This window comes from Ctenopharyngodon idella, chromosome 19 (assembly GCF_019924925.1).
Source record: "Ctenopharyngodon idella isolate HZGC_01 chromosome 19, HZGC01, whole genome shotgun sequence".
Lineage (NCBI taxonomy): Eukaryota > Metazoa > Chordata > Actinopteri > Cypriniformes > Xenocyprididae > Ctenopharyngodon > Ctenopharyngodon idella.
In genome coordinates, this window is record NC_067238.1 from 29191219 (window position 1) to 29335397 (window position 144179).

Consider the following 144179-nt stretch of genomic DNA (forward strand, 5'->3'; position numbering starts at 1 on the left):
GTTAAAGTGTAGAGTAAGGAATAGGGATGCAAAGTGGCGGAAAGTAAATTTCCAGAAAATTTCCCTACAGTTTCCACCCCTTTGCACTATAAGGAACATTTCAGTATTATTTATATACTTTTATAATATTTATTAATATTTTTATTTAGATTTTATTTTTATAATTTCAATTTTAAGTTTTAGTAATTTTATGAGCTTGTCATTTTTATTTTTGTTTTTAATATTTAATTTTATCTATATAGCCTTTAACTTATTATTTCAGTGTTAGTAATTCTATTACTTCAACTTAAACTTTAACACCAGTTAGTTGCCAAAGCAATCAGCTTTATTTCAATTGCTGAAAACAATTTTGAATAGTTTTTGTTGACAATAACAACAGTGATTGCTTATGAATCAGATTCTGAATCAGTCATGTGTTTTTTCTAGACAAAAGCTTCAGATATCATAGATGACGTGCTTTTGGCCAAATTTAACATCACTAATCTGCTGACTTTTTTCATATTTTCTGTGGTGATTTTTTTGGTAAAAATCTAAGTAAATTGAGCTTTGAAAACTTTGTGTATTCAAATTAGCATGAGGACCTGTTTGTAGTTGTCTCTTCATATAAAGCTAGAATTGGACAAAGTATTTTAATGAAAAAAGACATATCACCTTTAATAAATGTTTTCAAATACCAACATTATCATCCATCTATAAATCCTCCGAGACAGTTTTGTGCTGCTCCATAGCAAGACAAGTCGCACACATGACAACTCCAATTAATATAACATCTTGTTCACTTACCTGTGGAGAGGCGAGCAGGATGCTGAGAATCCAGGCAGCCAGCAGCATCCTCCTGTTCCTGCGACCGGCGTCAAGAGCTTCTAATGGGTGCAGGATTGCATGGTGCCTGTCCAGACTCACCACCACCAGGATAAATGCTGACGAATGCATGGCGAAGAGCTTGAGGAAGCAGAGGAGCTTGCACATAGCATTGCCGGCATACCACTGCACTGTGATATTCCATATGGCGTCGAGTGGCATCACCACAAAAGTCATGACCAGGTCAGCGGAGGCCAGGCTGGCAATGAGCGGCCGCAGGTGGGAGGCCAGGCGGCGTCCTCGTCCCCTGGTCACGCTGATCAGCACTGAGAGGTTGCTGATAGCTGCGAAGATGAAGAGCACCAGGGTGGCCACCACACGGAAGCGAGCAGCAACGGTGAATGTCGGTGTCTCCCAGTCAGAAGCAAAGTGAGGAAAGGAGGCGTTCAGCTGAGAGGAGTTTTCCCAAATGCTCGTGGGACTCACTGACAGGAAAGACACGTTTACTGACATCCTGTAAAGGCGGAAAAAAGACTTGTTTTGTTGCATGGTAAAGGCTTTTTGTAATACTCAAATGTATAATTATTGTAATATTCTATGACATTTCAGTCTGATATTGTGGATATTAGGGTTGGGCGACATTCAGAATTTAAAAATTGGCTCATTTTAAATTAATAAGTTGGAATTTGAATTACATTAGGTATTTACAAGTAATGGCATTCTGGGTAATTAAGTGTTCTTCCATCTTTTTCAATAAATTTGTTAAATATAAAGAAGTGTACAGCATATAAATTAAGTACACTACCATTTGAGGTTGGTAAGATTTTTTGTAATAAAAAGTCTCTTATGCTCACCAAGCCTTTATTTACTTGATCAAAAATATTGTGAAATATTGTTATAATTAAAAGTAACTGTTTTCTATTTTAATATATTTTAAAATGTAATTTATTCCTGTGATCAAAGCTGAAATTTCAGCATCATTACTCCAGTCTTCAGTGTCACATGATCCTTCAGAAATCATTCTAATATGATGATTTAATGCTCAAGAGATATTTATGATAAATGCTGGAAACAATTGTGCTGCTTAATATTTTTGTCAAAACTGTAAAACCTTTTTTGATGATATTTGATAAATAGAAAATTCAAAAGAACAGCATTTATTTGAAGTATACGCATTTATTTGTGACATTTAAAATGTGTTTACAGTCACTTTTGAACAATTGAATGTGTCCTTGCTTAATGAAAGTATTTTTTTTAAATGACCCTAAACAAATGTAATTTCTATAGGTGACATTTCTGATCTGTTCGTCTTTAAAGAATTAGTTCACTTCAGAATGAAAATTTCCTGATAATTTACTCACCCCCATGTCATCCAAGATGTTTATGTCTTTCTTTCTTCAGTCGAAAAGAAATTAAGGTTTTTGAGGAAAACATTCCAGGATTTTTCTCCATATAGTGGACTTCAACAGGGACCAACGGGTTGAAGGTCCAAATTGCAGTTTCAGTGCAGCTTCAAAGGGCTCTACACGATCCCAGACGAGGAATAAGGGTCTTATCTAGAGAAACAATCTGCCATTTTCTAAAAAAAATAAAAATGTATATACTTTTTAACCACAAATGCTCATCTTGCACTGCTCTGCGATGCGGCACGCATTACGTAATCATGTTGGAAAGGTCACGCGTGACGTAGGCAGAAGTACCGCGGTAGGGCGAAAAACTCCATCTCATTTTCTCCTCCAACTTCAAAATAGCTCGACATCGTTGTTTTACCTGTTCTTTTTTTGCAAAGGGAGTTTGACTTAGTCTTTGCACGTTCGCTTTGTAAACACTTGCTCTGTACTTCCGCATACATCACGCGTGATCTTTCCAACATGATTACATAATGCATGGCGCATCGCAGAGCATTTGTGGTTAAAAAGTATATCAATTTTTTTTTTTTTTTTAGAAAATGACCGATCATTTTGCTAGATAAGAACCTTATTCCTCGTCTGGGATCGTGTAGAGCCCTTTGAAGCTGAACTGAAGCTGCAATTTGGACCTTCAACGCGTTGGTCCCCATTGAAGTCCACAATATGGAACTATATTTTCCTCAAAAACCTTAAACCTATAAACCTTTTTGACTGAAGAAAGAAAGACATGAACATCTTGGATGACATGGGGGTGAATAAATTATCAGGAAAATTTAATTCTGAAGTGAACTAATCCTTTAAGGTCTATAAAACCATCTTTAAACTTCCAAGCAAGGCTTTGTCAAGGAATCGTTCACAGTTTGATATCAGATAGATATATATAAAGACAGACAGACAGACAGACTGACATTCATGAGACTGACTCTCATTAATTGAAATTCTACAATTCTGAATTTTGCTCAGCTGTAGATTATTGGCATTGCTTTGTGCACTTAATAATCCTTTCTAAAATTCATCAAAATGTTCATCCAGACATGAATATTCAGATCACATCACCTAGAGACCCTTATTACCGTTACATTACTGTCACCACAGAGGCATTTTTCACCCTTATGACTTTTCACCCAAACGTCCATCGCCCCCGCAGTCTAACATCCTCTGCATTTACAGTGCCCATCTGCCATCTCATCTATCTACAGATAAGAAACTCTTGCCAGGGGCCTTTATTCATTCTGGATCTCTGGCAAATAGGGTTAAATGGCAGGGAGATAGATTACACCACAGAGGTTTTTAAAGGTCTATATATAAACCTCCGACACAACCGTCAGGGCTCTGCGCTGAGATTATGCACAGCAGACCAAGGCAGAATGAGATTCACAATGAAGTAATTCACACGTACTGCCTTGTTCATCATGCTTGCTGATATCTTTTTTGGCCACTTGGTTAAACATACTCTACACCTTTATGATAAGATTTGAATCAATTTAATAAAAATGAGTTCAATCGAGTGATTATGCGATAAGATAAATTGACATGGATTATGTTCTTGATAACATCGTGAAGACAAAAGATGCTTTAATGGTTGAGGGTTCCCGCACGGGCTCTGGTTCTGATATAAATGCCCTATCATGCTGACAAATGGCTGTTGTCAGAATTTCCCTTCGCTCTGAAAGTGATATTGTCTTTTGTATAGCTGTAGTCAGGTAAACAGCATGGAGGTGATAGATAGAGAGAACCCTAGTGAATACAACCTCTGCAACATCCTCCCCTGTTTCTGCACCTCCACACCAAATTGCACAGCATTTCAGTAATACATCTCTGCATTGTCACTGCAATTGTTCTTCATGCTTGGCATGTAATATATTCTTCAAAGAGTAGCAAATGTCTTGATCTGGAGAAATGTATTTTTGCCTCTTGTGAAATCAAAATGCATTTAAAAAATATATATATTTCATGAAGGATATTAGGATATATGAGCCTATATATATGAAGTAGAGTTGTTATAATAGATCATATGCTTGGCATCGCTGTCAGATTGTTTGAATGATTGCTGGACACCTGCCTGCTGGAATCACAGCGGATTTGCACTCCTGCCTCTTAATGTTGATAAACATTATGCAAAAATATGCAAGGAAGAGTGCTGGCTATCATAACTCTTTAATATAGCATAAGTGCTGTCATGAATATGCAAATCTTAAGGGCTGTTAGAAATGCAAAATCAGAAAACTACCGGACTTTGATTTCTTTCTTACTTTCTTTTACACACTGAATGGTGTTTTCTTTGCGGGATTCATCATACAATAGTTGCTGTTTAGGAAACCAAAAATGTTCCACTTCATCTTTAGGGATTACTGTCATCATAATCTCTGAAACTTTGCCTGTGAATTTGCGTAATTATATTCATATTCTTGCTCACATGACTAATGACTTGGAGCCAGTTAATTAAGATAGCGGTGATGAGAATATTAAGATTTGATGGCAAATTCATGTGCGAGTGGGCTGATATTTGCAGTGGCTTAAAGGAAGACTTTATAGTCTGACCCATGAGAAGAGACAGAAAATAAAAATATTTTTATAATGCCACTTCTCACATTTGGCTATTTTTCTGTTGGATAGTTTTGTTTGGTGTTTACTTTAGCAGAAGTCAGCAAAGCCATGCAAGATTCTGACAAGATATGTCATGAAGCACATGTATTTTACCATTTTTATGACTAGTTATTGTATGCCAAATATTGGTGCGATATGGTTAAAAATTCATCTGCATTATATCAACGACACTGTTTTCCTTGGCTTGCCTCAAAAACTTTCATGAAAACACCTGATACACATGCAGGACTCATCAATGAAAGTTTTTTGGTCCATTTACTTCAGTTTCTTAAAACAGAAGTGATTCTGAAATCAATTCCAAACTTAGTCCTTTTGTCTGTGTTTCCAAACCTAGTGAGCTGTCTACCTAGACAGCATTTCTGGACATCATACTTTGATTAACATAAAATTGATGATCATGCACTATGATGCCAAGAAATGCTGTCAAGGTATGCTGTTTAGGAAACTAGGTTTTGTCTCCTCAGTAAGCTCATTACAGTAGCCTCTTAAATAGAACAGTGATAGAGTTAGACTTACCTGTTTGCTGCAATATGTGATTTGTAGATTAATCCATGAATATTTCACTCAGTTATTTATATATTGGACATATGCTGTTCTAGAGAAAATAAGCGCAGTTCATTCAGCAGTCCGTTAACATGTCGTGTTGTTATTACGCGGTTAAATCCACGAGAAGTCTCGTTGTCCTCCAACCCCCGCATGAGCTTGACGGCACCATGGACTCCTGTAGGGAACAGTTTGCCGCAGTCAATGGTAATTCACTCATCAGGGTGATAACGATCATCTCCCGGTGCAAAAGTTTGGTTGCTGGACGCTTTCGGATAGTACAGCACTTTTTAAGAAGCTACATGTTGTTTTATTCGCACTTTTTACCAAAAAGCCGACTGTTAAACGGACTCGCGGAGCTGTCCAGGTTCTGAAGAGTCTCCAGTGGAGGAAGACAAGAGCTTTACTGTCTGTACAGCAGCAGCCAGCGCTGCTTCACCTTCAGACACACTCATCAACCGCACAGCACCCTCCTCAACACAACAGCACAACACAGTGAGGAAACCTCAGCGTCACTACACTGTAAAATATTCGTAATTTTAGCGGGAAAACCTTCAATCATTCAATCAAACAGTAAAAAAATAGTTAGTTGGTTAACTGTAATTTAGTTTACCATAGACAGTACGGTGGACAATATAGAGTACGATATAGATCTTATACGCCAGATAAACAAGCGCGCAGCCATCTTTAGAATTTTGTCTTTGAACTTCCGTTTTTGCGGTAGCTCTGTATATTTAAGAGTAATTAGCTGGTGAAGAGAGTTAAGGAAAGTTGTCATGAGCATTGTAATGTTTGAAGCGGATGTCATAACAAATGTCAGTAGCCCAGGAAGATTTTAATACGAGCGGTTCATTCATAAATCCGTAAGAGCTTACCTTCATGCTGTGGAAATACAAACCGGAAGACAGAAGGAGTGCAGCGCGCCTTTTTTTTTATTTTATTTTATTTTTTTACGTTATATAAACTAAACATGATGCAAAATATTGTAAAACACTCACATACTAATACTAATTTTACTGTACAATTGCTGAAATATTTTATATGAAATTGTCCTATAGCCGAATTAATGAGGAATTTTAGTAATTCAGATTTTAAGTAAAAAATAGTTTATTTTTATTGTTGTTATTAGTATTGGAATGTTTTATGTTGCATTTATGTTATTTAGTTTATGCATGTTGCTTTATTTTATCTTTATGTCTTTGCACGATTCAACTTTCCTGAATAAACAAATAATTTCATGTACGGTATTGGCCAGAAGTGATGTCTGGAGGGGATATTTGCACAATACTTGCTTTTAATGACACTTCAGGGTTCTATTAAACAATCAAATATGAGGAGTATGCTATATTGGGAAGAAGAATACACTAAACTTGGTTAAGATATTGAAATGACAAATTTATTTGGCATTATTTTGATTTTATTTTATTATGCAAAAAAACCAACTCAGGAAATAAAGCATACATTGACTATAATGTAATCAGTTATTAATATTTTGTTGGTTGTCCCTTGTTTTTAATTACAGCAGCCATTCTCCAGGGCATTGACTCACTAAACTTTGCTCATGTGTCATGCTTTACTCTTTTCCTAGCTTCATTGGAAAACCTGCATGACTTATCACAATTCAGGTTTATAATTTCCCAAAGGTTTTCAATGCCATTAAGGTCAGGGGACTGAGGAGGCCACTTGAAGACTTCAAAATGCTGAGCATTAACACTTTCATTGCGTGCAACATTATTCGCTGTGTGTTTGGGATCATGTTGGAAAATACACATTTGATCTCCAAACAGATCCTCCATAACTGGCTACATTGTGGTCAGCAGGATTCCCAAGCATTGGTCCATTTTCAGAAGTGTAGATCCTTCCAACACCTGCAGCAGACATGCATCCCCAATACCATTATGTTTGCTTAATGGAGCCACACATGCATTTGTTATTAAACCACTCCAGACATCTCCTATGAACATATACCTGACACCATCCAATGTTCAATTTTGACTTGTTGGACTGCAGAACACGGCTCCAATCTTCCACACTCCAGTCCTTATTTTCTTTGGCAAATGCAAGGTGTTTTTTGCAGATAAAACTAATAAATGGCTTCTTTACTGGTACACAACCTCTCAGCTTCTCATAGATGTTGTCTTAAAATTCAAGATGAAAGGTTGGAGGTTTCATCTAGGTCTTTAGAAGCTGTTTTGAGGTGATTTTCATCCTCCTGTCAAAATGCTCACTAGTCTTCCTTGACCAGCCACAGCACTTTTTAGTCATTTTAACCATATCCTCCTTGGTTGCAGAGGACAGCTCCTTCCATTAAACAAAATAACATCTAATAGCTAATACTTGCCACAGTTACTTGTTGAATTATGCTGGGAATAATGAGTGAAACCACAATTCGGTATGTTTCATTGCGTCATGACAAATGATACAATTGAAACATAGAAAGCATACATTATTTACACTCTAGGCACAACTCCACTACATGCATACAAAATATTTAATAAATATTCAATAAAAAGTTTGAATAAACCAATTTTCCTGTGTCGGACATCACTTTTGGCCTCTACTGTAGAGAATGAATATCAGAATAACTACAAATACATAGAAGATAGCCTTCACATTAATAATATAAAATATACACCAGTTTACAGATACATCACACTGTTTTGCCAATGTTTACGATAAACAGAATTAGTTGAAACAGTTTATATAGTGCAAGTAACAGTTCTAATGTTTCAAAACACATTTGACTCTCTAACGTGTCTGTTGAATTGCTGTAGAGACCAATTTTGATTAACTTTAAGTAATGTGGCCTTGCATTGCACCATTTGTATTGTCATCAGTACATTTTAGACTAACAAACAAGACTGAATGGCTCAGACAGTCTGGTATGTTAACATTCAAGATGTTTTGTTTCAGTGTGATTAATTGCATATACAGTAAAACACACAGTCACTAAAATGCCACACTGTAAAGCCTGTTAACATGATCAGTGTATTTTTACTGCACATCATTATTACTGTTAATAAAATATTACTAATATAAACAGTCTGTAAAAACAAATGAAAGAAATGCTTAGCCAATTATTATGAGAGGGAGAAATAAAAACCCTTTTTCTGATATAGCATGACTTTCTAACAACAAGGAGTCTCTTGCAATTAATAGTTTATTTCTAATATCATTATTGGATTCTCCGACAGTAAGCTGGTTTAACTGCAACAGATGGTTACAGAGTTCATTTTCCTGTGTTAAATGTCATAAAGAGGTCTGTTTTCTTAAGCCTCATTTGTATTCACCCTCCGCTTGTATTACACATATGTTAATAGAGGCATTCAAATGCAACAGCCTTTTAAATCTGTCTCAGACATTTTAATTGCTAAGAATGTGTTGATGAACTGCTGTCACATCTCTCTAAGGTTAACTGCTTCAGAGCAGTGTTAATTTTGACAGCAAATTTTGATTTAGTTCAGAGATTAAATGTTATGCAGGTTGAGGCTTTCGCTCTATTCTTTTTGCTCCGCTGATTAAGTCAATTAATAATTATAATTAAATAATAAAAAGCTAGTTTTTATACAGAGTGAATGTAAAGCTTGTTTAATTTGCCAAAGTTCCTGTGGTGGAGGACATGGTACAAAAAGGTCCTAAGATGTTCATTATATTCTTTAATCCTGTACTTAATAGACTGTACAAGGTTTTTACAGTTATAAATACATGTACATTTAAGGCATTTAGCAGGAAGATACTCTTAGAAGAAAAGGTTCTAGAACCTTAAAGTGTTCCGTCAGGTGCTTCATAGAACCTTTTAGGGGTTTCCATCATGGGAGCAGGGTTTTTTAATTCATTTTTAATTTTAAGTCAATTTTACGAAATATACTTTATCAGTAGAAAAATGGAAATAAGCTGTTAAAATGAAAGTAAATTTCTCTTTATATAGAACCTTTTTGGCATAAAGCATTCTTTAAAATTAAGTCAAGAACTCTAGGGTTCTATATAGAAACCCATTGAACCTTTTTTTTTAAGAGTGATATGCTAAAAGGTAATAAATGCAATTCAGAAAGTTCAGATTTATGGATAACTTGCGTTATATTAACATATTTTGTCTATTGTTATTCATGGTCAAATTGAAATTCATGGGAAATTCTGATTATGGGGTCACATAATATAAATATAATCTGCAAATTATCTGTTATATTTATGTCATGGTGCTGCAGAAAAAACATAATATTGCTAGTTATGCCAATAAAAATAACTTATACATAAAACAAAGAAAATACATATATTATACAAACGTATAACATTTAATCACGTTTTTATATGGGAACATTATTGCAGAGCCTGTGTGTTTGACCGACAATCTCTCTTTAGGTTGTACTGCCCTCTGCTGGGAAGATTTCTCCATTAAACCAAAGAGTCAGTGACAACCAATAGCATCTCAGAATACATTAATATTCATTCATTTAATAATTAATATTTGTCTCTATGGAATTTGTGTGTCTGATTGTGTGTCTATGTGAGTAAGCAAACATTGTACTATTATTATATATTACTATATTTTACTTACTATTTAAAACAAATTAGAATAAGTTATGTCCAAATTTCAAATTTCTACTGCTATTTGAATACATTTTTCTCTTTGATGGCTATTACTTTATGGGGTTTAATAATAAAATGCTGTTTTCTTTATGACGAAACTCGATTATGTTGTTGTCTAACACAATGACCTCTTTATATAACCTCTTTCTTCACCTTAGTATGCATTATAGCTGACAACCCTAGTGTGTGTGTGTGTGTGTGTGTGTGCGTGTGTGTGTGTGTGTGTGTGTGTGTAAACCCTACGTTATGGAGACAAAATGTCCCCACAAAGATGGCAGTATCTGAAATCATTGACCTCATGAGGACATTTTTTGATCCCCATGACAAAAACAGCTTATAAATCATACTAACTGATGTTTTTTGAAAATGTAAAAATGCAGAAAGTTCTCTGTGATGGGTAGGTTTACGGTTAGGGGATAGAATATACAGTTTGTACAGTATAAAAATAATTATGTCTATGGAGTGTCCCTATAAAACGTGAAAACCCCACAGTGTGTGTGTGTGTGTGTGTGTGTGTGTGTGTGTGTGTGTGTGTGTGTGTGTGTGTGTGTGCTTACTGCAGTCTTAGTTGACAGATTGCATAACATTCATGAGATTATTTAATATGCACTTTGAGTGTTTACATAACATCTCCCGTCTGTGAGCTTAAGAACGGATTTGATGCTGTCTCCAATATTGATGTCACATATCTGATAGGCTATTGATGATACTGATATTAATATCTTAATCCTCTCATGTGCTGGATTTGATGCTGAATATTGATTACGAAGTGTTTACTATCCAAATGTTCTTTATAATCAACATGCAGACCTTTGAATGAATTGACAGCTCACACACCGGAAGCCCTCCTCCAGTTGTGTCTAATACTTAATGTTATTCGAAACTTACTGAGCTGTAACTCATTAACATGAAGCTTAATTACTCCCTGTCTGCTGTCTTCCTACGTCTTAATTCTGAACATTAATTAGCAATGAGAAATAATCTCTACCATTTGATCAAAGAACAACAAGCATACATCAGTGATAATAAATCAAGCATGACGTTACAACAAACAGAAATTTCTGTATTATGTGCGTTCAAATCTTAAAAGAAAATTCATGCTATATTAAAATGAGAATGTAGAGTGCTCTAATAAAATAACACAATGAAAGACTTCTGATTCTATGAAGCATTTATTGTATGCCCTAGACAAAACCAATGCTCTATCAATGCTCTTTATGTGCGTGAATTACATAAAGACTGCTGTCTTGTCTTTCAGAATTGTCCTACTTGGCGTTTAACACTATGACCACCAGGTGGGAGACTAACTCCCTAAAAAGGACAATGAAATGCCATAAATAGCAAATTATACAGTACTTATAGACACCCCTAACACAACAACAATACTCTGTAACCATCACAGAGCCCACAAAATGTGCACTGATTTATGTTCAGAGTTAAGCTCAATCGACAACATTTGTGGCATAATGTTGAGTACCATAAAAAATATTTCGACTTGTTCTTAAAAAAAAGTGCTTACAATGGGGTCAAATTGTGAAAGAATTTAAAAGCAGAAAATGTGAAGCAAATAATTTTATGAAAGCATTTACAATTGATCTGTTAAACTGTGTGTATTATATTAGCTGTAAAAAAAAAAAAAAAAATTATACATTTTTATAGTTGTTTTAGGGTTCATGTCAAAGAAGTAAAAAAAAAAGTGAAAAAATAAATTTATCACACTAAAATCAGGGTTATTATCGTTAACTAAAACTGTTTAAAACAGTTCTGTTAATTGAAATAAAGCTGAAAAAAATAAAATATAAATTTTAGTTAAAAAATTTGAAATGTTGCCTTGACAATAAACTGAAATACATTTAAGTTGAAGCACTAAAATTATTAACTTCAGATAGATAAAAACCTAAAAAAAAAAAATAATAATAATAATAAAATGACAAAAGCACATAACTAAATTACTAAAAATTAAACTAAAATTAACATGAAAACTAAAAATATAAAAATATTCAAAATACTAATAAAACTATAATAAAACTAAAATAGCGCTGGCCGCATCCGAAATCGCATACTCTCTTGAGTAGGTACTATTTTGAATAAGTAATTACTTCACAGCCGCTAAAAAAGTACGTTCTATATGAATGTGTATGAATATAATCCAGACATACATCCGCCATGCTGCCATTATCATGTGACCTACAAGCGTCACTGCCATCCATAAATCCTCTCCTGTGGCCCCATGTAAAGTGATGGCTGCATCTGAAATTGCATACTTCCCTATATAGTAGGCAAAAAACAGTATGTGACAAAAGAAGTATGTCTGAATTCACAGCACTCATAAAAGAGTAGGTGAAAAGTACCTCGATGACCTGCTACTTCCGGTGAGATTCTGAAGTGCGCATATGATGGACACTTTACTATCCCATGAGGCCACGGGAGAGGATTTATGAATGACAGTGAAGCGGCGCAACTGACGCTGGTAGGTCATGTGATAAGGGCAACATGACGAATGGAGTACGTCCGGATTATATTCATACTACACACACACTCATACTATATGGAAAGTTCTTTTTAGCGATTACTTGACCATTACTTTGAATATAGTTTCTTATTATTCTAATTGCAAGACATCTCTCAGGCAGTAAATGTGGATCTTTCAGATGAATTTGAGGAGTTTTGCTCTGGTCTTGGTCTTGTCTTGGTCTCGACACACACTGGTCTTGCGCTACGTCCGAAATAGAATACTTCTCTATTATATAGTATGCAAAAAACAGTATGCGAGAGTAGTATGTCCGAATTCATAGTATTCGAAAAACAGTAGGCGAAAAGTACCTGGATGATTTACTACTTCTGGCGAGATTCTGAAGTGCGCATACGATGGACACTTTACTATGCCTTGAGGCCACGGCAGAGGATTTGTGAATGGAGCTGAAGGGATGTAACTGACGCTGGTAGGTCATGTGACAGTAACAACATGGCGGATGTAGTATGTCCGAATTCATTCATACTACATGCATTCATACTATAAAGACCATACTTTTTCAACGGTCGTGAAGTAAATTTAAATTCAAATGTAATACCTACTCAACAGTATGCGATTTCGGACACAGCTTTGGTCTTGTCTTGGTCTTGACACACACTGGTCTTGATCTCGACACACACTGGTCTTGATCTTGACTTGGTCTCGACACACACTGGTCTTGGTCTTGTCTTGGTCTCAACACACACTGGTCTTGGTCTCGACACACACTGGTCTTGGTCTTGTCTTGGTCTCAACACACACTGGTCTTGGTCTTGTCTTGGTCACGACACACACTGGTCTTGGTCTTGTCTTGGTCTCGACGCACACTGGTCTTGGTCTTGTCTTGGTCTCGACACACACTGGTCTTGGTCTTGTCTTGGTCTCAACACACACTGGTCTTGGTCTTGTCTTGGTCTCGACGCTCACTGGTCTTGATCTTGACTTGGTCTCGACACACACTGGTCTTGGTCTCGACACACACTGGTCTTGGTCTTGTCTTGGTCTCAACACACACTGGTCTTGGTCTTGTCTTGGTCTCGACACATACTGGTCTTGGTCTCGACACACACTGGTCTTGGTCTCGACACATACTGGTCTTGGTCTCGACACACACTGGTCTTGGTCTTGACTTGGTCTCGACACACACTGATCTTGGTCTTGACTTGGTCTCGACACACACTGGTCTTGTCTTGGTCTCAACACACACTGGTCTTGGTCTTGTCTTGGTCTCGACACATACTGGTCTTGGTCTCGACACACACTGGTCTTGGTCTCGACACATACTGGTCTTGGTCTCGACACACACTGGTCTTGGTCTTGACTTGGTCTCGACACACACTGATCTTGGTCTTGACTTGGTCTCGACACACACTGGTCTTGTCTTGGTCTCAACACACACTGGTCTTGGTCTTGTCTTGGTCTCGACACACACTGGTCTTGGTCTCGACACACACTGGTCTTGGTCTTGTCTTGGTCTCAACACACACTGGTCTTGGTCTTGTCTTGGTCTCGACACACACTGGTCTTGGTCTTGTCTTGGTCTCAACACACACTGGTCTTGGTCTTGTCTTGGTCTCGACACATACTGGTCTTGGTCTTGACACACACTGGTCTTGGTCTTGTCTTGGTCTCGACGCTCACTGGTCTTGATCTTGACTTGGTCTCGACACACACTGGTCTTGGTCTCGACACACACTGGTCTTGGTCTCGACACACACTGGTCTTGGTCTTGTCTTGGTCTCAACACACACTGGTCTTGGTCTTGTCTTGGTCTCGACACATACTGGTCTTGGTCTCGACACACACTGGTCTTGGTCTCGACACATACTGGTCTTGGTCTCGACACACACTGGTCTTGGTCTTGACTTGGTCTCGACACACACTGATCTTGGTCTTGACTTGGTCTCGACACACACTGGTCTTGGTCTTGACTTGGTCTCGACACACACTGATCTTGGTCTTGACTTGGTCTCGACACACACTGATCTTGGTCTTGACTTGGTCTCGACACACACTGGTCTTGGTCTCGACACACACTGGTCTTGTCTTGGTCTCAACACACACTGGTCTTGGTCTTGTCTTGGTCTCGACACACACTGGTCTTGGTCTCGACACATACTGGTCTTGGTCTTGTCTTGGTCTTGACGCACACTGGTCTTGGTCACGACACACACTGGTCTTGGTCTTGTCTTGGTCTCGACGCACACTGGTCTTGATCTTGACTTGGTCTCGACACACACTGGTCTTGGTCTCGACACACACTGGTCTTGGTCTTGTCTTGGTCTCAACACACACTGGTCTTGGTCTTGTCTTGGTCTCGACACATACTGGTCTTGGTCTCGACACACACTGGTCTTGGTCTCGACACATACTGGTCTTGGTCTCGACACACTGGTCTTTTTACCTACTCTTTTATGAATACTTTGAATTCAGACATACTTCTTTTGTCACATACTGTTTTTTGCCTACTATATAGTAAAGGGAAGTATTCTATTTTGGATGCAGCCAATGACTAAAATAATTTTAACACACATGTCTTGTGGCTATACAATTGAAACTGTGAGTATTTTAACATTTACAGACTGTCCCCATTCACGTCCATTCACTGTGTTTTGCTTTTAAAGAAAGGAGTGCAAGTTAACGTGGTAATCAACATTATGCCACAAGTCTCTGTCACTTGAGCTTAACTTTTATTGAATATTCCTTTAAAAGCTTAAGGAACTGATGGCATCACGGAAGTAGTTGTTGTTTTTGTTTTCTCCATGATTTTTAAGTCAGAGTTTTTAATCACGAGTTAAACCGCTTAGTCTGCTTCATTTTAGTCTTTAATGCAGACCCCCTGCTGACTTGTCCAGTTAGATTGGGACTCTCTAATGAACCACATATTGAAGCTGTTACCATCTCGTAATGTGTTTCTGCACACTTATAATGTGGGATTACAGGAAATATCACAAGTAACACTGGTGCAAAAACTATAGGACTGAAGAAGTGAAGCGGTTCACACCATTTTAGTATAAATATCATGTATATAAAGCTTACATGGTGTGTTTCGGTTCACACATCTCAAGATCTATTTGGGTTTTTACATACCACACAATCAAATAAACACAAATCTGATAGCATACTCAAGCAAAACAGCATTTAAGATGACAGGTTTAAATGTGAACCTGCTTCAGAAGTTTCAGTACCTAACATGTGACTTTGCACTCATACACTTGCCACATGACACCATGTGACCGCAAGACCCTATACAAATAGAAAGAGAGAGAGAGAGAGACTGGAATATGGCTTTGGTCACTGAACCTAAAAAAACTGGGTTGTTGATATTTCATAAAGTGAGTGTTAGTGTTCATTGGACTAGCGGGTGATGATGCAAATGGCCAATCCGTGGAGGGAATGCTGGATTAGCTCAGAGAATCACTGCATGCAATATTTAGCACTAATCTGTACTCTTAAATCCAACAGGCCCTCCTCACTGAAATGAGTTACACATAAAAGCCGTTCTGAGAAACACAGTGGAAGTAAGTCATCACAGTTAAGCCATCACCTGACTCCATATAACTGCCAAAATAATGCTGTTGCTTGACAAAATGTTTGTAGCATACACGGTTTTCACAACTTAGACTTTACAAAAGTCACTTTGTACTTTGTTTCAGTTCTGTTTTATATCCATATATTGGTGTTTTTGTCTACAAGATGTATAGTTGACACAGATAAGGAACTTCCTTTGATTCTTGGTTATTTTGAACATATGACTCATAGAAATCCTACTTTTTTTGGAGAACCGGAAATACTTAATTGTTCATAATGATGAATGTCCAAGTGTTCTAAATTTAAAGGGATAGTTCACCATTCTGTTATCATATTTTCACCATCATGTTGTTTTGAACCTTTCTGAAGGTCAAAGGCATCCAAAACAACTGTACTTTCATTGTATATGGACAAAAACATGAAAATATTTTCCAAAATATCATCTTTTGTGTTTCGACATTAACAACATGAGGGCGAGTAAATGATGACAGAATGTTCATTTTTTTTGGTGAACTGTCCCTTTAAGTTTGTCATTTCTTTATGAAGTAGCCTACTATACAATTTCCTAATGATTTTTTCGTGTATTTAATGAAGTAAACCTTTAGATTCAGTGCTAAGATGCGACATGGTGTAATTCAGACCCTTGTGGTAGGTGTAGACAGTTATTAATGCACTCCATATTGCAGTGACTCACTCGGCTCGTGCGTTGTAAATCTGCCGTAAACAGCGCAAACCGCCGCTAGAGGTCTCAGTGTCAGTGTTGACAAACAATAAAAGAGTTCTATGTGAACATCAATACATACCCAGCTTCGGTTAAAACGATTTGCGGGTTTATGGTGGACAAATGTTAAGATTTGTCACTAATCCTCCCTGCCTATAACACAAAGACAGCTCTAGTTAGCCAGAGAGCTGCTCCTCGCGCGACTGAACGCGGGGCAGCCGCTGCGGTCCCATATAGCTACTACAGTATATGACGAGCGAGATACAGTATCATAACAGTGAGTGTAAACAATACCCGGATGAAAAAAAAACGCTGCGATTTTACGGGGAATGATTTTACTTTATATGCACGTGCAAACGATAACCAACTTTTATTTTTTTCTTCGTGAAACATTTAGTTACAGAGTTTCACACCTTTGTTGCACTCTTGGTATTCTGGGCTGCAACAATGCATGCATGTGTAAGTAGGTCAGGAGAATCGTATTGTTCAGTCAGTGTGTGCTACTGCCCCATCAGTGTGTTGAATACAAGAATAAATGAGAGCAAGCAAAAGAAAGGTATCTCTCAAGCGCACAGCAAATTATGTGTGTATCTTGCTGCAGAAAACTATTGGGCAGATGCTGCTGATATCTGCTTGAGACTCCAGTGGATGTCACTTTTCCAGGATGTTTGTCATTTTAGTGGCACAGATTGCTAAATCAGTCTGTCATACCACACATTGTTGCTTTCTGACACAATTGTATTTTTAAAATGTTGCACGAGTCATAATTGTACCTATTAATATACATCGATAAGACTGTTCTAAGAGGTGACATTTGCAATAAAAGTCATAATATCCTATTGAAGATTTTACATTTAGATATTTTTAATTAGGATATGTTCGTCATGATTGTCAGTGAATGTCAAAATCATTAAAAAAAAAAAGGGATATGGTGTTCTACTGCAAATCCCAGATTACCTTAATTCCATTCCTGACAAATGTTATCAAATGGATGTTTTGTATGCAAAAATGTTTGCTTATAAAATCAACACAGGTGCATTGCACTGACTTGTCTTTTTGAAGACATGCCAACAAGTTGTGGTGGAGTGAAAAAACCTGAGCTGATCACCAAAAGGTTGCATGTTTGAACCCCATAAGCAACATTAATATTACACTCTTGAACATGGGACATGCTGTAAAGGACTGTTTATGTAGTAAAGGTACATGCAGAGATATTTATCATTCTTTGTTTGCTATGTTACATTCACTGTTTTGAAATGCAATGAAAATCAATATTGCATACCATATATATTTGATTTGTTTACAAATATACACTCATCAAAACAACCTCAGTCGACAATTTTGTATTTTGACCCCTCAAAGTAGCTAGTTTGTGAAAAAAGAGTTACATTTTTCTTTTGGCACAAATTATGATCATTTTCAGGATGTCATGTTAAATGAATTTGACATAATTTTAAGTGAAAATGCACTTGAAAGATAATTTAGCTTGCACCAGGTTTACAAATCAAAACAACATAAAAAGGATACACGATTTTGCATAAAATGTATTTATTTATTATTTGCATTATCATATGTATAATTACATTTGTTATCATGAAACGAACAAAAATGCATTGTAATGGACATACAGTATAAATAACGTAAAGAAATTAATAAACTCGCTTTTTTTTCTTTTTTTTTTGATTAGTATCATTTATAGCTGCATTAGAAATATCAGTCCCTGCAACATAATCCAGATCTGAACAATAGCCTTCGGCATTTGTTAAAAATCATTTCCTAACCCTTGGTGCTTCACACAATGGCAGATGACATTTCGCACGAAATCACTCCAGTCCACCAATGCGGCCTCTAAAACCACATATCTGTCATTGCGAAAAAGTGCAGTCTGTTTTGTTGGTCTGTAAGTTTTGGAAACGGCTGGAAGAATGTCCAAATGTTGTGTGGAATCGCGGCGGTTTCGCACCACAATGTTCCTCAAAATGCTCCAGTCGATCGGAAAGAAGAGGGAGTTAATATGGCTGTCCACAATTTATCTGTCAGTGTAGTAAGCTCGCCTTGTGCTGCCGACACGACGCGCATAACAACCCATTTAGTTCCCATCATTTCAGAGCTTCTTGTCCCCTCCCCTCCAGACACAGACAACAACATACACCTTAATAGGGGCGCGTCTCCGACACAGCCGCCGACCAATAACCCGTCTGTCTGGGCAGAGACCAAGGGGATGAGCGCTCGCCGAGGCCCAATCAGCGCTTTTGTGTTGCCTGCCGGTGCCGGGGACTGGTCGTGAAGAGCTACAGCAGCGCTTCAGGATCGGAGAGTGAACCCGGAGCCAGTGGAACCTGAAGGGTAAAGGCGAGTCAGGTGAGTCCGGGGATTCACGCGCGGCCTAGCCGGTATCGGCTCGGATTGGGGAATTTGCGAGCGATATGCTTTATAATCGTGGCCACACACGAATCGGCCGTCATTCGCTGTAAATGAATGGACTAAACGGTTAAAAATGGTTTTGAGGGAGTCTGCTGAGCAGCCAGACAATAGCATAGCGGATTTTGCGTGGAAAGCAAAGCGCTTCTAACACGCAGCAGTTCAAAGTGGCTGGCTAATACTATTAAAATGAGCTCGGGATTGCGCCGTGGCGTATCGCACATCGAGCGGCTATTTCAAGAGCGTTTCCGCGAAAAGCCCGTCATATTTAGCAAGCAACTTTGACAAGTTTACTAGCCAAAGCAGCATTTTATATGTGTGAAACGGCGTTCATTGTTTCATCTGGTGTCTCTAGGGGTTAACCCAGATTGGCGGAGAAAGCCTCGCGTCCTCCCGGCTGTGGCTACAGTAGTGCAGTAGCAGCTCAGACACAATGAAAAAACCCCAACATATACACACACACACAGCACCATCTAAATATATCTAATGCTCGTATTCCAACGATATCAGCTCAAACGGGCTGTTTAGTGAGTGTTTTAGGGCTGTTCTGGGGAGCGGGATTTCTCTCTACTGTGCCGAGGGCACACGGATAGTGTACGGTGAGCCTGTACAATTAGAAAAAAAAGATGTCGAAAATGCATCAGCCATTTACGTAAGTGAGGACGTTCTCTCAACTTGCTCCATATGCACGCAAATGGCTGCCCAACACTTGACAGACGTAAGAGTGAAATCTAATTCCAGCGTGAATGCAGGTATTGATCGAAGCCAACAGGGAGTCACTGATAATCGGGGGGAGATGACGTTTAGAAAGAAACCCTGATCAATGATATATTATTCGCTCTCTGCAGACACGTACAAAGTGAGACAGGGTTTACTTTATAGGCTTTATATAGTCAGAGGCTTACTCTAGCAGTCTGATTTAGCAGAGTTTGGCCCCTCAAGAATTTTTCATATGCATTTAGTAGCTAGATGACAGTAGTTTGTTTGTGGAGACCTTTTACTTTATTTAAAAAAAATCATTTTAAGCAAAAATGCACTTGACGGATAATTCCACTATTTGGGCAAATGATTATTTTCCTACCAACCTAAAGTCTTTTAAACGTGCACTCAGTAACCTTTTGCTAAAAAAGTTTTACATATAAAGAAATGTGCACTACATGGAGCGGGTCGCCCGCTCATGGGTGCTGCCATGTTGAGATAATCACATGACCTGCTGTGTCATGCAGTAGAGCGCAACAGTCGGGTTCTGGTGTCATGACAAATTGGATCTCTATCAACTATCAGTTAATGGTTATACTAAGTACATAGAAATGATATTAATTTAAAACATGTATAGGTTACTATATAGTGCATAATAAACGTTCACTTAATAAACTAACACTAATAAATAAATAATAATAATAGCCTATTAAGTGACATCATTTTATAACTGAAATATTTGGACATGTAATGCTTAATTTAACACGTAATTACATTAACGATGATTGTGAATACATGTAGGCGAGAGCAAATGCGTATAAACTAACCAGGCTAATCGGGTATCTGTATGCTATGTTAGTACATTAGCTTACTATTACAGACTATGCTTATTATAACGTAGTTCAAACAGTAGTTATCATAACATGATTTTGTAAGAATTGTAATCAGGCGCTAAAGAGAGTGCCTATTAAAAGAAATTTGAGCCAATGGGATCGCTTGGGGTCCTTACAGAGTCCCGATTTGTGTGGAGGACCTCATTTGTCACCACATCGGAAGTAAAAATCCCATTCATTTTCTCCATAGGGGAATTGATTTTTAGCGATAACTTAAACCATACACCTTTAAAGACAGACTTACCGTGAGTGACGTGGTTGTTAATCATTGGTATATGCTTATGCTGAAACCGCAATCAACATCTTTAAATCAGTGGTTTTATATTTATGTTTTATTTTGATTGTCATTTCATTTGCAGTGCTTTGTAGGATTAGTGCTTTCCCTGATTAAAGCCGTTAAGTACGTTTGTCATTTTGTCCAATTTTTAATTTTTGTCCAATACTTTTTTGCCTCAAATCAAAGTTTGTAATGTTGTAATGTCTAACGTCGTAGCTGGTCGGTTTAGTTCATGGCTATTAAATGACTTTTAAATGAAAACTTTACATACCCCTATGGAAAAATATAGTGAAAATACTTCTGGAACCAAGTCCGGTGAAAAAGTGAGAGGTACTACTACTGCTACTACTACTACTACTACTACTACTACTAATAATAGACACAACAAGAAACAGGATGAATTTGAATTCAAGAATGACCATTATATGGATGTATGTAGTAAATAGTATGAAAGACACAAAAACAAACAAAATAAAAGATCAACCGACAGCTTGGGTATAAACATCATACATCCACGCAAATAGGTGTCAGCATAAAGTTTAAAACCACTGAATAAGAGCCAGCTAAATGTAAACACAAACTTACTGAGTGCACCTTTTAAGTTCGAGGAATTACTAAAGCAACTAACTCAAAGGCTTATGTACTCCTAGATATTTTTATAGAATATAAAAGTTTCTCAGTTTGACAAGTCACAGAGAAAAAGCTCTCCACCCACTGTTATTAAAGCCATTTATACTTATTGTGCGAAGAGAAAGGTCTGCTCAGAAGTCACTGAACATGTACGTCTCTAAGAATTACCTTAGTGAAATCATACTAATGTCTGATGTAAGTAATCTGTGTAAACAACAGAACTGTGAAGGAAAAATATTTTTTTTTAGCAAGTAGCACATCTAATAAGAGCCAATTGGAGTGTTTTCTGCTAATTTTTTTTTATTTTTATAAAGGCTACTGCATACTGTGAGGGGCGCCCCACTAGTATTACATCCTCAAGAGGGGTCCAAACAATGTTCTTATTGACTGTTTTGCTCAAAGGCATTTTGTGTGGACTGTTCCCCCTCCTCCCCCTCAGGCGGAAGATACTTGGCAGCTTGGTATTTATTTTTCTACCTTTTTTTTGCACTATTCATCACTTTAGTCGGTGCACCCGAGCTTATGGCCGTCGCCTGTGAAAGGATTTCATGCTGTTTGTTCTCTTTAATTTCCATGGTGCATGGGCACCTTATTGCTAGTGACTGTCTGGTTTTGTTAAGCCCACGAAACCTGTGAAGTGCGGTGCCAGATGATAAGATGGAATACACTGAGCTGAGCAAAGACTCTAAGCTCAAGTTATCAATGTAGATTTCATCATAGATCTGTCACGGTTTAGAGGTACCTGTTCGAGTACCTGTTCTGCCTAGTCCTGCTTCACCCCAGATCTTATGTTAGTACCGGTGCTTCAGCACTACATTGGCATTTCCATGCTGAATACATGGATTTTCACTATTTGAATTCAAGAATGACCATTATATGGATGTATGTAGTAAATAGTATGAGACGGAGAAAGACACAAAAACAAACAAAATAAAAGATCAACCGACAGCTTGGGTATGAACATCATACATCCACGCAAATAGGTGTCAGCACAAAGTTTAAAACCACTGAATAAGAGCCAGCTAAATGTAAACAAAAGCTTACTGAGTGCACCTTTTAAGTTTGAGGAATTACTTAAGCAACGAACTCGAAGCCTTATGTACTCTTAGATGTTTTTATAGCATTTCATATAGCATACATTGGCATTTCCATGCTGTATACATGGATTTTCACTATAAATATAAGCAATAAAAAATAATTGTTGGTTTAACTTAAAAAGTAAGTTACCTGGTTGCCTTAATTTTGAGTTCATTGAAATTAAAAATTTGAGTTAATACAATGAAGGCGATTGATTTAATCAACAGAAACTCAAAATATTATGTTATCTGAACCACATTAAAAGATAACAAATCATGAAAATGTTTTTTTTTACAGTGTACTAATGCATATTGGTTAACGGTTAATGATTCAAGGCTAAAGACTTGTGCTGTGTTAAAAATTTAAATTCTTTCATTTGCTTTGCTCACCCTCATGTCATTCAAAAAGTTTGACTTTCTTCCTTGAATCCCAAAAGAAGATATTTTGAATTTTTGTCCGTATACTGAAAGTCAGTAGGCTCCCAAACAACATTGAATGGGACTTTTATTGTATGGGCATTTGAAACATTCTTCAAAATATCTTTATTTGTGTTCTGTAGAAGAAAGAAAGTCACATGAGGATAGATAGATAGATGATGACTGAATTTCATATTTGGCTGAACCATTCCTTTTTACAAGGATTTTAAGTGCCGAATTACTTTTGACAACCTAAATTCAAGACTATCCATCTATGTTAGATCAGATGTGCAATCATGAGTTCATCTAGAAGAAGAAACCATGCCATTGAAGAAGACGTTTGATGAGGAAATCACATTTAGAACTGCATATTGACTCTTGGATCAGAAGGAGTACTTGACTTGGCTGGGTTTCAGGACTGCTGAATGGTCAGAAAAGGTAGTGTTTAGAATTAGCAGTGCCCCTTTGGCAAACGCTTTGAGTAGACACAACAAAACGACTTGCTCTGTAAACATGCGCCATGAGATTTACGGCAGTGCAATATGATGATGTGGACCAAAGTTGTGCTAGTTTTGTAAAACGAACCCTCACTGCGACAGAGGCGAGAATGGGGCATTGACACTCAGATGTCCTCCCATTGATCTTCTACCCTTCAACGCACCTTCAGTGTCTATAGTGTTGTTTTAAAGCGGTCAAATGAGAGGAAAATGTCCACGTCCAGTAGATTTTTGGTTTTGTGTGATAGTGGGTTTAAAAAAGACCCTCAGGACCGACCTGTCAGGTCCAAAAGGGTTTGATTCATTGGCTCTTGGGTAAGCTAGGGGCTGCTGTTTGCCCTTTCCCCAGATAAGGCTTATGGGTCTAGGAAACAATATAACCACATGTCTTTTGGCTTTATAAAGCGTAATGAACAACATCATTACCTCAGACCTTCCCATTGACATCATAGAGAAATTAGTTGGACAGGAATGTTGACTTGATTTGCGGTTTGAAGTTTAGTTACAAATCTTAATAACATACCATACGTTTCTAATATTCAGTAATAATTGTGCAGTTTATCATTTATCCATATTCATTGAGCATTCAGTATTTGAACTCAATTATTTCCTTATGGTTAAATTTGTAATCAAGTGATGTTCATACTAGCTATTTGTCTTTTGTCTTTGATAAAAGTCAGTCTTTATACCATGTCCTCCCTTTTTATTGGCTGTAGATCAGGTCTGATTGATACCTACTCAAAATCAGTGCTCATTTCATGACCCATAGTTATGTAAAACTGAGACCTGAATGTTTTGAAAAGAAAGAAATTAGCATAATTACCCCTTAATCAGAAACATTAAGTTTATTTAAAAATCTTCCCCAGTGAAAATCCTTTGAGGGTGAGAAGTCTTGTCAGTTGCTTGTACATGCTACTAATTGATATGGATGTTAATGAATTTGATAAATCTAGATCAGTGAAAGAAGTACAAATAAAAAGAAAAGTATGTCAGACTGTTTTTTGGGCCTGATACCAATCTGTGTCAATGTTCGGTAGTATACAGTAGAAAATGTTTTATAAAGGGCTGGGAATCGCAGGGTACCTCACGATACGATACATGGCTCACGATACCGATAACATCACGATACAGCAATTCTGCGATAATCAATATATTTCTAGACAATCCTGTAATGATACGTCACGATATCTGTCTAACTGTGAAAACAAAATGCCTTTTGAAAAGGTTAAGTGCAGGTTTTCCAAACTTTGGACTTTTTCTTAGGCTAGTTAATTTATGTTCACGTTTCCCTCATTCATATGTTGAGCGCCACCTCAAGGAGCCATGAAGTAGCGACATTAGGAGCAGGGAAATCTATTTTGAGCGCCTTATTTTATTAATTAAAATAACAATAATGGGCGCCAGAGTATCGATTCTCGTATTACACGGAGAAGGACAACAATATATTGCCCTATCAATATGTTGTCCCACCCGTAAAGGTGAGGGGTTAAGGTATGGTTCACCCAGAAATGAAAAATTCTGTCATCATTTACTCAACCTCACTTCGTTCCAAATGTGTTTGACTTTTGTTGTTTCTGCAGAACACAAAAGAAGATAGTTTAGAGATGGTTTCAACTGTTTTGTCCACACAATGAAAGTCAATGGGGTCCAAAACAACCTTGGACACCATTGATTTTCTTTGTAAGGACAAAACAAAACAAAAACATTAAAACTTCCGTCAAACTATCTTTTATGTTCCACATAAGATAGAAAGTCATACAGGTGTGGAATGAATAGTGTTGTTATTGTTATTTAAAACTATATAAAAGCAGGTTTCATTAAAAATAAAGCAGATACATAAATATTAGATGGAAAAACTTGAGAACCTTAATGAAATTAGAAATGCTGCCTTGAATTAAATACATTTAAAAAAACAAAAACACTATAAATAATACTAAAATAACACTGGGTCGGACCTTGGAGGGTGAGTAAATGATTTTAAGTCTTTCATTTTATGGTGAACTATCCCTGTAAATCTTTAGAAGGTCCATTTCAAATTGAAATAGGAAGAATCCGTATAGATGCAGCCAGGTTTGTAGATCAGACTGTCATGATTTTTCCTCATAACGAAGAGGTGCATATGGCTAAGCTAAAATAACTGATTTTGTAAACCAATCTGGGCAAGATGTCAGCCTCCGTTTCATTTAAGAATCACTGTTTGTTATTCTGTGCTATGTTTTAGATGTATCTGAAACCCTTTGGTGGTCGACGGTTGCACAGGGACCTTTGACTCCTGAGCTTTTTCCGCTCTGCTCTGTCAGTTGCTGATTAATTATTCTCCACCATTTTAGTTGTGAGATCTTAGGTGGGCACAGCGAGAAGGTACAGAGAGGGAATGTTTCAGTAGACTGTAATGCGTCGCATGTATGTTGGTGCGCTGGTCTTGTTAACACCTGAATGGGGAGGCTGCTTTCTGCGGGCCTCATGCAAGGCTTATTAAACCCCACGCAGAAACAATCAGCCCAGATGAATGGCTTCCTGTGAAGTTTAATTAGAGGGCCTCCCTGATGCTTTAGCTGGATAAACAGCAGCAAGAAACGACATGACGGGTCTCTTACGTTGATTCTTGAAGAATGCGTGTTTGTGAAGAGCGAGAAGTCGAACCGGAGAGTCAGAGACGAAGATGTTTTTAGGTTTAGGATTCAGATTGTTGCCATTTTTTATCTTTTTCCTCCCTTTTCCCCTCGTGGATGGTGTCTGACCATCCCAGTCGTGAAATAGATGAGTTTTTCAAGCTTCACGAGTCTTGGCCGTCACAAGAGCTCCGGATTGTTGTTAATTTGCTCGACGTCTCTCAAGTGGGATTTCTGTGAAGATGAGGTGTGCACTGCATTAATTGCAGTGGGTCCAGGTATTGGCTCTGGTTGAAAAATTTAAAAGTATTGATTCAGGCCAAGCTGTTTTCATCATTTTGCAATGTATTACATTGTAGCGAGACGGAAGCTGTGAGTGAATATGAAGCGCATAGACCTGTTTTGTGATTACAGAGGGAGGTATAGGCGTCGAGTCCCCAGATAGGTGGCTCTTGTAGCGTGAGGTTCTCCGGCTGCGCTCATTTCAGGAGCGAGAGAGCTGTGTGATGGGTTGAGCTGATCGAAGGACTGCTGGAACACTTAATTCAGTGCAAGATGAAAGAGCAAGCAGAACCCATCCGAAGCATTTCTCTGTGGAACCTTCTTAGTTTTCATGGCCTGGGGGCTAGTTTGTCTATTAAAAGTGATGGACCTGACATTGTGCATGGTGTTGCATCATTTATTTAAGCTAAAGTAGTCTTAGAAATGTTTTTATTTTGACTATGCAGTCGTAAACTTTTCTTTTATTATTGTGACATCAGCCAACACTTGTTTTCAGTTGCAACATACACTCTATAAAATGCTGGGTTAAAAACGACCCAAGTTGGACAAAAATGGACAAACTCAGCAATTGGGTTGTTTTAACCCAGCGGTTGGGTTAAATGTTTGCCCAACCTGCTGAGTAGTTTTATTTAACTCAACTATTGTTTAAAAATTACTGTATTGCTTGCTTAAAATGAACCCAAAGTATGTTGGAAATTAACATTTATTTATGTTTAATAAATGAACATTTATTTAATAAATTTAATGAATAATGATTAAACAATTATTATTGTTGCCTCTAGTAATTGTCTTATTTTTTTAATTTCCAGCCTATTTTGGGTTCATTTTAAGCCAGCCATATAGTAATTTTTAAACAATAGTTGGGTTAAATAAAACTGCCCAGTACGTTGGGCAAACATTTAACCCAACCGCTGGGTTTGTTCATTTTCAACCCAACTTTGGGTTGGTTTTTTTTTGGTCCATTTGCCCCTATTTGGGTGTGAGCAAAAACACACAACTTTTGTGTGTGTCCCTTTAACCCCTTTAAATGCAAATAAGCTGCTGCTCCTGGCCCACTTTCTGAAAGAGGGCGGAGCTTTAACAGCTTGCACAACAAAGCAGGAGAATCTCACACAGCCAAAATGAGGATTGTCAGTAACGGTGTTCAGCCTTACATTGTTCAAACCGGAGTCGGACACTGATGGAGAGACTCAGGAAGAAGAACTTTTAGAATGAAACTGGATGTTTCTGAATGGTTAGTGGATAAATTTATGTAGTTGCTGTGGAGTTGATTCAACTCATCGACTAGCATGTGCCATCATGTTACACACCAACCCGGGAAGAAGCTTGTTGTAGTCCCTACCAGCCGTTGGTTATAGTCCTTAAAAAGTGATTTCTGTAAAAGAAAATATCTCCCTTTGCATTGAACTTTGAGCGTCGTAACTTCGCAGATGTTGTTTATGCTCAAACAGCAACATTACACTAACTAAAGTTAAAAAAGTGAAATCATAATCATGGACCCCTTTAAGACAAACACTTCAATAAACAAAGGTCCAAAAAGCAAAGAAACAGCAGCACAGAATATTGAATATACAAAAATAAGGGAAGACTAGTTAAAGATTAATATCCCTGATACATAAAATTAAGTGAATCAAAACAGGATCACAGTGGTAACAAACCTCTTTACTGGGTGAAAGTTGGCTTTTTAGCATGATATTGTTGGATCAATAGAGTAGCTTCGGCTGAAACGGCTAACTAAAAATGTATAAATACAACATCATAACAGAAAACAAAAATAATTCAGCCAGCACCTTTGAGGAAATCCGTGAAAGCTGCTGTACCTGTGGTAGTTAACCTTGATAAGAATTATAGCTGACTCTCTGTACATGCGCAACCGCAAGATTCAATTCCCATAATCCCTCCACAAATGCCTCTTTGTCTTATTACTGTGTTTAGCAGATTAACAAATTGAACCTTAGCACATTTAAGCATCCTCTCCATATCCCTCCATTCAGCCACAGGTCTTTGTTTCTTGGGTCATTCTGTTGGAATCAGAAGGAGTGCCTGGTCTCTCTTCAGACGGTACAGAGGATGGAGCTCATGCGGACACGGAAATCTGGGTTTTCTTGAAGTTTTGGTCCCGTGCGTAGTCCATCTTTCCTGGCCTATCTGCTTTTCCAGAGTGCCGATTCCTTGGTGGAAATCGTGTTTTCCCCGAGTGTATGTCTGTGCCCATTACTTTGAGCGTCAGAAGGGAGCCTCCGCAGATTTTATCTCAACTTGATAAAGCACTGGTCATGTCGGTGTGTGTGTAAAGGTAGTGTGTGCGGATTGTGTGTTAAGGGATATTTGTATATTTGTCTTTTTTTTTTTTTTAATTTTTTTTTTTTTTTTTTTTTTAGTGTTTTGCATATGATTGATTTGAATATGGCAGGTTTTTTTTTTTTTTTTTTAATTGCTCAACTGTCCTCACTGCCTCCTTCTCAATTCAACCCCATTTTAAAATCTTTTTGCTACCTCGCTTTCTCCAGATGGCTCACGTTCCAGCATTTTTCCTTTTTTTTTCTTTTTGTTTAAACAACGTATGCCCCACCCTGTGGTCTGAAGTTCCGCAATGAGCCGTCTTGACAAGGTGCCAGGTTTTAGATTCAGCGTCTCATAAGAAGTACATTTTCCTCTTACTGCCCCCTTTGGCCCCCTCCTTTTTTGTCTTTTTTTCGTTCTGTCTTTCTCTTTCTTTCTCTCTCTCTCTCTCTCTCTGTGTTCGTGTGACGTCCTGACCACTAACGGCTACATATTAAGAGATAATTCCATACCCTGAGGTTACAAACCGGCTTAGACTGGCTCTCTCGCATTTTGACTCCACTGGGTACCCTGGGTAAAAAAAAGATATTGTAACTCCCTGTTTTTTTTTTTTTTTTTTTTTTTTTTTTTTTTAAAGGAACAGGAGACTAGTTCTCACCGAGAATGACATCAGTTCAGTCGGCAGTGCTTAAAACAAACATGTTATGCATTTATGCATGCTACAAGGATTGCTCATACCCATAAAAGCACGACCAGGCAAACCATGCTGCACGACTTCTGTTCTGAAATATGATTATTCGAAAGATTTTTTTTTTTTTTTTTGCATAATTATCCTCCTTAGTCACAATAATGCAGGCTTCAGAATTGCACTTTTGCACATGCGTTATCCATTTGCAAAAGGTTGTGGAGTCAGAAGTCCAATTACACGAATGCAGGGCTCAATGCTAAGGATTTTTTCTACTGGCCCGGTTGGGCCAGTGGTTCAAATTTTTACTTGACCTGCCAAAATTTTCACTGGCCCCACCACAAAAAAGTAATAAATAAATAAAATGGGCCTAGTTATTGTCTCTGTTGTTTTTGACCCATAACATTAAAGGCACAATATGTATGAATTTTGGATTAAAATATCCAAAACCCACTAGAACAGTGTTATATATTTTGTTGACTTGTGTACTTAGATTATCCCAGATGATGCGAAGAATGTTTAAATCCAGAGAAATAAGCAATTTTAACCAGGACACGGACCGTGTCTGTGCATCGCCTATCAATGACATCATACCCATGATGCCCTTGATTTTTGATGGAAACACGCTTTAATGTATTATGTTTTATTAGACAAAGGAACAACTGTTTAGATACATTTATAGACAGAAAACTAATCATTGTTATATAGCTCAACACTGTTAGTCTTATTGTTTGAATCTCGTTTTCTTGGTTTTCCGTGAGTACCATGCTTTTACCATGCTTTTACCATGCCTCAGAGAAAAAACACTATTTTGTCAAGTGGCTTACATAGCATAATCAGATGCAGCTTTATTTTTATTAACAGTAATACAGCATTCTCTCCGTCATGCAATATGTTTTAAAATTAATTGCATGCCACTTATCCAGCATTTTTTAGTATGATATTCTAATATCGATCTAGTTTACTGCAGTGTGCAACAAATGTCTCATAGCAGCCGCCGGACGAGCGCACAGAGTAACATTATAACATCATTTTCAACACACTCAAATGTATCTAATATGATAAACAGCACTGCTTTACCCCACATACGCTTGACCGGAAGAAGCAGAAGTGGCGACTCCAGCCTAATAAAAGTTCCGCTGCTCTCGAGCCGTGTTTCGCGCTCGTCTCTCATTAGCAATCGCTCCAGCGGCCTCGCTACACTCCCACAGCACTCGGCCCTGCTCTGCTTCATACTACAGTAACGTTAATAATCTCATCCATGAACGTGATTTTTGCCCAAGTCCCGTCCTGATTCTTTTCCACCGGCTGTGAGGTGAAGACAACATCTCCCATGATTCCGCGCTCAATCTCGGCGTCATCAAGCTACGCCTTTGTTTTGAAAAGGTGACCTCTAGCGGCGAAAAACTACATATTGTGCCTTTAATAAATAAGGTTTTGACAACAAAAACCACTAGCCTAATGATATAAATTTCTAATATTGACAAGTAAACTGTCAGAAATAAAATAAGAACGAATAATCAATTATTCAGTCAAGAGCAGTGAGTGAATATATTTATTTATTTATTTATTTATTTATTTGTCTTTGTCCTTTGTTTGCAACTGTTTATGTTCACTTAAAGGGTTAGTTCACCCAAAAATGAAAATAATGTCATTTATTACTCACCCTCATGCCGTTCCACACCCGTAAGTCCTTCGTTAAACTTTGGAACACAAATTAAGATATTTTTATTGAAATCCGATGGCTCAGTGAGGCCTGCGTAGCCAGCAATGACATTTCCTCTCTCAAGATCCATTAAAGTACTAAAAACATATTTAAGAGAATATTTTTGGTGCGCCAAAAAAACAAAATAACGACTTATTATAGTGATGGCCGATTTCAAAACACTGCTTCAGCAAGCTTCGGAGCGTTATGAATCAGCGTATCGAATCATGATTCGGATCGCGTGTCAAACTGCTGAAATCACGTGACTTTGGCGCTCTGAACTGCTGATTCAACACGCTGATTCATAATGCTCCGAAGCTTAATGAAGCAGTGTTTTAAAATCGGACATCACTATAATTTTTTGGTGCACCAAAAATATTCTCGTTGCTTTATAATATTAATACTGAACCACTGTACTCACATGAACTGATTTAAATATGTTTTTAGTACATTAATGGATCTTGAGAGAGGAAATGTCATTGCTGGCTATGGAGGCCTCACTGAGCCATCGGATTTCAATAAAAATATCTTAATTTGTGTTCCAAAGTTTAACGAAGGACTTACGGGTGTGGAACGGCATGAGGGTGAGTAATAAATGACAGAATTTTCATTTTTGGGTTAACTAACCCTTTAAAATATAACAGACTATGTTTGGGGTACTTGTCGAGATTACATTTTTTGATGTAATTTTGTGTGTATATGTCCGTTCAAGCCCGAGAAGACGTGAAAGAGAACTTAATTCAGCATTCGCACGCTGTCTGAGAAGCGGCTTTCTAGGTGTATGCACAGAACTTCTCACACTATTGAGTGTGTCTTCTTGCACTTGAATATTTAAATGGAAAGGCTTAAAAACTTGGAAATGATAAACTTTCGTAATGCAGAACTGGCCTGATCGGGCAAGTGACAGTTGTTTCAAATGCCCTGAGCGACGTTTATGCTGTCCCCGAGTTCTTGTTGTCGAGGCCTGGAATGTTTGTGGTGGTTTTTTTTTTTTTTTTTTTTAAGCTGTGGTTATGTATGCAAATTGTTTCAAATGTGTACATAATAAAATCAGACCGACACACATTCTAACAAGGGCCAACTATATAATGAAGGCAAATTTTCGCTAAAAGATTGAACTGTGTTGTCGGGACAAAGGTACAGTTTCTTAATGTCGGGTTGGGCAAGTTGTACATGTATACAATTTATTAATGATCAATCTTATCTATAAAAATCTATTGTCCAAAACAATGGTTTGATATTTTGATATGTTGCTTTATACATTTAATTTTATGAATTTTGAATTTATTTTCCATATTTTACTGTTGAAATTTAGCTAGAAAGCCTTTAATAGGCTGTTTAATAGCATGTTCCATTGTGACAACTATTGGGGCATGTTGTCACAAAGTCAGTTTTTATTATATGAAAAGTGTCTTTTGTCGTGGGCAGTAAGGATGGAAATATTCAATGGCTTTTTTGTAGCCATGAATCTAAACAGAGATTGACTTTTAAAAATGAGCATACCTTCAAAAAGTGTGACAACTTGCCCCATTCTCCCTTAAATGAAATGATCTTGACTGGCATAAAAACAAGGGCAATGCGTTTCTTTCTCATAATGGTTCTTCTGACTAAATTATGTTATTATATTGTGACCATTTTTCAAATACTCGTTCAGCCTCTTAGGATTATCAGAGCGATTCATCTTCTTCAGTGCTTTTTTTTTTTTGGATAGAAATATCCATCCACGTTTCTTCTCTTTGTGTATCTTCTCTTTGTGTATTTTCTCTCTTCTGGCATGAGTATTAGATTGTGTTCCTCCTTAACCTTGAAGTCTGTCTGTATCTTGTATAAATAGGCCTGTAGCTTTATTCAGATCCTCTCCATTCGTCTCTCAACAGTCGCCGCCTCTGTTAGAAAACCTCCTGTTGAGGGTTTTTCCTCACCACTCTACATATCTGAGCTGAAGTTTGGAGAGCAGCAGCAGAAAGGGAACCAGGCCTGTTACGTCCTAGTGACGATCCCTACCGGTCAGTTTGGTCTGGATCAGAGTCTCAAGGTTCGACTGAGAGTTGAGTTTCAGTTTCATTATGTATTTCCTGCACATGTTTGCAGCTCTGTGTGGTTTCTGTACCTGTGTACTATCTCGGGCCTCTGGTTAGCACTGTTCCTCACAGGTCTAATCGAGGAGGAAACCTGGTTTGCGTTCGAGACTCATTTCCTCACTGTAGGCCGTTTTAACCGCTGTTGCGTCTACTACCTCCTTCGGTATCTTAAAGATCTTGTTGCTGTCTTTATTTGGTCTCTTTGTCTTCAGCCTCACTCCCCCACACACTTCCTCCCCTTTGCCCCCTGCTACTGCCCCCACCCTCCTCCTGAACCGCCCCTCCCTCCCTCGGGCGACAGCAGAACAGGAATTGATTAGTGGCACGGCTTAAAAATAGAAGGGCCTGTTGTCATGGCAACGGCCACAATGAGCTGTTGTCTTGTTTAATGAAGACCGAGATTTTAAGTGTTGTGGCTGAACAGTACAGTGAGCGGGAGACGCCATTTCTGGCTAGGTGTGCACGAATGCCGGGACGGAGATATTAGCTGTGATCTCGTCCCTTCTGTCAAAAGTGTGCAATATGCAGATGGTTTTTGTGCGCATATGTGTGCACGTGCAGGATGGTCTTCCTCGTATGGGTGTGTTGTGTGGCTTTGCAGGTACGACTACCAATCTGCTTTGTCGCAGTCTCATCCTGGTTGCTTTACCCTCAGGTACTTGCTGAATCTGCAGAGGTGCATTAAGGTAAGGCATCAAATGCATCATACGCTGGCATCTCCAAAACACATTATTGACTCAACCCACATCCTGTTACCCATACGTCGTCCCATATGCATCAAGCCAACCAATTACAACCCTGTTGCCATGGGCGCCATCCCCCTAATTGGCTTCATTAGTGTCAAAAACTGGCCGTATGCAAATTTTGGTCATATTCCCAGCAGATCTCTCCTCTGAGTAATATACAGTAATAGTTAGGCATTGTGTAGGTCGTCGGTGAGGACAACGGTCCAATTAGCGAATTAACCATTAAGCTTAGATACTGTACTCGACTCAACCTCCCAGAAGTGTTTTTGAAATTCCTGTCAGTGTAGGAACGTGAGCATAACGTGCCGTTTGGTGACGGTATGCTAATACGCCTGTCCTGAAATTCCCCCCGAGCAACCTACTTTTGTGACATCACTGCACAGCTGACTTACAACATCTCAATTAGGCTTGCATCACGTTGCAGCTGGATTGCGTGTGACGCGAGAAATGATTTATACTGATAAATATGTCAACAAGCTTTTTTTTAAATTTGGATTTTCATTAGCATCTTATGAATACAATTGTTGTAGAGCTGTAGTGAGATTCCTTGAATGTGATTTGCAGGATTTTGCTTTGAAATGCTAGTTTTAAGAAGGTCTATAAGCCAGGGGTTTTCAATCCCCAAATTTTGTGATCCCTTTGGAAGGAATCCCCATCCTAAAATATACTGTAAATCTAATGACTTTTATTGTTTTTATTTGTTATTAATCATTCATTTGCTTTAATTCATTGAAATATTATCTGGAAAATGTATAAATTTATATTTTGATTACAGCATTTTTTTTTGTGAGGACAACATTCCAATTAGCGAATTAACCATTAAGCTTAGATACTATATATACTACTTAGATACTATATATACTACTTAGATACTATATACTCTGATTTAATATAAGACAAATTTTTAGCTTCATGTCGCTTTCTAATATGAATGTAGATTGTATTCTCATTCTAAGATTAGTTTCCTAGTGACTTTTCTAGTAATTAATTTTTGTCCGATTAATGATGACTGAAATGGTTTGCCATTCTTTTACTTAAAAGTTCTGTTTATCAACAGAATCATCATTGTACAAATGCGAAGATGCTTTGAGCGTTGATGCCCAACGTTATATCTCTGGGACTCTCATCGGTTATGATTTTTAGAGATGCGCTGATACTAATCTCAAATGCTCATTGGTACTTGTATCAGTCCATAGTATACTGCCCTCTAAGTTCTTATCACTTTATTGCTGTGCTGTACTTTTAATTTCCCTGAGCTTCAGTTCTAATAATTAATGTTCATATTACAGATTTGCTGCATGTGGAACTGCAGAGACTGAAAACTGCAGCCATCCAGATAAAGAAACTGAGCATGCGTCAACTAGTCGAAAATATTAGCATCTGTAGCATTTTTGATCGTGGTAAACTGTGTATATCACACTGTTGTCGTTAAAATCACCACAAGTCAACATTTGAGAATCTGCAAAGTTTACGCTAGCTTTAACTCCTTTTGCTGATCTGGTTCATTTATAACAGGGGTGTCCAAACTCTGTCCTGGAGGGCCACTGTCCTGTAGAGTTTAGCTCCAGCTTGCCTCAAAACACCTGCCTGGAAGTTTCTAGTATGCTTATTAAAGGGGACATATCATGAAAATCTGACTTTTTCCATGTTTAAGTGCTATAATTGGGTCCCTGGTGCATCTACAAACCCAGAAAACGTGAAAAGGACAACTTAAATCTGCACGTTTCCACCTACTATGGGGCAACTCTTGACAGGACGTGCTAGTCGATGAGTTGAATCGACTCCACAGCAACTACATAAATTTATCCACTAACCGTTCAGAAACATCCAGTTTCATTCTAAAAGTTGTAACTTCTTCCTGAGTCTCTCCATCAGTGTCCGACTCCGGTTTGAACAATGTAAGGCTGAACACCGTTACTGACAATCCTCATTTTGGCTGCGTGAGATTCTCCAGTTTTGTTGCTGTTGAGCAACCGAAGTGTGAGCTGTTAAAGCTCCGCCCTCTTTTGGAAAGTGGGCAGGAGCAGCAGCTCATTTGCATTTAAAGGGACACACACAAAATGGCAAGTATTGCTCACACCAAAATACGGGCAAATTTGGCAAGCTATAATGAATGATCTGTGGGGTATTTTGAGCTAAAACTTCAGACACATTCTGGGGACACCAGAGACTTATATTACATCTTGTAAAAAGGGGCATAAGAGGTCCCCTTTAAGACCTTGATTAGCTGGTTCATGTGTTTAATTGCTGTTGGAGCTAAACTCTGCAGGACAGAGACTTATAATGATACAATGTATACTATACATTAGACTTATAATGTAGGCCTACACTGTGCTCCAGATGCACTTTATTTGTACGTTTGCGCGTTAAATAGATAATTTAACAAGTTTTTTTTTTTAATGGGCTTCCCCAACATTTTCCTCATCTTCTATTGGTCAAACAATTCGATAGTCCTACCCCAAAGTCCACCTTTGGTTGAGTCAATGTTGTTGTGTTGTGCTCATCTGGATGCTCCAACAAACAGACCTTTGTTTTGCTAGCGACTCGAGGAACATCTGGGCTGGACACTACTCCAAATTGTGCTCAAATTCTCGATCACTATATGCTTGGTTTTGTTTCTGATACTTGGTCCAATTTTACTAATTTCATATGCTAAAAAGTGTTTTGGACAAGCACATGATCAGTTTTGTCCAGAAGTACCTGGAAAAAAACCATGTTAAGCCCTTTTAAACCCGGCCTAGCTTTTAGGAAAGTCAAAAAAGCTTCTCTAATCTAAGGCTGTGTTCTGTAAAGTCATTTGATTCATGTTCTTCGGGGCTTTAGGGAGCTGTTCTGTTGACATCTTTCACACATTTAAGCCCAAGTGCTCTGCCAGTCCATATTGATCAGAAGGCCTACTCACTCGGAAGACTAATTTGAAAGGTGACAAGTAACTGTTGTGAACTAGTTAGACCCTAAAGCATCTCCATGGTCCAGAGTGCATGTTTTGTGGTCAGGTGTGCTGTGTTTGTTCATTTTCATCTTTTTCACATTTCTCACCACCTCGTTCAGCTGTTTTTATCCTGTTGAACTGATCCTCAGGTGGTGGATACCGGAGCGAGGAGCAGCGAGAGCGAAAGTGACAGCAGAATGAAAGAAATCAGGCAGGTCTTGACCAAACAGGTGTTGTCACCTACTTTTGCGTCTCCACTGGAGTCATGGTTGCAGAAATGGCTGCGGCATGAGATCATGAGGCCTGGGTCTGCTGCTCAAGTCATATTTCTGCTTTACGTGCCCTGGGGGAGGTCACACTCTCGCTGGTGCTTTGTCGCTTGTGAAAGCGAGTTCACGGAGTGGCAGCCAGCTGCTGAGGAGCTGAAGATAAACCTCCTAATGGCAAATGGAGGGTCGTCACCTTGTTGACATTTCGTTGTGCAACATGCCAGAAGGGCCTGGGTGTACGGCAGTTTTGGAATCGGGCATCCACGCTGTCCAAATTTAAGGCTGGAATACACTACATGATTTTGCTCTGTTTTTTGCAGTCTGAACGTGCCAATGCTAGTTGCCGAAAGTCAGAGCCAGTCTGCAGGTTTTGGGCAGTCGCAGTTGACATGTTTCTGCTCAAATTTGGGTTAGGAACAATGTGAAAGTCTGGTACTGTGGTCATCACTGGTATAGTATATGATGCCCAGGGGCTGGTTGCCTAAACTGCCTAAGACAAGTCCTACAAGTTAGTCATCACATTTTTTCCTTTAAGACAGTTCATAACAGGTTTTAAGTCAGTTACATAAAAGCATAGATTTGTCTAGTTTGATACCAAAAAGTAACTGACTAATTGCTAGTTGGTTGGTCATACTAGTACTTAAAGGGATAGTTCACCCAAAAATGAAAATTCTGTCATCATTTACTCAAGTTTTTCCAAACCTTTATGAATTTCTTTCCTCTGCTGAACACAAAACAAGATATTTTGAAGAATATGGGTAACCAAACAGTTGATTGACCCCATTGAAAACATGCTATGGAAGTCAAAGGGGATCAGAAACTGTTTGGTTACCAGCATTCTTCAAAGTATGATCTTTTGTCTTAACGTAATGCCTATGTTTATGCAACTGGCCCCAGTTTTTCACTGCAACCATTTACAGTGTCGCCAAGTGTTTGATGCCTAGAGTTTTAAAACCTGTTCAGATTTTTAGTCGTGTAGTGTATTCCATCCTTTAGTCCTATAAAATTGTTTGTAATTATTTAAAACTTTGCAGGCTTGGCAGCAAACGTGGTCAACTACATGGTCACCTTAAAAGCAACTGCGGCCAAGTCGTCCATCATTTCCCATCATAGTTATCAATGTATGAGTTATAGTAGATTAAAGGTGCCAGATTTTTGTTATTCTAATATCCCTTGCCTTTAATTTACAGGGTTATATTTTCCCAGCACATTAGCTTAAATATTTAAGTCCACTCTTGTTATGGTTGTATTTTTCGTTTGACGTCTACCCTCTCTATCTATTTCTGTGAAAGCAAGGAGAATGTTTATTCGGGTTATGAAGTGTTTATTCAGGACCGAGAGTTCTGACATGATAAATGTCAAATCCGAACCCTTCTTCACAAATAATATAAACAATAAAAAAAATCTTTTCATCCTCCTCTACTCCGAAGTCAACAGAAGTCTGCTTAAAGAGACAGTACACCCAAGAATTAAAGTTAGCTCATCATTTTACTCACTGTCATGTTGCTCCAAACCTGTATAACTTACTTACTTCTGTGGAACGCAAGATGATATTTTGAAAAAATTCTTACAATGAATTTCATTGGGACCCAGTGGTGTTTTGCACTCCAGTGACTTTCATTTTATGGACAAAACATTCTATAAAATATCTTCTTTTGTTTCCACAGGAGAAAGAAAGTCATACAGGTTTGGAGAGTTTTTGGGTTAACTATCCCTTCCCACTGTATCCATACTCTTTCACTTCTTGCAGACACTTTAAAATCAATTAGCTGCCAAAAAGCCGCCCAAATGCTTCCCCGACAAAAGCGGACAACGTTATCATGAAGTTTGCATCCAGACATCAGCCATTGCCGACGTTTCCCAAGCGTTCATGGCGCTCACCCTGTATGACCCTATGCCAAGCCCGCTCGCTCCAGCTTTAACTAGGTTACTGCGTCAACGCCTGCCCTTCACTATAAATCACTCTCCTTACATTTAAACCCCAAAGAACTGTGTTTCCATCCAAACGGATACTTCCGGGAATGAAACGAGTGGCCAGAGCTGCTCCTACCCAATATGTCTTGTTTTTTTTTATTCATCTGGGTGGGCACGCACACCTTTAGTGATGGTGTAGCAGCCATTTTGAGGTCTCCGCGCTCGGCATCAGATGCTGCAAACAGGAAAAGGCTTAATCTAGCCAATTGAGCGGGTGGGTGATCAGAGGGGCTGCATGCGAACAGGCAGATTTGGGAGATGAGCCAGGCTCCGAGGGTGGGGGGATGGGGGTAGGGAGCGAAGATGGGTGCAAACCCCTGGTCTTCCACGATAACTACTGCACCTTAGGATGAAACTTGGGAAATTAGGAGAATGCATCGCTACTCTTGCATGAAGGAATCTGAGTGTTCAGATATCACCCCGGTCCTGGGGGAGTGCTAGTGCGCTGTTTAAAACAAGGCACCTTGTACCTCTCTGGGTGAGGGATGCAGTGCCACCAGCGCTTTGGTCTGGGAGGTGGGGCAGCGGGTTACGTCAGCCAAATGAATTGTCATGATGCAGATCATGCGTGAAATGAGCTGCGGATTCCATCGTGCACTTGCAACCGGCCATATTATTATCATCACTTCTTTTAGCTGGCAATTTTTTAATGCACTTTTCCGAATCGGTTCTCTTTTGTAGGGGGGCAAGGGTCTCTTTGCGCGTGTGTTTGCGTGTATACCGGCTCAGGGTGTGATGGTGTTTGCAGTGGGGGCAGAAGGAGGAGGACATTTTTGTGCTTGCAGTGATCTGATCGACAGGCAGCAGTGGCGTGTGCATAAAGAAAATGGTGTGCCGGTGGGGGATGGGCAGAGGGGAATTAAGGGTTGGCATTATGACAGGGTAGCGTGTCAGGAGAGTGCTGCTGTCTTTTTTTTTTTTTTTTTCTTCCATTTTATTTTTTCGTCTCAATCTCGTCCTCTTCATCCTTGATCCGCCCTAACCCCCAACTCTGCCCCCCATCTGAACCGATGAAGATCTTGTGCATTGTGCATGTTAAAATCTATTTAAAAAAAAAAAAAAGAAAGAAAAAGAAAGATCAGAAAAGTAGTTTGTGGTCGTCCGTACCTTTAAGGGGCCCCCAGAAAGTGAGCGTGTGTGTTTATTTTTACAACGCAGGGAGGAAAAAAAGGAATACTTTTTTTGGAAAGGGGGGGGAGGGGTGAAGAGCGAGAAGGGAGGGGTCAGTTTTTGCTCTGCTTTGTGGTGTGTGGCACAGCTGTATTAGAATGGCGGGTCTGAAGGGCACAAAGTGAGTCTTGTATCGGTATGGCCCGTGAAACACACACACACACACACACACACACACACACACACACACACACACACACACACACACACACACACACACACACACACACACACACACACACACAGACAAATTGTTCCCCATTTTTAGGCCCGTTCCCTACCTAGCCAGGAACTCTGGAGCGAGTAACTATCCAGGGACCAAGGATCAGTGGGGATTGTACGGCGGGACAAAAGGTTGATTAAATAAAATGGAGATTTGAAAGTTGTGGTTTAGGGTGTTGTGAGGGGTCGTTGGGCGAGATCGGCGGATAATCTAATTCGGAGTGGAGCTTCTCTGTGTATCCGCACACCATTTCGCTCTCTGTCTTTCTTTTTCTCGCTCTCTTTCTTTTCATCTCCGAGCTGCTGCTGCTGCGTTGGCTGGCGTAGTGCCCAAAGCAGTGAGTCTGTCGTGGAGTGCGCGTGTGCAGGTTTCTGGGGAGGAGGAGGAGGGTGGCTGGGGTGTGTGTGTGCGTCGATATGCAAAAAGGGGGGTGGATAAAGGAGGAGTGGGCCGAGTAAAGAGAGTCTGGTTTTTGTAGCAGCTGACTGAAACAGTCATTATATTATGTAAAGGGAGGGGGGGGCGTGATTGGTGTGGGGGGGTCAGACTGACGTGCACTGCACGGACCATCTGATTGGCTGGCTGGTGCTATTGTTGGTTATGTGTATGCTTGTGCGTTTATAGCTCACGCACTCCCTCGCTCTTCCGTTCTACTGTCTCAGTCACTCGCACTGTTTTTTCTTCTCTCTCTTTTACCCTCTTCCCCCCTTTTTTTCCCCCTCACGCACTCATTCGTGCAAGGTGGGTGGTTTGTTGTGAAGGTACGACATTATATATCAGGGTTTTATGTGCTTGCTTCTCAATGCCTCAAACATTGTTGTTAAATTAAAGGATGCTATGCGGCCTCCTCTCAAAACTGTAGTCTTTTTGAGAGATAACCAAATGTTTTTGCATTCGTAAAGCCAATCTCATAAATTAGACTTTGCGATGCAATGCAACGGTGGATGTATGATTAAACTATGCAAGAAGAAGAATGAGAGCGAACGATGACACGAAAAATAATGGGATGATAGAGAGATGATGAAGTCATCAGGGGACCAATTACAGCTCAATTTAATTTGTAATTGGGGATGTCCCTACAATAAGGCATTTTAAGACCAGTCGCTTGTGGGTCTCGGGAGCTTAATTGGGTTTAGGAATAACTACAGTACTGTGTGTTTCATATGAACTACAGCTGAACGTGACTGTAAGGTCACATTTTCATAGCTTTAGCGTTTGCTGCTAATGTTTGTAAGGCAACGCTTGTAATTTGTTTGGACTTAAAAACAAGACAAAATAAACCCGTCAGTCAGGGGTGTCAAACTTATTTCAGGTTGAGAGCTGTATATTTGTGTGTGTGTGTGTGTGTGTGTGTGTGTGTGTACCTGGTAAACCCTATGCTGTGAGGACCAAATATCCCCACAAGGATTGTAATACCAGTTATTTTTGACCTTGTGGGGACATTTTTTTTTTTTTTTTTTGGTCCACATGAGGGAAACAACTTACAAATCATACTAAATTATGTTTTTTTTTTTGTTGTTGTTGTTTTTTTGAAAATGTAAAATGCCGAAAGTTTTCTGTGATGGGTAGGTGTAGGGGAAGGGTTAGGAGACAGAAATTGTCATTAGCTCAGATTAAAAATCATTCTGCCTATGGAATGTCCTCATAATGTTAGGTGTGTGTGTGTGTGTGTGTGTGTGTGTGTGTGTGGGTTCAGTAAGGTGTTTTTTGTTTTTTTTAATTAGTACTTTCATTCGACAAGGATGCATTAAATTGAACAAAAGTGACAGTAAATACATTTATGTTGTTACAAAAGATTTTTATTCTATTATAATAGTGTGATCTATTCATCAAAGATTCTTGAAAAACTATGTCATGGCTTTCAGCATATTGGAATGTTTCTGAAGGACCATGTGACACTGAAGGCTGGAAAAAAACAGTTATTTTGAATTATATTTCTGTTTAACTGTATTTTTGATCAAATAAAAGTAGCCTTGGTGAGCATAAGAGACGACTATCAAAAACATTAAATAATCTCACCGACCCCAAATTTTTGAACAGGATTTATTTTTGATAATGACCTTCTGCATGTTATCCCTTCCATATAAAAAATAATTGTACATTGGAGACTTGGAAATAATTGTAAAATTCAGTTTTTACCCTTATAATTTTTTTACTTGTACCTCTCAATGGTGTGATTTATTGCTGTAAGCGACACATTTCAGAGTGGATAAATGAACTGGTCTTGCTTGGGACAGTTGTCAGAATTGTTTGGATTGAAACATGAATTTGTGCAATACTGTCTTGCTGTAGTTAAAAATAGAATATTGTAAATGTATAATAAACATGCAAATGTTGATTTTTAGCTTATACTACGGGGCTGTTGAATGCTTGAATCTGATTGGTTGACGAACGTTCTAATTATTTTCAGGGAAACGCACGGCTAAAACATTACATGTCCATATCACTTCGCCAAATGATTTCAGTTATTTCAAAGGTCCTTACAGCTTACAACACCAAAAGAACCAAAACACTGACCAAGCAAATAAATATAGTAAACAATGGAATAAAAATGACAAATTATTTCAATTATTCCTTTCATATTGTACAGGACTCGTGACTTTAATACCCTTGACTTAGATGGTCTTGAAGCTGTGCGACTTTCATATTTTGTTCTAAACTTCAACTGAATATTCAGGGTAATGTAGCTAGCAGAATATAAGACCCTAATCATTTTCTCATTGATATCGCTACATCAGAGAATCAGAAAGTAACAACTGTGATGAGCCTTTTGTCATTGGTCACAGAGGTCTTAGATAGTATTACAGCAACCGTAAATGTGGAGGTGAATACTGATTCATCTCACCCACAAGCTCATACACTCACACACACTTTTCTAGCGCTTTCTTTCTTAACATTATGCCTCAGCAAGGTCACCAGGACTGCCCGCGATCAGTCACGTCTTATAGGAATGGATGTGTAATGCTGAGCTTTACAGGAGCTGGATGTTAACTAATATTAATTAGAGCCAAACAAACACATTTAGGTGATGTAAATGCTGATTGTGTTTGTATCGGGACCTGTGTGACACTTACGTCACAAAGAGCATAATTTGTCAACCCACAGATGAAAAACTCTCCTTCTCTGCCTGTCTATGTGGTCTATTAGTGCGGCAGGGTGGTACCATGCTGCTTTTTTCCTGACCGATACGTGTGTCCATGCACCTTTGATCCCTTCTTCTCTCCAGCACATCACATTAAACACAATCCCTCGCTTGCAGATACTCTAAAATCAAAGTTAAGGAGTCCTGGGGCAAATGTTTGAATTCTGCATGACCTCAAACAGAGAGGGGTGCTCAGAGGTGTCAAAGATGAACTATGAGCATTCACAATGTGCTTTCTTCCAGAAGTGAAGAGATTCTGTTATTTATTTTGTCTACTTCACACTATAAAAAGATGTTGACTTGGCCTATGTGAATGCTGTACCCTTTTATTCATATTTAAACATATTTAAATTTGTATTTAAAGGTCTATATGTTGTTGCCCCTACATACTTTAGCAGTATGAGCATGATTCACAAGCTCTCTATTCAATTAGATTTTAAACTTGATTTCATTTGATTCTGATTTATAGGCTTTCCATTTGGTTAGATTCCAATTTGGATTTGATTCTGATTCTCAATCTCTGAATTCGATTAGATTCCAAATTCTATTTTATTTTTTATTTACAACCTTTAAATTTGATTATATTCCACTTTGGATTTGATTCTGATTCTCAAGCTCTTAATTTGATAAGATTTTGAATTAATTTTGTTCATTTGCAAGCTCTTGATTTCATTAGATTCCAATTTGGATTTGAATCTGATTCTTAAGCTCTAGATTCGACCAGATTCTGAGTTGAATTTGATTCTTATTCACAAGCTCTCAATTTGATTAATTCCAATTTGGATTTGATTCTGATTCTCAAGCTCTCAATTTGATAAGATTATGAATTCAATTTGATTCATTTACAAACTCTAGATTTTATTAGACTCCAACTTAGATTTGATTCTGATTTCTAAGCTCTAGATTCGGTCAGATTCCAAGTTCAATTTGATTCTTTTTCACAAGCTCTGTTTGATAAGATTATGAATTAGATTTCGTTCATTTACAAGCTCTCAATTTCATTAGATTCCAATTTGGATTTGATTCTGATTCCTAAGCTCTCGATTCAGGTCAGATTCCAAGTTCAATTTGATTCTTATTCACAAGCTCTCAACTTGATTAGATTCCAATTTGGATTTGATTCTGATTCTCAAGCACTCAATTTGATAATATTATGAATTCAATTTGATTCATTTACAAGTTCTTTATTTCATTAGATTCCAATTTTGGTTTGATTCTGATTCCTAAGCTCTCGATTAGATTCCAATTCGATCTGATATGATGTGATTCTTATTGACAAGCTCTTGATTCGATTAGTTTCCAATTTATTTTGGGTAGATTTCAGTCATAATGTCTGTCTTGTTTTCATAAGAAATTTCTATTTTTGCTATAGATTGCTTTAAATTTTACAGGGCAGTGTTTAAGACTGATTCAAACTGGTAACACATCATTTTTTTTTTTTTTTTTTTTTTAAACTTTTCATTAATGGAACTGGTTCATAACGGTCATTTGTTTCAACGAAAGCGCACTGTTGGAAAGGGATGGAATGGGCCACAATAATCGTTTTATCTCGGTTATCGTATTTTTATAATCATTGGAAGCCAAAATCGAAACTTAATTTAATCTCACAGCCCTAATGCAGTACTTCTATTTATGGTAAAGTATATTGCAAAAGAGTAAAACAAGGTCCAGAGAATTAATACTCTGCAAGCAGCAGCACCTGATAATGTTCTACCTTTAGACTGCAGCTACGAGCAGAATACAAATGCATCAGACAGATAAAGAGGTTCCAGCACAAACAATAGCCTGCATAGAGTCCTGCACATTCACTGTCCAGACACTCCCCGTGTGTGTGCGTGTGGGAGGGGGGAGAGCTTCTCTCTGCCCTCTGGCCATGAAGGGTCCGCCCAAGCGTGCCTAACTAATAAAGACGAGCAAACACACACATGATCATTTAGATCTGCAGTACGTGACACATGTCCAGAGCGCGGCAGAGCCTTATGTGTACACACAATCAAATGTACACTTGAGCATGCATGACCCCACGGCGTATGCGTGCACTTCGCATGGGAGCGTACACACACACACACGCAATCACACACACACAGAGTGATTCAGTCACGTTATAGACTGGCTGTTGGGCTCCTGTGTGGTGTGTTGTTGTGCTTTTGTCCGGAGGGGAGAACAGGAAGTTAATGGCTGACTGTAAGAATGCAGCAGTAGAGATCGGCTCATCTGGTGCTTCAGTAAATGAATGTCACCGCTGGTTTACACTGTTTATCGGGTTAACCGTGTGTTAAAATCACACACGTATTACACTGTTTTATGTAGGGCATCATTTTGGAGTTGTACCTGTATACTTAAGAATTTGTGGTCCTGATGTGGCTCATCATACCATAAAGTACAGAGTACTCTGTCTCGTGAATGGTGAGGATGTCTCCCAGGCTTTACTGTCTCTTTAGCAAGACTGTGCTTTTTATCAATCTACTGCGCTACAGTTTTCTCTCAAGGTCTCACAAAACATACTCGCTGTGTTTCAAAACTAGATCCGACAACAGAGCTGTTGCGTAGCGTTTAGCGTACCATGTTCTGATGTATGGGGCTGTGATGTTTAAATTTTTTTTTGAAACAGTGAATCCAAAATTAAACCAAAAACAGTTTTGGTAATTCAGTTTGGGTAATTGGTAAGTTTAAATCTGTTCTGTTCATGTTCAAATTAAACCAGTTGTAGTAAAGTTCTTCGTCAATGAAGAATTGCTACTCTAGTATAGTTTACTGTGAAGTGCATCCATACTGCTGACATGTTTACCTGTTGTAGCTTATCTATGTGCTGTAAATTTAAAAATAGTTGCTAAAACAGTCCGCGCCAATAGCCTCGTGGGCAGCACCGCCATATACCACAGGCTATTGAACCTTTCCCAATCCTGTTCCCCCTCCCTCTCTCTATCCAACTTTGCTTTCTGTCAACTTACTATCCTGTCATAAAATGCCAAAAATAAATCTTAAAAAAAAAAAAGTTGCTAAAATAGCTGCATGAGCGTCACTGTTTTGGTCAGTGGGGTCTTATTCACTAACCATGCGTACGCATGAATTTGTGTGGGAAATCTGCATGCAAACGTTTCACAAACATAATAACGTAATAATGAAATCATCAATAGCTTTTCTATTAATTTCTTCATTTAAAGAAAAATGTCGGAACAACTGAAACCAAGTAAGCAAAAATAACTTGCTCTAGGATGCCTTAAACATGTTAAGATGAAATTTTATACATATATATTTGTCAAATATATATTTCATATAGGTTAAGGTTGAGGATCTTGCTGTGTGAGCAAATAGTGATGAAAGACTGTGAAGTAATGGTTGTGCTGAAAGCCTTTATATGGAGATGTTTAGGCATGTTTTATGCAAATTACTAACCTTGGGCACATGATCACTCATTTAGAACACATTCAAGAACAGAACAAGTTCATTAACATTAAAACAAGGTTAAGAACAAATTCATGTGCGCACGCCCATGTTGTGAATGTTTCGAGAGAATTGCATATGTGAATAATATGAGTATGAATAATCCACGCAATTATTATTTGTGAATGAGACCCAGTGATTTTGGCCCTCCAAAAATGTTTGGTTGAGAATTTTTGTAATGGATTTCACAAATTTCTGAAGTTGAAGAGGGAGTAATTTCTGCACTGCTAGGGTCACAAAATGAGGTAATAATGTTGTTTCAATAGATTTACTTAGTTGTCAACTTTAAAGTGCCCCTATTATGCTTTTTTGAATATTACCTTTTTTTTAATGCAGTGTGTAATATAGCTGTTTGTGAATGTAAAAGGTCTGCAAAATGCACAACAAATAAAGTTATTGTCTTTTAAAAGAAAGAATCGATTCCAAACTACCGAAATGAGTCGTCAGCAATTCCAGTCTTACTTCCTGTTACAAACCTGCATAACAAAGTAACAAATTTGCATAATGGCAGCCTATGGTCTTCATTGGCTGCCTGTGAACTACGTCTACTTTGACCCGCCCTCATACACTGAGTTTGGTTCGTGTTGTCGACACTGTTTTCTGAGCTACGAATCCACTTTGATGCACTTCAAAAGGATGAGGACTTGCGCTGGAATTGATATGGAAAAAAACAACGGCATCATTACTGTTCATATCACTGTCTGTGTATCAAGTGCTGAGGAAGCCTCCGGAGATGAAATTCAGATATGGTAATAGGCTTTTAGTTTCCAACACACACTGTAAGCGGTAGACCAATTGCAACAGACTGGGGCGTCTGACCAATCAGAGCAGAGTAGTCTGTGCGGAAAGGAGTTTAGAGAGCCTGAATATTTGAACAAACCGTTTTCAGACTCTTTGAGAAATGAGGTGATGCTGCAATGTATGTGATGAGAAAATGAAAAGGTTTTTTGACCTTGTATGCATGTAAACCTATTGTAGGAGACCTTTAAAACAAAATTAGGAACCTTTAAAATAGCATAATAGGGGTGCTTTAAATTAATGAAAAAATACATAAAATGGTAACAGAACTCTCCTTCATCAGAGGAAAAAAAAAGTCCTCTAATTATAGTTCTTGGGTAAGGCTTAAATCTTCAGTAACAGTAATTTGGTGCCAGAAATATGATCCCACAAGTGGGGAAGGTCGGTCCCCTCTCAGTGACCACTTTGTGACGTTGTCAGCAGGAGTTTTGGGAAGCTCCGCTCAGCTGCGCGTCTGAACTCAGAAATGACTCTTGTCGTGACAGGCTTCTAATGTGAGGTAGGGAGACCCTCTCTACTAGCAGCCCAAGCAAATTTCCTCAGTCAAACCATGAAAGTTACACTGATTTGTATGTAATGATCATGTAATTTATCAATTAAGCCTGGAGAGGCCTTGGTTCTCGAGCACTGTAGTCCACAGCCTCAGCACGAGGCAGACTAATGGCTCTGTAAAGTCTGTGGGCGTGTGAGGAGTCATAGTAGATCTTTCTCACTCTCTCTCTCTCTCTTGCTCTCAGCTCTTTCACTGTAAAAGAATAATTAAGTGATTTGCATTCGTCTCAAGCAGGGGAATTTGTACTGATTCTTAGAGATTAGGGATGTCGCAATACCAAAATTTCAGTAGTTGATAGCAACACCAGTAACATCTCTTGATACGGCTACGAGAATTAATATACTCTTGATCACAATACGTTCCTTTTTATTTTAAAGTTAAAGGATTAGTTCACTTCAGAATTCAAATTTCCTGATAATTTACTCACCCTCATGTCATCCAAGATGTTTATGTCTGTCTGTCTTCATTCGAAAAGAAATTAAGGTTTTTGAGGAAAACATATTTTATATTATATATTAAACAAATATATATTTTTTTAGAAAACGACATCCTTTTTAGAAAACGACCGATCATTTCGCTAGATAAGACCCTTGTCTGGGATCAAACTGCAATTTGGACCTTTAACCTGTTGTACCCCAGTGTCCACTATAAGTCCACTATATGGAGAAAAATCCTGGAATGTTTTCCTCAAAAACCTTCATTTCTTTTTGATTGAAGAAAGAAAAACATAAACATCTTGGGTGAGTAAATTATCAGGAAATTTTAATTCTGAAGTGAACTAATCCTTTAACTTGTTAATATTTATATTTCTCCTGTAAAAAGTGTTTAAATAGTTTTTAAAAATTAATTTAAAATTTTTTTTTTTTATCACTCCTGTGGATGAAAAACAGGTGTGTTCACACTCTCTCTCTCTCTCTGTGTCTCTGACAGGATGGAGCGGATGTCTGAGGAGGCGTTGAGGCTGAACCTGCTAAAGCGGGGTCTGGAGGCGCCGGATGAGCGGGAGGAAGCTCTGGCCAAGCGCCTGAAGATGGAGGGTCACGAAGCCATGGAGAGGCTGAAGATGCTTGCCCTCCTCAAACGCAAGGATCTGGCTGCCTTGGAGGGGGCGGCGGTTGCTGCAGCCATGGCAGAGGGCAAAGGCCCCGGGGGCAGCCAGGGGCTGATGGGAGCTGTGCCCTACGAGGAAAAGATGAATGGAAGTTTGAGAGTCGGGGGCCATGGAGGTCCCAGCAAGAATGGGAAGGAAAACATAGTAGATGAACCAGTGGACATGAGTGCCAGAAGAAGGTGAGTGTTCAGCACCAGTTTGCACATAACTAGAAGCCAGGTTAAAATTGCATCGTTGAGAGAAAAAAATTGCATTGGCATATGAGTCGTATTTAATTACACATTCAGAAATAATGTAAAAATACCAGTAAATAAAACAAAACATTTACAGACACTATAAACATGAAATTTTTTTTTTTTTTCTTTCCACAACAAATCCTTTTAAAGGAGACCTATTATGCTCTTTTTCCAAAGTCTTGATTTTGTTTTTGGGCTCTACTAAAATACGTTCTCTTTTCATGTTTAAATGTTCACCTTATTTTTCCCATATTTGGCATTGTTTCAGCTCCTCTCTTCCCAGTCTGTCAGTAACACTCTGTTTAGTTCCTGTCTCTATGAAGCCCCTCCTTCTGAAAAGCACAATGTGCTCTGATTGGTCGGTGTAGCACAGTACCTGCGTGACTCATCATAGACATAGCCGGAGAGAAGTAGCTCCGGCTACAATGTTCTTCTGCAAGATTCATGCAGTTTCGTTATTAACTGCTAGAGCACTAAAAGTTACATAGTTGACCTTTAAAAAAAAAAGAAAAAAAAAAGGTTATTGTCCATTTTGATTTCATGGTGACTTCAAAAATTCTCTGACAATGTCTCTGATTTTGCTCTTTCCCAGTGAAATAGTTCGAGAGCGACGCACTCCGTCACCAGACGTTATCATTTTATCAGACAACGAGGCGTCCAGCCCGCGGAGCACGCCCCACCCTGAGGAGAAACTGCATCAGGCCAACCTGGAGATGTTTAAGGTACAATATCCATGCGGGAATCAGATTTTTAGTTGGTTACTAAAAATGATATTAAATCTTTGTGAGATTTAAACATGTTTGCTGAGCACTTCCGTGTGTGTTTGTTCTGCAGGGGAAGACTGGCGAGGAGCGGCAGCAGATGATCAAAGCTCTCCGAGAGGAGCTCAGGCTGGAGGAGGCCAAGCTGGTGCTCCTGAAGAAACTGAGACAGAGTCAGATGCAGAAGGAGAACGTGGTGCAAAAGGTCAGAACTGTACTCAATGTCCTGGGGCCAGTAACTATAAGTGCAAATCATCATCATCATCATAAAGTCAGAATTGCGAGATATAAAGTCAGAATTGTGAGTTATAAAGTCAGAATTGCGAGATATAAAGTCAGAATTGTGTGATATAAGCTCACAATTGTGTTTTATAAAGTCAGATTTGCGAGAAATAAACTCAATTCTGAGAGAAATTCAGAATTGCATGATTAAAAACTTGCAGAAAAAAAGAGAAAAAAGCCAGAATTGTGAGATAAAAAGCCTACCTTTGTTTTATTTTTTTATTTTTATTTTAGTGTCGGAAACAAACTTCCATATATTGGAGACATTTTCAGACTTCAGAAAACATTTCAGCCTCATACCTGCCAACCGCTGTGTCTGTTTAGTGTAGTATGTCGTTTACTCCATGCAGATCAGACCTTTAGGACACCAGAGACATCATAAACAGGCTTTGAAGTTAAAGGATTAATATAATGAAGTCATACACAGGATGTTTGTAAATAAGATCATATTATTTCAGATGGTTGTGCAAAGTAAAGTGGCTGGAGTAGCTGCAGCATGATTGCAGCTGACATGCAGCTGAAGCACTTCTTGGTGTAGATAGCTTAGTTGATTCTTTCTTCTTTTTTTTTTTTTTTTTTTTTTTAAAGAAACTCTTTTTTTCATGCACACAGCCTTGTTTATTGTCGTCATCATCTAGACTACAACGGCACAATCCCATTGATTTAGGCCTGTATGAAGCCATGTGAGAAACCAGAAGTATAAGAAAGTGAAAATTGATTTATGGACTGGGATTTAAGGATAAACACCTAAGGGGCCGTATGTATGTATGAAACCACCTCAGATCATTTTTGAGATCCCTTCTTTGTAATGTAGTACTTTACCAAGTTTACATAACACTACCATTCAAAGGTTTGTAGTACAATTAATTTTTTCTCACCAAATATTATGATTTCTGAAGGATCATGTGACACTAAAGTGGAGTAAAGGTTGCTGAAAATTCAGCTTTGCCATCACAGGACTAAATTTCATTTTAAAATCTATTAAATTTAAAAAACGTAATAATATTTTACAATATTACTGTTTTTAATGATTTTTTTTGGTCAAAATTTGAACAGTAGTTCACACAAAGTGTGTGTGTTTATTACCAGGTTAAGCAACCATTTGCAATTTTAAAAAATCCCACTGTTGTGAAGGCCTAGCTTATGAATATTAAGTCACCTGACTCGCTGATCCCATGAAATTATGAAACAACACAAGTTAATATTCATGAGACTTCTTAGTAATTATGATTAATCATTTTGCTACCTATGTACTAAACTCAGCGTTACAGTAGAAAAATAGTATTATAAATCATTTCTTTTTTTAAAAAATGTTTTTATCAACTTAAAGTGAAGTATTGTTACGTTTTACATCCCGTTCTGACTTTTTCTGTACACTTCCACTTTAAAGCTGAAAGTGTGTGATTTCTGTGAAATCAGCCTGCAAATGACTTTCTTATAGTTGTCTTTGCATATTAAACTGTAATTGGAGAAAGAACTTTAGCATTCCAAAAAAAAAAATAATTCAGCATTGACTGAATGTCGCAGTGTTGTCTACTGTAAATCTGCCTGCATTTGTACTCCACATCTACACTGCAGCTCCTCTGTACAGCATATTCACCTTCACTGTTATAACACCAAGCAAAATAACCTCCCCTCGTGTCCAGCTGAGTGTTATATTAATGCCAGGAAAAACTGTTGAGGTATATCGTTCTATTGTTGAAAGGACGTTAGTTACTAGCGGGGGTGAAATAGGGTAACAGGGAGCGAGACAGGCAGCCATAACCTCACAGATACCATATCACAGCTCTGTGTAATGTTTGTCCATGTACTGTGGCATTGAGATGTTTTGTCTTTGCTATTCAACTCAGTGTCTGTCTAGATACAGGAATGGCCCATAAACACTCACTCGCGCCTGACGTTCAAGTGCCACAAAACACTCTTCATGCACAATGTTTGCTTGCTCTTGAACTGGAGGATGAAATTTTGATTGGCTAAATTGAGTTTGATTTGTGAGGATGAATGCGTGTGTGTGTGTGTGTGTGTGTGTGTATATGTGTGTGTATTATTATATATATATATATATATATATATATATATATATATATATATATATATATATATATATATATATATAATACACACACACAATTGTTTTAAAAAATTAACTAATTATTCACATATTTTTCCATAATTAGTCATGATTAAAACATTGGAGTTTTTAATATATTTTTATATTGTAATAATTTCACAGTTACTCTCCAAATTAATAAAGAAACGACTTAAAGACAGTATATTTTAAATATGTGACCCTAGACCACAAAACCAGTCATAAGGGTCAAGTTTTTTGAAATTGAGATTTATACATCATCCAAAAGCTGAATAAATAAGGACAATATTTGACCAAGATACAACTATTTTAAAAATCTGGAATCTGATCAAAATATTGAGAAAATCGCCTTTTAAAGTTGTCCAAATGAAGTCCTTAGCAATGCATAACCACTCACAAACATACATTTTTGATATATTTATGGTAGAAAATTTACAAAATATCTTCATGGAACATGATATTGACTTAATATCCTAATGATTTTTAGCATAAAAGAAAAATTTATAATTTTGACCCATACAGTGTATTGTTGGCTACTCCTACAAATATACCCATGCTACTTATGACTGGTTTTGTGGTCCAGGGTCACATTTGTTTAATGGCATCTTTTTATGCATAAAAGGCCAACTAAAAACTATCAATTTCAACATTTATTAGGCTTTAAAAAAAAAAAAGAACTTTTAATTTAAGTGAACTGAAAACAATCTTAACATAAACCCATTATAATAAATGTCATATTTACCTCTGGCCTTCCCTGTCTAACAGGTAGGAAATATACAGAAATTGAATAAAGTTATCAAACACTTTACAGTCTTTACTGCATAAATGATAAATTAAATATAGATTAATCCTTATTAAAGCTACATTTTCTCTGTTACCTTTGTTCTTTGATTAACATTAATGACTGACACATCACAGCAACTGGTTTATTAGGCTACTGTCACTTTAAGAGCTGCCGCTGCCCAACATGACACGGATCTGACGCGCATCTCATTTTCTCAGAACTCTAAGTTCAAGACGTTATTTAACTAATTTAAGACTGCTTTTATGAGGATACTCGACAAAACGGGCATTTTGGCTTAATTCTGTGTGTTATTGTTTGTTCAAGCGCGAAAGAACTCGATACTGGCGCGCGTCTTTTTGTGCGCACGAGCCGTGTGTGTCACACAGACTCGACATTCACAGACAACGCGTTCTCGTTTATCTTGTGGAGCTTGAATGGTTTAAAAGCATTTGTGTAAAGAATAGCATTATATAATGTAACGACGGAAAAAACGTATGCTGCGTTAATTGCGTAAAATATTTTTAACGCGTTAAACTGAAAAAAATTAATCGCATGCGTTAAAGAGCTAATTATAACAAGCCAAATAAATAAATAAATATTACTGCTATGTATTATATTCTTTGAAATGCCTTAGATGAAATACCATGATAGATAAATATGCTTATCATTCTTTCAGTATGTTTTATGCATAAAATATCCCTTCTACCTGTCAGACATCCCTAAAATAGGTGTGCGAAGTCACATTTGTCTGTGTGATGTCCCTAGGCTGTGTTAAAAAAAAAAAAAAAAAAAAAGCTGATCAGTGACCTCAACCAATGAGTTGGCGACAGGACAATTGTTGAACAATGGAGTACGGGGGAAAAAACAACCCGAACAATCAGTAAAATCACAAACAATACCTATTTTTCTTCTACCAATTGGTGGAAATTGCACAGCAGCTTTAACTGAAAAATGCTGCTTGAGTTCCTCTAATACAGTGGATCTCAACCTTTTTGACTTCCCCACTCACAATTTCTTCCTGATAAAATTTTTTAGAGCTTGGCATAACTAGAAAGATGTATATAATAACCCTTGAAAATTTGTTGAGGGCCCCTAGTGGCCCGGCCCCTGGTTGAGAACCACTGTTCCAATACATTGAGTTTTTTTGTTGTTGTAAGTTATATTGACACTCTTTATACAGTTTGAGTTTTTGCTAGATGGATTTTGACCTCTCATTTTTTCCTTTCAGGTGCCGGTGGTCCAGAATGCCCCATCATCAGTGCAGCCGTCACCCATGCACAGCTCTCAGGGGCTCGGGAAACTACCCGTGCGGCCCGGCATGCACTCGTCTGAGCCTCAGAACCTGCGAACTGCACAGGTGCGCATTTTATTTATTTATTTATTTATTTATTTATTTTGTGTGTGAGTCTGAGATATGCGCACCAGAATATTCCTTTCTAAAATGAGCTTTTTGCCTACATGCATTAATGATGGTTTCTACAGCAAGCGCAATGCATTTCCTGCACATGAATACTCCTCATTATGTTGTACATATTAGTCTGAACATGTTAGAGCCTGCTGTTGGTTGCCATGGGAGCAGCACCTTAAGATCAGCATAACTGTATAGATTGGTACCAGTTACCATTTTTAATTACGGTCCATCTGTTGAGTGCAAACAAAGCATTTGATGTCAACAATGTGCAGTCTGATCCACAGTGTCTGTTGACATCTAGTGGACATACAGTGCATTGCATATTTATTAATAGCTCTGTATGTGCTTTTTTCCTCTCCCTTAGGGCCACACAGTAATCAGGTCTGCTGCCAATGCATCTTTGCCCCCCATGATGATGTCACAGCGAGTTATTGCACCCAATCCTGCCCAGCTTCAGGGTCAGAGAGTGCCCTCCAAGCCTGGCATGGGCCGCTCCTCCACGGGCGGTTTGGGTAATGCAGTGAGCTATCAGCAGGTACGATCAGACTGTTAAGCTCAAACACATTAGTCCTAATTTGGTTTGTGGTTTTTCTCCCTGCACTTTGTCTTCAATTGACATTGAACTTTTAAACAATTATACAATGTGAACAGCTCAGGTTTTTTTTAAAGGTTATAATCTTTATTATTCGGGAGTTGCTGTCACATTTTGTACTTTGTTAAATACATTTTTACAGGCTCATTTCAAAAGACAATATAACAAAAAAGTATTTTCAGGCTTTTGACAAAATATCCACTAACGTTTAAAAGTTTTGGGTAAGATTTTTAACCACTAAAATGGCGTGTTTTTGCTCACACCCAAATAGGGGCAAATATGACAAGCTATAATAAATGATCTGTGGGGTATTTTGAGCTGAAACTTCACAGACACATTCTGGAAATACCAGAGACTTATATTACATCTTGTAAAAGGGCCATTATAGGTCCCCTTTAAATTGATCAAAATTGACAGTGAAGACTTTTATGATGTTACAAAAAGATTTCTCTTTCAAATAAATTGTTCTTTTGAACTTTCTATTTAAAGAATCCTGACAAATTTATCACTGTTTCCACAAAAAATATGAAGCAGCACAACTGTTTTCAACGTTCGATAATAATCAGAAATGTGTCTTGAGCAGCAAATCAGTGTTTTAGAATGATTTGTGAAGGATCATGTGACACTGAAGACTGGAATAATGATGTTGAAAATTTAGATTTGCATCACAGGAATAAATTATATTTTAAAATATATTCAAATGGTTTAAGCAGTAATAATTTCATAATATTACTGTATTTTTATTAAATGCAGCCTTTAAAAAACATTAATGGTAGTGTATGTGTAAATATCTCAGTATTTATATATTGCCTTAAAAGGGTGGGGTTTTTTTTGTTAATAGTTACCATGACTATTTTGAAATTGTTATGTTTTTCACACTCATCTTTCACTATAAACACAGAACAAACAGTATTTTATTTATTTATTTTTTTTACACTAATGTATACACTAATATATATTTTTACTATAATATTTTAAAACATGTGAAGTGCAGTGGAGGTACTCCTTTTTTTTTTTCTTCTTCTTCTTTTGCTGCTGAGATTTAAATTATGCTTTTAAAATATCTCCTTCTCAGGACGGTGCATAAAACAAGCCTACTGGAACGGCCCTTAACTTAATAGCCAAATAAAAATTGTGCATTAAATCACAGCAATATTCATAGTGTTGTTTAGTTTTTATATCGCCAACAAAATCATATTGAATATGTCGTATATTCCACAAATCGCCCAGACTCAACATGAATCATTCATAAAAATGGATCATGCCAGTTGCTGATGATTTGCCCTTTTGCTTTGTGTGATGCAGGCTGCCAGCCAGCAGGTGGGGGTCTCGCAGCGTTCAGGCTCCTCCTCGGCTATCTACATGAACCTGGCACACATGCAGGCAGCGGGAGCAGCTGGCGTGGCTGGCGTCGGGGTGGGAGTGAGCGGGGTTGGTGCTGTCAGCCCCTCCACCCTTTCCAGCGCCTCCAGCGTCGCTTCTCTGAACGACCAGGCCAGCAGCCAAGCGGCCGCTAAACTGGCCCTGCGCAAGCAGCTGGAGAAGACCCTGCTGGAGATACCGCCACCTAAACCTCCAGCGCCCCTGCTGCACTTCCTGCCCTCTGCTGCCAACTCTGAGTTCATCTACATGGTGGGGTTGGAAGAGGTGGTGCAGAGCGTCATTGATAGTCAGGGTAAGAGCAAGAGGAACAAACCACACCACAAAAACTGATGGATAGGGTAGAGAGGATTCTTAACCTTGCACAGTAGGGCTGCACAATCAAAAAACATCAGATTTTTTAGTTTGAATTGCAAAATGATACACATTAATGTCATATTGCGGCAGATAAGATCAAGACTAAGGGTGTTTTCACACTTGGAAAGTTTGGTTCGATTAAAATGAACTCGGCTGCTCTGTTAGTTGGGTTCATCTGAATAAGTGTGAATGCTGCCATCTGAACACTGGTGTGCACCAAACCCATCTTTTCAGGGCTTCCACACGAACTCTGGTGTGGTTTGACTGAAATATGAACGCAACATTGACCAAAGACATCTAAACAAACCCAAAACAGGACATGATGTCACAAGATGCGACCCTAAAAAGGACAGAGTGCTCAAGAATACCTGGTTCTTCTCGTCATAGTTGCAGTGTTGTCCATTATAGTTCAGTACAGGTGTCAGAACAGCCATCTTCTTGAAGCGGATCTTCGTTTGTGTGTGTATCAGAGGAATTCTTGGTGCTGTTTTGACTGCTTTACACATTCTATAAGCTCTTCACAAGTTGGTAAAAATACCATCATATGTTCGCACATACAACTAGCACATTTAGTCCAGAACACAACATTGTTTTGGATGTTCGGTAAGCTCTGTCGCAACCATTTTTAGGTTTGGTGTTAAAAATGACAGTGTGAATACTAAGTGAACCAGGACTAAGGCCCTGTTTACACCTGGTATTAAGAAGTGTTTTGGTTGATCGGATCACAAGTGGACGCTAAATACAGGTGTAAACGGGGTGTAAAATGTTTTGAGCTTGTCCACTTTCAACCACTTCCAGAGGTAGTCGAAAACTCATTCGACCGGATTGCTTTCATAGTGTAGATACTCATGTGGTCAAATGTGTTCGAACAGCTACTCAAGACTGCCTACTCTCCACCTGCTGACCTAATGCGTAAACATTATGGAAAGCGTGCTAGCCAGGTGGGATTTAAACCAAATTTGGTTTGAAGATGAAAACGTGCCTAGCACAATGTTCTCCTGATTTCTAACACACACTCACAGTGTTCGGCTGGTCTTGCGGCTGTCAGAGCAGAAATGAAAGCTGCTGCTCTCCGGTGGTGTTCATATGTGAATTTTGTGAGCTTATTTTATCCATTAGATCAAAAGATCTAAAAAAAAAAACAAAAAAAACATACATTTACCCACCCATTGACCCTCCTCTAAAAAGAAATCGGGACAGAATTGGTTGAAAGTGGACAAAAGAGACGAATTAAAACACCAGGTGTAAACGGGTATGTGTCTCCCTCGTCTACTTGTGATCCAATCGACCAAAACGCATCTTAATACCAGGTGGAAACGGCCTAAATGTATCATTTTCTTTTTTGGTCCAGACCAAAATAACCAAGAGAACCGAACTACAAGTGTGAACACACCCTAAAAGAACAAAACGGCACAAAATAAATTTAATCAGCAGCTCTAATGTTCAAAGGGGTTACAAAAATTGTGCAAGTACAAACAATTGTAACTGCAATATCTGTGATTGTTAAACCACTAACTCAGTTCAGTTTACACAGCTAATTCTGTTCATCACTAAACTTCTCTTTTCTGTGTTTGCAATTGATCAGGTAAAATGCGGGGGTCACTGCCACACGTGGAGCCGTTCTTCTGTGCCCAGTGCAGGACTGACTTCACCCCACACTGGAAGCAGGAGAAAAGTGGTCGCATCCTCTGTGAGCAGTGCATGACGTCCAATCAGAAGAAGGCCTTGAAGGCCGAGCACACCAATAGGCTGAAGAACGCTTTCGTTAAGGCTCTGCAGCAAGAACAGGTCAGTCGATATCTGAGTTTTCATTTTACTGCTGGTAGTAGAGTTGTCATGATATAAAAATTTCTGCAGTCAATAACAATGAAATTTGATGATTCTCAATAAAGACACTACAAACTAGAAAATAAACATGTTCTGTTGGACTGTAATTAATAAATATTATAATAGTTTATAAATATTAAAATAACACTTATGTGCTGCAGAATTGCAGAAGTGAAATTGTAACAAATTAATTAAAATGAATGACATACAGCCTACATTTATTTCTCAATTAATTAACATTTGCTTCGTTTAAATATTCAAGACAAACAAACAAAAAAATTATATTAATATAATATTTATTCATACTGAGATTATTATTATTCATTTAATACTGACATTTCTAGCTGGTATTTTGTGTAACCGCATGCCAACTTCCTGTTTCTGTCTCTGTCCGTTCAGGAAATAGAGCAGAGGTTGCAGCAGCAGGCTGCTCTGTCTCCCAGCTCCGCCCAGACTGTGCCCAGCGTGAGCAAAGCGGAAACCATGATCCGACACCATGCCCTCCGACAGGTGGACTCTCTCATTGTGTACAAATAATGGGATCTCATGAGACAATTTTTATGGATTTTGAAATGGCTGTTTTATTCTGGCCTTTCAGCTAATCACAGATTTTAATGACTGATGTTTCTGAACATCAGTATCAGTTTAATGGTACCAGGAGGTGTCATGAAATTTAACACTGATTCTCTCTCATTCAGACTCCCCAGCCACAGGCCGCTCTACAGCGGGGCCTGTCCAGCTCAGCACGAGGTGTCCTCTCTAACTTCGCCCAGGCCTCCCAGCTCTCAGTGGCCAGTGGGCTGCTGGGTATGACAAGCAAGCGCTGTGGCGGCAGCAGCAGTACCAGCGGCAGCAGCAGTCGGGCCCAGCATGACAGCCGCAGGCAGATCTACAACATACCTGGTATGATAATGCTTTTGAATTAAGAATGCACAGTATACCTTAAAGAGGACCCATTTTCAGCTTTCTTTAGTGTGTAATGTTGCTGTTTGAGCATGAAAAAGGTCTGCAAAGTTACAAAGCACAAAGTCCCTCCAGCGGGAGTTATTCTCTGTATCAGTGTCACTGTCTCCCTGAAACACCTCCATTGTAGTCTTGAGTTTTCTCCTGGGAACGAACACATCACAATATTCCTCATTTAAATAATTCCCGCCCAAGGCATACGCAAAATAAAGCTAATTTAGTTGCATTAGTAGTGTGTTGAAACCACTGTTATGGTAAAGGGTGTGATATTTCCCAAACACGCTCGAAGCGGTTGACCAATCATAACACACTGGTCCAGCCGACTAATCAGAGCTCATTGCGCTTTTCAGAAGGAGGGGCTTCATAGAGACAGGAACTAAACAGAGCGTTACTGACAGACTGGGAAGAGAGGAGCTGCAACAATTTCAAAAATATTTAAAAAATAATGTGTTTTTTGAGCATCCAAGCATGAAAACCTATTCTAGTAGAGCCCAAAAACAAAATCAAGACTTTGTAAAAGGGTATAACAGGTCCCCTTTAACTAAATTACTTTAAAGTAGCAGATGAAGAAATGTTGTGTGAATTATTAAGGAGTAATTATGGAATCGGGTTATATCAAACTTCATCCACCCTTGAGGTCCAGCCTCAATTAATTGATTGTACAATTCTTAACATGCAATTGGACCACAAAGTTGATTGACTAGAATAAAGTGACAGTAGGGTTGAAGATATGTGCTTATCTGATATTTATTATTTATTTTTATATTAATTTATTTTTTTGTTACCCATATGATTATTTTAATTGTGACTTTAGTGCCCAAGCATGTTTTAGCACCTTGAATATACAGAATACATTTTAAATTAAATAAAAAAAGAATAATATTTGATATTTCATAATTATATATTTTTATTATATATATATATATATATATATATATATATATATATATATATATATATATATATTATTCAATTTAATGTAATTTATTTTTTCTCAATGTATTATAATTTGAACAATTTATTTTTAATTTTAATTTATTTTAATTATTAATTATTATTAATAATTATTATATTATATTATATTTATTTTATTTTGCTTTGCTTGGTTGGGGTTTGATAGGATCACATGTAAAAAAAAAAAAAAAAAAAACAGAACATGTTGTTTGTAAGAATTGTTATTATTCTTGCAGTGTAAGGAACTCATTTCTGGAGCCATGAATATACAGAATATTAATTTTACATTTTAAATTAAATTTTAAAAAGATAATATTTTATATTTTATACTTATAGATTTTATTATTTATTTTTGTTATTCAATTTAATGCAATTTATTTTATTTTAATGTATTTTAATTTGAACAATTCATTTTAATTTAATTCTGTTTTAATTCACCTTTACCCCCCCTTTTTTATTCACTGGCACGATTGATGGGATTGTGTGAAAAAACGTGAATTGTATGTCAGGAACTCATTTCTGGAGTACTTTTATTTTGCTACATACCTTTTTTTTCTTTTTCAACTTTTTCAACTTCTTTCTTTTCTCTTTTTCCCTTTATCCCGGCCCCTCTCTTTGTCCTTGTCCTCAATCGCAGGTCTGAATATTGCCTATCTAAATCCGGGAGCCATCGGGGGCCACAAGGCATCCAGCCTAGCGGACCGTCAGCGGGAGTATCTGCTCGACATGATTCCCCCGCGCTCCATATCCCAGTCCATCACCGGGCAGAAATGAGCCCTGACGGGACTGCAGACCCCCCTTCCCCCCCCCTCGGACGCCCCACCACCCCTCTGTTCTACATCAGAACATCCCCCGCCCCCCCCAACACATACACACGCACACCATCACCCCATCGCATGCAGTGCCTGTCCGTGTGCCTACCCAACTAACCCATAAGAACAGCTCAATCAGTCAGACTATAAACACCAGACTGTCAGTGCATCTCAAACTTCGGTTTCCTACTATAGCAAAGCTCTTTATTGTTATCTCAACTTATTATTGCTGTTGTTATTGCTACTTCTATTATTATCACAGTTATTATTATTAGTATTATTGTTGCTTCTGTTACAGTTACTCTTATTACACTTATTAGTAGGTTTAGTGGTTTTTGCATCTTTTTATGTTTTTTTTTCTTTTCAGAGGGAGGACGCCAGATTGCAGGGTCACTTACTAAAAATATAAAGTTTTTTGGTTCATTTGAAAGCTTCCTCCCTCAGTCGCCCCTGTAAAATTAGACTCATTCTCTCTCACGTCGTATATGTTCAGTTTCTGAGTTGGAATGATTAAGGCGTTCTCACCTGCAGAGAGAGAGAGAGAGCAGAATCTTTGTAGCGTTACACGTTTGGAAAGTCCTCCAAGAACCTTCCGGTTCAGAGAGAGCGAGACAGACTCATGTACATCGATCAGATTGATCCTTATGCAGAGCGCTGATCTAGTCAACGTTGAGAAGGCCACGCAAACTGAAAACGGGCCAGAAAGGACCTGCGAATGTACGGAGAAGCCCGTTACTTGTGCGTATGTGTCCACAAACAGGATCTATCCCGTGTCTCTCAATGCCTTCACTTTCACAGGATGCAGTGATGTCATATAACTTCTTTTGTGGTGACGTCGTGTTTCACTGCACAGCAGAGAATGAAGCCAGAGAGTATCATCGTCATTAACTTTGTCTCTTTTTGATTTTTGGGTGTTTTTTGAGAGTGTTTTTCTTTTCCCCCTTCAGTCTTTTTTGTACTTTTTATTTTCGTCGGGCGGCGTCTCCATCTGAAATGGCCGTGTATCTTAAAGGTACTTGCCACAGGAGACGATAATCATTGAAATGTCACATAGGTGGAATTACTGGGGGAAAAAAACGGTTTATGCGTAGATTGTTAACGTGAGTTTTAACAGAAGGCATTGACAAGGATCAATCATCGTGTTAAAGCAATGCACATGAGATGCCTCGTTATGGAGGAGCACTTTTCTTCTTAATAAGTGGGGGGAAAAAATGGTTAAACAATAGAGGACAAGAATGTTTCAGCTTAAGGTATGGATGCCATCGGATGTCTCGGAGAGAGTTGGGAGAAAGATTTTTTTTGGTGCATTTCATCTTTTCGAAAGAGACCAGCTTTTTCGACCCCCACGTTGAATGAATGCATTTCAAGTTATGGTACGTGTGTTTGTTTCAGTAGACATGCAAGCGTTCCTGGAGGCGATGGCGACAATATAAGCAGTGTTTAGTCGATATGCAGTATTAGGGATGATTTTGGACTCAGATTTAGCTCCCATCGACGCCTTTTAGTGAGGCATTGCTCCTTGTTTCAGTCACGAATGGCTTTCAAAGGGTTTAACATCTGCTTGTTGACAAGAAGTTGAGCACTTAACATTTTTTTTTCCTCCCCAACCTAAGCATTTACCATGACGCGTTTGGTTCTTTTGGAAATCAGACTTTGAAGGTCTGTCATGCAGGTCATGTTTAATAGCTGCGAGGAAGCTATGAAGTGGTGAATTAATGGAAATTAATCTGTGCACATGTATCTTTCTGTCATGTGTATAGTCACTGATCCTTGCAGTTTGCAGTTTTTTTTAAACTGTGTCCTGTATAACACCACTGATTTGTGGTGGAACGATGCAACTTTTGAACAAAACAATTTTGAAGCTACCTTGGATTAAATTTTCAGGTGCAATATTAGATGATAGGATGTTTACATTTTTATTGTTTTTTTTTTCTTCTTTTTTTTTTCCTGGTAATGATGATAAATCAGTCCCTTTTAGTCATTCTGTTCAGTCTTTGCTCCAATTTTATGATCTGTATTTTTTTTTTTTTTTGTTATTTTGAAATGAACGTAGGGTGTTTATAATAACTCATTTCTCTCTCCTGCTCTCTCTTGTAGACTATATTAGATGCATCCATATACCTGTGTTCATATATGTACGAGAAAGTTGGATTTTGAAGTTTAACTTCCTTTTTGACTCCTCGATTAAGTTCCATTTTTGTTTGGTTGTTTAATTTCAGCTGTTTCTTAAAAAAAAAATAAAAGAAAGAAAAAAGGAGAAAAAAAATCAAATTTAATCAAACAAAAAAAAAATGTATGAACAGATGATGACACGATATTTGCTAGGTCAGAAGTAATAATGACTTATTGTACATATGCTTTTTTCTCCCTTGAATTAAAAATAATGAAATGAAATTAAAATGGTTGTATATTGTGTAGAAAAGCAAACAAAAAGCCATGAATATTGTGAAGCTTGTCATTTCGTTTTGTGATCACTGTGTATTATTGTGTAACAAATGTGCAAAATGTATGGGATTATACTTCTCTTGTTTTTGAATGAGCTCTTTAGATGCATTTTCTCCCCGGCTGTACGTTTTTTGTAGTATGTAGTATTTGCAGAAGAAAAAAAAAAGTTCATTGTTCTGGTGGAGCGTTTGATCCATTCTGTGGACATGATGGGACAGTCTCGTATGTTACTTTTTTTGTTACCTCTTTTATTTGTTTTCACGTTTTATTTCAAACATTGAAGTTACGTAGATGTTGGGTGAATAAGTTCTTTTCTCTAATGTCCCACACAAAGAACATGGACTGGATGAAACATTTGACAGTATTACCCCTCACTTGACCAAATCCAAAGCGATCATCATAAAAACGAAGCACGCTAATGCTTTAGCTAAATTACTGGGTGCAGAAAACCCTACGGGGAGATTGTGTACATTTGTTTTCTATTGCTTACAATACAAACTTTCCTCAGTATATCCCAATTTTTTTTCTTTCTTGGGAAAAATCACAATGCTCTTATGTTTTTTTTCATGGAAGATTGTATACATTGTATACGATGAAGAGAAAAAAAAACTTTTTTGTTTGATTGTTTTTGACTGTTCCAATGCTTCTTGCCTTCAGCCTTTAAATCTTAAGACAAAAAAATGGACAATTTGCACACATGCAAGTTTTGATCCTAAGGTTTGTGACATTATTAGTTTCATGTCATGGAATCACTGTCCATAATTCTCTGACTGGACAATCAGCTTTTCTGGAGTTCTAGCGCTGGGGTTTACTTCTCTCTTCCATTTTTACTTTCTCTGCAATTTTTTTCCCCCCTCTCCCTGATTTTTATTTGTTGCAAGTCTTTTTGTTGTTGTTATTGTTGAAGTGGGAGAGAGGGTTTGGGGTCATCATTTCTTTTCTGAATTTCATCTGAACTTTCATATATTTTTAAATAGACTTAGCTGCAATTTACCCAGTTTGAATTTTAAAGCAAATGGCAATATGTTGAAATCCGTTTGTAAAAAAAACAACAAAAAAAACTATGATTAATTAAAATATGTACAGTTAAAAAAAGCAAAAAAAAAAAAAAAAAAGAAGTACTGGAGATTGGCTTAAACGATTATTGATTTTAGTCAAGGAAAAGAAGTGCTTTTTGTCAAGTTTTTATTTTCATTTAGAACATTAATCCAGACCTTTTGCACATCCTTGATATTTAACTGTCTAAAATGGAGATGAAAAAATGCTGTTTGATTACTGCCGGTTGATTAACAACAATTATGCATTGACTGAAAAAAAAAAAAAATAAGCTAATTTTGGAGGAAATAACTTTGTAATATTTATCACTTGCAAGCTATGTTTAATAAAGGATGGAACAGTTTATCTCGGAGTGTGTTAACATTTGTCCGCAGCTCATTTATAGTGTTCTTTGTGTTAAATTTTTATTTTGCCATTTTTAAAAGTCCTTTTTTGTCGTTTTTATTATTATTTATATATTGTTATTTATACTTTAAGATTTCTCTTTTAAATGTTTAAAGGGTTAGTTCCCCCCCAAAATTAAAATTCTGTCATTAATTACCTTCATGTCATTCCAAACCCGCAAGACTTTTGTTAATCTTCGGAACACAAATGAAGATATTTTAATGAAATCAGAGCAATATCTGTCACTCCATTGACAGTCTACGCAACTACAACTTTGATGCTTCGATAAAGAGTTCGTAAAGCTAATCCATATGAATCGAGCGGTTAAGTGCACATTTTTAGAGACTCGATTAATGAACAGATTTAATACAGGCTTTTATTCACATGTAAACAGGGCCTAACACTAAATTTTTGCCACATGCCTGGTGACTTGAGAAAATTAACCAGCCATATTTTTTACCAGTCATGAAACCTAGATTAATCTTTATTAAATTTACAAAAGTTATTCAATCAAGAGCAATGAGTTATTTTTCTTTCTTTTGTTTGATTAACATTAAAAACACAGACAGCAGCAGGAATATTAGGCTGCTGTCACTTTAAGAACAAATGCATGGATCCAATATACTGTTACATATGCATTTTATTTCTCAACTGTTTACGTTCAGTCAAGACATAACTAAGGATACCTGCCAAGTCAGGCATTTTGACATAGTTTTGTTTGAATATGTGTGTTCAAGCACAAAAAGAAAGAGAACTCAATTCAGTATTCGAGCGCTGTCTGAGACGCGGATTTCTGGGATGTTTGCGCATAGAAACCTTCCCACACAGCGGGTGAGTAATGAATTGAGTTCCCTTTTGCGTCTTCTTGAGCTTGAATTTTAAATGAATTTTCGTGACGATGCAGCACTGACCCGTCAACTGTCCCGAGTGTCATTCACATTTATTCTCAATATTTTGCATTGTAAAAGTTCATAAAAATGTTACCAGCCAACTGGCGATAGACACCATTTCATGTACTCACCAACACAGATTTTTACTTGAATTTGGCACTTTTGGCGAGCGTTAATTTTAGGCCCTACATGTAAACATTCATCATCGAACACATCAGTTGTGGAAAATGGAAGCTTAATCACGCTTGCTTGCTTGTTCTCATGTTACACAGCACGTCTGAGCTTCAGCAAGAACCAATTACTTTTGTTCTCACGTGTCAAGCATGTACGGTTCAGCTTCTGTTTATGTTCAGTGATCAATGTTTATATGTGAATAAAAGCCTAAATTCGATCTGTTTATCATATGAAGTGATCGTGTATCTTCAGAAAATTGACTTAACTGTTCAATTCATATGGTCATATGATCACTTTTTGAAGCGTCAAAGGACTTTCAATGGACAGAAATCTCTCACAGTTCATTAAAAATAGCTTCATTTGTGTTTCAAAGATGAATGAAAATCTTACAGGTTTGGACCAACATGAGGGTGAGTAAATGATGACAGAATTTTCATTTTTGGGTGAACTATCCCTTTAAAACTATTATTGTGTTATGTAACAGATTAACAATGATGTCAGGTCACTCAAAAGTTCAAGCGCAACACAATGTAATGCTGCCACAATCAGAGTTCTCACACTTTTCCAGCACACACATGGTCTCCTGAGTCTTGGTCATTCATTTACAGACTAATTGGCTTCATTATAAGCTTTGACTTTATCCGGTCACAACAATTAAAGCTATTTTCCACAGCATCACTGTTCCCCTGTATCCTGCCAACAGATTCAAGGTTGTTCTCTTTAAGGGCTGATCGCTGTTATTAAACCAGCATTAGTTGACACAGGTGCATGTGTGATCATCTGAAAGTGGACAATGAGTTTTTTTCAAGGCTTTCATTTTCATTCTTGACATGCATTACAGCAATAGGCAAGTATTTTTGATTTTAGAGGTAATTTGCTTTTTAAATTAAATTTGACTTCCTGCAGTCACAATTCTTCTAGTAATTTTTTTTTTTTTTTTTTGGAACAAATGGAGCCAAAGATGGTCAGCAATGAGGATTATTGTCTTTAGAAGACATTTGTGTTTACTTAAGCAGTTATAAAATGCTGGTATCTGAATGATATGGACAGATACCAGCACTCCCTCATGTTATGTGTGTTGAATATTCCATTGTATTCTCTTAATGAATCCATGCAGAGAATATTGACTGGGCCTTCTTCCAGCATTCCAAACCTCCCTGTTTACAAATGCCTCAGATGTTATGGCAACAATGTGACCATAAATCATATCCTGACAGAGGTCCTCAGTGCTCATAATTTTTTTTTTTTTTGTACAGATACTGAACCATACTAGCAGAGGAGTTGCCAGGAAGGTACAGTTGTGAACATTTAAGTTTAAACGGGTAGTTCAGAGAAGAATATATTTTGAAGAATGTCAGTAACCCAACAGTTGATGGGCCCCATTGACTTCCATAGTATTTTTTTCCATACTATGGAAGTCATTAGGGCCCATCAACTGTTTGGTTACCGACATTCTTCAAAATATCTTTTGTGTTCAGCAGAAAAAAGAAATTCATAAAGGTTTGGAACAGCTTGAGGGTGAGTAAAAGATGACAGAATTTTCATTTTTGGACAAACTATCCCTGGCCGTTCAAACCAAGGATTACATCTACACCGATAAAAATATAGTTCCAAAAATCATAATATAAAAGAATAGCAGAGTCCACACCACAACTATAATGATAACGGCACAGAGAAACGATATCGTCCCGTGACGCTTAAAGTTCAATGCAAAGGGAGATTTTCTTTTAAAGAATTCTCTGTTTAAGGACTACAACAAACAGCTGGTAGGGACTACAACGAGCTTCTTCCTGGGTTGGTGACATCACTAACCCTAAAATTTACATAAACCCCGCCCCCGAGAACACGCAACAAAGGGGGTGAGGCCATGTTGGGCTGCTTTAGAGAAGAGGAAGAGTTGTTGTAGTAGAGTGTTGTTACCATGCCGTCATTTTACACCGGACTGCTTCACAAACGAGGGTCAATTCAACGCTGGATTTGCACAAAAGATTAACATGACGGCACATGCTAGTCGATGAGTTGAATCAACTCCACAGCAACTACATAAATTTATCCACTAACCATTCAGAAACGTCCAGTTTCATTCTAATAGTTGTAACTTCTTCCTGAGTCTCTCCATCAGTGTCCGACTCCGGTTTGAACAATGTGAGGCTGAACACCGTTACTGACAATCCTCATTTTGGCTGCGTGAGATTCTCCATCTTTGTTGTTGTTGAGCAACCGAAGCACGAGCTGTTAAAGCTCCGCCCTCTTCTGGAAAGGGGGCTGGGAGCAGCAGCTCATTTGCATTTAAAGGGACACACACAAAAACGGCGTGACTTCACAGACACATTCTGGAGACACCAGAGACTTATTTTACATCTTGTGAAAGGGGCATAATAGGTCCCCTTTAAATTACATTTAAGTCTTTTAATGCTTAAAAATATTGTCATTTTGTAAATTTAATAGGTGAGCAACCTTTTTTTATTCATTCTTCATCATCATTTACCATTCACTTCATAATCTGTTTCTTTGTGTTCATACATGACATGCTTATATTAAGCAATATGCACATCTAAAAAAATGTCTAGGACCACACAGTTTAGTTTTTCTTGGAATCAACCCACAAACATATTTCATGTGCTCTACTTGTTTTTGTGTAAATGTCCAAGGTGTGTTTTAGTGCTCAACATGTGCCCACCTGCTCTGATGACTCTGTATTACTCAACCTCTGTTCCTGGGCCGTAGAGCAGATGCATTAATGATAGGGTGTGCTGGGGTCAGAAGAGATGTTATGATCGTAGCTGACCATTCTGTTCTCTGACCTTCAGCGTGTAATGGGTCAGAACTGCACATCTGTGCCGGCCAGGGTCGCAGCGTGTTTGTCACACTAACATGTTGGACTGTAGTTATATTCATGGGTTATGTAATCAAAGGTTGAGTCAGAGCTCTTGTTGAAAAGATTTAAAATCCACCAAGTATAAAATGTACCCGAAATACATCCCACTGGAGTGGTTCATTTTCTGTCTTTCCAAGAATGTTTCCCTCAGGCCACTGCATAAACATTCAGTGACTGCAAACTGAAAACTATTAGTCATTACTATTAGTGTAATTTCCATGTCATTTCCACCTGCATACACATTGTTTAGTGACAGCTTGTCCCGATTACATCTCATTAGTCATCAGGAAGAGTGTCTGGAGAGGCTGCAGGTTAGTGGATGTCACAACTTTGGAATGAAGTTCAGTTGGGAATGATCCCTGACACCAAATCAGCTGCAGGGCTTGGACAAGGTAAGACCTGTTCCTCTATAAGTCAGTCTTCTCTCCACTTTCTGACCATCCCTGTTTTTCCTTTTTTTTATAGTAATGGATTACTGGTAATTTCTTCAATGACATTATACTCTGGCCGAATCATTGAGCTTGCCAGCAATAGAGGGCAGTGTTGAACAGTGCTGTGTGAAACATCTGCATCTGTGGTTTTCTCTCCAAGAGAGTGATTCTTTACTGACCCATCCACCTGCAAATGCCTTGATTTCATTTCTATTAAGTTTTTCATCGTACAGTGGGTCCAAAAAAGTATTTGGACACCAATTTTGCAATTATTTTTGGTGTCATTTTTAGTGGATGTATGGAACCAGTTCTCCTCAAGTTCACACATTATAGACAGTGTCCAAGTACCAAATATATCTATTGTTTTATTAATACCTAACAAACATCTTATTATTAAACATTTTTCTTGGAAAGTGTATTTGTGCTATATTTCTTTGATATAATTTGGTTTAATGTTTGATTCTTAAAGGGTTAGTTCACCCAAAAATGAAAATTCTGTCATTACTCCCTAGCAGAGGAGTTGCCAGGAAGGTACAGTTGTGAACATTTAAGTTTAAACGGGTAGTTCAGAGAAGAATATATTTTGAAGAATGTCAGTAACCCAACAGTTGATGGGCCCCATTGACTTCCATAGTATTTTTTTCCATACTATGGAAGTCATTAGTGCATACTGTGTTACTCACCCTCATGTCGTTCCACACCTGTAAGACTTTCATTCACCTTCAGAACACAAATGAAGATATTTTTGATGAAATCTGAGAGCTCTCTGTCCCTTTATAGATGGCTACTGTTGCATGAAAAAGTATGGGAACCACTTGCAGAATCTGTGAAAATGTGAATAATTGTAACAAAATAAGAGAGATCATACAAAATGAATGTTATTTTTTATTTAGTACTGTCCTGAGTAAGATATTTTACATAAAAGATGTTTACATATAGTCCACAAGACAAAAAAAAAAAAAATAGCTGGATTTATTAAAATAACCCCATTTGTGAACCATTGGTTCTTAATATTGTGTGTGGTTACCTGGAGGATATACGACTGTTTTTTTTTTTTTTTTGTGATGGTTGTTCATGAGTAGGGTTGGGAATCGTGAGAAAATTTCCGATTCCGGTTCTGCCTAACGATTCCGGTTCCGGTTCCATTAAAATAATTAAACAACTAATAAAAAATAGTAGTAAGGGAAAAATGCACATCACTCGACTTAAACAGTGCTTTTTGTGTTTATTATTCTTGTAAAATGAATTTAAGAGACTGTTAATCTCAACAAATTCGCTAACACTTTACAAGGTTCATTAGTTAATATGTTAACTACATTAATATGAACTAATAATGAACTGCACTTCTACAGCATTTATTAATCTTTGTTAATGTTAATTTCAACATTTACTAATACATTATTAAAATCAAGAGTTGTATTTGTTAAGATTAGTTAATGCACTGTGAAGTAACATGAACAAACTAGGAACGGCTGTATTTTTATTAACTAACATTAACAAAGATACAGTAACAAATGTATTGCTCATGGTTAGTTTATAAATGAACCTTATTGTAAAGTGTTGCCACAAATTAGATAAGATGCTTGAACACACATGTAAGATTCAGACAGATGAAACAGAATATTTTTGTAAGTTGGATTCATAAAGACTTGTTTCTGAAAGAATGATTCAGTTATAGACACATTTTTAACAGTAATTTGTTGCCACCTATTGGCGTAACAATGCAATCAATACTGTCGTTATTTGAAGTTCAGAAGGTAACTTTCAGATTTATTATATTTTGATCGGTAACATCAGCGTTTCTATCTGAATAATAAACTTTTGTATGCTTCTGTTATAATTGGAATATTTGTCACACAGAAATAATGATACTGTGTGTTTGAAAAGATTGTTTGTGAAGCTGTTTATATCTACACATGACAACTCTCTTCAGATCGTTGTCAAATAGGAAATAGATCATGTGGGTGATGAAATCGAGAACGTGATCTTTTAAAGATTAATCGTGCAACTTTGGGCACCTCTCTCTCTCTGCATTGAAATCTTACGTATATGAGTAGCGCAAGGGCTTATCAGTGCATTCATTGCTATAATTTTCATGATGTGAGATGTCTCTACTAAAGGATACGCTCCCCGCACTTCGCCCACCCATCACACCAGAACCGTTTTCGGAACCGAAACTTAGAAATCTTGCACGGTTCCGGTTCTTTTCAAAAAACACTACCGGTTCTGGATGAGAACCAGTTCTCGGTTCCCAGCCCTATTCATGAATCCCTTGTTTGTTCTGGGCAGTTAAACTGCCCAATGTTCTTCAGAAAAATCCTCCAGGTCCTGCAGATTCTTCAGTTTTCAAGGATTTTTTGCATATTTGAACCCTTTCCAGCAGTGACTGTATGATTTTGAGATCCATCTTTTCACACTGAGGACAACTGAGGGACTCAACCACAACTATTAAAAAAGGTTCAAACATTCACTGATACTCCAGAAGGAAACACAATGCATTAAGAGTCGGGGGGTGAAAACTTTTTGAATTTGAAGATCACGGTAAATTGTACTTAATTTGTCTTCCGGGAAACTATGTATGCATCTTCTGTTGCTTCCGATTGATGACAGAATTTTCATTATTGGGTGAACTAACCCTTTAAGTGTCCAAATACTTTTTAGGGCCACTGTCAAGAGAGGAAACAACGTTATTTAACAACTATGCGTCTATTGAACTGCATGAGCCGCACATTTCAGTGAACTGCATAAATCCTCACTGCCCATTTCTCCAGACTCCTAGTATATGGGTGGAGTCCCCACCAATACAGGTACAATTTGTTCCACACATCTCCTCCCTACCCCCCTTTTTTTTAAAAAAAAAAAGAACATTCTATTTTACTTTCTATTTATAACACAATAACAAATCAATGCAAAACAATGAAACTTCAACATTAAAGAATGGTTTATAACATTCTTTGTGTCATTTTCACTTTTATCTCTCTTTATCTCACCTATTTTTGCTTTTCCAAACTAGAACAAAAGAACAAAGCAACACTCTAATCAGTAATTGGTTTTAATCCAAGTAACATTTTGGTGTTTTCACAACTCTTCCGCTGGAAGTTAAAACTGGTGGCGCCTTCACAGGTGGAGCAGAAGCAACTTCAGGAGTATTTAAATGTTCAGTTCCTGCACCAGGAGGGCCTGAATTCTTCCCTCCTTGAGGTTCACTGCACCCAGTAGCATCAGGTTGCAACGGCATCGCTTGCAGATGTTTACGGTTCCTGCATAGGACAGCTCCATTCTGTGTTTGCACCACGTAAGATTTTGGTTCAGATGTTTTGTTCAGCACCATAGCTGGTGTTTACAAGCCTTTCTCACTATCCAGTTTAAGAAGAATTTTCTCCCCAGGTTGAAGTTCAGGTAAAACACAAGCAGAGTGTCACCGATCATAGAAGAACTTGTAGGATTCCTTTGCAGCCTTATCCTTCCTCTCCACAGCTTTGTAATCAATGGGTTGAGGCTGGTGTTTTTCCTCAGGCATTGGCAGGTTGGTTCTGATCTGTCGACCTGTCATTATCTGGGCAGGGCTTAGTCCATTTGCAGCAATTGGTGTCGCTCAGTAGCACATTAGTTCCATGTGAGGATCAGGTTGGAGGAGGATCCATTTTGCAGTTTGAACTGCTCTCTCTGCAGTTCCATTGGCTTGGGGGAAATGAGGACTTGAGGTTGTGTGGTGAAAATCGTAGTCTGTACTGAACTGCTGAAATTCACAGTAGCTCCTCACTGCAGAACACGAGATCCAGGATCCAGATCCAGGGGGTGGAGACAGGTAGGTTTAGGGATATGTAAAGTTGGAGGAGTTGGATCCAGATCCAGGGGGTGAAGATGGGTAGGTTTAGGGATCAGGGGGTTGAGACGGGTAGGTTTAGGGATATGTAAAATGGGAGGAGTTGGATCTGGATCGCCCCCTGGATCTCGTGTTCTGCAGTGAGGACAATCTCGAAATTCAGCCAAGGTGAACTGTGTGCGCCATTGTCAGATACATGTCACACAAGTAGTTGTCTACGACTATCAAGTAAGTTTTACCATTCAACTCGCATAAATCTGCTGCAATTTTTCACCAGGGACCAGCAGTCAAGGGGGTAGTGATTAAAGGTTCTTTCCTTAGTGTGGGGTTATGCACCCTACTGAGACCCTCCTGTTAATGTCATTACCTATTGCAGGCCACCAAACTGACATCTTTGCCCTCTGACGGCACTTGGAGAGACCTTGATACCCTTTATGAATTCGGCTTAATGCCTCCCTCATCGACTCAGGAATGACAATCCTGTCCTCGTACAGGAGCAGCCCATTGACAACAGACAAGGATGCCCTAGCAGTAACCACCCAGCTGGAAGGGTATATACTTTGGCCAAACCTTGCTGAGAAAGCTCATCACTGCCTGGAGATCAGCATCTTCCTCTGTGGCCTCTCTAATGGCATCTAGCTTTGATTGTAACACCTCTTTAGATGTGATGACTGCTTCAACATGTGCCTTCGCCTCATCCTCCATCTCTGAGTGGCAGAGCTTTCTCAGAGGTTTCTGAGAAAGTGTGTCTGCACCACCAAACATTTACCAAGGACATGCACTGCTTTCACATTGAAGCACATGAGGCGCGTTAGTAACCACTGATACCATAGTGGGGCATAATCAGTATCATAGGAGATAATGAGATAATGACCAAAGGTTTGTGGTCTGTTTGCTTTGCAGGCAAAATTCATCCAAGCTTTGAAGGTAGCAGGCGAACCACTTGAATGCCCACACACCCTCCAGGCACTCCTTTTCGGTTTGAGAGTATCTGCGCTCTGCTTGGGTCAAGGTTCTGGAACAGAATGCGACTGCACGTACTGCATCACCATGAACTCAAAGCCACTCCTAACCCAAAACTACTCGCATCCTTACTAACCATAGTGGGTTTCTCAGGACCATAATATGCAAGAGCAGGAGCTGTGGCTAACTTGCACTTTACTTTGTCCAGAGCCTGCTCGTGGATTTCTGTCCAAAGCCAGATTACATCCTTCTTCAGCAGAGCCATAACTGGCTGGAGCTCCCTGGAAATCTCTGGCACAAATTTGCCTAAATAATTTTCCATTCTTAGAATTTGCCTAAGATATGTCACATTAGTGGGACTCGGCATATCGGTGACTGCCTTCACCTTAGTTGCATCAGGCTTAATTTCTTCATGACCGATTGTGTGGCCAAAATACGGCAGCTCAAATTTGTTAAAAGTGACATTTATCACAGTTTCTCAGTTCTCAGAACAGCCTCAAGATTCTCGTCATGCTCGTTTTGGTCCTTGCCTTAAACAAGTAGGCTGTGTCATCCATGACAGCTACTGTGCCTTTGTGTCCAATTAGAAGTCTACTAATTTCTCTTTGGAAAATTTTGGACGCTGAAGTAACCCCAAACGGTTGTCTATTAAAACGGAACCGTCTTACTGGAGTTATGAATGTGGTCAACTTCACACAGCTTGGGTCCAAAGGGATTTGCCAAAACCCTGAGGATGCGTCCAGAGTGGAATATACACAGGCTCCTGAGAGTTTGGGTGCAATATCCTCTAATGTTGGGAGAATAAAGTGCTCATGTTTTACAGCCTGATTCAAATGTTTGAGGTCAACACAAATCCTAACAGAACCATTCTTTTTTGCTACAGGCGCCATTGGAGTGCACCATTCCATTGGTTCAGTGACTTCAGAGATTATCCCTAAGGACTGCATGCACTTAAGCTCCTGTTCTACCTTAGGCAACAGGGGAAAGGGAATTTTACAAGGGCTGGCCAGACTATAAGGAGTGGCATCTGACTTAAGACCCCGATATACTTCAAGCGAAGTTCTTTTTCATTCTTTGTTTAGGGGTAAAATGAAGTTATACTGTAATCGAACATCTGACGCCGCCCACACTGCTGAGAGTGACTGTTAGATGATATGTAAAAATGTTGCACGCTTTCTTCTCAGTAATAAAATAAACACAACAAAATTGAGAAACTAGCAAGCATCTGATCATGGCAACATGGATATGTTTATTTGCACGAGCTCTGTAATTCGGCACTCCAGTAAAGTCATGTTGCGTTTATATTGTAACACTTTATAAAATAGATTGCTTAAAATCAAGCAGCTTTACCGTATTAAACACGAAAAAACAGTGTCAGTCTCTCATTTCAATAGAAGTACAACTTCGTTTTCTACTATAAAGCAGCTCTCCAGTGGAATGTTTTCACTCGCGGACGTCTGACTTCTATGGACTCAAGAGGATAAATGAACCGGAAAAGAATGAAGATTTTCCCAAGTGAAAGAAGGCGGAGCCTCAGCACACACCTACCTTACGTAATGGCCACGGACCAATGGTAGCTCAAAGGTGTTTAGGAGCCAGAGCAAACTTTACCAAAAAGTCTGCTTTGGTGAGCTGTTTCGAACTGCCGAAACGAACTCAAAACAAACTTCGTTTCTGCCTGAATTTGTTCGAAATGACATCATATCAGTTCGTTCTTTGATTTCGTTTGAAAGTATATCGGGGCCTTTAAGCTCAATTTTTACTGGTTCACATTTGAGCAAGCCAATGTCTTCATAGACATCATTGTGGTCTGTGATTTCATCCACTCTGGGCCATCTTACAAGCAGTGTTTTGACTGAGCAAATTGTTAGCAAATGGCCCGCACCATTTATTCGTAATTAAACCATGGTTAATTTTCGTAAGGGGAAAGCTGGTGCATTGAACTTGGACATTATACCACTCAAAACAAGGCGAACTTGGTCATGTGTGCAACGTAAACTTATGACACCATGTCAAAAGAGGGAACAACAACGTTATTTAACTATGCGTTTATTAAACATACTGCATGAGCTGCACATTTCAGTGAACTGCATAAATCCCCAATGCCCAATTTCCACGGGCTCCCAATATATGGGTGGAGTTCCCGCCAAATACAGGTACAATTTAATTGGCCAACAAAATAAGGCTGATTCCATACAGCCACTTACTGCAGTGTGCAGATCACAGATATTATGGTTATATAAAAACAAACTTTAATGCGAAATTTAATGTATTATTTAATAAAATTCTTAGCGCCGCACAGTTCCCCCAGACTCAGTGAAGAAAGTTCACAGATAGCCTACATTTTGTGGGAATTCTAGGTGTTGTATTTCATGTTGTGTTTTGGTTAATCTTGATTTCTCACAACTTTGTGTGTCTCACGAACGCGCACGTTGGCCAAGACCAAGAATTTAGTTAATACAGTAAATTTAGTTTGTTTTTCACCAAACCCAATACCCCCAGAACACTTGGAATAAACTGCACATGTCGGATGGGATATCTGTGATATTTTAAGTCTTTTTTTAAAGGGGCTATATGTAAGATTTTTACTTGAATAACGCATAAAAATACCCCAATATGTTTGCATATATTTAGGAAACATGCTAAGTTCACCAACTTGTTTCTCAGAAAAACAATGCTACAGCCAGACATTCTACTTTGAAATGTGCATTCCGTGATGGAATGTCTGTCTTTGTTTTGGTCTGTGCAAAACCGTGTGCTGCCAGTTTATTCAATAGTATTTCGACATCACAGGTTGCCAGTTGGCGGAAAACACCGCGTACTGCAGCCATAGAAACCAGCAAACAAAGAGAATCGCAGATTCTACCTGACCTAAAAAGCCTCTGCATCTATCTAAAAATCTCTATGAACGACAGCATATTAAAACACAGATAAATCAACTCATCAGCTTACAGTGTGTAAGTCTCCTCAGCTTTCATTGTCAATTGCGCTCCCTCTTGTTGCGTGTCCTCAAGATGGCCATCCGCGACTTTGAACGAGGGGGCGGGGCAAACAATATTTTGCATTTGGACTACAGTACCTATTTCGACCACTGGGTGTCATTCCTACATAGAGCCCCTTTAAACGCTTATGATGCTGGTCGCTATTCACTGCCATTATATGGACGAGCGCGGCAATTTTTAAAAATTCCCCTTTTGTGGTCCATAAAAGAAAGAACAACACCGGCTCTTCTCAACAAGTCACCCATTTTGAGTTATTATTCATCTCTGCAGCACAAATGTTATGGTCAGGGGTTTAAATAATCTAATAAGATTATGTTTTACACATAATAATTGCATGTTATTTGTAAGTACTATTTTGCAGTTAGTGGTCATGCTGCCTAGCTAATTACCCATCCTCCAAAACATAAACGACTCTGTAAAAGATTCTAACCAGACTCATCCACTCACTAAAATTGTATAATAACATGTAGTAATGTAAATCTGTAATGTGAGATGCATGACACATTTAGAGGACTAAAGAAAAAAATTCACTATTTCTCAGTAGATCGAACAGCTCAGCTTCAGCTGAAATAATAGTCGAAAGAGTCTCAGACATCAGTCTTCATGGTCTTCATTCGGCTCTTATCCTCTGGCCTTGATAGGGAGACATTAGTGAGCTCACAGGTGCCAGCTGTAGTCCCTTCACTGTCAGTATTCTCACTTCAACCTCTTCTCACAACATACGTCTGGTGTTAAAGTCTTGTTCTCTTACAACTCCCTCACATTCCTCAAAGCGAGAGGCTGGGAATGAAGGGAATGATGTGTTATTAAACAAACAGCCCATCATCCTCTCCATTACAGCTTCAAGGCAGCTTGCCGTGAATGTCAAAAGAAATGCATTAGGTGAACTATTATTCATAAGTATTCTCTGTATTTAACACTAGATTACATTTTCTAAAGATTTGTCTCTGTGCAAAGGTCACAACCATGATGCTAGGGTGTTGTGGGCGGTTGCTAAAGAGGTATGTGGTTTTAGCACATTGTTGTGCAGTTGCTAGGCTGTCTGGGGTGTTGCCAAGGTGTTGCTATGCAGCATTGTGGGTCATTACCAATGTGTTACTATATGGTTGCTAAAGGGCAACCACCCACAGCACCCTAGCAACTGCATGACCACTTTTTAGCACCATATAGCAACACCTTGTCAACCACCCACATCGCCTTAGCAACCACATAGCAATATGCTAAATACAATTATAACTACTAAAAGCTGATTTATATTTCTGCGTCGAACCTACGCTGTAGCTACGTTGTAGGCTGTGTGTAGCATGCGTAGCCTGATGTGCACCTTCCAAAAGTCTGTTCTAGGTGGACCGCAAGTGCTGTGATTGGTCTATTGGAACCCCTACCTCAGGTAAAAAAAATAAATAAATCAACGCGGACAATAACGCAGAAGTATAACAGAAAAACTGATGGTTTTAGCATATTACTATGCAGCATGTGGTTGCTAAAGGGCTCTGAGTGGCTGTAATACATTGCTTTGCAGTTGCTAGGGTGCTCTGGGTGGTTGTCAAGGTGTTGCTATGCAGTTACTAAAGGATTCTCAGTGGTGTAGCACATCGCTATGCAGTTGCTAGGGTTTTGTGGGTGGTAGCTAAGGTGTTGCTATGTGGTTGCTAAAGGTTTCTGAGTAGTTTTAGAACATTGCTATGCTGTTTCTAGGGTGTTGTGGGTGGTTGCCAAGGTGTTGTTATGCAGTAACTAAAGGATTCTGAGTGGTGTATAGCACATTGCTATGTAGTTGCTATAACATTGAAGGTGGTTGCCTAGGTGTTGCTTGAAGGTTCTGGGTGGTTTTAACACATCACATTGCTATGCAGTTTCTAGGCTATTTGGGGTGTTGCTAAAGGGTTGATATACATCTGAGAGCATTGTGGATGATTGCCAAGGTGTTGCTATGCCATTGCCAGGGGTACTGGGTGGTTGCTAAAGGGTTGCTCACTGGCCCAAATCAAAATAGCCCACTATTTTATTGATATAGACCACTCATAATCATGATTATGATATTCTGGCAACATGTATGTGTTGCAGATTTTAGTCTGTACTGATTCAGAACAATCATTGAAGAATCACATTTAAGGATGAGTGCTTTGTATCTGTGGGGTTCAGGTGGAGCTCAGTGTGTAATGACAGGTTTGATTGTTTTCTGGAGGTTTAAGGGCCTGAGCATCTGCTCAGGAGACTTTAAAGAGCCTCTCTATTGATTTCCTTTCACTCCAATTAACAGTACACTTTGTATAGTGCAATGGAGCTTGTACACAATGTCTATGTGCTGTCCATTTGTGCTCCCTCAGTAAGATCCTCCTTTAAGATGACCAAATCAAAATGTTCATTTATCACACAGTTTGAGCATTACATGTTCATGAGGCAGACAGTTGATCAAATCAGGAGCTTTTCTTCATGGTGTATATTTCCTTTAAATGAAATTTAGTTGTTTGTTTAGAATCTACTGCTATTCAAATCAAAGGAGTTTCAAACTTCTGAAGGAAAAAATATGCAAATATCTACTGTAATGTGCTCATAGATCACTATAACTTTCCACTAGAATTGATCTGTCACTCATCTACATTTCCAATGAAGATTTATTTAGTGGAGAATGCACAGCGTGGACTCTTAGCCTTGAGTCTTATCTCTACACGGCTATGAAGCTCTACCCTGATTGTTTTACACAGTCATGGCCAAAAATTAGTGAACACATTTTTCCCCCTGCATAAGCAAAAAGGTCAAGCCAAAATGTCAGCCTGTAATGTTCAGTTAAGTAACAGTTTCTTTTCTTCTTTTTATTTATATCTCTTGTGAGTTCATCATCAGATGACTCATATGCACAGTATTACAATAGTTCACGTTGCTTGCAGTTTGCATGAATTTGAATCTGCATACAGCATCCGAATAATTGATTTTGTCATCATTTCGACTTTTTATCACATAAATGACTTAGTAAGTCATAATTTCGACTTTTCATCTCATAAATGACTTGTCGTAATTTCGACTTTTCCATAATTTTGACTTTTCATCTCATAAATGATTTAATTTATCATAATTGCGACTTTTTATCTCATAAATGTAACAGTGTGACTTAGTATGTCATAATTTCGATTTATCATCTCATAAATGACTTAGTATGTCATAATTTCGACTTTTCATCATGTGACAGTGTCATAATTTCGACTTTATATCTCATAAATGACTGTCATAATTTTGATTTATCTCATAAATGACTTAGTATGTCAATTTCGACTTTTCATCTAATAAATGTGACTTAGTATGTCATAATTTCAATTTATCATCTCATAAATGACTTAGTATGTCATAATTTTGACTTTTCATCATAAATGTGACTTAGTATGTCATAATTTGACTTTATATCTAATAAATTACTGTCGTAATTTCGATTTATCTCAAAAATGACTTAGGATGTCATAATTTTGATTTTTCATGTCATAAATGTTAATTGGAGTATGTCATAATTTCGACTTTTTATGTAATAATTATGATTTGCAAAAACATGTTTTTTCATATGTGGCAGAAATGGGCTTCCATATAATCCTTATTAAATGTTTAAATTTAAAACAGTTATATTTAAAACAGTAAAACTATTTTCCAATGGGGTAAGAAAAGCTCACTTCAAGATTTCAGATGTTTTAAGGATCTTTAGATATTTTTACTTGTAAACAAGACAAAAACACTGATCAAGAAAATGATTTTGCAAATTGATATTTCTGTTTTATAGGCTGCATATCTGACCATGACTGTAAACTGTATTGGACAAATAAAACAAATGAACAATGGATTATTCATTACTTTTAAGTAATTTAAAATTTACACCAAATTAAAATATATCTGTTAGTGGGGTCAGAAAAATAAACTTAAAGGAAAAACAAGATTATTTTTCTTAGCCCACTGACAGATTTTTTTCTTGTTTTAAGCACAAACTCTCTTCATTTTGATTTATTTATTTATTTTTTTTTTTTTGAAAACAAGACTTAATATCTTAAGTCATCTTGCTTCTCAAGTAAATGTATCTTGATTTAAGAATGTTTAGATATTTGTACTGGAAAACAAGTCATACTGAGTAAGAAAATAATTTTTTGCAGTGAACCCTTAGGACATGTCCTGCTAAGTCAAGCTGTCTCAGGTCCAGGTATGTTGCGACCCTGACACCCCTTATGAAGGTATGTGCCTATAGGACATCCTTGAACTCTCTCTCTCTCTGTCCATTCCCTATAATAGACCATCAACTTGTTAACACCATTCTGATAAGAAGTCATCCTCAAACCTTTCCATTAAAGCTGATTCATTATTAACACTGCATCTCAAAAACAGTTCATTTAATTTGTTATAGTGTTGCTACCAAAGTATTATATTTAGGATTGCCTTTTTTTTTTATCCCCGTTTAACATCAATTTTATTTTTTTTCCAGGATTATTCGAAGGCTCTCTTGGGTGGTAAAGTTCTCAGGAGGGATCCAGGATTGTATCAAAGTAAATTGTTGCCTCCCACCTAGCATCTCTGATATTGTTGTGTCTTTGTCTTGGCTCTCTGCTTTCTATTGTTTTCCCCTGTTGTTTTATTTTTCATTGAACGTGGTGATAACACATCTGAGGAATTTTGAAGGTTTGAGCTGGGAAGGTCATGTGAAAACTTGTCCTTGTAAGTCTGTGGCTGTGCAAGGTGAGAGCTTGTAGTTGATGTTCTTAACGTTTGCCATGCTGACTTAGACCTTAATTTCATTTTACTGTATTACATTCAGTATTAGGGGCCATTCACACAGAATGCGTTTTACCATTCCACTGTGCTACTTTTCCATTGTTTTTCAATGTAAACATGCAGTAGACGGACGTCTTTAACCACTGCGCTCGCATCTTGTGTATTTTGCAGCATCACGCGCATGACAGAGTTCTAAAAACGTGGTGCTTAAGTTAAAATAAGTTCAACTTATTCAAAGGGGTCTTGGTCCAACTCAGTCGAACTCTGGTGTGGTTCGATTGAAATGTGAACGCAACATGGACCAAAGACATTTAAACAAACCAAAACAGGACACGATGCTCAAGCATACCTGGTTCTTTTCGTCATAGTCACGATGTTGTCCATTACAGTTCGGTACAGGTGTCAGAACCGCTGTCTTCTTGCAGCAGATCTTTGTTTGTGTGCAATGGAGGAATTCCTGGTGCTGTTTTGACTCCTTTACACATTTTATAAGCTCTTCATGAGTTCTCAGCTGGCAAAAATACCATCATATGTTCACACATACAACAAGCGCATTTAGTCCAGAACACAGCATTGTTTTGGATGTTCAGCAAGGTCCGTTGTGAAATATACATCATAAAAGCTGTTTTTTGTTTTGTATCTTTAGGTTCGATGTTAAAAATGATAAGCTAAGCGAACCAGGACTAAATTGATCATTTTCTTTTTTGGTCCGGACCAAAAGAAACATATATATTAAAACAAAGTTAATGAATTAAAACTAAATCCATAAAATGATTCCAAGATGGGAATCCCTAAAAGGTTCTATATAGAACCTTTTCTTCAAGAGTGAGAGTGGACTGTCATCAGCAGAGATGAAACTGTTTCTGAATGTACTGCTTATGTGCCCTTACCACTTTCAAAATATAAAGGAAGAAATGGTAATTGAGATGGGTTTGACATCTCATGATGAAGAGCTTCTTGTCAGCGGAAATCTGGACTTGCTTTCAGTGCAGCTGTCATGCAGCAGGTCAAGATTACACTGACCAGACGGCCCATTTTCCCTGGGATGGTCTACTATTTGAGACTGTTTTATGTGTTCACTTATTTCAGATGTGTTCTGTACTTTATCAAAGACTATAGAATAACACAAGACGCATCACTCTTATTGTTTTGAATGGGAGAAAGAGCAACGCGCAATATCGCGGAATAAGTCCCGCCTTCTAAATAAGAGCCAATCGCCGATTGGTAAAGTCATCGCGTCACTGCAGCGGCCGTTAGAAGCTCCGGTTCCTATAGAAACAGTCAGACGCGCGCCTCCGAGATGAGACGCGAGACGCGCATTTAGAACTGCGCGTGCGCATTAGCTTGATCTAGCCTGAATAATACCGTTTTTTTTGTCATGATTCGAGTGTTTAAAAACAAAATTTATGAGACAGTTGTTGTCAGATTTCATTTGTGATTTCAAATATAAAATTTAATCGAAAGCTTGGCAAACAGCTTTGGAGAATTTGATGTTTCCCCATTCAAAGAGATAGGAGCTACGCTTGAATGCCGAGAGGCGTTTCAAAGATGGCCGCCGAGTGAAACGACTTGTCTTAAAGGGACTTTGACTTTATAACAGTATTCATTTCTTGTCTATTCATTACAGTTATTTCAAGCATATTTTATCCTGTGGGTATAAAACACACTGTCATACTATATTTTAGTCTCCTGACATTAACCCATTCACAATAATTACATAACCACACCAGTTAGAAAATGCAGAGTGTTTTCTCTTAAGTATTTTATCCAGTATGTCATCTCTCATGTATGTCATAGAACTGCTTTACAATCTTTAGGCCTTCTCTTTACAGTAAACAATGTCAGTGATTTCATCCAAACTAAAGACTTCTACTGTTTCTTAATTATGTCTTATTAAAAATGGATAATTTTAATGGTTATTTATGAAAAAAACGTTAAAATAATTATAGTACATATTATATTACATTATATTAATATTATAATTTACTGCTTATAAATAGTTAGTAAGGTAGTTGTTAAATTTAGGTATTGGGAAGGATTCATTTATTTGATGAAAAACAGTAAAAAAGCACAATATTGTGAAATATTTTTTACAATTTAAAATAACTGTAAACTAATTTATTCCTGTTATCAAAGCTGATTTTTAGAATCATTACTCCAGTCTTAAGCTTCACATGGTCCTTCAGAAATCATTCTTATATTCAAATGTTCTTATATTCAATGTTCAAAACAGTTGTGCTGCTTAATATTTTTTGTGGAAACCTTGATACTTTTATTTCAAGATTCTTTGATGAATAGAAAGTTCAAAAGAACAACATTTACTTGAAATATAAGTTTTATGTGACATTATAAATGTCTTCACTGTCACTTTTGGTCAATTTAATGCATCTTTGCTTAATAACAGTATTAATTTCTTTAAAAAAAAAAAAATCTTCCTGAGCCCAAACGTTTGAATGGTACTGTATATTATCATGTTAGCTTTGCGAAAAAACAAACTAAATGCATGATACCATTTTTAGATTTTTTGCTGATTTGAAATAAGACATTAAACATTAAACATTAAAATGTAATCTTATGCAAGAAGGTAAGTGCTGTACTACAAGAAAGAGCTGCCTATGGGTGTCACCAAGATGGCCACCAATAACTTACTTTCCTTAAAGGAACTTTGTCTCGGCTGGGGTTAACTTAGTTGAAATGACTCTGTAACTTGTTCCTACTAAATAGGAATTTTCTCCCTGGAACATTCCATCTCCATGGTGACAGTAAACAGAGAGCATTAATGCTATTTATTCCACAGGAGAATGTAGTCCCAGATATAACTAGTCCTAACTGACAATTCCCTCTCTGTGACGGCTCTGGCTCTGAGTCAAAACTGAATGAGCCACTCACCAGAGTCCAAAACACAGAGGTTTTCGCATCACTTCCTGTCATACATCAGTATCAAAGGATTCCCTTCTGTGTAGAGACACAAACACAGCAGAACAACCAAAAGAACATGCAGATAAATTTGCTGATATGAAGCCAGAAATATCAGAGCTTTACAGAAAAGTGCTTGCGATGTTACATTTATTGCCTCTTTCTTTTTAGCATCTATAAACGGCTGTTATTTCCACACTCTTGATATAAATACAGTGATTCCTTATAGATATTAACCCTCATAACAAGATTGGTTGACATTTGAGAACAACAGACTGTTCCATCCGCCCCCACAGGATTTCATCTTGGCCTTATAAAAGTGCTCTGTTTTTGTTGTTTTTATTCCTCCTGGTGATTCTCTGTACTTAAACAGGTCACTGAGTGTCCAAAAGCAGTTTTAGAAAACACGGAGAAATCATATGATTAAAAAGCATGACTTAACTGGAAGTTTTGATAAAACATAAACAATTAATTCAACGTAAAAGAATATTAGCATCACTTAAAATGGAAGTTAATGCCAAAACTTTAAAATACTCTCAGTTTCAAAAGTATAACCACAAGATGTACAGTAAACAAGACGTACTGACCTTTTCTGTGTAAAATTATATCGAATCCATGACAATGGAACGCCTTAAACCCTAAAAGACCATAAAAATTACAAGAACAACCTTTTATATGCAAGTTTTAACTAAAGATTTAATGTATGTGCTTTTATAAAATTTGTAAGCTTTGCATTTCTGCTTTTAAATCTGAAACTTGAACGATGACTGAAACTTCTCGCGTTCATTGCCTTCTTAAGATGAATCGCTTGTTATATTCCTCAACTGTGAGAATAAAAGTGTGACCCGTGCTGGCAAAATGAGTCACAATGAGCAAATTTTCCAAAATTAGTTATTGTTATTTTCACATTCTCTATTAAAAAACCTTCGTAATGTATGATTTGTTGGAATCTGACTGGAATCTGAAAAATGACTGAGCTACACCTGTTTGAAGTCGATAGTGAGTCAATTTTGAGAAAAATCGAGTTAAAGTTTTCTGAAGGTTTCGAAACAAAATCACCAAAATTATCCCTGGTAATACGACCTAAATTTGGTGGTATTACCAGGGATTTTAAGATATGGTTAATACCAAATTTGGTGGTATTACCAAATTAATCAACCTTTTTTTCCATGATTCCACAAATGTTTGATTAACAGTAATGAAACAGACAGCATATATATTAAGACCTACTGTACCAAACGGACCTAATATAATGTTACACATCAGATGTTTTTCCCCAACAGTTAACCAAATGTTCACTTAAGAAATAACAGATAATGTTTGCGTGAATACTCTCCAAGACAGATTTTTTAAAATACTGTAATTCTGTGTATATCGGGATTGTGCGCTGTCTGAGGCGTCTTTGTGCGCGCGCTTCGGATCTGTCAGTCAGTGCGAGTATGATCATTTTGTTGTCAGCTTGAGTTTGTTAATCACATTTCATTGGTTCAGACTCATGCCATCGAAAATCCGCTATGAATATTCACAAAGTTGGAATGCTGCGCTTTAAAACGATACCAAACTTGTGCTGAGGGAAGCGCCAGTCCTCCAGAAGCGATTAGAGAAAAACGACATTTTTTATGGTCAAAGGAAATGTACTCCTCTGAGAAAATGTACAAATAAAGATACTTTTAGATGTTTAATTTCTATTTGGAGCATTGGGATTGCTAGACGAGGGCTTAATGAACTCATTTTTGTGAAAACCTCAAATTCGCTCAAACTTATTTTGCCAACACAGGTCACAAATGTAAAATGTAATGTAAATCCTCCAAAAAGAAAACAAATTAGTTATTTTTTTGTGGCAATCAGCATTACTTCACAAATGCTGTCAGTTGAGCTTAACGTGAATTAAACCCGGTATATTCCTTTAATGATGACCTCTAGGCCACCATACTTTCTCTGATCCTATGTCTCATCTAGTGTTTGCACTTCTGAGCACATGATTTAGTCATCAGGCACAGTATGACCATCTGAACAGTGTATACAGTATAGGGCAGGGTGGGGGGATGTTTGGACTGGGGTGACAGACATTGATCACACGCTGATGGACAACAGGATTTGGGACAGTCCCTGTGGGCCCCTCTGACCACCTGAGACCCCAACTCTCCAAATCTAATGCTAATATGATTGGACTGTAAAAGCAGCAGCATTGAGGGAGATGTGAAGTCTTTTGAGGGCCCCTGCGCTTTGCTTGCTTTGGCTAAAAAGTGGAGGATTTGTTTTTTGTGGTCACTGAGATTCTGCTTTGGTCTCCTCAGGAAGGAGTCCTGAGGGAGATTAGCTTTTTTGGATTTCATCCCTCATTTATTTGACTTAAAAGGAATTGTGTCCACCTATTGTACATTCAAATTTTGTGATTTTTATTTGGATCAGCCACTTGGAGAATGTTCACAATTAGATTTCCTGTTATGAGGAATTTTGCTGGTTTTCTATTAGCTCTTTTGAAAACAACATATTTAAACCAGACTAAGGGTACATTTACATATGGAAGCTTCTTGTGTTATAAAGTCAGAATTGCGAGATATAAAGTCAGAATTCTTTTTTTTTTTTTTTTCAGAAATGTGAGTTTATATCTCGCAATTCTGACTTTATAACATGCAATTGCGAGTTATAGTCAGAATTGTGAGATATAAACTCGTAATTCTGAGAAAAAAACGTCAGTCTTTTTCCCCTCACAATTGCACATTATAACGCAATTGTGAGTTTATATCTCGCAATTCTGACTTTATATCTCGCAATTATGACTTTATATATCGCAATTCTGACTTTATATCTCGCAATTCTGACTTTATATCTCGCAATTCTGACTTTATAACTCGCAATTCTGACTTTATATCTCGCAATTCTGACTTTATAACTCGCAATTCTGACTTTATATCACACAATTATGACTTTATAACTCGCAATTCTGACTTTATATCACACAATTCTGACTTTATATCTTGCAATTCTGACTTTATAACTCGCAATTCTGACTTTATATCACACAATTCTGACTTTATAACTCGCAATTCTGACTTTATATCTCGCAATTCTGAGAAAAAAAAAGTCAGAATTGTGAGATAAAATGTCGCAATTACCTTTTTTATTTTTTATTTCATGGTGGAAAGAAGCTTCCATATTTACACGACAACCATGTACTAAAAACGGAAAAGTTTTTCCTTTACATTTTTCGCATACAGACGACAATGTTTTGTCAAAAATGACAAAAAATGCTGTATTATGCTGCCAGGCCAGTAGGTGGCGATGTTACTTTGTAAAGAAAAACTATGAACCTACAGTATAGACAATAATGGCATCGTTTTCAAAAACTTGCATTTTTAGGCCCTCAAAACGCCGTTATCATATATATGAACTGCCAGAACGCATACAAATTTTCTGTTTTTAGTTGAAAACAGTGTCGTGTAAACAGCCCCTGAGTTACTTAGCTGGTTTAAGATGGCCTCCCAACCTGAGCCAAACTGATGTTTAGTTGGTTTAGACCAGCTGAAAACTACCAAAACCTCTCTAAGATCAACCAATAGACCATCTTGACCAGTCTATGAGACTAAGACCAGCAAAGCAACTTAGGCAGATTTAAGAATTTTTTTTTCATTCAAAAATTCTCCTTTTGTGTTTCACAGAAGTCATATGGGTAAGTAAACGAGGACAGAATTCTAATTTTTGGCTGAACTGTCACTTTAAATGAGAAAGAGAGGATGGTTAAGCTGACAAAAGTAACGAGATAAAGCAAGAGTTACCACACATACAGCTGATGCTGGAAAAGGCAGCATGTCTCAGCATGTGTTAATTACAGTCACCATTATACTTTAATCATCAGCCTTGTTGAAGCAATGCATAAAAATGAAAACAACTTGTTTCTTGTTGTGCAATAGAAGATGCCGTCGGTGTGCTTGAATGTTGAGTAACCATCAACAAAGATGACAAATGAGGGTACAACTCAAGACTCAGTGCAGAGCCACTATACCAGCTTGATGAAGCCTTATACGCTACAGAAATGGAAGAAAAGCGGGATGAGAGCAGGTGCAGGCCTGTTGAAAGTGTGTAAAAATAATCATGCAAGTAGAATCAAAGGGAAAAACTGAGAAGTGCAGTTGAGAGTGTAAAAGAGCTTAACCTTAACTAGTCAGACAATTAAAAAGTCTGCAGACCGACCTGCTGATTGATGAGCTAAGAAGAAAATGACTCAGAATAGGTCACGTGACACTTTTCCACTGAAATAGTACAGATATTCCTGTAAATGTCAGCTCTTTAAATTGAAGATTTCTCAATCAAGCCTGAATCATGAAATTCTCAATTGTGGAGTTCAAACCCAAATTCACATTGTCCACAAAGTATTCAAAAGGAACATCTATAAATAGAATGTACATTTCCTTAAGAAAATGTGAGTGGTGCTTGCAGTGGCAAAACTCGGCACTGGGCAGATGCCGCAGTGATGCATGTAACTGCAAGAAAGCCAAATTGTAAGTCTGTATAATGTTCTGGTGCTGAAATATAACTTATTCATGAAGTTACAAGGTTGCTAGGGTGCTATAAATGGGGCGTGGCTAGACAGTTACCAAGTTAAACTAACAGACTGCATGTCTGCCCAAAATTAAAAGAACCAAACTCATGTGTCTCTATGATGTTCTGATTCATTTATATCCCTCTCATCTATTTTTCAATAGAAGTCTATGGGGTGGTTGCTAGGGTGCTGAGACTGGTTACTAGGGTGTGGCTATGAAGATTTTGGGTCATTACTTATTTTTCTGCTTAATAAGATAAGTCAAATGAGTGAGAGAGAAATGGTTCTAACACGTGTCCTAACCAGATGCGATGTGATGCCGCGACACGCGATAAAAGGTATTTTTTCCATGTTAATCGCGATGATTCTATTTTAGAAACGGTTTCCGATGTCGTGGCTGGAACAACAACACAAAGTATGGCAATGATAATCTCAGGTAATGTTTATGTGCTTTATTTAATGTTATAAAATGGTTAATTCCTCTCCTTGATTCTGATAGCTGTGTTTTATTCACGATAAAACATGGCTATGACCGCTTCACTCAACGGTTTCACTACACAACACCCCTAGCAACCAATCTTAGCAACGTAAACTGTATGTTCTCAATTGATATTGTTCATTGAAGCTTACTGTATTATGTAGAAGAGTATTGTGAGAAAAAGATCGATTGAGTGAGTTTATTACTTGCATTCAGATTTAGCATTTTCCTTCAGGTCAGTCCTATGTTCATAATAAAAAAATCTGTTTAAATGTCTGATGTATTATCTTGTCCTTTTAACATTTAAGGGGTTTTCCCGTGACTGACAGCGCTAGTCAAAGCATTTGTCAGTTGCGTCTTGTTCCGTTTACAATTCAGTCTTTTCAATATAAAAGTCTTCGCTACTGACTGACACACTCATAAAGACAGTCTTTGCCGCCATCTAATGGCGTAATAATGTAACTTCTGTTGCTGTTCACGGTCAGGGATTATTTTTTCCGGCGGAAGGAAGGCTTTTAGAAAAAGTTTACTTCATGAAAGTTGCATTGATACATATTTCTGCATTGATACATATTTCTGGCTTTAACAAGCTTCGCGTCGTGCCTAACAACTCCCTTCAGCCGTGACTTATTCCCTAGGATTGGGTCCAAATTGTGATATAATTCCAGCAGCATCTTTAAAGTTTTTTGGCAATAAGTATTTTTTGGAACAAAACTGGGTGTTCAGGAAGCAGCTGTAAATGTCAAAAACCCAGAATAGTAGTCAGGCAAAGAGAAACTGAGAGTCATACATAATCTCTTATCTTTGTCGTGACTCTGAAGTAATAAAATCCTACATGACTACAGGCCACAAACACGTCTTTCCGAACAAAGGACGCTCTGAGATAGGTGTGCACTTTGTGCAGTTTTGCTTTTTTATTAAGTTGTTAGCATAGCTGTGATAGCAGAACCTCAGCTAATGCATGTTCTTATGATAGTGTCATAGTTGTCTGGGCCATTAGGGATTGATAGTAATGACTGTTTTCAAACAGGTTTCCACAAACACTTCCATAAGTGGTCAGGCAAATGGATAGTCCCGTCCCCAAACTCACATAATTGCTTGAGTCAAGAGAGAAATGATTTGATAGCGACCAAACAACCAAACAGCTGTGTTCTTACAGTTGACTTGCATTGAGCTGGGATAGGAGAACGTATTTTATTGAATATCCATCACTGAGAACAAACAGCATATTTTGTTTTTCTCTTTCCTCTTTAAATCTAGAACATGAAGATCTAAAATTGTGGGTGCAGTGTTTCTTGGGACACATTAACTGAAGCCAAATTCCTTTGGATATTTCCACGAGAAAGGTTCAGGACACTTTGTCCATTCGACAAGCATCTGAGTTTGTAGTTTGTAGTTTCAACACTTCATGAGCTTCTGTCATTTCTGACTCATTTGGGGCTCTCATAGGCTACTGAACACTTAGACATGCCAACAAACACACACAGGAGCAGTTGTTAAAGGGGAGTATTGAGAGCCTGTTGTCATGCTGACACATTGCATCTGTTCTGAGGGTCTTTTGTGGGTGTCTTCTGCTGAAGGAGACATATTGTCCCAGAATGACTTTACAATGGGACACATGTCAGACCCTTCACCAACTTTCTTTGACACTTGCACTATCAGCAGAGTTTTTGGGAACTGATTTTTCAGTCTTGATGGAAAACCAATCCAATTTGACACACAGGTCTTGTGTCATGTGCATTATGTGAATCATTATGCATAGTCTCTGAATCACACTTCCATGTAACTCATAGCAAAGGCTAATGAATGGAATGGGTGCCAATTGGGACCTTCAGGGTTATCTCAGCACAGACGGATGCATGCTTCTTTGCTCACATCTGTGGCTATGTAAATATGTGGTGGGCTCCTAAACTGACTCATTCACTCTAACAGCTTTAATGTAATATTACAGAAATATGTAGGAGGTTACTGTATATGACTCACATGAGTACGTCAAACAATACCGCCAGTGTAGGTCAGTGCAAGTAGTCACAAGAGGGAGCATGCATGCAAAGTTGTGATATGGATTGAAGTTGTTTTTGGAATCTTCACAATTGTGAATAGGATGCAAAAAAAAAAAAAAGGGCTTTTTTTTCTTTTCAATGGTCAGCAAAAGAGGGTGTTGGTCATCATCCTCAAAAGGTCAAACTAATTTGTATTTGGGCTGTATATGTACACGTACACACACACACATATATGTTTATGTGTGTGTGTATATATATATATATATATATATATATACATTCCTCTGACCACCTATATATATATACATACATACATATATACACCGATCAGGCATAACATTATGACCACCTTCCTAATATTGTGTCGGTCCCCCTTTTGCTGCCAAAACAGCCCTGACCCGTCGAGGCATGGACTTCACTAGACCCCTGAAGGTGTGCTGTGGTATCTGGCACCAAGATATTAACAGCAGATCCTTTAAGTCCTGTAAGTTGTGAGGTGGGGCCTCCATGGATCGGACTTGTTTGTTCAGCACATCCCACAGATGCTCGATTGGATTGAGATCTGGGGAGGACCCAAGGTTTATATACATATATATATATATATATATATATATATATAAGTTTTTTTATTATCCAATGTTTCGGCACAGAGCCTTTGTCCATGTCTTTTTGAGGACCCAAGGTTTCCCAGCAGAACATTGCCCAAAGCATCACACTGCCTCCGCCGGCTTGCCTTCTTCCCATAGTGCATCCTGGTGCCATGTGTTCCCCAGGTAAGCGAAGCACACGTACCCGGCCATCCACTTGATGTAAAAGAAAATGTGATTCATCAGACCAGGCACCTTCTTCCATTGCTCCGTGGTCCAGTTCTGATGCTCACGTGTCTACTGTTGGTGCTTTCGGCGGTGGACAGGGGTCAGCATGGGCACCCTGACTGGTCTGCAGCTGTGCAGCCCCATACGCAACAAACTGTGATGCACTGTGTATTCTGACACCTTTCTATCAGAACCAGCATTAACTTCTTAAGCAATTTGAGCTACAGCTCGTCTCTTGGATCGGACCACACGGGCCAGCCTTCGCTCCCCACGTGCATCATTGAGTCTTGGCCGCCCATGACCCTGTCACCGGTTCACCACTGTTCCTTCCTTGGAGCACTTTTGATAGATACTGACCACTGCAGACCGGGAACACCCCACAGGAGCTGCAGTTTTGGAGATGCCTTGACACAGTCGTCTAGCCATCACAATTTGGCCCTTGTCAAACTCGCTCAAATCCTTACGCTTGCCCATTTTTCCTGCTTCTAACACTTTGAGGACAAAATGTCCACTTGCTGCCTAATATATCAGGTGCTGTGATGAAGAGATGATCAGTGTTATTCACTTCACCTGTCAGTGGTCATAATGTTATGCCTGATCAGTGTATATAGGTGGTCAGAACTTAAATAAACAGCTAAAACCTTAAACTTATTTATATAGCCATATTTAGTTTTGAAAATAAATATTTTGTTTTAGGGGTAGAACTTAAGAAGCCTTACCCTAAGAAAAAATTAAGAAAAGAAAATAAATAATTAATAATGTTTTTTTAGTAGGGGGAAATTATGCAGTAACAGTCTTGCAATGCACTCTTGCTTGCATTTTCAAAATTAAAATGAGTTATAATTAAAACTATTTTTAATGCAATGAATTAAACATCAGTCCAGTAGATTGTTGTATGATTTTAATTGTTGGGTTCAGTCAAAAAGGTCACGACCTCTGAGGTGGGACATGACAAAGACATCATTTTGGGGGGTGTGGTGTTGTGGATTTGGTGTGCTGATGTGTGAGGCGTCTAGGCGTGTTCTATGCTAGGTTAATTCTTATGTTAATATTTTATCTAACATACAGATTATAATAATGGTTTTATATACATAGTAGTGGCCAAAAGTGATCTCCGGCTTCGGAAAATTGACATCTTCACTCTTTATTCAAATATTATTAGAAAGTTGTTAAAGATTTTGTAGTCATATTGGTAGTTGTGCTTGGAGTCAATAGTTTTATTTGTGATAACGCAATGAAACATGCCAAATTGTGCGACATAAGTTTTGGCCAGGCTGTCATACAAAGAAATTATGAACACATGCAAAAACAAGAGAGACTAAATATTAATAACTGATTATGCTGTAGTCAATGCATGCTTTTTCCTGTGAGCTTTTTGATTTTATATGCATTTTTTTGCATTGTAAAATAAAACCTGTAGCTGAAGTTTTTGCCAAATAAATACCTTAACCAAGTTTAGTGTTTTGTTCTTCCCTTATATTTAAAATATTTTAAAAATGTAAAATATTTCCTTATATTTTGATGGTTTAATCAAACTTGTAGGGTCATTAAAAGAAATAAAGGCAGAACAGCTGATCATATAGCTGGACCGGTGACCTCATGCACTATAATGCATCCTCTTGTCAAAGCTGTAAAGGGCATGTCAGCTCCTGTTGTAAAGTAAATTGCAAGATTTCCATAAATGTGTGTTAAATTGTGTAATCAAGATCAGTTGCCAGGATATATCCAAACTCCTGATATTATGGAGTATTATAAGCACAGAAATTCCCCCAGTTCTAAACAATGTTATTTTATGTTTATGTGGGTTTTTTCACTTTATTTTTCTATTTTTCAACTTTATTGAAGCTAATCCAGCAGTTGATGTGTAGTTGCCTGAATTATAAATGTAGTTGTCCGACTGACCAGCAGGTGGTGAGGGAAGTACCTCTGAAATGACCTCTGTGTACAGCTACAGAAATAAAGAAAGAGAGGTACAGCGGTGTGAGACAGATAACATAATGATCCGTACTGAATTAACTTACAGGAAACGTGTGGCAAGGAACGATAAGTTTGACAAGCAGTCAAAAATCAGGAAAGGAGTCTAACCTAAAGTAGCTCTGTGTTTGTGTGTGTGTGTGTGTGTTGTGTCTGGATGTGTGGGAGGGATAAAGAGGGACAGAAAGTAAAAGAAGGAGGGAAAAGCAGGAGGGGTGGGTCGGAGTGCTTGTCCGGGCTCTATATAGAGAGGGAAAATCCAAGCGTTACTAGAGGCCAGACAGGAGGCAGAAGAGAGTGAGTATTCAGTACTTTGACCTGTAGCTGAAACAGACCTGCTCACATTTTGTTCACTGGATATAACCAGAACAAGGATTATATTTCACCAAACAAGGTGGGGGATTTTTTCTTCTCTCCAGCTATTTAAATCCCGTGCTTTCTGTGTAATCTCCTCCTTCCCTTTCTAATGCAAGTGTGCCAGACAGGTGCGTAGTTAAGAGCAGCAGACAGAGTGTACAACTCTATCCAACAATCATTATTCTCTTTACATGTAGCAAGGATGTTGTTTCATAAAGTAAAAGTAGTTAAAGTTATACAATTAAACACATTTCTAGTCATTTGACTTCAACTATTATTATTGATTCTAGAATATTCTACATCACTCTTCAACCTTAAAGCCTTGCCTTTATCATTTTTTTGTTAGTATTTGTTAGTGTTTAGTAGCATATTGATGTGTTTATGTACTTTATTATGATTCTTACATTGCAAAGCCTTAAAATAATCATTATTGATATACAAAGCCATATACTTTCACATATAATTTCAATAATTGCTTACACATTATTTCAATGGTCCACTTTTGACATTCTAACTATAAGTAACTTTGCAACTGCATGTCAACTAACTCTTATTAGAGTATTAGTAGACTGTTAGGGTTAGTAGAATAAGTAGAATAAGAATCTAGTCAGTTGGGAGCATCAAAATAAAGTGTTAACAGATATTAAGCAGGCAGTCTACTAATACTCTAATGACTGCTAGTTGACATGTAGTTGCTTATAGTTAGTAGAATGTCTAAAATGGACCATCGAAATAAAGTGTATCGCAAATACCCCTTACAGGTATCTGCATTCAGTAATACATGTAAATCAGAAGTATGTGGCGTCTGATTCAAGCTACAATGGAAGCGTTAAACTCCTTTGACAGCTCATGAATCATGTCATAGCTGATATGCATGGAAACTGCTAGAAAGTCTCCTCCATCTGCTATCTGTCTGTTATTTAATACTGTATATGGAAGATTTTTGACCTGCTCTCAAAGTCCGCACTGTAAAAAAGAATTGTTAGTTTAACTTAAAAAAGTAAGTTATTTTAAGTTCATTGAAATTAAAAAATGGAATTAATACAGTGAAGGGGATTGGTTTAATCAACAGATATTATGTTATCTGAACCACATTAATTATCTAAGTTGATTTGACAAAAGAAAAAAATGTTGTGATGACAAATCATTAAAATATATTTTTTGTCACTCTCACAATCATAATGGAATATTTTAAATATCAACCTTAAATGTAACATTTAACTTTTATAAATGGAGCTAGTCAAGCTTAAATTTTTATAGGTAAACGTAATGTAAAAATCCAGCAGACAAGACTGCTTAGTCTGCTCTGTATGTGAGTTTGGAGATATGACTATAATACTACATTCTGTTTATCAGCTCATTGGTTGACTGGTGTGATCAAAAGCACTGATGTAAGTCTTGGTGAAATGAGTGCTCTGTGTAGCAGCAGCGTCCTACGGGCTGTTTGTGATGTAAAAGTCAACACGTCTCTACACGCTACCCTCCCGTTGTGAGGAAACAGGCGAGCATGGGGCAGCTTTCAAAAGCCAAAATATCCACATCACTGTAGATACATCATCACGGATGTTTACCAGAGTGATCGCCATGACGACGGGGTCAAGGGTGCATTTGTTTCACTCAATGAGAGTGTCTTTGAAATGCTACTGCGACACTGCTGCCATATGTTTCAGTGTGTGTTGAGGCTGAGCTCTGGTCAGCTAAAGGCACAGTCATGCAGAAAACTGCACAGCAGTGGACTTTGTTTCAGGGGCTGCTCTTTGTCCGTATGGGGGACATTGTGCCTGGTGGGCTGATTGGGTAATTAATGATGCTTTTTCTGTAATTTGCTCGCCGCCTCCTCGTCTTTGTTAAGGCTCTGCTCTTTTTAACCTGAGACCACAATGGCAGCTTGAGCGCAATTATGTGTGATCTCAAGACATTGTTCTGAGGGAGGAGGATCAGTGAACGTGATGAGGAGTAATTTAATCAATTAAATGAGGAAGAGGAGGAAGGCCGCCCCAAAAGGCTTTTTAAAAAAAGGCTAAAGTCATTTGTTATATTTCTGAAAGAAGTCTATTTTGCTCACCAAGGCTGCATACGGTAGAAACAGTAATATTGTGAAATATTATTACAATTTAAAACAACTGTTTTCTATATTAATACATTTTAAAATGTCATTTATTCTGAATTTTCAGCATCATTACTCCAGTCTTCAGTGTCACATGATCCTTCAGAAATCAAGTAATATTTATATTACAAATTATTTCTGTTTCAAATAAATGCTGTTCATTGAATTTTTCATCATCAAAGAATTCTGACAAAATATAGTTTCCAAAAAAATATTAACAGTTTTCAGCAGTAATAATTGAGTAGCAAATCAGCATATGATAATGATTTCTGAAGGATCATGTGATCATGTAATGAAAATTCAGCTTTGACATCACAGAAATAAATTACATTTTAAAATATTTTTAAAATAGAAAACAGTTATTTTAAATGAATAATATTTTACATTATCCATCCATCCACCCATCCATCTATCTATCCATCCATCCATCTATCATGATATGTAATGCATTTTTAAAGGAACACTCCACTTTTTTTGAAAATAGGCTCATTTTCCAACTCCCCTAGAGTTAAACAGTTGAGTTTCCATATCGGCCTAGAAAATCGCAACTTTTCATTTTCCGTCGGTCTTAGTACACGATGTAACTACAGAAGAGTCAAGTTTTAAATAGGAAAAATATTGAAACTCTTTGGTAATTTTTAAGCAAGATGCTAACGGTCTAATCAGATTCAATGAACTATGCTAAGCTATGCTAAAAGTGGTACCGCCAGACCCGGAGATCGGCTGAATGGATTCGAAAACGGTAAAACTCAACTGTTTAACTCTAGGGGAGTTGGAAAATGAGCCTATTTTCAAAAAAAAGTGGAGTGTTCCTTTAAATAATATAATATATAATATACAAATACATATGCTTGTGGTGCCCATTTTGTGTATAAATAAACATAAAAATGTGCTTCTTGATATCAAAAAGGACAACTTCATTAAGACAGCCTTACCCTGTTTGTGCGACTGCCTTGGTTTTGACTACAGGAAGTTGCTATTTCCTTAACAATGATAAGTTTTGGCTGCATTAGTTTGATAGTGATTATTTCCACCATGTCAGCTTCTTTGTCCTTTCTTGCCCTATGAAGATAAATGGGTCCACTTTCCTTTTTAAACCAGATGTTTTTAAAGTGACATACATCTCAAACTGACATTTTAGTACAAGCACATCTTACTAAACAAGAGTGAAAAGTTATAGTAGCCACCATTTTATAGTTTAATCCTCATTTCTCCAAAATAAATGAACCAGGTAACTTAACGGATTGGCGTAATGAATGCAAAATATCAATTATTTTTTGCACAATAAATAAGAAATTACACACAGCTTTGGAACATGTTGAATCAAATATGAAGCGCATTTCTAGATTTCTGTTTAAATGTAAACACTCCAAGTGGATTATATAATGTTTTTGTTAATTAATGGGTTTTTATAAGTTTTCACAGACATTTTTTGTTCTGTACTGCTCAGTATGTGATCCGTGGCGGTGCCAAGTATCTTGACGTGATAACTCTGCTGCAAATATCTGTTTACGCATAACTCAAATATTATAAACATGACGAAATGTCTCAAGAGAGATCAAATAGACAATGCTCTCCATGAAAAGGAGGAGTTTAGCGTAAGACTATATTTACATAGCAGTAGTCACTGCTGTGAGTCTTTCCTACAGTAACTTCCTACAGTAACGTCTACAGTAACTTGTGGCCTGAGTCACATGACTGCACCCTTCCGCACACCTCAACATATGGATCATCCAAGTAGAAGTTTTTCCTCAGAAATGGCTCAAGATATCTATCGCTGTGCTGTTATTGTGTTTGCAGCATGAGTGCATTATTAAAATAAGAACAAAAGGAACGTCTGTTTATCAGTGTTGTTTATATTGCAGATTGTTGGCTCAGTCTGCTTCAGGAAAGTGGGAAACAAATGATCGCATTGCTCTGCCTAACACTCCGTCAATGTTCTGTTTTCAGTATCTTTGCTCAAATGTTATTTCTGCTATTTTTGCAGCATGATGGAGCATAATGTTGCTTTGAATTCAATTCTGATTTGAAAGTTGACCCTAATGGCTGATGTTTTGCTGTATTGATTTCTTTATGGCAGATAAGCAATGTTGAAGCTCTTGATGCTGGCTGCCATTGCAGCGCCCCTCCTGCTGTCGGAAGGAGGAATGTCGGTGAGGACTCAGTCCCGCACTAAGAGAGAACTGGCCATCCCGTTGCACCTCAGGGGGATCCGGGACCCCTATGGCTCCTACTGCCAGAGGAGAGGAGGCTGCTGCCCCGGCAGAAATGACCAGTGCACTGTGCCTTACCTGGACACCATCTGTTACTGTGACCTGTTCTGCAACCGCACCGTGTCCGACTGTTGTCCTGACTTCTGGAGCCACTGCATGGGAACAAATCCTCCATTCCCTCCCAGTAAGCTGAATGACAGTGTACATTCTGAAGACTGTGCTGTTTGTTCTTTTCCATGCAGCAAAGAATGGGGACTGAGACTTTCAAACTTCAAAAAGAAATAAGCATGTCGACTGCCTATGCCCGTGTATAGCTTCCAGTTCTTCCATAGCAGTTACTACTCACATGGTAGGAGCTTGGGATGTTCCCAAAGCTGAATACTATGTTCAGTAAGAAAATGACACATTCTACGGAGCCCCTTAAGGGACATGGTGATGGAAAAATATTTTGCGTTCTATCGCAATTATATAGTTGAGTAATTCTATATAATTTGCAGGCATCAAGGAGCTGCTATCAATAGGTGGGGTATTGAAATTGCTTTTCAATGTTCGCTCACTTTTTACTTTCACTTTCCTTTTTGCGATCACGTGTGTATAGGGAGCGGTGGTACTGAACGCACGTTTTACAAGATATTTGTCAATGATGCTCAGGATCTTTTGCACACCAAATCCTCTGACATCATCCTGTCAGCAATCTCTCCTTACTGTCTTCACGTGATAAGTAAAATCTGATGTACAGTAATGAAATTGACTGCAAGCCTAACCATGTCCCTTTAGGGGCTCCGTAGAATGCGTTATTCCTTTCACGTGCCTTTCTGAATTCAGATTTAAAGGATTAGTTCACTTTAAAAGAAAATTACCCCAAGATTTACTCATCCTCAAGCCATCCTGTATATGACTTTCTTCTTTCTGATGAACACAATCTGAGTTATATTAATAAATATTCTGATGCGTCCAAGCTTTTTAATGGCAGTGAATGGGGCCAATGAGTTTAAAGCTCAAGAAAGTGCATCCATCCATTATAAATGTACTCCACAGGGGGTTAATAAAGGTCTTCTGAAGTGAAGCGATGCGTTTGTATAAGAAAAAAGTGTACTTGACGGAAGGCAGAAGCTTCAAACTCGTTGCCCTCATTCACTGCCATTATAAAGCTTGGACGCATCAGGATATTTATTAATATAACTCCGATTGTGTGCATCAGAAAGAAGAAAGTCATGAGGGTGAGTAAATTATTTTAAAGTGAACTAATCCTTGAAGTTTTGGGAATATCTCTAATAGCAAAGTCATATTTCTAATAACTGTCAATCACAACTTATTATATTATTATATAGTGACACTGTATAAAAACTCCTCCTAATTCAACTTAAAAACTTAAGTTTAGTTGCTGCCTTAAATTTTTAAGTATAATCAAATTGGCCTTAAGTCGTTTTAACTCACTTTTAAAGATCATGTATACTTAAAAAGTTAAAATTGAAATATACGCTTTTTTAACGCTATCACTAACATTAAGACTAACATTTATAAGACAGTTCATGTCAGATTTTATTTCTGATTTTATATGTTATTTTTAAATGTGAGTTTCCCCATTCAGACAGACCTTGTGTGCCAGAAATACGGCCTGAAGACATTGCAAAAAGTGAGTGAAGTGACTTTTTTTTAAAAGCGATTTTGGTAGAAATTGATAACCGGACCAATCTAATTCATGAGCAAAACATTCACACCACTACTGTGAACTAGATTTTGACTCTAAAGAATCATTTGTTTATGAATCAGTCTTTGCTGCTTCTCTCATGAGCATATCCAGGGCCAATATCAAGATCTTCCCGGCAATAACTAATTTAATTTTCAGTATGATCCTTAAACAAAGCTATCATATCGACTCCTAAAGATTTGAAATATGGTGCATGAGCCATACAGACTACTTGTGTTATACTTTTTTGCCGCTTTTTTTTTTTTTGTCATTTTGACAACCCCAGTGAGAAGAAACAATGACAATGATTTTTAAGTGAACTATACCTTTAAAGTTCAATAATGTTTTAGTTTCCTCAGTGACAAAACACATACAATCGTGTTCTTCTATAGAAAGAATATGATATATCAGATTAGTCATGCAGATCAAAATGGGAAGCCAAATCAAATCCATTGGTATGCATAGGGAACAATTATGGCCAATGTTTGAAGTCTACACTGTTAAGAAAAAGTTAGTTATTTTCTAGAAACATGATGGAAAACCAAGTCCACATTCTTCTCTGTTAATGTTTTCCTGCCGTTTTTGTTTCATGTTCCTCACTGTGGTAGTGTAGTGCCACTGAGGTGATAAATACTCAGTCATGAGCCTAATAATGGGAAGAGAGCAGTGACGGCAATGAGCAATGAATGGAGGTCAGGAGAAAGAATGCCTGTAATGTACGAGGAGGGAAGGGGAGGAAAGGGTGACTGTGGGCAGGGAGGGATCAGAACAGGTATGTGTGTGATGTGTGTTTGCTAAAGGAGGGACAGTCATGTCTATAGGGCAGGTATGACTTCACGGATCACAGCTCAGCATTACTCAGACTGAGAGTGTTGCTAAATCTCAGTAAACGTTTTCTCTGAAAAGCCACTTTCATTTACAGTAAAAAATAACATCTGATAGTTCACACTTCCTATTCTTTCAAGAACTTTAAGCAGTTAGCTAAAGCTTAACTTTTTAAAATGACATTAAAGGGGTAGTTCACCCAAAAAATTATTCCATGATTTACTCACCCTCAAGCCATCCTAGGTGTATATGACTTTCTTCTTTCTGTTGAACACAATCGGAGATATATTAATAAATATTCCAGGCTTTATAATGGGAGTGAACGGTATACCCAAGATTTTGAAGCCCAAAAAAGTGCATCACCCGCTAGAAATTTTACGTTTCCAGAACATTCTCAGAACGTCCCCAATGGCGTTAAGGACGGTGCCTAGTAACGTTCCCAGTATGTTCAGAGACGGTCACGATGTGGAGTTCTTTTAAGGGTTGGGAGACGTTATTTGGTGGACCTTTTCAGGACGTTCTGGGAATGTTTAAGGGACTATTACTATAGAACGTTCTGGTAACCTTCCAAATGTCCTCTTTGTAATGTTCTTGCACGACCATAAAATAACCAAAATAGAACGTCCCCCTAAACTCATATCGGGAACGATATTAAATGACCAACAGAGGACCATGTGGGAACATTCTATTAATGTCCCAAATGTCCTCTTTGTAACGTTCTTTTTTTGACCATAAAATAACCAAAATGGAAAGTCTCCCTAAAGTCATATAAGGAACCTTAAACTGCAGCACTTTCATTACCAAAAGAGGACGTTCTAGGAACGTCCCGAATGTTCTGTAAAGGTTCAGAATTTTCTTCACCTTTAGAGAACTTTTAGGGAACGTTGCGCAAGGTCCTGAGAACGTCACCTTCTACGTGGGTCCATCCATCATTAAAGTAATCCAAACGGCTCCGGGGGTTATTAAAGGATTAGTTCACTTTCAAATAAAAATTAGCCCAAGCTTTACTCACCCTCAAGCCATCCTAGGTGTATACGACTTTCTTTTTTCTGTTGAACACAATCAGAGAAATATTAATAAATATCCTGATGCATCCGAGCTTTATAATGGCAGTGAAGACCAATGAGTATGAGCTGAGGAAAGTGTCTCCATCCTCATCCATCCATCATAAACGTACTCCACACAGCTCCGGGGGGTTAATAAAGTACTTCTGAAGCGAAGCGATGCATTTGTGTAAAAAATATATCCATATTTAACAAGATATAAAGTAAAATATCTAGCTTCTGCCAGACCGCCTTCTGTATTCTACTTAGGAAGAAAGTGTAAACTGGCGTCGCTTCAGTTAAGCTTTTTCCATAAGTTGAATAGGGAAGGTGTAGGACGTACAGCGTAAGCTTTTTGAACTGCGAGAGTTTTACACTTTCTTCATAACTTGAATACGGAAGGCGGTCTGGCGGAAGCTGGATATTTTACTTCATAACTTGTTAAATATGGATTTTGTTTTTACACAAACACATCGTTTCACTTCAGAAGGACGGATGTGGATGGAAGCACTTTCTTCAGCTCATACTCGTTGGTATCGCTCACTGCCATTATAAAGCTTGGATGCGTCAGGATATTTCTTAATATAACTCTGATTGTGTTCATACACCTAGGATGGCTTGAGGGTGAGTAAAGCTTGGGGTAATTTTCATTTGATAGTGAACTAATCCTTCTGAAGTTAAGTGATGCATTTTTGTAATAAAAATATCCATATTTATAACTTTATAAACTTGTAATCACTAGCTTCCGGTAACGGCCATCCGCACGTTCACGAGCAGCAGCATGTCTTACTTGCTTACAGCAGCGTGTTGTGTGAAAAAACCTTTCATCATTCAAGACAAGGTTACAGCCTTGCTTCAAGATGATTTTAATTGACTTTGAGATTGTCTGTTTCTGTCAAAAATGTGATGTTGCCGTCCGGCATATGCATACGCTCCTCTTAAGTGTATACTTACTTATTGTAGTTTGATAGTTGTACTTGGTGTATTAGGAGGAGAGGAAAGATGGCCTGCCCACTTCCAGCCAGACAATGCGGCAATCTCTGATTAAGCTTGTCAAGGCATGATGACAGCAGAGTCTCTGGGAAAGCAAAGGAAACATTCCACTGCGGGCACTACAGTCTACATCAGACAAATGAAAGAACAAACTTTTAATCCAAATGTTTAGTTGTTAGCCACTGTTCTTCCTCTAATCTCCTGCAGACTGATTCATAATCATTGTTGTTTGTTGATTTCAGGTTCTTGTGAAAGGAACGGCCACAGGTTTCACTCAGGAGCAACTTACAAAGAGAACTGTAATTTATGGTGAGTTTGAAATCTAGTCAAAATTAAATGCATATCATCCTTTCTCTCTGTCTCTCTCTGTTTCTTTCCTTCTTTCTTTCTCCAAGCCAGTATTTTTGTAGTACAGACAACAGCCTTTTCAAGGGCACTCTGGATGTCTCAATCCAAGGCCATTGTTGCCTACAACAACACACATGTTGGCAGGATTTATCCAGAGACGAGAGAGTCTTGACCAGTTTTCAGAGGGCAGGACAGTCGGACCCCTCAGGTCCTGAAAAGATTACACACATTCCTCCCAGAAATCAATACATGTGCTTCACCTTCAGTGCCCTTGTGATCCAGACAGTGTGAACAGTACAAACACACCGCAGGATCATGTACAGCACATATACGTCCACAATATTTACCGCGTGTCTCTCTCCCTTTACATAAGACCCCTCGCTAATAGGATTAGCTCTCCTCGCAGAATCTAATCCGTCGCACCAGCCATATTCGAAGCACATTCCCTTGCACTGTTTGAGGAGTCAGTGGACACATAATCCTTGGTTAGTGACCAATATGTGGGAATACATCATTATGTTTGCTATAGAATGAACATTAGTAAACAATCCGCCTTGGCTGTAAAATAACCCTTCTGTTTATTGGTGATAGATTGTTTGTTTTGCATGAAGAGGCAGTGATTCGCACTGAAGCTGACTGACTGAGCTCTTCATGTGTGCTACAAAACCTGCTGAGATATGCTGTGAAAATTATAGATAATTGGTGAACGATTCCACACATCTCTCCAGTACAAGTCAACAAGCTGCTTAAATTTAAAACACTAGCTTGTCAGCTTCCCATACATGCTATGCTATGCTATGCTAAAATAAAATAAAATAATGAAATGACAAAATTAAATAAAATCAAATAACAAAATAAAATAAAATAATAAAATAAAATAAAAAATGAAATGACAAAATAAAATAACAAAATAAAAAATTAAATTAAATGTAAATAAATAAAATAAAATAACAAAATAAAATAAAATAAATCACAAAATTAAATAAAATTAAATAACAAAATAAAAAAAAAATAAAAAAATGAAATGACAAAATAAAATAAAATAACAAAATAAAAAATAAATTAAATCGAATCAAATAACAAAATAAAATAAAATTAAATTAAATTTAAAGACACATTGTGACTACACTGTAAAAAAATATTTTTCGAAGTTGGAAATAAAACAGATTATTGGAGTACATTTTACAAGAAAAAAATATTTCAGTCTTTTAAATCAATGTGTTACTTGCCATTTCTTTGTAATTATTTGTAAAATTTACTAGTAATTTCCAAGTGAAATTAAAAGTATTTTATTTTCAGTGTATAAAATCACAATTATGAAAAATAAGGTCACATTTGTAAGAAATAAAATCACAATTATGAGAATCTTTTACCTTATTGGTGGATGGTATCCACTTTATTTTTAAGCAATGAATGTTGTCATCCACTTCCAGTTATTTCATATGCTTCTTGATACTGCATTTTTTACCATAATATTTTAATGCATTGTCAGTACACAAAGATTACTGCACTTTGTTATTTTTATAGTTATTCACCTATAGTGCCTAAAGAATCAGAAGTCTTGCAAAATAAGATAGATAGTATTTATTGACTTAAAAGCGTCTTACCTTCCATGTCATAAAGTGCTGTTTCACTATTTTGCCTTGTTCGTGAGAAACTACTGATGGTTAGACAAAATAAGAAAGCAGGAATTCCTTACCCCAATGCCAAAGCTTTTTCACACAGCAGTGATATGGGTATTGTCTCTGGGAATATGTGGTGTCGTCTCCAGTATTGTTTGTTTTTGGTGTGGGGTGAAGTTTACCTGTTTCTGTGTACAATGTTGGGGGTAACGCATTAAAAGTAACTTGAGTTATGTAATCAGATTACTTTTCATATTAAAGTAATGAGTAAAGCAATGCATTACTTGTAAATTAACAAAATATCAACAAAATATTTTGTTTTCCCATTTATTGACCTCTACTGTACAGGCATGAATTTGCATTTCCTTCAGCTTATTCATTTCACTTTGGTGTGAAAGGGGCTTTACATTTGCCAAAAATTGAGCTTTTGTTTTTGTTATTAAAAAACAAACAAGCAAGCCCAGCCCAGGTGAGAAAAAGTAACGTAACGCATTACTTTCCATTTAAAGTAACTAATTAACACAATTAGTTACTTTTTTTTTTTAAAGTAATGCAACATTGTAACACATTACCTTTAAAAGTAACTCTCCGACACTGTCTGTATATATTGCAACATAAATATGGGAGCCGTCAATCCTTGCGATTGATAAAACATAATCTTTGTAAAATTTGACGTAATTTTGAGTTAATAATTGTACCTTGATGTTTTAACAGTTTTACTGGGCAACAAGACAAGCAAACCTTTTTTTTTTTTTTTTTTTTGCCATGAAGGAATTTTAATGTGAGGATTTTTACAGCCTCAGCATGTAAAAAAGTACACTGAAATGCTCATGTTTTGTGTTTTGTCAGCAGATGTGTTTTTTGTTTGTATGTCTGACTCAGTGTGTTGTTGATGCGATATGATTTTATCTGGTAGTTTGCTGTGACGGTGCTTTTTGTGATCACACCAACCACAAGATTGGCACCTCTTGGCATTGCCTTGTTATCTCCCCACTTTTCAGTTCTTATTTTATCAGGATCTTTTTCACATTCTCCTGCATATAGTGATTTGCTTCCTGTGGGTGGCAGAGATTGATGAAATATTGGCTGCTGTCCCAGTGAAGTTGGTGTTCTCTCTGCTTCACATCGACCTCTGTAATCCTGAGATTTCCTGAGTTCAAGCCTCACTGGACTGGGCCGTAGGTTTAGCGTGTAGCTGCCGCAGACCCAGCGGCTCCTGTAGGATCTGCACCTCAGTCAGTGATGTTGCCACTATCAGTGTAAATGTTAGCCAAAAGTATTGCAATCGTTGTAGTTACTAGAGTTATGAGAGGAATGTAAAATATATTAATAATTTGTCAGTAATCCAAAGGCTTTTATCCAAGGCAACCTGCAGCTCACAACCTCACCAATTTTTGTACATTTTTTTTTAAAACTTGCGCATAGTTTTTCAGGTACTGTAGCTTTGCAGGTATGTTTCTTCTTGGATCATACCAGCTGTTGTTAGACTCCTTGTGCATACAAAAATCTCACTGGATTATTACAATTAATGGAAAAAGGAACATTTGGAAATTTAAAGTTCGTATGTAGTCAATAATTTTATCCGTTAAAACTAATCTTTGATCACCAAAATTACATTTTTAAACGTTTTTTCCTGTAAAAAAAAAAAAAAAAAAGAAAAAAAAGTAACTCTACACCCTTGCCTTATTTAATATACACGGATCTATGAATATGATAATTAGCCCCTTTTTACAACGTCGGACACATAACGGTAATTAATGTGATTAGCGTTTTGCTTGACTATGTTATCAAACAGCTAATAATGTGTTGCTAATGTTACACAAACCATATTCACATTCACGAATCAGACAGCTGCCTTCTCACAATCAGTATCCTTAGAAACGCTTTGACCAACTCAGAACGTCAGTGGAGAAAGGCATATAGTTAATCATAACGTCGTAATATACATCATTCACCCGCCATATTCCTAAATCTACCCGATGTTTCATATCAACAGAAAAATATACCGGGATAACCTTCTTTTGAGACTCCATTGCACAGTCAGTTAATGATATGCTAAAGCGCGCCGGAACGTTGACGTGATTGGTTACAAGGTAGTCAGAAACACCATCGATTTCAAACCGCGGGTTTGATATTGTCTTTAAGGTGCAATATGTAGAAATTGTGAGGAGTCGCCTGTCAATTGCGTCATACCCGCGTTACCCACGGTCTGCCTCGTTTCCGGTTTTATTTTGTAGAAACCGTGGAAACACCAAAGACACTTTAATATTTGCGTTTCAATAGACAAGGGAAAAACTGTTTTGATATATTTATAGACAGAAAATGAATTATTGTTATATAGCTCAACACGTTTAGTCTTATTGTTTAAATCTAATTTTCTTGATTTTTTTGCGAGTACCATGCTTTACCATGCCTCAGAGAAAAACACTATTTTGTGAAGTAGCTAACATAGCATAATCAGATGCAGCTTTATTTTTAGTAACAGTAATACAGAATTTTCTCCATCATACAATTTGTTTTAATATTAATTGCATGCCATTCATCAACACAAGCCATCCAGCCTTTAATATGATATTCTAAAATCGATCTATCTTACTGCAGTGTGTAACAAGTGTCTCATAACAGCCACTGAGCGAACGCACAGAGTAACGTTATAACATTTTTAACACACTCAAATGTATCTAATATGATAAACAGAGCTGTGTTACCTCATACTCATTACCGGAAAAGCGGAAGCGTCGCCGGTGACTGTGGAATAATAAAAGTTCCCCTGCTCGCGGCGTGTGTTGCGCAATCACTCCAGCGGCCTCGTTCAGCTCCCTGCTCTGCTTCATACTATACGTTAATAATCGCATCCATGAACATGATTTCTTCCCGAGTCCTATCCCTATTCTTTTGCACCATCCGTTGAGGTGAAGACCACATGTCCCAAGATTCCGCCCTCAAACTTGGCGTCATCAAGCTACGCCTTTGTTTTGAATAGGCTTCTAGCGACCTCTAGCGGACAGAAAATCTTACATATTGCACCTTTTACTCAGCAATGGTGTTGACTTATGAATTTGCTCATGGTTAGTTTTAAAGCATATTAAAAACACCAGATAGATGTATGAACAACATTAAAATTTTCATCACAGGGGGACTTTAAAGACTTTTGCACAGTACTATATATATAAAATTTAGTGTATATACTGTATAATAAATATATATAAGTACGCTATGTTACGTTATATTGCTTTTTTATGTTTACAAGAAAAAAAATACTGATGAAGAAAATGATTTTTTTGCAGACAGTTTTATCAATCTAAATCTCTTTTTGCATTGCCATATCTATAGGCCCTATATGATCCACCTGCAGGAGCTCATACATTCAACCTTCTGTCATCTTTTAGAGATTACTATGAAATGTAAACACAGAGAAAGCACATAAATATGTTTGGTCTGTATGTCAGGGTCCGTCAGGCATGTATCAGGATGCTGATTTGAGCGTTACAGTGAAGCGTGACAGAATGGGATACTCGGCTTCCTGCTGACAACAGGTCACTTGACACCTTTGCACTCTTTTGACCCTTTTGTAACTTTCAACCAGCATGTGTGCGCTGGTGTGTGAATTTATGTCTCAATGTGAAGTACTGTGTGAAGGTTTAGCGCAAGGACTTAGAATTCGTGTCACCTGACAGAAAGAAGAGAAAGAGTCTGCTATGTGCAAGTAGATTTTTTTATAGAGGAAAATTTGAGTGCAAAACCCATAACTACATTGCCATGGTGTTCTGGTTTTTGTTAGTCCGTTGCTATACAGTTACTATAACGACGCACTATACACTATGCACTTATGCACTGTGTACTTATGCACTATGTACTCATCCATGTAGTGCGTGAATTGTATAAGGTTATTTTGTCATTTAACAACAGAGTCTGATATCCTCTCCCCCTCCACTACGTAATTAAAGCTGCGACAGTTAAGTGCATGAAGTGTCCAACATTCCACACTTTGTTTTTTCCGTTAATTTAGTGCATCATCCGGGTATTTAAAGTGCACTTTTTCTTTTTGGAATTTTAAGTGTGAACACACTATTTGCACTATTTATACTTAAAAACGTCATAGAATAGTGCATAAGTATGCGAATTGGGACGCACCTTATGGTTTTGCTTAGGTGTTCAGAGTGGTTGCTAGGCCATTGCCTACTGGCTCACATAAAAAATATATGTCTGAACGGAATATGTTTTTCCCCCACCATTTTATTGTCTGCAAGGCTCTCCATGCCACACACACGATTTAAGGCTTTATTCATGTGCATAGTTGGACAGATAACATGCTCAAGTTTAAAGTGCCACTATTATGCTATTTTAAAGGCTTCTAATTTAGTTTGGAGTCTCTTACGATAGGTTTACAAGGTTTACACCTTTCCGAGAGCCCGCTCTGCTCTGATTGGTCAGACGGCCCAGTCTGTTGTGATTGGTCGACCGCTTACAGTGCATGTTGGAAACGAAACGTCCATTACCATATCTGAATTTCAGCACTTGATACACAGTGATGTGAACATTAAAGATGGCGTCGGTTTTACAGTATCAATCCGAGCTCAAGTCCTCATCCTTTGGAAGTGCATCAGCTCAGAAAACAGTGCCTTCTTAACATGTCGACAACACAAACCAAACTCTTCCAGCCCTCAGCTACAACTATAGTGTTTGAGGGCGGGGCAAAGTAGACGTTGTTCACGGGCAGCCAATGAAGACCATGGGAGTATGCAAATTTGATACAAACCTACATAGGTTTGAGCAGGAAGTGAGACTGGAATTACTGACGACTCGTTTCATGTGGTTCAGAATCGCTTCTTTCTTTTGGGAGACAATACCCCCATTTATCATGCACTTTGATCTTTGCAGACCTTTTACATTCACAAACACTACATGAAAGGTAATATCCAAAAAAGCATAATTGGGGCACTTTAATTCTACTCTCCTCCTTGTGACTCATCCCGCTGCTCTCTAGTGAAGTCTCAGCAGCAGAGCACCTCTGCTCTTCCTCTTTTAATTCACGTTCCTCTCATACGTCAGGCTTCTGAACCTCCTCCTCTCGCTCAGGCTGACTAAAAATGGATATTTCTTCAAGAGCTGCAGCCTTAAAAGGCTCACAGGCCTCTCTCACTCTCTCTCCCTCATTTCATTCCTCTTGTTTTGTGTCTCAAATGTAGAATATGTCTGAACAAGTTCATTGTTTCTCTCTATGGTTTGGTCTGACATCTGTCTACATTTCCTTTGTCTGTTTTAAAACACTTATATAAACACACCATGTTGTTTATTATTCTAAAAGTTAATCTACAAGTTACTTCAGTCCTCAGAAACTGCACTGTCAATGGAAGGAACAATGAGGGGTTTTAAAGTCAGGGACTTTCACAAATACGGTCCCATGACTCATCATAAAATTAACCAGGATGAAATGTTTTAAACAGTTTTAAGCCCTGTTTACACCTGGTATTAAGAAGCGTTTTGGTCAATTGAATCACAAGTGGACGAGGGAGACACATTCCCATTTACACCTGGTGTTTTAATCCGTCTCTTTAGTCCACTTTCAAACACTTCTGTATTGATTTCTTCGAGGGGAGGGTCTATGGGCGGGTAAATGAATGGGTTTTTTCAGATCTTTTGATATAATGGGCAAAATAAGCTTGCGCAATTTACATACAGTATGAACGCGACCGGAGGCGACTCAAAAACATACGGAGAGCAGCAGCTTTCGTTTCTGCTCTGACAGCCGCAAGACCGGCCGAACGCTGTGAGTGTGTGTTAGAAATCAGGAATGGTGAGAGAAAATTGTTGGTACATTTTTTTGTCTTCAAACCAAACTTGGGTCTTCAGCCGACAAAGTTTAAATCCTGTCTGGCTAGCGTGCTTCCCATAATGTTTACGTATTAGGTCAGTAGGTAGAGAGTAGGCAGGTCTTTATTGGCTGTTCGACCACATGAGCGTTTACACTATAAAAGCGATCAGGTCAAATGTGTTTTAGGCTACCTCTGGAAGTGGTCGAAAGTGGACAAGCTAGACCCCATTTACACCTGTGATCCACATGTGATCCAATCGACCAAAACGCTTCTTAATACCGGCTATAAACAGCGCCTTAAACACATAAAATGTTTGTATCCCACACTTAAAATGGTGACCCCCAAAGAGGTCTTGATCTTCTCGACTGTATTTAACAAATAAACTCATACAACATTATAATTTTGACATTATCTATTGTATTAAAGGGTTAGTTCACCCAAAAATGAAAATTCTGTCATTAATTACTCACCCTCATGTCGTTCCACACCCGTAAGACCTTTGTTCATCTTCGAAACACAAATTAAGATATGTTTGATGAAATCCGAGAGCTCTCTTACTCGTCCATATACAACTTAACAACCACTGTCAAAGCCCAGAAAAGTACTAAAGACATCGTTAAAATAGTCCATGTGACTGCAGTGGTTCAACTTTAATTTTACGAAGCGACGAGAATACTTTTTGTGCGCAAAAACAAACAAAAAAACGACTTTATTCTACAATTTCTTCTTTCCTATGTCAGTCTCCTACGCAGTTGACGCAGTGAACGCAGTGCAACGCTTTACGTCATAACGCTGACTCATTAAAAATGACCAATTACTTATTATATACCATATTTGTATGGACAGTTTACAGATCTGTTCACTAACAGTTTTTTTTCATCTCCCGCAGTACATGTGGTCAAAATGGCCGCTGGGAATGTGAGAATCACGCCTGTTTGATAGAGGATGACATGATCCAAGAAATCAACAGGGGAAGCTATGGGTGAGCATCAGTGTGCCATTACATGCGTTATTATATAACTAGTGCACAAATAGAGTATTCCTCTCGACTACTAACTCTCTATCTTTCTTTGTCTCTAGTTGGAGGGCGTCAAACTACAGTCAGTTCTGGGGTATGACCCTGGACGAGGGTCTGCGGTATCGTCTGGGCACAAAACGCCCCTCACGGACTATTATGAACATGAATGAGATCCAGGTAAGAGTCATCTGCAGCCAGTCAGTATAAATCTTCTATTAGTGCAAATGGCATGTGAAAGAGACAGTTAAGTAAAGGGTTAATGTATAGTCAGGTGGTCATTATTGCAGGACCCAGATGCAAAGCAGAAATGTCGTGTCATCCTGAAGGGTTCACTTGGTCTTATTTTCCACTTAAAAAAAAACCTACACATTCTCAAAACAAGATACATTTGCTTGATTTTGGAGATTGTGTCTTGAAGTAGGTTTTTTGTTGTTGTTTTACACACAAATATACAGACATTTTTGTGTAAGGGTCAGTAAAAATTTGTAAATTTTTTTTAAAGTCTGCATTTATTTGATAAAAATACAGTAAAAACAGTTATATTATTACAGTTTAAAAGAACAGTTTTCTATTTTACTACATTTTAAAATGTATTCCTGTTATCAAAGATGAATTTTCAGCATCATTACTCCAGTCTACAGTGTCACATGATCCTTTAGAAATGATTCTAATATGCCGATTTGCTGCTCAAGAAACATTTCTTATTATTATCAATGTTGAAAACAGTTGTGCTGCTTCATATTTTTGTGGAAACCATGATACATGTTTTTCAGGATTCTTTGATGAATAGAAAGTTCAAAAGAACAGTATTTATTTGAAATAATCTTTTGTAACATTATAAATGTCTTACAGTCGCTTTTGATCAATTTAATGTTTATTTCATCGCTACTTACTAAATAAATGAACATAAAACATTGAAATTGAGAACAAAGACACCATGGAGCTATCCCAGAATGCCACGACTGACCAGTCAGAGTCAAGTTTGTAGATAATCTCTTTATTCATCTTATGTTTATGCCCATCGACGGCTCTCTGATTATCCGTTCTCACGCTCTGTGCAACTGTCTTCAGTGTAGACATGCAGTGTGCCGTTAGGAATCATCAAAGCAAGAATAAGAGAATAGTTTGGAAATCAGACTGTTGTTTGATCTTTAAAGTGCAGTAAGGTACAGTGAGTTCATCCTGCATGTGTCCGTCTGGACGTGTGCTATTTGATGTGGCTCACTGAGGCTTTCAGTGTCTCTCTGCAGAAAGCTGCCCATGATCCACACCAACACATTACATGACAGTCGAAATTACAATTGCCGTTTGTCCACTTTTTTTCTAAGACTAGCATATTTTTTCAATTGTTTTCAATGGGAGTGCCACCTGCCTTCATGTGCTATCAGAAATTCCCACTTCTGAAGTTGTGATTATGAGCTCGTCGCATTCAAGTGCTTTGTTGTCGGAAAGAACAGGAATAATGGAGGAAACCAGGTTTATTCTTGCCTATTTATTGGGAAAATCTTATTAAAGCCAAAATGATATTTAGCGTCACATTCATTGACATCTATATAAACATTCACCGCACTATCTATCTATCTATCTATCTGTCTATCTATCTATCTATCTATCTATCTATCCTGGAATTTCAGTCAAATACAGGCTAATTTTACTGGCTATAAAATATACAATATGCTTCAAATAATCATTCATATATGTAAATATGCACAACTTTAACAACAAGACAAGGCGACCCAAAAAACAACAACAAATCCAGCGATTGGGTTGTTTTAACCCAGCGGTTGGGTTAAATGTTGGCCCAACATGCTGGTCAGTTTTATTTAACCCAGCTATTGTTTAAAAATGACTATATGTCTGGCTTAAAATGAACCCAAAATTTGGAAATAAAAAGGTTGGAAATAAAAAATCAGACACATAATTACTAGAAGCAACAATAATAATCAAACGGTGAACATTTATTAAATAAAACTACCCAGCAGGTTGGGCAAACATTTAACCCAACAACCCATTCGCTGGGTTAAAACAACCTAATCATTGGGTTTGTCCATTTTTAACCCAACTTGGGTTGTATTTAACCCAGCATTTTTAGAGTGTAGTAACACTTCAGTGGATATTCCATATCATATCAACGAAAGTGCTTTCAAGCACCCGCAGCTAGGCGTTTTCAGAAGAGCATCTGACATTTTCAGCTGGCTAAAAACTCTTTGATAGACACAGCCTTAGAGAATGCTGGTAATGGTTTGATGCTGTTAGTGGGTGGAATTTATTTAGGACCCTCACTAGATAGGGGCTCATACCCATATCTTCCTCTCTTTCCTCTTTTCTCTTTCCTCTCCAGCCCACATCCTCCAACACGTCTCCACCTGTTTCTAGAGAGTCGAGTTTGGGCCATTTAAAAAGCCTCTATCTTCCTAAAACCCACTCGGCACGCACACTAATGAGTGGGCTGAGTGCTGCACACACTCACACACTCTTCACTTTCTCATTGGTGTATTGTCTTTATTCATTGCAATTGCTCACATCCCCCGTCGGGTCAAGTGTTGCTGCGAGCCGTGGCCCTTTCAACCACCACAATTTACCACTGCAGCGGCAGTCACTTGACAAGCACCTGCATTCCACAGGATTATATCTGGTAGATGTCAGGGAGAATCATGACGATATCACAGGCTGGAATGTAGGAGGATGGCAACAAGCAGCTGTGCATTACCAAAGAGGGAGAGGTGCACAGGAGCCTTTATGAGAGAAAGTGCTAATGCATTCCTCATTCAGGACTTATGAAACGTTGGGATGTAAAATATGACAAAGAAGTCTGGGGTCTTACAGATTTGGGAGATGTAAGACAAGTCTCTGCATTATGTTATTGAAGTTTAGGGTTAAATGTTCCCACCTGTTATTAACATCAGTTTTGGTCAGTTCGATACAGGTGTAAACAGGGTCCAATACATTTGGGAGGAACAGTGACTTTTTTTTGCTTTTTTTGTACTTGATCAACATCAATACACTAGATGTAATGAATGCATAAAGTCGTAAATTCAGAGACCCTCCCTTTAATGAAATATGATCATAAGTGGTCCCAAGAGATGTATTTGAGGGGCATGTACTTTACCGTTCAAAAGTTTGGGGTCAGTAAGATTTTTAATACTTTTATCCAGCAAGGATGCATTAAATTTACCAAAAGTGACAGTAAAGACATTTATAATGTCACAAAAGATTTCTATTTTAAATAAATGAACTTTCTATTCACCAAATAATCCTAAAAAATATATTAGTTTCCACAACAACTGTTTTTAACATTGATAATATTCAGAAATGCTTGTTGAGCAGCAAATCAACATATTAGAATGATTTCTGAAGGATCATGTGACACTGAAGACTGGAGTAATGATGCTGAAAATACAGCTTTGATGACAGGAATAAATTAATTTTTAAAATATATTAAAATGGAAAATATTACTATTGCTAAATATCATGTGTAAATGGTAATGTGTGTCAGCTGACCACTTGTTATCGAATCACCTGAGACGGATTAATAGCAGGTACAAAAGTGAGCCTTTGTATTATTGGGATGTTTACTTTGACTTTTTTATTATTGATGGAACAGAGAAGAAAGTTAGTACCTGCATTTTCCACTGAAATAACCCAGAAAACCCACAAAATTTACAAATCATCGTTATATAACCACACTAAGGCTTGTGCAGTGTTTAGCCCCTGCAAATCTTGAACTTTGTAAACCCAGACTGCCTCTCATCCATCCACTGGCCCTGTGAAAGAGAATACATATGGAAATAGTTGTATTATGCCACCAAAATCACTCCATGAATGCATTTATGGAAATCTTTATTCTGTGTTGTTCATGTATTCTATGCCAAATAGTACCATTAAGTCACAAAAAGACACTTCATGTGAAGACAAAAATGCTTTATGTTCTGCAGATGAATATGAATGGAAATGATCAACTGCCAAGTTACTTCAATGCAGTAGACAAGTGGCCAGGGAAAATCCATGAGCCACTGGACCAGGGGAACTGCAATGCATCCTGGGCTTTCTCAACTGCAGGTGAGTCAGAGAAGACATGACACAGACCACAGCAGAAGAACGCTGCAGAATACCGTATTGTGTGTGTTATATAATACTGCCAATGAAGTTCTTCTGTCCTGACGCTCATACGGAAACCCTGTGATTCACTCCTAGCTGTTGCATCAGACCGGATCTCTATTCAGTCAATGGGTCACATGACTCCTCAGCTCTCACCTCAGAATCTGATTTCCTGTGACACGCGTCATCAGGACGGTTGCGCCGGTGGGCGTATCGATGGGGCCTGGTGGTACCTAAGACGAAGAGGGTAATTCACTGGATGTTTAAGACTTCTATTTCAGTCAGTTGATTAATATTATTTGATGAATGTGTCTGAATGTGAATGTAAGTATCTGTCTCTTTCTTTTTCTGTCAGGATAGTGACAGAGGAGTGTTACCCCTTCTCTGCGCCCCAGCAAACCCCTGCTGAAGTGGCTCGCTGCATGATGCAAACTCGAGCGGTGGGCCGAGGAAAGAGGCAGGCCACAGCGCGCTGTCCCAACAGCCACAGCTACGACGACAATGGCGTCTATCAGTCAACCCCACCATACAGACTGTCCTCCAATGTAAGTCAACTGACCCCTGGAATCAAGACACTACACTGCAGAAAATCTGTGTAATCTGTGTTATGAATTTTCTTTTTTTTGTTTTAAAGAGGACCTATTATGCCCTTTTCAAAGTCTTGATTTTGTTTTTGGGCTCTACTAGAACATAGTTCAACGATTTGGTGTTTCCCGAAATCATAGTTCAAACGAACATTCGCAAACTACATCGCAAACTCGCGTGGTTGGAACGACAGCTCTCGAGTAGTTTCTTGTTTTTATGACATGTGGACTTAATAAATCGTTATCTTGAGCAAAATAAGCAAGCTGTATATCTTTTATTTCGAATACATACAAATGGCATTTACATATTTTAGTTTGTCAAGAGATTTTAAGCACTGTTTTTGAAGAGTGCGCATGTGCGTACGTGCTCTGGTACGTAAGAACGAGCCTATGATTGAATCTGGAAATAAAACAAAATAACTGAGAAAAATAAGAATTAGTCCTCAGATGCCATGTCTGTAATTTATAGCAAAAAATCTAGCATTAATTCGATCTCAAACGGATTCATTTAAAGAAGTTATTACTCTATCACCTGCGTGACATCATTAACCAGCGTGGCTGGTTTGCGACAATACGGTTTCGGGAAACAGTCGTGACTAGTACTATATATGCATCGTACTATAGTAGTGAAGCAGCGAGTTACGTCCCTGTACGGGAAATGCACCCCTGTTAGATTCATCCCTATGAAGCCCCTCCTTCTGAAAAGTACAATGTGCTCTGATTGGTCGGCTGGACCAGTGTGTTGTGATTGGTCAACCGCTTTGAGCGTGTTTGGGAAATGTCATGCCCCTTACCGTAACCGTGAGTTTCAACACACTACTAACTCAACCAGGCAACGCCCCTTTATTTTGCATATGCCTTGGACGGGAATTATTTACATGATATATATTACTAAATATTGTGACATGTTTGTTCCTGGAAGAAAACTCAAGACTACAATGGAGGCATTTCAGGGAGTTCAGAAACAGTGACACTGATAATAAGGCCTTGTGTCCACACAAGGTTTTTTCCAGTGGCTAGGGTTTTTTTCCCAATTGTTTTCAATGGGAGTGCCACGTTTTTAAAATGCTAGGAGCATAACGAGGTGCTGAGCGTCTATTTCATGCTGAAGCACTGAGCGCTCTGCATTTTTTACCAGTCACCGAGAGTTGAAGAATGTTCAACTTTGGGTAAAACGCAGTGCTCATCACTGTCACTTTTTACCCAGCCATCCAATCACAGTGGAGGAGGGGCGGGACGAATACAACACTGACCAACCACCACATTCTGCTTGTGCAACATCAACAGATGACAACAACAAGCATAATAACGGAACAAAATCATTTAAAACAAGAGTCAGAGCAAATACTTTACATTGTATCAACATTTTTATACAGAAACAGTACAGAAACAAACAATTTGTAAAATTAGATACTAATAACATTTCTGTGGATATTCATATCATAGCAAGCAAAGTGGCTGCTGATACGCTTTCAGCAGAGTGCCTAGCATTTTCAGCTGGCTAAAAAGGATTTGGTAGGCACGTGGCCTAACTCCCTTTTGGAGGGACTTTGTGCTTTGTAACTTTGCAATGTTTCATGCTCAAACAGCAATATTACACATTAAAGAAAACTGAATATGCAAAAAAGCATAATAGGTCCTCTTTAATTGTTTTTCTTTTAAGTGGAAAGCAAATTTTATGACATCTAACATGTTCTGACATTACACTCTCAATAAAACACACAGACTTCTGCCTGCATAATACCAATAGTTAAAGCATCAGTGATTTACTGTTTTTTCACTCACACCCAGCATCTGTGTGCATTTCTGCTCTCAATTTCTTCATCAATCAAAACCCTTCAACTCAAAGCCATAGGGAAAAATAACTCACAACTGTCTGGAGAGGCATTACATTAGTAGTCATGTCATGGTTGAATGTATTCTGTCCCTGAGCTATATCTTACCACCCATTTGTCTCTCTTTTAGATTGTATATTGTTTACAGATGTGACAAAGGAATGCGGGGAACAATTAAACAATTCATCATAATAATAATATATGGAAGGATGACTGTTTATTATGTGCATTAGTATGTTTTTACCTAAGCATCTTAAGACTCCTTATACAACCCGAATTCCAGAAATGTTGGGACGTTTTTTAAATTTGAATAAAATGAAAACTAAAAGACTTTCAAATCACATGAGCCAATATTTTATTCACAATAGAACATAGATAACATAACAAATGTTTAAACTGAGAAATTTTACACTTTTATCCACTAAATGAGCTCATTTCAAATTTGATGCCTGCTACAGGTCTCAAAAAAAGTTGGCGCCAGGGGCAACAAATGGCTGAAAAAGCAAGAAATTTTGAGAAGATTCAGCTGGGAGAACATATAGCAACTAATTAAGTTAATTGATATCAGGTCTGTAACATGATTAGCTATAAAAGGGATGTCTAAGAGAGACAGAGTCTCTCAGAAGTAAAGATGGGCAGAGCTGTGAAAGAGTGCATAAAAAGATTGTGGAATACTTTAAAAACAATGTTCCTCAACGTCAAATTGCAAAGGCTTTGCAAATCTCATCATCTACAGTGCATTACATCATCAAAAGTTTCAGAGAAACTGGAGAAATCTCTGTGCGTAAGGGACAAGGCCGAAGACCTTTATTGGATGCCCGTGGTCTTCGGGCCCTCAGACGACACTGCATCACTCATCGGCATGATTGTGTCAATCACATTACTAAATGGGCCCATGAATACTTCCAGAAACCACTGTCGGCAAACACAATCCGCCGTGCCATCTGCAGATGCCAACTAAAGCTCTATCATGCAAAAAGGAAGCCATATGTGAACATGGTCCAGAAGCGCCATCGAAGCCCCTGTGGGCCAAGGCTCATTTAAAATGGACTGTTTCAAAGTGGAAAAGTGTTCTATGGTCAGATGAGTCCAAATTTGACATTCTTGTTGGAAATTATGGACACTGTGTCCTCCGGGCTAATGAGGCCTTTCAGCGTGTTATAAGCGTTCAGTTCAAAAGCCAGCATCTCTGATGGTATGGAGGTGCATAAGTGCATGCTGTATGGGAAGCTTGCATGTGTTGGAAGGCACTATGAATGCTGAAAGGTATATAAAGGTTTTAGAGCAACATATGCTCCCCTCCAGACGACGTCTATTTCAGGGAAGGCCTTGTGTATTTCAGCAGAACAATGCAAAACCACATACTGCAGCTATTACGATATTTTGAGACCTGTAGCAGGCATCAAATTTGAAATGAGCTCATTTAGTGGATACAATTGTAAAATTTCTCCGTTTAAACATTTATGTTATCTATGTTGTATTGTGAATAAAATATTGGCTCATGTGATTTGAAAGTCTTTTTGTTTTCATTTTATTCAAACTTAAAAAAACGTCTCAACATTTCCAGAATTCGGGTTGTATTTAAAACATGATTAACGGTCAAATACACCTTTTCTTGGTACAGTTTATACAGTATGTATCAGCATTCTCGCTAACTGAACTCACTTGACATGTTGATTCTGCTTTTTCACTCACAGGAGAAAGAGATTATGAAAGAGATTATGGATAATGGCCCCGTGCAAGGTATGGATTTCTCCAGAAGCGTGTGTCTGTGTGTGTGCTTGTGCAATAAGTGTGAGCCAGAGGATAAGAATAGTAAAAAGCACATGCCTAATGACTGTTAATGCAGTCAACAACGATCAATCTATGTCGTATTAGTCACCATGGATGTTGTAGACGCCCACAGAGCATTTATTTTGGACAAAAGGCCTAAACTCATCATATATGCAGTGAATTCTTGAGAAAAGTCCCCTATGGTAATATGATGAGGGTGTGTGTCTGTGTGTTCTTGTGTTGTTCAGAGCTGTTTCATGATCCCGTGCCAGTGTTCTGTTGTATTGTTCCAGATAGGAGGGAACCCTGGATTTACGCCAGATTTTGCTTCTAATCTTTGCAAAAATTCTGCCTAACCTCTGGCTTATATTGAGAAACAGGAGATGAAAAGATCATTATGTGCAGGAGTGTGTGTATTCATTAAGCTCTGTTTACTGCAGAGGATCTCCTAGTAATGTCTGGAAAAACCCAAAGTGTAAGAGGGTGCAGGTAGTTCCCATAATGCAGTGTCTTCACTTCACATGCCACCAGAGCCATCCTCAAGAGGGTTGCGGCATGTATCCACCCATAAATGTTTTGTTTCGGGCACTGTGAATTTAAGCGATGGCCCATTATGCCATGTGAAATTGAGCTCATTTGAAATCCAACACAATTAGTAGCTGCAACTTTGATCTCACTTTGATCTGCAAAGGAACAAGATGTTTGGGTGAGCTTGTGGGATATTACATAACTGGGCTTTGAAACCAACCGTAGTATTTCCTGTAGTATGACTGTGAGTGATAAGAATGAAGGATCAGATTTTAAATATTGATTCAATGATGTATGAAGGTCTGTGCTTCTGTGATTTGCATTGTATTTTAAAAACTGTGCTTAAAGATGCATAATGGGTGTGTGTTTGTTTTTCCCTTTCTAGCCATCATGGAGGTCCATGAGGATTTCTTTGTGTACAAGAGTGGAATTTACAGACATACAGATGTCAATTCCCGCAAACCGTCACAGTACCGCAAACACGCAACACACTCCGTCAGGATAACAGGGTAAGTCCTGGCATTGCGTAACTTTACATTCTCTAATGATGGTAGCAAGAGGAATGTGTTTTTAGCAGTGTATCAAAACATTTTTTTTAGCATTTATCATTTTCTGATACTGCTTTCAGTTGCTTCTTGCTGATGTTCATTGAAAGAAAATTCAGAAATAATTTAACAATTAATAATTTAAATTTTAATTTCAGCTAAAGACACAAAATATATAATTTTTGTCTGATTTCTGCTGCTCCACTGAGCAAGTTTCGTTATTTTTACCATGATTTGTTTTTGGGTGTGAGTTAAAATTTCTCAGGAGTAAATAATATCCAGTAAAACATTCTCATTTTTAAAATTTTACATTTTGTTTTTTTAGAATTTTTTTACTTCATCGGAACGGTACAAAACGTGCTATGTGAACAAAAAAAAGTTCCTAAAAAAAGTCACACTTGTGCTTCTCGCGGTCAAAAATGAGCGCATTGGAAATTAATGGGAGACAAATTTCATCTAGTGAAAACTTTTGGTACTGCGGCCAAACAAAATCTTACTGAAAGCTAATTTTTTGAGATATCAAGCTCAAATTTGGAAGACAACTTGTTTAGATTTATGGCTTTGATTTTCTTGCAGTTTTAGAGTAACATGTGTTTTTGAAAATATATATATTTAATATAAAAATTGAAAATAGTATTTTTGTGCATTTTTCATAATAAACGTAAAATTCTGTAACTTTTTTTTAATTGACTTTTTAAAACTTTTTTCACTTCAGCAATAATCTGCCAAGAGTCGTCTTTGAAACAAGATCAAACTAAAGTCTGTGCTCTAAAGCATTCAAGATTTACGACAGTTTAAGTTCTAGTCAGGTCTAGTGAATAAATGGATTATAACTACATCGTAAATATAATTTAGCACCATAAAAGCCCCTAAAAATACAAAATATTGAATAAAAAAAATTATCGAACAAAAATATAGTACATTCATTTCATTGAGATAAAAAAAAAAATCGGTCATTTTTGACCACCACAGGAGGAGCAACAGAGGGATTAAATTGAGATAAATTTACATAAGAAGCAAAAAAGGAAAAGTATTAAGACTTTATATTGTGATTTTTCTAACCCCATTGGCATGTTGTTCAACCAGCTATCTACTTTCCACATTCGTCGCCATCATGGCCCTGAACTGACTTGCCTTGAAGGGACTTTGAAAATATCTTTTAGGGAGACATCTTGTCTGCCTTGCAGACATGTTTTTTTGTTGCTAGCAGACAAAACACCTGGATGACTGGCCTCCCAGTCCCACCCCCAGACACACGCCCCTCAAAACCTTTGTCTGGTTTTGCTCATTCTTACGTAACACACCCTAATAACACTGCGCAGTGATTCTCAACTAGCCTCCTCCTCAATAGAGAGTCACTGCAGTTGTTTTCTCATCAATTACCAATCATTCTGGTTAAAGAACACATGCTTCACACATTCATTCAACAATCACATTCAGAATAACATTCATTTTATTTTGTCAAAAAAAGTTTGTCATGAGGGGAATATTTTATTTTGTATTGATTTAATTTATATGAAGCATTTCTCAAACAAATGTGCCTCGAGTTTCTTGATGTGCATGAATGTGCTTCCTAGTCTTTCCCAGACAGTGATAGTTTAGTTCCACAGGCACAGCGCACTCGGGTCAGGCCATGTTCCCCAGGTATGTCTCTGGTAACCTCGTCTGACCTGCTGCTGGTGTCTGTGAGTGTGACATGCTTCACTGGTGACGGTGATATCGAGCGCGAGTCTGTCTGAACCCTGGCTTTTCTCCCGGCCTCCTGTCACTCGCTGACGCTGCGGTTCTCGCGCTGCTCTAGACGTTCAGAGGACGCTGTATAGCCCTATGGAGTTAACATACGAGAGGCAGCGGCAGTGTTTTTACGGCGAAAATCCCACCGTGGTGCATTCGGCTAAGCCCGGGGCCTGGGAAAGTTTGTGGAAAGCTCATTGATGTCCAGTGTAATGGAAATGGCATTGTTCAGTGCAGACAGAGAGGCCTAAACCCAGCACAGGTCAGAAGCTGGTTGGAAGCAGTGGTATGTCTGTCATTGTCCAAAGCCAAGGACAGAAAACATGGCGAGATAAGAGCATAGCAGAGGTCTGAGCTGCACTTTTCCTGGCTTTGCCAAACTCACAGCAATTGGTTCTGGCCCTTCAGCTCTCCCATGTATTTAAATGAGGGCATGTTGTTTTTTTAGGCGATTTTGTTTGTTATTTGTTTGAGTGTACTGAATACCGATTCGCCTCTGTGGGGATGGAAAGGCAGATAAGTATTATTTTGGAACAGAATGAAATGTTCCCGGGTCAGATTGGAAAACGTCCCTTAGAATAGTTGAGGACTAAACTATATTTATTCCAGACTTTCCACATTTGCCAATAAACAGCCCCTTGACACATGTAGTGATTGACGAGCTGAATATTCTGAACTCGGATGAAAAGACACTGAAGGGTCAACAGTGAGAGCCGAATACTCAAGGAACCAGAACGGGTGGAGAAGCAAAAGGAAGTTCTTGGCATGGTGAAGGTTTAACCCATCGGGTTGTTGTTGATTTGAGGAGATGTAAGGGGGTGGGTGTGTGCTGCTGCTTCCTGATGTTCACGTCCTTCCTCTAAGAAGTCGACACAATTCACCTCATCAGGAGAACATGTCCACAGCACCGCTTGCTGGATGTTTTTGTTTGCAAAGGATTCTCCAATTTTTAATGTTGTTTTTTGGTTCCCCACTGCCAAAATCAACATTTTCATCTTGTTTTCCAGTAAAAGCATCCTTAAATCAAAGTAAATTCACTATGTATTTATATATATAGTGAGAGAGAGAGAGAGAGAGAGAGAGAATTTATCTTGAATTTAGCTTTTTTCTTACCCCATTTTTCTTCATTTACCTCACCACATTTTCTTAGATTTATACTACATGAAATAAAACAATTTGCCAATGTGGTAAGAAAAATAAACAATTAATTCTAAAAACAAATATAAATATTTTATATTGGGCTACATTTTTTTTTTAATTTTTACAGAGTTGAAAGCTATGAAAGTTCTGACTTTATAACAAGCAATTCTGACTTTATATCACGCAATTCTGACTTTATAACAAGCAATTCTGACTTTATATCACGCAATTCTGACTTTATAACACGCAATTCTGACTTTATAACAAGCAATTCTGACTTTATATCACGCAATTATGACTTTATATCTCACAATTCTGACTTTATAACAAGCAATTCTGACTTTATATCACGCAATTCTGACTTTATATCACGCAATTCTGACTTTATATCTCACAATTCTGACTTTATAACAAGCAATTCTGACTTTATATCACGCAATTCTGACTTTATATCTCACAATTCTGACTTTATAACAAGCAATTCTGACTTTATATCACGCAATTCTGACTTTATAACACGCAATTCTGACTTTATAACAAGCGTTTCTGACTTTATATCACACAATTCTGACTTTATATCACGCAATTCTGACTTTATAACTCACAATTCTGACTTTATAACTCACAATTCTGACTTTATATCTCACAATTCTGACTTTATATCACGCAATTCTGACTTTATATCTCACAATTCTGACTTTATATCTCACAATTCTGACTTTATATCCACAATTCTGACTTTAATCACGCAATTCTGACTTTATATCTCACAATTCTGACTTTATATCACACAATTCTGACTTTATATCACACAATTCTGACTTTATATCTCACAATTCTGACTTTATATCACACAATTCTGACTTTATATCTCACAATTCTGACTTTATATCACGCAATTCTGACTTTATATCACACAATTCTGACTTTATATCTCACAATTCTGACTTTATATCACGCAATTCTGACTTTATATCACACAATTCTGACTTTATAACACGCAATTCTGACTTTATAACAAGCGTTTCTGACTTTATATCACGCAATTCTGACTTTATAACACGCAATTCTGACTTTATATCTCACAATTCTGACTTTATATCACGCAATTCTGACTTTATAACTCGCAATTCTGACTTTATAACTCGCAATTCTGACTTTATAACACGCAATTCTGACTTTATATCTCACAATTCTGACTTTATAACTCGCAATTCTGACTTTATAACTCGCAATTCTGACTTTATAACTCGCAATTCTGACTTTATATCTCACAATTCTGACTTTATATCTCACAATTCTGACTTTATATCACGCAATTCTGACTTTATAACACGCAATTCTGACTTTATATCACACAATTCTGACTTTATATCTCGCAATTCTGACTTTATATCTCACAATTCTGACTTTATATCACGCAATTCTGACTTTATATCACGCAATTCTGACTTTATAACTCGCAATTCTGACTTTATATCTCACAATTCTGACTTTATATCTCACAATTCTGACTTTATATCACGCAATTCTGACTTTATATCTCACAATTCTGACTTTATATCACGCAATTCTGACTTTATATCACGCAATTCTGACTTTATAACTCGCAATTCTGACTTTATATCTCACAATTCTGACTTTATATCTCACAATTCTGACTTTATAACTCGCAATTCTGACTTTATAACACGCAATTCTGACTTTATATCACGCAATTCTGACTTTATATCACGCAATTCTGACTTTATAACTCACGATTCTGACTATAACTCGCAATTGCGAGAAAAGAAGTCAGAATTGTGAGGCAAAAAGTTACTATTACCTTTTTTATTTCATGGCAGAAACAAGCTTCCTTAGAAAGCTCTCTGGTGTGAATATTCCTCACTGCATTCTTATCCCATTTTTCTTCATAAGCTGAACAAGATAAAACAATTCACTAATGTAGTACGAAAAATAAACAAAATTAATTATATAAATAAATATAAAGATTATATCATATATTAAGTCTAAATATTGATTAAGAAATTGATTGTATTTGGGTAAAACAAAATGTAGCTTTGGTTGGATGTGTACATTTTCCCTTCACCTTCTGCAAAAAAATGATTCCTATTTTTAGACAGTTGATTTGAATATTAATGTACAATAGCACATTGATTTTTATTGTACTTTTCAGGTGGGGAGAGGAGAGAGACTACAATGGCAGAACACGCAAATATTGGGTGAGAACTTATATCTGTCTGATATGCTGATATGAAGTTTTATTTTCTGCTCAACAGCAGCTTTTACACATTTTAAACATTCACTCCACAGATTGGAGCCAATTCATGGGGGAAGAACTGGGGCGAGGACGGTTACTTCCGCATCGCTCGTGGTGTAAACGAGTGCGAGATCGAGGCGTTTGTGATCGGCGTGTGGGGCAGAGTCACCATGGAAGACATGCACAACCATCATCATCACCATGGACGGCGCAAGTAGAGGACTGCAGATCTAAACCACAAAGTCATTCAGGTCTTTTGCAGGTTTGTTAGAGTCTGATTTCCACCAAACCGACCAAACCCCAGTGCCTTCTGAATATCTGTTCACACCACATGCATAAAAAGGTGGTGTCCGCTGCCCCCCTCTGTCCAAATACACGTCTCCACTGAAGTTTTGGTTCCTTTGGGTCATTAGTAGGAGGAATGTAAAACTAAAATTTGTGTTTATGGCAAATATCGTCTTATTGGTGGAAACCGGCTGGTTACACTCCTTGACTGGACCTCAAATAACCAACAGCCACAGGACTCAGACGCACTCAGGACTCAGTTTTCCAGAAACACACTTCACAGGCACACGTGCTCAGCATCATAATATAACTATCTCAAATGTCTAATATAGTGATATTAGGATGCGTCTTATGTTTTGTGTTTTTTCTTACTTCTGGGAATGATCGCACACTAAGGCAGCCAGTCAGACAGCACTCCATACTTTCTGCTAAAGGGATAGAGGAACACCAGGATGGGGGAAGAAGAAGGTTTTAGGACCAATAATTTATTTTAAAAATACCCTAGATTAGATTTATGACAGTTCTCAGCATTCCGTTGAGATTAAGGTATATTTTAAGATGTAAAGAACCACTCCAGTCTATCTTTGTGATCAAAATCTGATTCTTTTAGGTTGGCTGAACAGATACAGGCCACTTTACGGAATAAAAAAATAAAAAAGTTTATGTATCACAATTGTGAGAGAAAAAAGTATTTCTGACAATTCTGACTTTATTTCTCACAATCACAAGTTTATATCTTACAATTCAGAGTTTATAACTCGCAACTGTGAGAAATATAGTCAGAATTGCAAGTCATAAACTTGCAATTCATAAAATTTTTTGATTTTTTTATCACGTGGTGGTATCATGACAAATCAGGTCCTCCCTCAAAATCGGGTCTCCCCAAACGGTCAGTTAATGATAATCCTAAGTATATACGAATGATATTAATTTAAAATACTCATATAGCTTACTATATAATGTGTAAGAAAACAAATTAGTGCATAATAAAACCAAATTAATGTAATTTCTTACTCTTGATTAACTGTTAATAATAATTATAATAGCCTATTAAGTGAATAATTGAACATCATTAATTTGTTTTATTTATAACTGAAATATTTGGACATTTAACACTTAATGTAACACATAATCACATTATAGATGATTGTGAATACATGTATACTTGCGTCTATAATCTATCAGGCTAATCGGGTATCTGTATGCTATTCTAGTACATAAGCTAACTTATACAGACATAAATTGTCACTATAACGTAGTTGAAACAGCATTTATCATAACATGATTTTGTAGGAATTGTAAACAGGCGCTAAAGAGAGTGCCTATTAAAAGCTATTTGAACCAGTGGGATTGCGTGGGGTCCTAATGTAGACCCTGATTTCAGGGGGGGAACCAATTTGTCACTACAGCGGAACCAAGCTTCCATATATAACGGGAAACTACGGAGTCCTGTACATGAAATGTGGACAAAAATATATCGTGGACACGATTTACTAATTCATTCCCTCGTTTTAAGTAAATCGAGTGCATAATAATTCATTCCCTTGTTTTATTAAACTGTGTGCACTGTATAATAATTCGTTCCCTCGAATTAGTAAATTGTGGCCATGTTGTGCTTATTCGTCCCCTCGTTTTGATTTAACTGAAACAAGGGAACAAATGATTACAATGTGGCCACAGTTTCATAAAACAAGGTAACAAATTATTATATCTTGACCACGATTTACAAAAGGTATTAGTAAGTCGTGGAGCGAATTAATTTGTGGCCACAATATAAATATTTTTTTATGTCATGTGTGGGGCTCTTTAGAAAACAAACCAAAAAAATATTTTTTCATGTTATGAGACCAAAAAAATGGCCACCAGTTACTGCAATTTTGAATGGCCCTTTAATCCTCAAGAATTAATTGGTTGGAAGTGGTTTGGTCATGAAACCTGGAGCTTGAAGTGACCTAACAGGCAAATATACAAAGGCAAAAACAACCAATGGTTTATCACCTTTAGGTGGAACGATTATAATGTGTTGGCTATATTGCGCTGGAAAATGATATATGTATGAAATACCACAGATAGAGTGTAAACCTGCTCTCTCAAGTCTTAAGCTTTTGTACTCTGTAAATTAAGATTGTACACAAACAATGACATAAACCTTTTTTTTTTTTTTGTTCTCATGTTTGTTTTGTTGAATTATTTAAGTGACTACTATGACCATTAGTATTTAAAGGAAAAAATCTTCAATATGAGATTTTAGAAATGTAAAGGAGCTAATACCACAGGGCAAAAGTGACAATGCTGAATTATTACGTCTTGCTACAGTATGTAAATCAGGCAAAAACCACAATATTATAAGACATCATAGTAGAGCATGTTTGCTTCTCAATTATCCATCTACACATGTATGGAGATTAGTGTGCATTAATAAGCGTGAGACAGATATTGCTGCTTGGGCATACCAAACTATATTATCATGCATGCGCCAGAGCTCCGAGCAAACCCATCTGCTGACTTTGATAATGATAATGTCATTATCATGGTGACATGACTAATTCAAAAGCCTTATGACAGGCATTTGATTCAGCAATACACTCTCACAGACAAGAAGACAGTATAAATTCAGCAACAGATGCTATATTCTGGCCATTAGCATTCAGTTAAATGCGTTCTCTATTAGTCATGCAAGAAGTTTCCATTTAGATAAAGCATTTATATACAGCCAGATGAGTCCATCGGGCTCACGTCATGAATATTCAATGTCTTAATATTGCCAGATTTTACATTGCGGTTCATATTATACACTGATTTGAGCCCGAGCTGGATCGTTCTCACTTAGACATTCTTCAGTTCTGTAATTGTGAATGAATACTGTGTTATTTAAGAACAAAATCTGTCTGCAAATAATGCATCACTGGTTACTACTGTGCAATGTTACCTTGTTGTTCCTCGTATTGTCTGTACACAATGCAAACCAATGTAGTGTTCACCTGTTTGATGCAATAAAAGTCCTACAACCCACTTAATTATATTCACACCTGTTTTTTTTTCCTGCACATTAACACTGTTTCACCTCACCTTGAAATCCATAAATGAGCATCAGTGCAACACCCTCATGGTCTCCGTAATATCATAAAAATTTTTAAACAAGCGAGTCTGTAGGTAAGTACACATCAAATGTGTGAGGGAATCATAAATCTGTTTTTAGTTGAAAACAGTGCCGTTTGTTCGCTGATTCACTATGAAGGGGCCATTTGCGCGACGTTCTTAACTAAAAACTTTTATGTGTTTTGGCTGTTCATTTACGCAACAATGGCATTTTGGGGGCCTGAAAACACAAAATTTTGAAAATGTGTTTCAAAGTGCAAGTTTTTGAAAAAGATACCGTTATCTGCTCCATTTAAAATAAAAAAATGAATTTGTGAAAATGCTGTCGTCATGCATATTACCAAAGTCCCTTTAAGGCATGTCATTTCACTCAGCGGCCATCTTTGAAATGCCTTTCGGGCAGCTATTTCAGTCATGCAAGTGCAGCTCCTATCTCTTTGAATGGGGAAACATCAAATTCTACAAAGCTGTTCACCAAACTTACCATTAAAATTCATATTTGAAATCATCAATTAAATCTAAACCACTGTCTCATAAATGTTTCTCATGCTCAAATAGCATTAAAAACTCTTTCAGCTAATGCGCATGTGCAGTCATAAGAACCTGAACATTCAAAACTTTATTCTGCATAGATCTTATTCACAGCAGCGCCGCCTTTGATTTTTACCGGGAATGAAAGCAAGGCTGTGAGGGATAGACATATCTCTTCAGTGGGTTGCACTGTTATTTCATGTGTTTTTGGATTGTTCTGCTGAGGAAACGCTGCAAAAATATCTTTCCAAGAAATTTCAGTAGACAAAAACTCAGCCATGAGAATGTTCCATATGTTTAATTCCAAAATAACTGATGACAAAACTGAAAATATTTACAGCACATATCGCGTAAACACTTATGGTTTCTGTACAAAGAAATATACACATGCAAAACGTATAAAATAATCCAAATAAAACAAGTCTAAAATGATAATACATACATTAAAATACAATGAGATCAGAACTAAAATTAGACATTCAATGAAACACTTTAAAAAAAATGTATCCAGTCCAAGTTCCCACGCTGTAAAGGCATCTGTACAACTTTACAATGACAAATAAATTAGGGGGACATTATATGGGTCTATACAGATGAATCAACAATGTTCCTTCCTACTGGGAAAGAGTCACTGCCCACCACTCAAACATTTCAATACGCTTCAAAATCTCAAAGATAACAGTTGACTGACGTATGACGCGAGGATCACTGGAAATGAGAACAGGCCAATGGTTACAAACTGCATACCAACATCATTCCAGTGACAATTTAAATCGTTGAGAGCTTCTTACGACTAACCTGTCGACAAAAACTATCCGAGGCCTTAAAACTAAAATGACTTACATTTGCGTTAAACCTATCTATATGACGAGATAAATATCATAATTTAAAGGCTTCACATTTTTGTCCATGATATCTTGCTATGCGAAATTATTTCCATGTCAAGGACTGCCTAGTCTAAATGGGAGGTGCGTTTCAGAAAAATGCGCAGAAAAGCAAAATATAAAATCTGTGAAACATCAATAACATGGACACATAGGAAAAAAAAAAAATGAAGAAAAACAGTTGTAAAGCTATGTAAACAACCAGTCACAGCTACGTAGCGTATAACGTAAAGGAGTCAAATGTGTGTAGGGGACCGAAAAGAAAAAAAAAAACTAATTCTCATAAAGCAAAGAGAGCTTTGGCATACCAATATGTATATCAACAGAAAAGTGACTAGCGTAAGTGCCATGTAGACAACAACCCTGTATGATAACAGGGCTTTAATACTTACTGAAAAAGACCGGATTAAATAAACAACAGCAGAACTGCAGTACCAAGTACGTGCTATTCTACGTTTTTATTAAAGGTTTAACAGATGTCTTCATTAACAGTTGCATAAACCATCGAAGCTGCAACATTGCACGTGTTAAGAACCGGAAACAACGTGAGTGCATTTACAGTATTCAGTCATTCTTCAATGCTGTCCTGTCTGAAGCCGTTCAGCTCAGACATCTGGCCGCCCTATGGCTATGTATCTCCACCCTTGTGACATTGCATTTAAAAAGAAGGAAAGAAACAGGGCAGACACATAGTATTAGAATAAGGCGTATACATCTGTAGATTGCACAACACAATTTGTTCTAGTCATAGTAAATAAAAATAAAAAAAGAGGTTGAACTTGCAGCCTGTAAAAATTCCGCAGCTAAATGTGGTGCAATCATCATCATCATCATCATTGAAATAAGCAACTAATTACACTAGGAGACCAAAACAAGTTTCCACTTAAAATGCTTCGTTTGCTCACGATTTGTGTGTTGCGTTCATTCACACTGATTTTTATTGAAAGATGTACCTGAAAACATGTCATATAAGTATTATGCGCTGTTCATTTTTCTCTAAAGGTTCGTTAAGAAATCGAGTCGAACACTGTAAAAGCACAAAAACAGCCGCTTGCTCTCTGGCTCAGGCAAAACAGAAAGAGAAAAAGTTGTTCTCCTCGCTAAATTGCATTTGCATCGCTTTCTTCAAAAACCACGCTTGTGCAGGTACTACACAAAATATTAGTCCACTTAAGAGGATTTGTTGATCATTCAGCAAATCGAAGAAATATTATATATATATTTTTATATTTATATTCCATTGTTTTAATCTCTGCTTACAAGTCTTAATTAAATTGGAAACAAGGCAGCAGCATACTGGGAGAGGACTATCAATCTTTAATATCGTCTGCTGACGAAGGCTCTGATATGGTTGTCAGCACACATTTTGATAGGCTCAGGACTGAAGTCTTCTTAATTGGCATCGGAAAGAGGATGAGATCACGATTCTCGGTCAGATCCTGGGCTGTAGCCTGCTTTGCAGGAAGGCCCTTACGCCTCCGAGAGGCCGCAGGTCGTTCTGGTGTTTGCGCCGATCGATGAAGGAAATGAGTCTAGAGGTATCGATGCATTCGGCCGAGCGACGGCCACCTCCGGGCCTCAGCCAGGGTTCCTGCAGGCAGGCGGCAGCCGGGGGCCGCTTGGAAGGTTCGGTCCTGAGAAGCAGGCACACGAAATCCCGTGCCGCCTGGCTCACGCCCTGGAAGTAGTCGTCTGGGAAGCTGAAGTCTAGGCGGCAGATGTTGAGGCACGTCTCCTCCACGCTCTCGTCCAAAAACGGAGACGCGCCGCTCAGCATCACGTATGTCACCACCCCCAGACTCCACAGGTCAGAGGAGAGAGAGACGGGGTCCCCGAGAACCAGCTCAGGGGCCGCGAACTCTGGGCTACCCAGCAGAGGGTGAACATAGGGAGTCGAGTTCAGCTGCACCGCGTCGCCGAAATCCGTCAGCTTCACCATCGGCTGGGAGGGGCTCTGCTCCACCACAAGGTTTTCAGGCTGATCAGAAAGTGGGACATTTGAAATTAATATTATAATATTAATATTATATTATATTTAAATTAGCATGCAAATTAAAAAAAAAAACTAAAAATATAAATAACTAATTAGTAAATACATAAAATAAATTATTTAAGACAAGTTTAGCATATTTAATAGTGTTAATTCAAAGTGATTAACAAAATAGTAATCATAAAAAGGTTCTTAAGAAATGAAGACCACAATAACAGTAAAGAAAGAATAAAATTCAGTAATACATTCAAATGAATGTTTTAATACTTATAATATTAATACTATATAAATATAAAATTGATGTTGTTCTTTCTGTTAACTAAGGATCTTGAAAAAAAGGTATCACTGTTTCCACAAAAATATGAAGCACAATTGTTTTCATCATCATCAATAATAATAAATGTTTCTTGAGCAGCAAATCATCATATTAGAATGATTTCTGAAGGATCATGTGACACTGAAGACTGGAGTAATGATGCTGAAAATTCAGATTTGACATCACAGGAATAAATTACTTTTTAAAATATACTCAAATATAAAACAGTTATTTTAAATTGTAATATTATTTCACAATATTACAGTATTTTTGATCAGATAAATGCCTTGGTGCACATGAAATACATCTTTCAAAAGATAAAAAAAATATATTACTGACCCCAAACTTTTGAATGGTAGTCTGTCTATTTATCTATACAAACAATGGAAAAAAAAAAGTAACACTGACCTTTAAATCCAGATGAACTATTCTGCAGTTGTGCAGGTACTGCAAAGCTTCTAAAATGTCCCGGAGGTAAAAGGCCACTTTCTCCTCAGTGAGGTTCCCCCAGCTCACAATGTAGTCCAGAAGACGGCCCTGATCAGACCTGTGCAATCACACAATACTGATGCTCAGGAACTTATCTGAGTGTGAAATAGTCCATTCTGATATTAAAGTGTGTGTGCTCTCACATCTCAAGGACCAATGCATAGCTGCTGGAGGTCTCAAAGGTGTCCAGTAGCCTGACTAGGTGAGGGTGCTGGAGTCTCTGTAGGACGCTGAATTCATGGGTGACCTGGTCTCGCTTCATGAGTTTCTTATTCACGAACTTGACCGCCACGGTCCGCTTTGACCCCCTCTGGTCGCAGCGTTTTACTACAGAGAACCTTCCCCTGAGAGAAAGACACACATTATCAAAATTATGATGTTGCCACGGTCGATTCTCCATAAACTATATTTGCATGTTTCTGACAAAAACAAAACAGTACTCTACCCTTAATTTGTGACAAACTTGCAGTTAATATGAGGCCAAGTTGTGTTGATGTTCTTTAAAAGTGTGTTTCTAATGGATTCCCTTGCAATGTTTTTATAAATCAATCCATTTGATATCAAAATGATGTGGTAAATATAAATTCCCATGTGTCTCACCTGCCCAGCTCTGCTACCTCAGTGTAGAAGGACTCAAAGTTGTCTTTCCACATGACCCGGATTCCATCGCTGGTAGTTCCTGTGAAAGACAGTCAAGTTAAGTTAAAAACCTTGCTTAGCTAAATCTTAGAAACACTAGGCAGAGACTTTGCAAGGCCAGTTTGAACAGGAACATATTCTTACCCAACACTCTGAGACTGGCTGATGACGTCACACTGCCTATGTCATTCGTTGCAATGCAGGTGTACATGCCATCATCCTCTGAGGTCACACCTACGATACGCAGCGTGGCCTCGCCAGTCTCACTGTGATGAAAAAAGGTAATGATGATACGAACAAAAAAAACATTAGATTAGCAAAAACTGAGTTTAAACAATGCAATAAAATAAAATCAGTATTTTGTTTTTGCCTTCAGGAGAAATATCTAATATCTTTATTTTTCTAAGGAGGCCCCTAAAGGGACATGGTGATGGAAGAAAAATATGAGATGGGAGGAAAAATTATAGGTCAATGCTTTTGTCTTCTCTTACAAATATTTTTGCGTTCCCCCAAGAAACTTTGCTCATGTTCACAAAACTTCTGAGTTCTTTGTGAATGAATGCAAAGTTTCTCGGGTGAATGCAAAACTTTTGCGAGAGAACACAAAAGCATTGACCTATAATTTTTCCTCCCATCTCATATTTTTTCCATCACCATGTTCCCTTTAGGGGCTCTATTAGCAATTTTTCCCCCCTTTTTAAATATAAATCTAACAAGTGATAGCTAAATTAAAGTGAGATATAAAAACAAAGCAATATATAAATTTATATTCGCAAAATAATAACATGATATATGCATATCTCCAATGTTGCAGGACAAAATGAATTTTTTTTTAGCTGACATTATGTCTGTTTGTCCGTACCTGTAGACTATGCTGAAATGACCGTTGTTGGTGAGTGTTTTCTGATCGGGTCCCTTCCATGTGACTGTGGCTTTGGGGCGGCCACACACTTTACACCTCAGAGTGACACACTCCCCTTTATCACAGGTCACGTCACTCAGCGGGACGAGGATCTCCGGGGGTACTGGGAGAAAAGAAATCCATGTCAACCCCTTATTAAGAAGTTTATCACTTATTTATAATTGTTCGTTTCACTTATTAGACATTTTGAACTTACCATCATAGATATAATTGGGATTTAGAAGCTGCAAAATAGAGAACAAAGATTTGAGTAAACATCCTTCTGAAGGATTTCCAGAAAATGACATGACAAACATTTGTGTTTGTTTTCATTAGTTTTACCTTTACAGAGACCTTGTTGGTTAGTCCCTCTCTGGATTTCCTGTAACCATTTTCCAGCTTGGCCTCCTTTTTATTTTCCTTCTCTCTTTTCTCTGACTTCTTACGAATACGGAGGGATGTATGCCACGATGATGATGATTTCCTGCTGGAAAGCAAACCATAATGTTAAATGTCAAATGTCTAACTTATGAAAGGGGACTTATTATGCCCTTTCCAAAGACTTGATTTTGTTTTTGGGCTCTACTACAATAGGTTTTCATGCTTGAATGTTCAAAAACACCTTATTTTTCACATATTTGACATTGTTGCAGCTCCTCTCTTCTCAGTCTGTCAGTAACGTTTAGTTCCTGTCTCTATGAAGCTCCGCACGCCCCTTACCATAACTGCGTGTTTCAACACACCACTAACTAACTCAACCAGGCCCCGCCCCTTTATTTTGCATATGCCTTGAGTGGGAATTGTTTAAATGAGGAATATTGTGACGTGTTCATTCCCAAAAGAAACTCAAGACTACAACTGAGGCGTTTCAGAAATGCGCACTGATATAGAGAATAAATCCCGGAGGGACTTTGTGCTTTGTAACTTTGCAGACCTTTTTCATGCTCAAACTAAATGGTTAGAGGCGAGCTCTTACTTAATGGTCCCCTCTGGTGCGTCAGGGATAATGGCGGAGGTGTGGCCCAGCACGTATCCGGGGATCCAGCCCTCGGCAGCTGGGCATTGGTCTGTAGCGGCGCGGAACACCAAGAACATGTTCTGCTGATTGGAGGCCAGGATCTGCACCACCTCCCCTTGACCTACATTTATCTCATCCTCTTTCAGAGCCACATAGTCCTGAGTCACCAACATGGTGGAGATATTACTGCTGCTGCTGCTTTCACTCTGTGGACACACACACACACACACAAGGGTCTTAGTACCAGAGACACTTTATACCTTTAATACAAATGCCTGTACTGTACACCACCATGGCAATGACAATATTTCCACATTTACCTATTAACCCTCATGTTCCATGTAAATGTATAAAAAAATATTTAGAAAAAGGCCTTATATTTTTCCTTCAAATTCTTGTAATATGTTCCACTGACCTACCCAAAAGCCAGTATAGGTAGGTACTACTGAAACTGCATCCTTATGTTTTATAATTATCATTTTTTTAAAAAGGTGATTATTTCTGGTAACAACGTTATTTATGGTCAATTCTGACATTGCAACAACACTGTAGAAAAATAAAATACAATTCATTTTAAGTACACTAACTGAAAATTATGTGGAAATTCTTATTTTCATACTTTTTTAATGTGTTATAAATGTTTTTGGGTCTCTTCCCTAGATGTAATGCCATATTTGTTATGGAGGACATTTGAGGCATTTTATCAAGTTTAAATTTTATTTATAATGAGTTTTCATAAGATTACGTCTTAATTTCCGCCTGATGCGTCAACGTTAATTTTATTTATTTTTTTGATCTAGCAAAAGTCTTGAGGTCTCTCTGATCCCATCCAGAACATGAGGTAAATTCAGAACAAATGTATGTTTTTGGTGTTTGATAATGACAAAACATTGCATAATAACACCCATGCTCAATAATATTTACAACTTTTGATTGACATGTAACCTTGCAAGTGCACTGCATCAAAAACATGCATTATTAAACTTGAACAGTCAAAGAAAAGGTAAGAAACAGAAAAGAAATTGAGATAAGAACTCATGTTAGTTACAGTAGCCTGTTAAAAAGATCTAAAACTCTTATCTAAGTCACATGATAAGCAGAATCAAAACATCCACAGATGTTTCAGGCATTAGTTTCGTAATAAAGATTAACATTATTAAGGTGCGGTCACATTAGCAACATTTTGGCGAAATTTTGTGGGAAAAAAAGAACCATTGTCAATAATGTAGTGATGTATGAAGCACAGCTCACACAGAAGTCACTTTCAAACCAAGCAGTTTTCTGTTGGTCAGTGTGATTAGCTTAAACCCGCTGCGAAATCTGCATGGGAAATCTTTTGCCCTGACTCAAAATTCCCCAATCGTGGTGATTCCTATCGAAATTACTGGATTTCGCGTAACAACAGAAAACGTGACTGCACCTTTAGCCCTTAAGAATAGCTGATTCTCAGAAGGAAAAACATCTTGTAAAGACCCCACAAAGAAAGTCGATTAAGGGTAATATCTTAATTTTTAAGGATAAACCTAGTTCTTGTTTTACAACTCCATAAACAGTTAGTATCTGGCCAGAAGCAGAACTGTTAGATTTCTGAGATGCAGAGAAAAGGTTCTGTTGGAAGTCCACAGAGTAGAAACCAGGTTAAGAGAGGCAGAAATCAGACAGAATCCAGGTGGGTTAGAGAATCATTCATGAGGGAAGACAGGAGCAGAGTTGAGCTGAAGCGCTGCGGTCGACCGGGGCAGGAGTGTGTCTCTTACCCCGTTGCTCTGAGTGGACTGGACAGATTGCTCACTGGCAGAAGAGCAGGTACTCATGCGGTCTGCGTCCTTACTGTGGGTGGAATGCCGGTGACTTTGGTTCTGATTTTGCCGTCCTAGGGTGTCGCACGCTTCCCCGGGGAAGGTGAAGGAACCGGGCCTGCTGGCGGGAGAGGCAGGAACAGAGCTCCAGAACGAGTTGGAGCTGCTGCCCGTCTTTGGCCCAGGACTGCAGGGTGGGATGGAGTCTTTGAAAGCCGGTGTGGCTAACGGGGAAGCCATCGGCGAGATCGTTCCAGGTCTGGGTTTGACCAGAGCTAGAGGGGCCACGGTGGCTCGGGGGATCTGGGCCGGAGAGGCTCCATCCCTGCTTTCTTTGGAAGCACTTTCCGTAGGGTCCGTCTGTTTGGGGTGAGGGCTCGCAGGAACCTTCACCTTTGGATCGGGCTCTGTGGTGCAAGAGGGTGAGGGACCCCTGGAGTGAGGTCTCGGGGACATACCTGATATTTTGTCGGGGCCGTCAGGCTCGTGGGCTCCGGGCCCCAGGGCGGGAGAGTGATGACGGAGCGGCTGAGGCAAGCGTGAGGGCTGGGGGATACGGGAGGGACGGGAGCGGGAACCCGACCCAGCCGGGGCACCTCCGCCTCCTCCGGGGGCCATGACCTGACCCCCGCTACCTCCAGCCTGTACACTGCTGCCTGAGACACCAGGTCCCTCGACATGGTTCCTCTGGTAGTCTATGGGTGATGTAAGCGCTACAGGAGGAAAGACATCTAGTGAGGAGAGAAATTTCAATGAATGATTTGAACATGAGAAAAACAACTCAGATTATCCAGATTTTAGGAGGGTGCAACAGACAAGAAAAGGTTTGCAAAGCAAATCAAGGTGCTGTATGAGATTTTAGTAAAACTTTATCATGAAGATCAGTTTGTTAGCATTAGTTACTGCTTTAGACATCATGACCTTAATGTCCGCGGACCCTGCTGATAACGAAAATTACGTCATGCGGACGGTAACGGAGGCCCGAAGTATACATTGGGCTTAAGATAGGTATGAAATTGGGAGACAGGCTACTATATGAAGCCTAAATTGCGTGCAACAGGGATCTCGCGTTTTATTTTCGCTTTCGAATTCGCGATCGCACATAGGCCGTGTACAGGGAGCGGTGGTACCGAGCGCACATTCTAAAAGAAAAGACATTTACCAGACTCTTAGGCTCTGTTGCGCAATGAATCCTCCGCCATGGACTTGTCAGTCGCCCTAATCTCGTCAAGTGATCAGTGAACTGTGATTCCTGCTGCACTGTGTGTGACTCTGCAGCTCGTGCTGGATGAGCAGAGCAGATGTTTATAATAGTTTACAACTGAAGTGACCGTTATCCGACTGAATTAAGTGTTTTTTATTTCTATAAAAAAAGCAAACAGTGGAGGCAGTGCCGCGGTGGGCACCGCAATGTAAGGTAAACGTAGCAGTGGCATATTTTTTATATTAATTTCACCCTCACGCTCCATCATGGCGATATCGCTAGACAGCTTTTCACTCGACGGGAAATCTTGTCACATTTTAATATCGCAAGATCTTGCGGCACGAGATCTCGTCACACCCCTACTATTTATTATTATTGTAGGTTAATGTTAATGTCTACATATACTAATACATTTTTAACGTTTCAAGTTCTTTAAATGAACATTAATGTAATATGAATGAAAAATAATTAACAATGAACAATAGTATTTTAATAAATTAACTAAATTTAATGTTTGAAAATTAAGCAATTAAGACATGATTACTAGTATTGTAATTTTAAAGTTGTTCTGTTAAAGGATTACTTTTTAAATGCTTGATTTTTTATTTTAATTTTAAAGTGAAAGTATTACAATAGTAATATATTTCTTATTTTGTTTAAGTTTTTATTTAATAATAATAATAATAATAATAATAAATATATATTATTATAGGCATATTGATATATAATAATATGAATTTATGATTCATAATAATAATCACATTTTAAAATAGCAAATCACAATTATATTAATCAGAAAAATCACAATTAGATGTGTTTCCTCAAATCGCTCAGCCTATAAAAATAACAGGGGCGATGGATCTTTTTCTTCGATCATTTGTTTTGTTTGGATTAAATGTTAAACATCATTTATGACTTGACCTAAAGACCTAAAAACTTTTTATACTCATTCTTAAGTATTGCAGGTTTCTGTACCATTGAGGAAATTGCGTTGGCTCTCCAGGATTTGGCTGATCTGCAGCATCCAGACTTGTCGCACTCCAGGATGGCTTGAGTGCAGAATAAAGGCCTCTTTACTGCCATTAGACGTTCTGGAGGTCAGTGCGAATTTACATGGGTCTCCGTCCACACTATCCTCCAGCCCCAGACAGCTCACCTACACACATACAAACATTATGTTTTTAGTTTTTCTAAACAGTTTCTTACTTAATCAACAAATCTGTCATGACAAAATTAGATACCAAGAAACAGACAGATGAGGACGCATGTACCTTGATGCTGTATTTATACAGGTAGCCAGGCATTGAGAAGCCCCTCTTTTTATCTAAAGGTTCACTGAAGATGACAATCTGCTCAAAGAGGAAGACTCTTCTCTCCTTCATCCTGTTCAGCAGGCCTCCCTCCGGTTCAGCCACCATGAAGGTGTCCTGCAGGAGGAGACGCCCCTGAGCAATGATCTTTCCCTGTGAAAGACAGATCGGATGAGTTTAATCCATGAATTCAAATGTAAAACACTTCTTGATAATAATATCTACTGATATAAACAAGTTCTTACATCAAATCCCTGGAGTCGACCAACATTCATCATGTCGTTGCATCTTTTTGGTACAATGCACATGACCTCAACCGCTTTCTACAATACAAGAACATCGTCAGAATAGAATAGAATAGAATAAAACAAAATAATATTTAAATATAAAATAAAATACCTCTAATTCCATTGAATCAATTCCAATTTTTTTGGAAAATTTGAGGAAATCCTGTAAACAAAGAAACCGATAGCATCAGAATCATGATTAGACTAACAAATGTCCATAGGTCTAAAGATGCAGTGGACCAGATGGACAAACCTTAAGCAGCAGCTGGTACTTCATGATTCTCTGAACAGGTTTAATGAGCAGATCAGTGATCTGAAGCCTGTGACCCAGACGCTGCTTCAGGTCCTGCAAGAGAGGTTATTCAGTTTGACAATAAAAGTGTTTCAAGATGTTCTGTGTGATTTATATTTGGTGGTATACTAATATTAATTCAGAATGTATGTCATAAGGACATGCAAGCTTTATTAAGGGCAGAAATTATGATTAAATCCAGATTTAAGTTACGCACCTCAAAATAGGTGTCGATATACTCTGAGACAATGTGCTCAGATTTAGGTTTGTTCTGGCAGTAAACAATGTACATGTGCAGCCGCCGCTCCTGAAAAGCATGAAGAGTGCACAATATTAAATTACAGTAAAGGAACAAGTTCGATTGATTGCTTAAAGAGACTTAAAAAATGGCATACATGTTTGAGGAAGAGAGGGCCCAGTCGGTCAGGGTCCTCAAGGCACTTCTCAAGCTCTCCCAGGAAGAAACTGAAATATTAAGGATTGTAGTTAGTTTCATCTCTCTTCAAAATCGTTGAAATTAATTGCCACAAAATTGCTTACATTATCAGACAATGTTGTAAATGTTGGTTTATTGGTTTTCTTTTTGTCTATCATTAAAAAGGACCTTTTAAAAGGTCTTGATTTTGTTTTTGGGCTTTTCCCAAACTGAAGAGGTTTTCATGCTTGAATGTTATAAAAAAACAAACAAACAAAAAAAAACCTTATTTTTCACATATTTGACATTGTTGCAGCACCTCTCTTCCCAGTCCGTCAGTAAAGCTCTGTTTAGTTCCTGTCTCTATGAACCCCCTCCTTCTGAAAAGCACGGTGTGCATTGATTGGTTGGACCAGTGTGTTGTGATTGGTCAACCGCTTCGAGCGTGTTTGGGAAATGTCACGCCCCTTACCATAACTCAACCAGACCTTGCCCTGTTTTACTGCGTATGCCTTGAGCAGGAATTATTTAAATGAGGAATACTGTGACGTGCTCATTCCCGGAAGAAACTCAAGACTACAATGGAGGAGT

General features: G+C 37.9%; 4 protein-coding genes and 1 long non-coding RNA gene across 24 annotated transcripts in view; 3 read left to right on the forward strand and 2 right to left on the reverse strand.

Annotated features, from left to right (window-relative positions):
* The window catches only part of gnrhr1 (gonadotropin releasing hormone receptor 1), a 14431-nt gene extending 8627 nt beyond the window's left edge, over positions 1 to 5804 (reverse strand). The window contains exons 1-2 of the mRNA XM_051873773.1: positions 5334 to 5804; positions 784 to 1315 (exon numbers count right to left, since the gene is read on the reverse strand). Of these exons, the coding sequence (XP_051729733.1) occupies positions 784 to 1314 (531 nt within the window). The 5' untranslated portion in view covers position 1315; positions 5334 to 5804. The remainder of the gene's footprint in view (positions 1 to 783; positions 1316 to 5333) is intronic.
* A 12514-nt stretch (positions 5805 to 18318) lies between these two features.
* gatad2b (GATA zinc finger domain containing 2B) lies at positions 18319 to 65925 on the forward strand. 2 transcript variants are annotated; one of them, XM_051872574.1, is made up of 12 exons: positions 18319 to 19072; positions 33066 to 33223; positions 49451 to 49810; positions 50460 to 50589; positions 50702 to 50833; positions 55012 to 55140; positions 55559 to 55729; positions 57092 to 57461; positions 59109 to 59311; positions 59750 to 59860; positions 60049 to 60253; positions 61905 to 65925. In XM_051872574.1, exons 3-12 carry the CDS (start codon positions 49452 to 49454, stop codon positions 62039 to 62041), a joined length of 1947 nt encoding a protein of 648 aa, XP_051728534.1. In that variant the 5' UTR covers positions 18319 to 19072; positions 33066 to 33223; position 49451; the 3' UTR covers positions 62042 to 65925. The 2 variants fall into 2 exon arrangements, with proteins under 2 accessions (XP_051728534.1, XP_051728533.1); XM_051872573.1 differs by lacking the exon at positions 33066 to 33223 and having other exon boundaries at positions 18322 to 19072.
* Positions 65926 to 70195: 4270 nt separating this feature from the next.
* Positions 70196 to 84682, forward strand: LOC127501692 (uncharacterized). The gene is made up of 4 exons (XR_007926680.1): positions 70196 to 70298; positions 73461 to 73632; positions 82259 to 82336; positions 82585 to 84682. It is a non-coding gene; the product is annotated as an uncharacterized LOC127501692 (long non-coding RNA).
* An 11118-nt stretch (positions 84683 to 95800) lies between these two features.
* Positions 95801 to 131431, forward strand: tinagl1 (tubulointerstitial nephritis antigen-like 1). Of its 2 annotated transcripts, XM_051872546.1 has the most exons (13): positions 95801 to 95994; positions 100145 to 100461; positions 101869 to 101913; positions 105071 to 105137; positions 113504 to 113596; positions 113695 to 113809; positions 117568 to 117691; positions 117827 to 117977; positions 118086 to 118275; positions 121847 to 121892; positions 122836 to 122959; positions 128046 to 128091; positions 128183 to 131431. In XM_051872546.1, exons 2-13 carry the CDS (start codon positions 100152 to 100154, stop codon positions 128345 to 128347), a joined length of 1476 nt encoding a protein of 491 aa, XP_051728506.1. In that variant the 5' UTR covers positions 95801 to 95994; positions 100145 to 100151; the 3' UTR covers positions 128348 to 131431. The 2 variants fall into 2 exon arrangements, with proteins under 2 accessions (XP_051728506.1, XP_051728507.1); XM_051872547.1 differs by lacking the exon at positions 101869 to 101913.
* Positions 131432 to 132327: 896 nt separating this feature from the next.
* Positions 132328 to 144179, reverse strand: part of trioa (trio Rho guanine nucleotide exchange factor a) — a 122614-nt gene continuing 110762 nt past the window's right edge. For 11 of the 18 annotated variants that reach the window (XM_051871875.1, XM_051871874.1, XM_051871867.1 and 8 more), the window contains 17 exons: positions 143569 to 143638; positions 143391 to 143480; positions 143135 to 143227; positions 142994 to 143044; positions 142840 to 142917; positions 142556 to 142747; positions 142260 to 142440; positions 140039 to 140811; positions 138240 to 138487; positions 137606 to 137750; positions 137481 to 137508; positions 137225 to 137387; positions 136507 to 136628; positions 136324 to 136402; positions 135867 to 136067; positions 135643 to 135781; positions 132328 to 134906 (listed from right to left, as the gene is read on the reverse strand). In XM_051871875.1, coding sequence (XP_051727835.1) covers positions 134361 to 134906; positions 135643 to 135781; positions 135867 to 136067; positions 136324 to 136402; positions 136507 to 136628; positions 137225 to 137387; positions 137481 to 137508; positions 137606 to 137750; positions 138240 to 138487; positions 140039 to 140811; positions 142260 to 142440; positions 142556 to 142747; positions 142840 to 142917; positions 142994 to 143044; positions 143135 to 143227; positions 143391 to 143480; positions 143569 to 143638 — 3199 coding nt within the window. In that variant the 3' untranslated portion in view covers positions 132328 to 134360. The remainder of the gene's footprint in view (positions 134907 to 135642; positions 135782 to 135866; positions 136068 to 136323; positions 136403 to 136506; positions 136629 to 137224; positions 137388 to 137480; positions 137509 to 137605; positions 137751 to 138239; positions 138488 to 140038; positions 140812 to 142259; positions 142441 to 142555; positions 142748 to 142839; positions 142918 to 142993; positions 143045 to 143134; positions 143228 to 143390; positions 143481 to 143568; positions 143639 to 144179) is intronic. The other 7 variants (XM_051871869.1, XM_051871879.1, XM_051871883.1 and 4 more) reach the window with 3 other exon arrangements.

Coding starts and splice junctions, on each gene's coding strand:
- gatad2b (XM_051872574.1), top strand. CDS start 49,452: ATGGAGCGGATGTCTGAGGAGGCGTTGAGGCTGAACCTGCTAAAGCGG. Junction 55,730..57,091: donor ATGCAGTGAGCTATCAGCAG/GTACGATCAGAC, acceptor TGTGTGATGCAG/GCTGCCAGCCAGCAGGTGGG. Junction 57,462..59,108: donor GAGCGTCATTGATAGTCAGG/GTAAGAGCAAGA, acceptor GCAATTGATCAG/GTAAAATGCGGGGGTCACTG.
- tinagl1 (XM_051872546.1), top strand. CDS start 100,152: ATGTTGAAGCTCTTGATGCTGGCTGCCATTGCAGCGCCCCTCCTGCTG. Junction 113,597..113,694: donor ATCAACAGGGGAAGCTATGG/GTGAGCATCAGT, acceptor CTTTGTCTCTAG/TTGGAGGGCGTCAAACTACA. Junction 128,092..128,182: donor GCAGAACACGCAAATATTGG/GTGAGAACTTAT, acceptor TTCACTCCACAG/ATTGGAGCCAATTCATGGGG.